This window comes from Felis catus, chromosome A1 (genome assembly GCF_018350175.1).
Source record: "Felis catus isolate Fca126 chromosome A1, F.catus_Fca126_mat1.0, whole genome shotgun sequence".
Classification (NCBI taxonomy): Eukaryota; Metazoa; Chordata; class Mammalia; order Carnivora; family Felidae; genus Felis; species Felis catus.
Genome location: NC_058368.1, coordinates 189850554 through 189984431, shown reverse-complemented (window position 1 = coordinate 189984431; position 133878 = coordinate 189850554). Strand labels below are relative to the sequence as shown.

The 133878-nt window shown below is 39.1% G+C and overlaps 3 protein-coding genes across 12 annotated transcripts; 2 read left to right on the top strand and 1 right to left on the bottom strand.

The window, feature by feature from the left end:
• Positions 1-22482: 22482 nt before the first annotated feature.
• On the bottom strand, positions 22483-58999 carry SOX30 (SRY-box transcription factor 30). Of its 2 annotated transcripts, XM_011285779.4 has the most exons (5): positions 57838-58999; positions 55997-56236; positions 54627-54806; positions 47593-48085; positions 22483-22909 (listed from the first exon to the last, which is right to left on the bottom strand). In XM_011285779.4, exons 1-5 carry the CDS (start codon positions 58847-58849, stop codon positions 22528-22530), a joined length of 2307 nt encoding a protein of 768 aa, XP_011284081.3. In that variant the 5' UTR covers positions 58850-58999; the 3' UTR covers positions 22483-22527. The 2 variants fall into 2 exon arrangements, with proteins under 2 accessions (XP_011284081.3, XP_023115900.2); XM_023260132.2 differs by lacking the exon at positions 47593-48085 and having other exon boundaries at positions 22791-22909.
• Positions 59000-59139: 140 nt separating this feature from the next.
• On the top strand, positions 59140-92055 carry THG1L (tRNA-histidine guanylyltransferase 1 like). Of its 8 annotated transcripts, none has more exons than XM_045036307.1 (9): positions 59140-59296; positions 62058-62136; positions 64135-64166; positions 82147-82235; positions 85620-85796; positions 86778-86947; positions 87967-88055; positions 89186-89293; positions 90578-92055. In XM_045036307.1, the coding sequence occupies exons 2-9, from the start codon at positions 62076-62078 to the stop codon at positions 90737-90739; spliced, it is 888 nt and encodes a 295-aa protein (XP_044892242.1). In that variant the 5' UTR covers positions 59140-59296; positions 62058-62075; the 3' UTR covers positions 90740-92055. The 8 variants fall into 8 exon arrangements, with proteins under 8 accessions (XP_044892242.1, XP_044892241.1, XP_044892243.1 ...); XM_045036306.1 differs by having other exon boundaries at positions 59224-59361; XM_045036308.1 differs by lacking the exons at positions 59140-59296; positions 82147-82235.
• Positions 92056-93894: 1839 nt separating this feature from the next.
• Positions 93895-108353, top strand: LSM11 (LSM11, U7 small nuclear RNA associated). 2 transcript variants are annotated; one of them, XM_045036304.1, is made up of 4 exons: positions 93895-94261; positions 100037-100176; positions 102556-102639; positions 103104-108353. In XM_045036304.1, the coding sequence occupies exons 1-4, from the start codon at positions 93910-93912 to the stop codon at positions 103512-103514; spliced, it is 987 nt and encodes a 328-aa protein (XP_044892239.1). In that variant the 5' UTR covers positions 93895-93909; the 3' UTR covers positions 103515-108353. The 2 variants fall into 2 exon arrangements, with proteins under 2 accessions (XP_044892239.1, XP_023115895.1); XM_023260127.2 differs by having other exon boundaries at positions 94055-94533.
• Positions 108354-133878: the final 25525 nt, after the last annotated feature.

Sequence of the window (133878 nt, the reverse complement as noted above, 5' to 3'; positions counted from 1 at the left end):
GTGGGTTTGAGCCCCTCGTCGGGCTCTGGGCTGACAGTGCAGAGCCTGGAGCCTGCTTCAGATTCTGTGTCTCCCTTTCTCTCTGCCCTTCCCTTGCTCATGCTCTGTCTCTCTTTCAAACATAAGTAAACATTAAAAATATTTTTAAAAAAAGAAATTCATATATTAATATTGTTGAATTTGTCAATTTTTTATGTTTAGTACTTTTTAAATACTATTCAAGAAATTGTGCAGTACCCCCAGGATCAGAAAAATGTTCTTCCCCTGAAAGCTTTACGTTTTCGTTTTACCTTTAGATCTGTAATCTATTAGAAATTGATTTTGTTTATGGTATAACATAAAGGTCAAGGAAATTTTTCCATATGGCCATACCAAGTCACCTTTGGGAGCTATAGTGAATTCACAGGGGTGCCATGAGATATTTTGCATTTTTTGAGAGAAGCACAGTGACATCTGTTGGATACCAAACTATTAACTTGAAGTAGTTCAGTTTCAGCATTAAATCGTACTACATTCCCTTCCATGACATATTTTTGCAAAGCTGGGTTTTTGAAGTTGCCGTGATAAAAGTAAATACCTCTTGAAGTCAGGAGATGTGAATAATGGTGTTCAGTCTGATTCCAAGGCCCATTAAGACCTGTAGGGCCCACAGGAGCATAAATCCATTAGTAAATATTGTGGTTGCTTAAAAATAAAATAAAATATTATTTTTTTCTTTCAAATTATATGTACTATCTTTCAAATGATTACTAAATTGTTAGGATATAAGTACTTACTAACTTGTTTGGATCTAACTACTTAACAAAAAAAATTGTTAGGTATTTCTTTTGGCCTAAAAGTGCCGTGAAAAGAAAATTTCTGGGACATTAAAGGTGCCATGTATCAAGAAAGTTTGGGAAACTCACTGAGGTTGAGTCTAGGGCAGTCCCCATGATTCCCATACTGGTGCTTATGTTCTTGCGTAACCTCTTCCTCATGAGTCTGGGTGAGACCTGTGAATTGCTTCTAACTGATAAAATATAGCAAAGGTGACAGGATGTATGTGATTTTGTGTACATGATTATGTTACTTAAAATTGTAACACCCAACTACTCTCTGAGCTACTCCATGAAGAGAGGCATGCAGTAAGGAAGTGTGGGTGGCCTCAAGCTAACAGCAGAAAATTGAGGTCCTCAGTTTGATAGCCTGGAAGGAATTGAATTCTGCCAATAACCACATGAATTTGATTTGCAGATCCTTCCCCAGTTGAACTTCTGATAATACTGCAGCCTTAGCCAACACCTTGATTGCAACTTTGTGAGACCCTTAAGCAGATGTCCTGGTTAAGCCTTGTCTAAACTCTTGTCTACAGACACTTTGAGATAACATGTGTACATTGCATTAAAATGCAAGTTAGTGGTTAAACTGTTATTGCTGTTAAACAGCAATAGATAACTAATACACCTGCTATATGGTTATCTCATTGACCAGCAACATTTCTTGAAAAGACTGTTCTTTGCAGTGTCATCTTTGGCATAAAACAGACACTGCATTTTTTTTTTATAATAGTGAGAAATAGAAAGCACCTAAGTTTTGATGAATAGGCCATGACACATTTTCCATCTGACTAGGAATAATAAATGGCCAAGAAAAATCACAAGGAAAAACAGCTAATTTACATGGAAAAGTTTTCACAATATATCACTTAAGTGAAAAAAATGAGTTATAAAGTCATATGTTCATTTATATTCTATTTGTGTAAAATGTGAGTTTTGTGTGTATCTGCGCTATAAAAATTGTTAAAATAGAAGAGGAAGGATTACAAGGGCTTAGCAATGTTTTTGTGTGTTTTTAAATTTTTCTACAGCAAATCACCCACTGATTTCCTACTTTTCCTACTTTTATGAACACACAAATTCATACACATACAAAATTTTTTAAGTCAAAGAACAGTCTTTGCCTTGAAGGAGTTTATGGTATGGTAGAAGGAGATAGGCTTTAGACAAGTAAGGGTGCTATAAAGTTAGACATTGTATATTCATGACTATTTAGAGACCCAACTTGAACTATCTCAACACAAAGGGCTCACAGACTGTAACTGGCCTTGCTTGGGTTATATACCATCCTTGAACCAATTGCAATATTCAGAATATGAGGTTCTAGGCCAGCGTCATGAGCCCATCCTATGAGTCCTGCCTGTCATCAGCACCACATGGGGGAGGGGGGCTTCCCAAAGAAAAGGGGGTTCCATAATCAGAATAAAAAGGGGAATAAGAAGAGTGACAGTGAAAGACCAAACAAGAAGCTGTCAGTTTTGCCTGAAGGAACAGGGCAAAGGCACAGAGGAAGTCACACCTAACCTGAGTGTTCAAAGGTGAGGAGGTGTTTCCAGGCAGCTGGGTTAAGGAGGGCATTTGAAGAGGATGAAGGGAAGTGGTATGAACAATGGAAAAGGGAGCCAGAGAGATAGAAACCGGATCATCCAGAAGTGGCTGCTGTATTAGGCTAAGGTGTTGAGCCTTCATCCTGTGGGTGATGGGGAGCCCCAAAAGGATTGAAGGCAAGGACAGAAGTGTTTGGTAACTTTTGCTTCCCTTGCAAGGTATAATGCCTGATGAATATTGTTACAAGCAAGAATAGTAATAATATTTTCTCTCTTCTGCATGAGACTCCATGAATTCTCCAGTGGCTGTGAGAAGGATAGTTAGAGGAATAACCTCCACTAAACCAATGTGTTTCCATGTTTTTGGCCATAATCCTCAGTAAGAACAATTCAATAGAATTTCACTGAATTGTGTTTAAACAAACAAAAAACACTGTCCTGGACTACCAACACCATGATGGCAGTGACCATGACCATATGATTCTTTTGATTATCACTATAATCTCTATGTCTGGCACAATGCTTATTCCATGGTGGGCCTATAATATTATTATTATTGCCAAGTACGTTTTTACTGAATGAATGAAAAGATGGGTGGATCGATAAATGCTTCAAAATGACGTGCTAACTACAAAGAGTAATCCAGATGCAAACAGTTACTCTTAGCAACCAACTTGGAGCTATGTTTATGAGACTGTGTGTTAGACAAATCACCAGAGTAGGCAGTGGGAGGGGATGCCAAGGGCAGAGCAGAGTTGGGATTTGACGCCAACAGTGGGTGGTGCCTCGTATACCACATTGGAATGATTCATACTACTTCCTGGGCCAGGATCCTTCTCCACAGGCACACTTCCTCTTTTACAGACTGTGAGTAATTTCAATAGTATAAGGGGATCATGATTCACAGATTGGAGATGAGAGGGTTTTCCTTGCTGGTCCAAAGATTCCATCTCAAAGAGAGCATAACAAATGCACAAGGTAATCTTTTTCTCTGAAAAGGGACCTGGGATTGAAAAGCCACTGTTAAAGATATCTTGAAAGTTCAGTTGGGGCACCCGGGTGGCTTAGTTGGTTAAGCAGCCAACTTTGGCTCAGGTCATGATCTCACAGTTTGTGAGTTCGAGCCCCATGGCAGGCTCTGTGCTGACAGCTCAAGAGCCTGGAGCCTGCTTCGGATTCTGTGTCTCCCTCTCTCTCCCTACCTTGTGCTCTCTCTCTCTCTCAAAAATAAATAAATAAACATTAGGGAAAAAAAGAAAAAGAAAAGAAAGAAAGTGCATTTGGCTCAGGGAGGGTCGCCAGGAGCCACTTAAGCCCGTCATTTCCTCCTGGCCTCTTGAAGCTAACTGATCAGTATCAGTTAGAAAGCCCTTCCCATAAGTTCTCTGTAACCAAGTTCTCTACGGAGAAAGCTAACCAAGGAAACAAGTTTAAAGAAAGCAGTTGGCCCAAAGATTCACAGTGCTAACTGGGACTGAGCAATGACTTTGTTCCAGTGTCCATATTCCTACAAGGTGTGAGGATTAAGATCCCATTTGAAGAAGGACTTGTCAGAAGAAATAATGATTTTCCATCTTTTTCAAAGAGCCATAAAACTTTATGATGGACAAAGTCATCACCAAAGATCTTTAGGTTAGGCCTGCACAAACGGTTTAATAGTTATAGATGATTTGGAAGGGGTGGGGGGGAAATTTCCAATATCAATCACATGGAGCCTTTTTCATTCAACAAACAAGTCAGGGGTTGAAACAATGTTCTTTTTTTTTTTTTTTAAGTTTAATTTTGAGAGAGAGAGAGAGAGACAGAGACAGAGAGACAGAGCATGAATGGGGGAGGGGCAGAGAGAGAGGGAGACACAGAATCTGAAGAAGGCTCCAGGCTCTGAGCTGTGAGCACAGAGCCTGACACAGGGGCTCGAACTCACGAATCCTGAGATCATGACCTGAGCTGAAGTCAGATGCTTAACCGACTGAGTCACCCAGGCACCCCAAAACCGTGTTCTTAAGAGGTCTTCAGCTTTTGGGGTGCCTGGGTGGCTCAGTCGGTTGAGCATCCAACTTCGGCTCAGGTCATGATCTCGCGGTTCATGAGTTCAGGCCCCACGTCGGCCATCTCTGCTGACATCAGAGCCTGGAATCTGCTTCAGATTGTGTCTCCCTGTCTTTCTGCCCCTCCCCCACTCATGCTCTGTCTCTCAAAAAATAAACAAACATTAAAAAATAATTTAAAAAAAAAAACAAAGAAGCCTTCAGCTTCAAGAGTAAGGAACTTTGGGAACAGGCAGACCGGGATTGGATTCCAGTCTTTCCCCTGTGTCTTTTAAGTAATCACTTTGGTTAAGTTAAAGAACATACCTTCCCTGAGCCTCAAATTCCTCAGCTATATCATTTCAAAGACATTTTGAGGATTAGGAAAAAAAATATATGGAAAACCACTTAGCACTGTACCTAGTACATAAATGTTAAATAAATAGTTCTCATGGTGGTGATGATGATGATGGTGGAGGTGATCTTTTTATTATTATTTTGTTCTGAAGAAATATAATATTACATTCATATTCAGAATGCAGTTTGGAAGAAGAGTTGGATTCACAAATAACCAAAATGCCAAGTAATATTTGAGAATAACTAGCACATTCCTAACTTCCTGCCTTTATATCTAAGGTGTTTCATCTACTGGAAAAGACCTCTCACACTATGTTCACCTTTCAAACACAGCCAGACCTCATTTCAAATGCTTTTATTCTATGGGGCTCTCCTTGGTCACACAAGTCAAGCAAGCTGTCCTTCAAGCCCTCCTGCTTCCCCCCACCCCTTCACTTGTATGGTTGTCCCCATGCAGCCTTTCAATAAATACTGCTTTCTACCTGAACTAACTTGAGTGAGTTTCTGCTTCTGTGACCAACAAAGTTTTGATTAGGATAGCACCGATGAATGTGGTTTTAAGCTTTTTGAGGGTGAGGTTGTTGGAAACAGACTTGAAGCAAGCCAGGCAAAAGGTGGGATGTGGGAGTCATGGGCTGATCACCAAAGCTGGTTCAGAACCCATGAGATCTCTGCAGAGGAAAAGAGATGAGAGAAAAGACTGGAAACATGACTGATTTCAAGAAGCACTTAGATAACTTCTTGTCCCACTAAATGAAATGACACTACCATCGAGCACTTAGTGTGCATAGCCAGCCCAATCTAGGTACTGGGAAAGAATGCAAAGTAGAGCAGACACAACCCTCTGCCCTTGAGGAAATCACAGTTCCAACTTCTACTGAGCACAGATGTAAGGGTTACCCTTTAGCAGTTCTTTCTCTAAGGGGTCTTAAAGCCTAACATGGAGGAATGGGATCAGATCATACCAAATATATGCAAAAGTGCTTTGTAAATGGGAAATAGCTTTGTACATATAATCGATGTTAGTATTCAGACCAGAAACATTAACAATTCACAGTTATGACCTACTGTGCCAAGAACAATGACAAATCTTGTGTACCTATTCTTTAAAGGAACATAAAGTGCCAGAGAAGAAAACACTATCATCCCGTTTTACAGATAAAGAAATGGAGCCTGAAATCTTTGTCCAAAGTCATGAAATTAGTAGCAGAACCAGAAGCAAACCCACATTTATGTAACAACTGGATATCTATATGGGAACAAAAAGCGGGGGTGGGGAGGAGGTCTTGGCCTCTACCTCACAGTATATACATAAATTACTTCAAAATAAATCATAGAGCTAAGAGCAAAACTGAAACTACAAACTTCTAGAAGAAATAATAGGAGCAAATATTCACAACCTTGAGGTAGGCAAAGATTTCATGGACAGGACAGAAAAGTTTAAACCATTAAAGGAAAAGCTGATAAACTGGACTTCACCAAACCAACCAAACCAAACTTTGCACTTTGAAACACCAGAACTTTGAAAGCCACTATTAAGAAACTCAAGTGGTGAGCCACAATATGGGAGAAAATGTTTGCAAAGCAAAAGATAAAGGGCTTGTAAGCAGAATATAAAAAGAACCCTGAAAGGTCAATTAAGAGAAGGTAACTCAAAGACAAATGGGCAGAAGATTTGAACAGACCCTTCAGAAAGGGTGATATATGAATGAATGGCCAGCAAGCACATGAAAAGATATTCAACATGATCAGTTAGCAGGCAAATGCAAACTAAAAGCACTATGAGATACTGCTTGAGACCACATTAAGTTACTTATTCTGTGACCCAGCAATTGTACTCCTAGATATTCGCCCAAGACAAATGAATGTATATGCCCACAAAAAGATTTTGATGTGAATGTGCACAGCAACTTCATTCATAATAATCAAAAGAAGCAAACTCAAATGGCTAGACAGATTGTGGTATATCCATGTATCCTGGTATATTACTCAGCAGTGAAAAAGAACTATTGATATATCCAACAACACTGATGCATCTCAAAAACTTTATGCCAAGGGAGGAAGTCATGACCAAGATACTACACGCACTATGATTCAATCTATGTGAAATTCTGGAAGTGTCAAGTTTCAGTGATAGAAAGTAGATCAGTGGTGTTCTAGAGTGGGGGTTGGGGGAGGAGATTGGCTGGAAGGGCCAAGTAAGAATTTTTTGAGGTGATAGGGGTGTTCTACATCTTGACTGTGGTGGTCGTATGGGTGCACACATTTGTCAAAATTTATCGAGCTGCATGTGTACTTAAAATGGAGACATGTTATTATATGTAAATAACATCTCCAAGAATTATTTTTTCAAAATGAGAGAGCCTTGAAACATGCCTGTGCAGCAGGGAGAGAGCCTCCATGGGTAGACACGGTGTGGAAGACATTGAAGTAGACAAGGGCTGGAAACCTAAGGAGAACATTTTAGTTTATAAAATCACTCCCTGCTTTGACAAGACCTTTCATACTCTTAGAGGTCACAATCGCTCCTCAGGTCCTGTCAGACACCAAGTGCTGGTCTGACAGGAACAGAGCTGCCCAAAGGACAACAATATGGAGAAAGGGGCCTATTTTTCCTACTCAGCTCCCTGGAACTGAAGATAGATATTCTGACTTGTTCTGAGTTCTCCATAGAAACCCTCATGCCTCTCTCCTCCTCCTACCTCACATCCCCACCTTGCTTTCTTAGCAGCCTTTCTCTCTGGCTCTCGTTCTGTGGCCAGGGACCCATCACCATGTCCCTGGGGCAGCACAGAAACTGTATGTAGCCACCAACTTCCAAGCCCTTTGCTTTTTCCAGAGAAGCCACAGGAAATGCTGGATGGAATAAATCCCGCCACTCACAAGTATTCAGATATTCTCCTAAGTACTGTTCTTTTAAAAAGCTGGAAAGTTGGGTTGAGGAGTTTGGAGTTATTATTAGCACCAAACACTATAAAAAGGAAATGCCACTGATAATCTTGAGTGGCTATATTTTTATATGGGATAATTCAAGCTTCCTTCTTTGAGTTCCCAGTCATAAGAAATCCTTAATAAAAATATTACCTCAGGTCATACCCTCAAACCCAGCTTAAACATTGCTGAAATCCATTGGGGCTATTCCAGTCAGGACTGACCAGGAGAACTAATATTGTGTTTTTGGCCTATTTTTATGGCTACTCCTTTCTGAGTTGCTCAGGTCTATCTTACCAGAGGAACATAATCAATCAATCCATGTAAATATTTATTTGTAGTGACTATGTGGAGGCAACATGGCAAAGGGGTTGGTATGCAGGCCAGACTTACCCAAGCTTGGTCCCAGGTAGCATCAGACATGTTGTTCAACCCTTATGAACTTCCCCTACAAGATAGGTTGTTGTGAACCTTATGATGCCCCTCACTTTGTTAATGTTCAGTAACTGTTAATTCATTTTTATGTGTTCAGTCATGCCTCTTACCCTGGGAACTGTAAAGTGTGGTTTTACCTTTGGAAATTCCACACTCAATCTTTTTACACAAAGCATACATACAGGAGAATAAAATAACAACAAAAATAATGAGATCTTGTGTTAGTGAAGTTGCTAAAAAAAATAAAACAAAAACCAAACAAACAAACAAAAAAGCATGTACTTTAGAGACACTGCTGGCCTCCTGCTTCCAGCTTTATTGGAGAGCAATTTGTCAATGTGCGTCAAATCCTTTAAAATGTGTTTGCCCTTAAGAAAACAATTTAGGGGACACATGGGTGGCTCAGTTGTTTAAGTGTCCGACTTCGGCTCAGGTCATGATCTCACAGTTCATGTGTTTGAGCCCTGTGTCGGGCTCTGTACTGATAGCTCAGGGCCTGGAGCCTGCTTCAGATTCTGTGTCTCCCTCTCTCTCTGCCCCTTCCCTGCTCACACTCTGCCTCTGTGTGTGTGTGTGTGTGTGTGTGTGTGTGTGTGTGTGTCTCAAAAATAAATAAACATTAAAAAAAATTAAGAAAACAATTTAGTTTGTGAGCAAAGATTTAGAGTGGATATTTGACTCGCAAAAAAATTGGTAATAGTCTAAACATCTAACAACATGTGTATTTAGACATTATAATCGATGAACATTTGACAAAAAAAAAAATTTAATGTTTATTTTTGAGCAGGGGTGCAGAGAGAAGGGAGACACAGAATCTGAAGCAGGCTCCAGGCTCTGAGCTGTCAGCACAGAGCCCAATGCAGAGCTTAAACCCAAGAACCACAAGATCATGACCTAAGCCAAAGTCAGATGCTCAACAACTGAGCCACCCAGGCACCCCTATAACTGATGAACATTTACTCAAAGCAGGTCACAAAACAATATGTAAAATATGGACCCAATTGAAGGTATGACCTGAAGTAGTGCTTCTTGTGACCAGGAGCTCTACAAAGGAAACTTGATTTAAAACATAAAAATATAGATATATGGGTAAATGTGTAGATGCATGTAGAAAAAGTCTACAGACCTTGGCTTATAATAGTTTATGTGTGAGTGCTGCTTTTGAGTGGGTTTTTGTTTTATTTCTATTCTGTAGAGATATATTGCTTTTATATTAGAAAAAAACGGCCTCAAAACTTAGAGAAACAGTTTGATGAATTTAGAAAACAGAAAGAGAGAACAAACACAGCACAATAGGTAAGTCAGCAGTGACCTATTTTTTATTTGACCCTTTTTTTTAATTTTCAAAAATTTTTATTTTAGAGACAGAGAGAGAGACCATGCGAGTGGGGGAGAGGGGCAGAGGGAGAGAGAGAGAGAAAAATCTTAAGCAGGCTCCACGCTCAGGGTGAAGTCTGATGTGGGGCTCATTCCCATGACCCTGGGATCATGACTTGAGCCGAAATCAAGAGTCAGGCACTCGACTGGGCCATGCAGGTCCCCCCTTTATTAGACATTTCTAAGAATTCTAGGCCCTTTATTTAGCTTTCCACAAATAACACTGATTCACTGTGTGACTTAGGGCAGATTCTTCCCTTCTCTGGCCCTCAGTTTTTCATGTGTAAAATGCATAAGTTGGGCATAGATCAGGGATGGCAAATGACTTTTGTCTTGAGTGTCAGCTCCGTATCATTGCTAGAGACTGCCTGGACCACCTCTGTGATGAGAATGAATGTCTGAAAGCAGGCTAGAGCTCTGTGACTAACAATGTCTGTCATGGACCTAAGGATGAGGAATGACACAGGACAACCATGCAGCTCCTATATGTAGACTAGATAACTTTAAGGTTTCTTAGAACTCTGTGAGTCCAGAGCATCTTTAACCAAAAATATTAATCTGAATTTGGAAAGTCACAGGGGCTGGGGTTACCTAATTCCACTTATTCATTTTGGTTAGGTGTGCCAGATCACTCATTCTACATCTTATTTTACAGAACCCAAGACATAATTTGGGATTTATTAAAGAAGAAAATAGTGATGGCTATTGTGTCTCCATTGCATTTGCACCCATTACCTCCTATCCCAAGAGCACGGAATAAATCTGCAGCTGTTGTTTCAACTTCTTCAGTCTCAAACAATTTGAAAAACACAGCTGTTAGAGGCATAAACCTGATTCTGTCTTTGTCCTTGGTCTATGTCTCATGTTTCATAGAATTCTCTCAAAGCCACACCTCTGGGAGTTGAGTCAGAGAAGGCCACTTCTCCCAATCATCACCCTCCCAGGATCAGAAGTGCTGAGTGCTCATTCCCAAGGGGACTTTCCAGTATGAAGTAGAGTCATTCCTGTTCTTTTTCAGTGGAACCAAGTTCCTGAGAGGGGTGCTGACATTCCTAAAGTCATACAAAGAATTCAACTACCACCCAGCTTTTCCCACTGGCAAGCAGACATGGATAATTTGGCAAACACCAGCATCTGGCTGCCAGCAGCATGGCTATTTGGAGGAGGGGGCAGGCTGGAGGGCTTTACTGCATCTCAAGTTAACCACACTAATCTACCCTAGCTTTCACAGAGAACAGCAGGCTATATTCAGGGATCTCAGCAACAGCTGTGCTTTCCAAACCAAGATGCTGTTCAGAAAGATGATCCAAATGTGGGTTATGTGTTTCAGCAGGATTTGGAGGGACTTTCCTATTCAAATGGCCCTTTGTGTGCTTCTAAAAGATGGGGCATTAATCTCACACGTGGCTAACGCATGATGGATGACTTGGTGTTCTCAATTTACATTTGGCTGATGGTCAGAACTGAACTGTCAAAATGCCTGGGTATCTGATGGACAGTGCCTGGCTTGTTCAGACTTGTTTCTGATGAAGTGGGTGGATCCTGGGGCTTTTGCTCCATCCAGATTTGATAAGCTAAACAAGGCTGGACTGTTAGAAAGACTGACTTCAGTGTCCTCTCAGGACAGCAGAATCCAGTGTCCTGACTCAGTGGCCTCTATTATCAATTTCATTTATGTTCAGCATCTTTACCTGCTTCTGGGTCTTCCCTGACATTTACCCATTTGTTGCCAAGTATGGTCCTGCCCAAGACTGGGGCATTAGGAATACAGGGCCCATGCTCAAGTCACTTCTCTCAGTTCAATAAAGTCACCTGCTTGGTCTTGTTGCCTTTGTAGTAAGACACTTTGCAAGTACAAAGTACTTCTGAATTCATCAGTGCTCTGGATTGTCTTCTCAGGGCAAGAGGAGTCAGAAATTGACCCGCTGTATCCCTACTTGTCATGGGCTTGTGCTATTATATGAGAGTTCAACGCTCCCAGGCTGGGGCTAGGAGGGGTTTCACACTCTCCCTTCTCCTTCAGACTAGAGTGGAGAAGGAGCTACTAAAGATTTCAACATGATTCAAATGATTGGGAATGAAATGATTCCCAATGAAAGTTGTGGAGGAGACTCAGGCCAGCCTGGTACACTGACTCCTTGGCTACAACAAACATGATATCACATGGAAGGAGCTAAGTACCTGTAGTCTCACAAGAAGTTATGAACCCAGAATCCAAGCATTATACACTTCACAAAAGATCCAGGGAAAGAATCCCAAACAGGGTAATCTGGTCTGGCAGCCCTTCACCCATGTGGATGCACACTGATGTGTGGGCAGCTGCCCCAAGAAGAAGGGATGCCTGGGGTGAGGGTGGAGGGTTGTTGCATCTGCCTTCCTGGACTCCTGATTCTATAGGAGGCATTTTCACTGGTCACTGGCTTAGGTCACAGTAAAGCAAAGTAAGAGCAACCTCACTAGAGTGAGATATATTTTCACTTACCCTTAAATCCAACCAGCTTTATGCTCTGGTCTAGCTCAGAGTTACCAAAAGAGTCTCTTAGAAAGTTTAACTCCTTGGAATCTTTTCAAAGGTTATATATTTTGAGCTCTGTCTCTGGATTTTTTATAGGAATCTATTCTAAAGAAAGGAATTTGTTTTGACTATAAGGCTGTTGTCCCAGGGCTGATAATCACAATACATGTAAGAAACCATTTAAATTCCAATAGTAAGTGATTGGTTAAAACAATTATAGTATATCTATACAAGTAAACTATTAAAAATTCTATTCTAGATTAATACCTCCTGAAGTAAATATTACCTACCACTTAGGAAATATTCTGATCAAATCTCTAGGTCCAACTACTTATTTATAGAAAATTTAGGGGACAAAGGGACATGTTAAATGACACGAAGGGGATGCAATCAGCAAAATTCAGAATGTAAGCACTGCACAAACCTAGTTTCTTCTTTAATAAAAAACAAAACAAAACAGACCATTAGGAATACATAAAGAAAAAGAGACTTAGAATATGTTTAAAACAAAGTCAGTAAGTAGACCTTGCTTAAATCCTGATAAAAATATGTAATTATATTTTTTAAAAAGTCATTTATGAGACAATTGGGAAAGTTGAACACTGGATATTAGATAATACTAATGAATGACTACAATTTGTTTAAAAACAGTCCTAATCCCTTAGAGATATATACTGAAATATTTATGGATAAAATAATATTTGCAATTTGCTTTTTAAAAATCCACTGAGTAAAGGGAGTAAGGAGTATACAATCGGTAATTGTCGAATGTGGATGGGAGGTACAGGAAGTGTATTATAATGTTTATACTATTTTCATATAGTTTGAAATTATCATAATAACAAGTTTTTTAAAAATCTAGTGTCGTAGAAAAGTGTTTATGACATATTACATAAAAATAAAGAGGGAGTGCATAAGGGGGTTGTATGTTGAGTTCCGTGATGATCTAATTTTTGTACCCATGGGGGTATATGTATGAAAAAGTCTGCAAAAATATATAAACCAAAGTGATTAATGAATATGAATGACTGGGTTACATTTATACTCTTTTATGGTGTTTACTAGTATGAATTTTTTCCAATATACATTGTTACTCTTATAAGCAGAAAATAACAAGTCTATCTATAATTAGAAAAAAATATATGTATAACTATATTTGCACAGGAAAAGTTATGGAAGGATAGTGGTTCTGAAAGACAGAATTTGAGGCTTTTCTGTATTTTCCTAATTCACGCAGAGTAGTTTGTTATAAGAAGAAATTTAGAATGAAGAAACTTCAGCACTATATGAAGACATTTTAAGAAAATGTGTGAATACTTATGTATTCTGTGTCTATACAAAGTTGAACTTCTCCCCAACACACCTGAGTTCTGCTCTTCCAACAATGAGCTGTTTGATGGGAGACAAGTCAATGGTTGTTTTGTGGGTCTCTGTTTCTTCGCCTTGTGTTTTTCATGAAACTCAAAGGAGAAAGCAAAGTGTTCTGAAAGGCTTTATACAAATGTCAGGAGGTGATAGTGGCTAGTACCTTCTGGACAACTGTACCATTATATCTTAAGGAAAGAGAGAAGCCAAAATACTGGGGCAGGTGGACACCTGAGTAGGACAAATTTCTTTCCCTCCCAATCATTTTCTCAGGTTTGGCCTTGTCCTAGCAACTGGGAGGTGTCCCAAAGACATTATGAAGAGTGGGGAGGAGATGCTGTGTGTTGCTTAAAACATAAGAGGGAAACACCAGGACACCACTACTGCTCCACATATGCCCCCAACATTGCGTATTATCATTAATCCTACAAAACAATCCTATGAGGTATGCATTATTATTATTATTACTATTATTATTATTATTATTATTATTATCCAGAAAAGAAAACAGGTTCAGAGAGGTGAAGTTACTTGCCCAATGTCACATGGTTCCAGAGTGATGGAGCAAGAGTCTTTCCCAGTCATGTCTGATCCAAAACCTGATAGAAATCCTTAAACACTATTCTATACAGCATCACTAGATGTGAAAAATGTACATTGTAAGGAGTATTCACTGAATTTCAAGATGTTGACTGGCTCCTTGCACCACACAAAGGGGATTTTTATATGTTTCTGTGTTTGCCCAGATTAATATGCAAGAAATAAAAACCCACCACCACAGGGGGAAAGAATGCTTGAACAAGCTAACTGGCTCAAGGACCAGTGACAGTGTGAAGCTAAACTTTGTGGTGAATGGAAGCAAAGGCTCAATGTCTGGATTCTCTCTGTGTCTTCTTGCCTCTGTTTCTGTGTTGGTATCATCATTTGCTCCTACCAAAGGTAGACCTTACCTACACAGAGGAAACATGGCCATGGGAAGCTCCAAAGTCACTTCTTAGAGAATCATTTTCTATGATGGCAAAGTTGTCCCACCATGTCCACTTAGAAAACTCCTTGTGAAGGCTCTGACTGGCCTGCTCAACAGCTCAACCAACCCTGGACCCAACAGTGAATTCAATGCACTGTTGGGATTGTCTGTACCACAGCCACATGGCTGCAAAGGATCCAGAAAAGAATATGTGAGAAGTGGTGGTCCCAAGAGGGAAAATGTAGGAGGCACCCAGGGCACTCTGGAAGGTAGTGACAAAATTAGGGATGAGTTGATGATCCCTTTAATCCTGCAGCTTCCTTTCATGTTTTCTTTCATCCTATGGTAGCTCAGACTTCCATATCTGGTGGAAGAAAAGTTCCACCAATTTGTGAGTTCCAGTTGAATTAGATTTTCTCCAGAATTGTTTGTCAGCAAGGGTAACATGGTGAAGCACAAAGAATGCTGAGTTTGGATGCAGAGACTCAAGTTCAACTGTCAAGTCTTCTGTTCACTTGCTGGGTTGCCTTGGATAAGTCACTTCACTTTTTAAAATCTCCAGATTTTTCACTGGCTAAATAAAGATGATAACACCTATTTACAAGCTTGTCATGAGGATTAAGTGAGATAATCACACTTAAGTGTGATATTAGATACAGTGGCACATAGCAGGTGCTCAAAAAAGTATAGCTTATATCTCTATTAAATAATTCAACAAATACTTACTGAGCATGTACTACATTGCAAGGCAGAGGGCTGGGTATCTGGGATCGTTAATCAAGAACAAAAGACAATGTTTCTATTCTCTTGCAGCTTCTCACAGCTGGGGTTGGAGAATATAAACAAGGAAACAAGATAGTTACAGATGACGAAACTGCTTTGAAAAAAAATGAAATTGTTTCCATGCTGATATTTATTATTGGTATAACAACCATCCTGTGCAGTCTCTCTCCACCGCTTTATGTGTTGAAAGCCATTCTCAAAGACATTTCAGCATTTACATTAAGCTGGAGCTTGGAAAGGCATTGCATGAAGAGGAAAGGAAAACAGAATGTTGATGGTAGGAAAATTCTGATACTATCCTCTAGTATACCCAAATGCCATTTCGTCAACCATTGCCCAGTGGGATTCAGAATCACCTGGTGGGGGAGGGGGGGATCCTTTAAAAGATACAGACTCCCAGTTCCCCTCCTCAAATATTCAAATTCTGGAGGTCTAGGGTGTTTTTTTTTAAGTTCCCTGGTAATTCTTATGGGCAATCAGACATGAGAAACACTGCTTCCCAGTCAGTCTATGAAATCCATTAGTCCCTGAGGTTGAGAATACAGAACTGTGTCTGTAATTCTGTGGCCTACCATGTGTTTATTTTTCTAGTTTCTAGGATATTTGCCCCCAGTGGCCCTCAAGGAATTTAGAATTTAGCAGGATATATGAACAAAGATGCTGTGGAAATATAAAGCAGGAACAACTAACATGGTCTTTGAGGGTTAGAGAAAACTTTGCAGAAAGGAAGAATTCTGGATAAGTTAAAATTTGGTTCAGTTGCATATGACAGAAAACACAAAATTATAGTGGATTAAACTAGAAAGAAATTATTTTTCTGTTACATAAAGGTCTTGAGGAAAGTAATCCTGTGCTGGCATGGTGCTTTACACTCATCTCTTGTTTTGCTGTCATCCTCAGCATGAGGCCTGTAGGTTCCAAGGTGATTGCTCAGATTCCAGCCCTCACTTCTGTATTCTAGCCAGCAAGAAGGACAACAGAGCAAAGAAGGGCATAACCTCTCCCTTTATGGGTACCTTCTGAAAGTTGCATATGAAACTTCCTTTGACATCTTATAGTCCAGAACTTAAGTACTTGACCATGCCTGGCTTCAAGAAACAAAGTATAGCTAAAAATATAGAGTTCTACTACCAAAAAAGAAAAGCATTGAGAGGCAGTGGGCAGATCTCTAAGCTGAGCTATGAAGAACAAGTAGGCCATTAGGCCAGGTAAGTCATGAAGTAGACTCAAGAAACAGGGACTAGTGTGTCCTCTTCAACACAATGGGACACTAGGCCACATTTTTCTTTCCAAGTGCTCTGCTCATCATCCTTCATATTGTGACCCAAAGTCGGACTAGAATGAGCCTGCCTACCTCAACCATTCAGTGCTCTGTTTTAAAATGACCTCTAAAATGATATCAAAATCCCTCATGTCACTGAAATAATGGCTACTCGGAGGGACCCCCACTCCTTCTGGTCTATAAGAGAACTCACTTTGAAATCACATCATTGAAACTGCTAGGACAAATTACTGAAACCAACTTGGAAAAAACTACAATCCTAACTCTTTCATGTGGTTAATTATGGCACATCAGCCTGAAGCAATATTGTGCAAACATGAAAGGTAATCAATTATAAAACCATAGAGCATGAAAAACAGCTCACAATAAAATATTGAGGAAGTACACAATAGTGTATATGCAAAAGTGCACTTGTGTTGTGAATATAATTATGTGGAAAATGTGTATATGGACAAATATTAGAAAGAACATCATAAAATAAAAACAATTATTGGGTAGATGTAAGTTTTGTTTTGTTTTGTTTCTTCTGAAAACCATTGTGGTTATATTGTTTTCATAACAGATATAATTTGAAATAAGCCTCACAAAACTACTTGCTGTTAAAGGTAGGTGTGCTTAATGACTACCTGAGGAACTTAGTAAAAGTGCAGATTTCTGGATTCTAGCCAGAGAGACTGTGATTCCATAGGTCTGGGAAATGACTACATTTTTAACAAGCATCCCATATCACTCTGTGGGAAGTGGTACACTGACCACATTTGAAAACCACTATCATGGCTAGTGTTTCAAAGATACCTAAATAAGTATAGAATTGGCACATTATCTGTGCCAAGTAGCCCTGGCTTACATCGGGCTAAAGACTATGACCAATATTTCTCTACCTTTGCTGGGGAAAACAGCAAGAAAGTTTAAAACAAAGACTCCATATTAACAAAGATTATTACCCACCCTGGATTATAAAATGAGATATCACTGGGGCCCCTGGGTGGCTCAGTTGGTTAAGTGCCTGACTCTTTTTTTTTTTTTTAATTTTTTTTTCAACGTTTTTATTTATTTTTGGGACAGAGACAGAGCATGAACGGGGGAGGGGCAGAGAGAGAGGGAGACACAGAATGGAAACAGGCTCCAGGCTCTGAGCCATCAGCCCAGAGCCCAACGCGGGGCTCGAACTCACGGACTGCGAGATCGTGACCTGGCTGAAGCCGGATGCTTAACCGACTGTGCCACCCAGGCGCCCCAAGTGCCTGACTCTTGATTTCGGCTCAGATCATGATCTCACGGTGGGTTCGAGCCCCACATCGGGCCCCATGCTGACAGTGTGGAGCCTGCTTGGAATTCTCTCTCTCTCTCTCTCTCTCTCTCTCTCTCTCTGCCCCTCCCCTGCTCACTCTCTATCTCTCTCTCAAAATAAATAAGTACATAAAAACATTAAATAAATAAATAAAAATAAATATCACTAAAAGGTACGGTTTTATTTTTCTTTTAGTCTTCCAAGTAAAGGTGAACTGTCTGATTAAATCACCACAGGTATTAATAATTAGCTATCCTCAGTTCTCTTATAGTTCCTACATGTCCTGTAACTTATCCCCACCCCTGCCCACACACACACACCTTTCTATTAAACCTGCACAAGTTCAGCTATACTCTGCTTTTGTGAGAGAAGCATCATGATTTCAAACTCTAAATTTGGATAGTACAGTCTTCATAAGCCAACCCTCTAGATGATTCTATATTCATTTTATTTATTAGGATAGCCAGCTTGTCTCATTTGCCCAGGACTTTTCTGGTTTTAGCATTGAAAGTCCCTTGTTCTGGGACTCCTTACCCCACAGTACTGGGAAAATGTTGGTCACCCTACACCTTTCCATTGTCTATGACCTATGTAATTAGATACAGCTTAAAAGAAAAGACATTCTCCAGGATGGGTGTGTTAGCTTGCACAGTATCTCAGGGAACACAGGCAAATCTTAGCTCTTTGAAGATATTTCTTTGAAAAAGAATACATGTAAGATGCTGTTCATTATTTTTAGAAATAAAACATTTCTCAGTGTGTTTCATTCAGTCAGTTAAGTGTCAGATTCTTGATTTCAGCTCAGACATGATCTCACGGTTTGTAGGATCAAGCCCAGGGTCTGGCTCTGCACTGACAGCATGGAGCCTGCATGGGATCCTCTCTCCCCCTCTCTCTGCCCCTCCTCCACTTTCGCTCTCAAAATTAACATTAAAACAAAACAAAACAACATTTTCCTAAAATAATTTCAGAGAAGGAGCCAGAGACTAAAGGGTTTAGCAAACAGAAACTACCCCCCCCCACACACACACACAATTTTCCCCTTTTCCTAGAAGCATTCATCACTGAGTGAAAAGTTTACTGAATTTGTGTATATTACACTCATCAGAAAGGAGACAGGTAGGTTGGGTCAAGTAGTTAGAACACAGAATGTAGAGATAAAGAGTACATCTGTCTAGAGGATGTGAACGTTTTCATCAAGTAGAGTTAGATAGAATGTAACTACTTACATGTTTGTTTTAAGAAAACTGATTTTATTATGAAGCCTTTGAAATTTCTCTAAAATCGAATAAGTTTAAATGAGTCAGAAAGCTAAAAAAATGATGTGCCTCAGCAGTCTGTCCCAAAATATAGGCCAGAGATTTTTCAGAATTACCCTGCCTATATCAAAATTATACTACTTTAAAATATTGCAAGTAATTCATAGAATCCCCAGAATTTCATTTCAACATCAGTTCCAAACTACAACTTTCAAAAGTAGCTTATACTTTTGGCTCAGGAATAATCCTACTGACAGCTGGTTTACACTGTGGAAAATATACTTGCATGGGAATTTAGCACATTTGCCCACTTGAATTCCTGTATGTAATATCTATCAACTTTCATTAAAAAACCAGTTTAGTAGAGAAAGGCAACTTACAACTATAAGTTTCAGTTCTTGACTCTTCTAAGACCATCAGATACTTAGTACAAAAAACAGTTTATTTAGCCACTGCCTTCTTTCAATAAAGGATTTAAGGTGATCAATGCAGGAAACCACATGTGAAGTCAGCAGTTGAAAACCAAAGCCACCGGCTGTAATTGTATTAGCATTTTCCAAAGTGGATTCTGTGAGATGTTAGCAGACATGTTAAAACAAAAAAAGGGGGTCTCAAGCCAGATAAGTTTGGGGAGCACTGAAATAAACTGTTAAACATGATTTTTCACTGCGAGACTTTTAACAACCGTCCCCAAGGCAGAGGAGTAGGATGTGTTTCCCAAACTTAAATATTGTCAGAATATCTAAATGGCTTGGGTTCCAACTAACACATTTGGAAAAGCACTGCTCCTGCCCTTCTAAATTTGATAATTAGGCTACTTGAAAATTGGGATTAAATTTATTTTCATTTTCAGTGAAAACGGTTTCCTTAATTTGCAATTAGCCAGAGCAGCTTCGTCAAAAGCACAGAAAAGTTTGATGCTTTGAACATGCTGATATTTCAGCACACTTTTAAAGAAGGCTATTCTTATTACAAGTATTACCTCTAATTCATAAGAACAAACAAGGCAATGAGACCTATTAGAAAGTGCTTGTGGCTCCAAGCTTAGAAAATTTCACTCTGATGACTTGAAGAGGCAGATGAATTAGTGCCAACAGGGCAGGGCTTTGTTTAGTCTGTAGATCTCTAGTCAGAGCCAACAGTGATTTAAAGAGCTATAAATGAGCAGATATGGGCATTTGTAGCAAGGCATGCTTATCTGCAGTTGGGTTACTTCTCTCCATAAGAGCTACCTATATTTTCCAGCCCAAATTATCTTGTGGATCTGTATATAATCTAAACTCTTGTCATGTGATCCCAGCACTGTTGCTCATCCTCAACAGCCATTAAGTACAAGAAGGAAGGAATTGGTGGTACAGGTCTAGCCTGAAGGTAGACAGGGAAAACACTAAACTATGCTCTGTAACATTCAGCTGCCTTACAAAGGGATTTACCCCAACCAATTTGTCTATAAGAATAAGATCTGTATCAAAACCCCATTTCATCACTAAGGTATTATTAAAATGAGATGGGATAGGGGCACCTGGGTGGCTCAGTCAGTTTAGTGACTTCAGCTCAGGTCATGATCTCATGGTTCATGAGTTCGAGCCCCACTTTGGGCTCTGTGCTGACAGCTCAGAGACTGGAGCCTGCTTCACATTCTGTGTCTCCCCTCCCCCCACCCCGCCCTGACTCTTGCTGCCCCTCCCCCACTCGGTCTCTCTCTCTCTCTCTCTCTCTCTCTCTCTCTCTCTCTCAAAAATAAATAAACTGGGGCGCCTGGGTGGCTCAGTCAGTTAAGCGTCCAACTTCGGCTCAGGTCATGATCTCGCAGTCCGTGAGTTCGAGCCCCGCGTCGGGCTCTGTGCTGACTGCTCAGAGCCTGGAGCCTGTTTCAGATTCTGTGTCTCCCTCTCTCTCTGACCCTCCCCCATTCATGTTCTGTCTCTCTCTGTCTCAAAAATAAATAAATGTTAAAATAAATAAATAAATAAACAGTAAAAAAAATTAGATGGGATAAAATGGGTCAAGCTGACACACACATTTTCCCTTAGTTATAAACATCAACTGTGAAGACAACCAAATGTCACTTTAGTTCCAATGTGGGGTTACATGTTTGCCCTATCAATAAATTCAAATTTTGCTCTTTAACCACATTGAAATGACATTGCACAGAGTAATAAAAAATATAAAATATGAAAATAAAATTTTATTGGGAAGAGGAAATATTACATACAATTAAGTATAGGGTTGATGAAATATATTACATTAACAACCTTTCCTTAAGGAACAAATACAGACTTAGTAAAGGAAGATGTTGGAAGCTTAGAACAGGTTTCCATATATAATTTCCAAGCAGTTTTAAGTAACAAGATCTCAATTTGCATAAATTATACAGATCACTGAGGGAAAAGTGTATTGGTTTGTGGATATTTCTGATCCTTGGTTAGGTGCCTTGTAGATCTCTTCTACCATGATCCCAACTCTGGTGGTCCTGATCCTGTTCTAAATAGGTTCTCTCGATCCACAGTGGCCACTTGCCATGAGGACACATCACAAGAAGGATTTTTATTGCTCACTGTGAATTAAAAAAATTCCATGTGCTCTTCCATGAACTCCATGGTTTTAGAGACAGCTGTTTGAACCAAACCTGGAAGAGTTTTTCCATTTGGGGTAGTGCTTAAGTCACATGTACACACATGAAAAGAGTTTGAAAACGGCATCAGAATATGTGCACAACATCTTTATTGATACAGTTTTAAGTCTCGTGTAAGCTAATAGAATCTGTGCAATTCTGGAGACTATTAAATAAAAATAAATATCTAATAAGAATCTGCACGTGGTATGGAAACCATCCGCACCTGAACAGTATTCATTTTGCTTATTTCTATCCCCCAAACAGAAAACATCCAACAAGAACAATTTTATCTATGTTTATTTAATTATAACAAAAGTAGAACAATGCATACCAAATGGAAAAATAAATCCAAAAAAGATGATGAAAATATTTAGGAACAGAAATGACTAATTTAGCTGAAGGACTTAACCCAGTGTCATGAAAACATATTTGCAACTTATAATTGGTTATTCACATAAATTAAATTTAGCAATTGAGTCCAAATTCACTACTAAAAGTTATCAAAATACTTTCAAAATGTTACATAAAAACTGACAATATCCATAAATGTTACATAAACACCAAACAAAAAATCATATAAGAAAAATAAATAAATGTATGTTGAGATGAAATACAAATCACACTTATCATGCCAGCTATACACTCCCTATCCCTTCAAATATAATTGTGAGGATTCAGTATTTTTCACATTCCAAGATAAAGTAATGATAATATATATTGATGCAAATTTCAGCCACAAAAATAAACTACTTTATATCTTAAATATTCCTACGATGAAACATCAGGACTCCAGTTTCACTAATCAAATCTTTATGAAGGCATATATCACGTTTGATTTTGACCCCTCATATCATGGCTGAAAACCCTCAGCAAAGCTTTCTAGGCTTTTTTTTCTCACACCAACTGACCCAGAGTATATTTTAAGAAATGTTTATTTTCTGTGCATATTTGTTTTAAAATTATAAATTCCTGAGCACTTTTTCTTCATCCTCCTCATCACTGTCAGTGACATTGACTTGCTGGATGCTAGAGGGAGTTGACGTTGGGGCTGTGAAGACGTTCTCCAAGGCTCCAATGTCCAGCTGAGGCATAGGATTTAAGTATTCTTCCCCACTGTGGCTATGACTGTTATAGTAAGAGGTCCCATCCACGTTCTCACAACTCCGAGAATCTTCGCTGTGTGTACGTTCATCTGGGTAGTCTCTAAAAGGATAGTCTCTATTTAAAGCTGAAAACATAGCCTCGTGTTTTTGGTACCTGTCTTCATAATAACCAAGGCATTCTGGCATTGAACTTGGAAAATTTCCATAGCCAAAGGGAGGCCGACTATAAGGGCACGTGCTGCAGCAGAAAGACAAAAAAGGAATTAGATCATACCTTGCCCACGTGTTTCCTTGCACACAGACTAATTGAGCACACTTAACTGCTCCTCTTTGGGGCCTGGAAAGTTCCCAAGATAACTCCTCAACCACTTCATGTATCCATCTGTTCTTTTACTACTACCAAGTCCCAACAGAAACTAAATGGCAAAGTAAGTTTGTGACTCACTAGAACTATTATCTATTATCAGCCTCAGGCTTCTTACCTTTGACAGCCTTGATAAAGAAAAACTGCTTATCTGGGCTTTTCTCTCATGATGCCTACTACCATGTAAGGTTTTGGAAATGCAGACATGTGTTATACTGTGCTAAAAATTGATACTTGGTAAGCAGTGCAACAATTGTTCTTATTAGTATTTGGAACAAATCTTATGGGGGGGGGTGATGTATAATTGTGTTGCAATCAAGAACTACTCATCAACTACATTTTTCACAAAACTAGAACAAGTAATCCTAAAATTTATATGGAACGATGAAAGACCCCAAATAGCTAAAGCAATCTTGGGCGGGGTAGTGGGGGGAAGCTGGAGATATCACCATTCCATATTTCAAGATATTCAAAGCTATAGCAATCAAAACATACGGCACTGGCACAAAAATAGACACACAGATCAACAGAACTGAACAGAACTCAAAAATAAATCTATGATTACATGATCAATTAATTTATGACAAAAGAGGCAAGAATATACAATGGGGAAAATCCTGTCTTCAATATGGTGCTGGGAAAACTGAATAGCTACATGTAAAAAGAATGAAACTGGACCACCTTTGAATACGATACACAAAAATGAACCCAAAATGGATTAAAGACCTTACTGTGAGACCATAAAAATCCTAGAAAAGAGCACAGGCAGTAATTTCACTGACATTGCTCATAACAGTTTTCTAGATATGTCTCCTAAGGCAAGGGAAACAAAAGCAAAAATAAACTACTGGGACTACCTCAGAGCGTTTACATAGCAAAGGAAACTATCAACAAAACAAAAAGGTAACCTTACTGAATGGGAGAAGATAAGATATTTACAAACAGTATACCTGATAAGGGGTTAATATCCAAAACATATAAAGAATTTATATAACTTGACATCAAAAAACAATCTGATTAAAAAATGGGCAGAGGACCTGAATAGACATCTTTCTAATTTTTTTTTAAATGTTTTTATTTATTTTTGAAGGAGAGAGAGACAGAGCATGAGCGGGGGAGGAGCAGAGAGAGAGGGAAACACAGAATCAGAAGCAGGCTCCAGGCTCTAAGCTGTCAGCACAGAGCCCGATGTGGGGTTCAAACCCACAAACTGTGAGATCATGATCTGAGCCAAAGCCGTACGCTCAACCGACTGAGCCACCTAGGCGCCCCTGAATAGACATCTTTCTAAAGAAGATATACAGATGGTCAACAGACATATGAAACGATGCTCAACATCACTCGTCATCAAGCAAATACAAATCAAAACCATGATGGAATATCATCTTACACCTGATAGAAGGGCTAAAGTCAAAAAGACAAAAAATAACAAGTGTTGGTGAGGATTTGGAGAAAAAGGGACCTCAATGCTGTTGGTAAATTGGTACCAGTCACTATGGAAAACAATATGGAGGTTCCTCAAAAAGTTAAAAATAGAATTACCATATGATCCAATAATTCCACTATGGGGTATTTACCCAAAGAAAATGAAGACATCAATTCAAAAAGATATATACACCCCTATGTTTATTGCAGTTTTATTTACAATAGCTAAGAAATGGAAGCAACCTAAGTGTCCATTAGTAGATGAATGGATAAAACAGATGTGTTATATATACACACAATGGAGTATTATACAGCCATAAAAAAGTATGGGATACTGGGACATTTGGGTGGCTCAGTCAGTTAAACATCCAACACTTGATTTTGGCTCAGGTCATGATCTCATGGTTCGTGGGAATGAGCCCCACATCCAGCTCTGTGCTTGGGATTCTCCCTCTCTCTCTCTCTCTCTCTCTCTCTCTCTCTCTCTCTCTCTGTCCTTTCCCCCTTCTTTCTCTTAAAATAAATAAACTTAAAAAAAAAAGTGAGATCTTGTCATTTGCAACAACATAAATGGACCTAGAGGGTATCATGCTAAGTGAAATAAGTCAGATTGAGAAGGACAAATACCATATGATTTCACTTATAAGTGGAATAAAAAAAAAAAAAAACAATGAACAAAAAGCAGAATCAGACCGTAAGCATAATAAGCAGAATACAACAGTATTACAGTATTAGAGCAGTAAGCAGAATACAGAGAACAAACTGATGGTTGCCAGAGGAGAGAGGGGTGGGATGTTGGGCAAAATGAGTGAAGGGGAGTGGGAGATACAGGCTTCCAGTTAACAAGTGAATAAGTCACAGGAACAAAAGGCACAGTATAAGGAATACAGTTAATAATATTGTAAGAGCAATGTACAGGGGACAGATGGTAGCTACACTTGTGATGAACATAGCACAATGTATACACTTATCAAATCACTATGCTGTACATCTGAAATGAATATAACATTGTGTGTCAACTATACAAAAAAAAACCTCCTGGGCAGGGTGGGGAGGGGTGGGGCTGCACCACTGGAACAGAGGATGACAACTTAACTTTAATTGACAATAATTAAATTGAAAACACTCACTATCAGATTTAGAATGGATATTAAACTGTGGTTTTAAAGATCATTTCCAAATAAAATTTTTGCAACATGAACAATTGAAAAGATTATTTTTACTGTTTTACAAACTGCCTTTTTAAGGCAAATCTAAAAATTCTGCCATTCAAACCCAATTTTTTTAGGTATTGTAAAGGCATAGAACAGGAATCATAGGAAGGGATATACAAAAGTCCAAGCAAGAGTTCCCTGGGCTCATGGACTCCATCTAGTGACATAACATAAACATAAAAACCATACTCATGAGCAAAACCCATGACAAGTTGGGGGTTTCATTTCATGCTCTCATTTTTTTTTTTTAAAAAAGGTCAACTTTGTTTCCTTCTATTAAAAAATAGAAGTATAATCAACATACTAGACATCATCTCAAACTCTGAAAATATGGGGTATCTTCAGCGGATTGATATCTCACCCCCAAATCTCCAAGTGCTGCAAACCTTGTCCATGTTAACTATCATAAGTATGAGGCTAAGTTTCCAAAATGTTTCAGATTTCCTTTCCTATTGCCACATCTTCATTCAAGCATTTTTAATATAATACATACGTCCTGAACGTGTTATACTTCTAGCTAGTATGATTTTGCTCCTGTAGCTCTTTCACCTGAGCGTCTCCCCATTCACTGAATTACATAGACACTTCCTCTTTCACAAAACCTTCACATCAGGTGGAAACAATCACCCACTATTTTTTTTTCAGGACTCAACGTAGGCAAGATATTATGCAAGGCTTGGTGGATAATTTAATTTAAGAATGATCTAGGGGCACCTGGGTAGCTCAGTTAAGCATCTGACCCTTGATTTTGGCTCGAGTCATGAACTCACGGTTCATCTCTCTCCCTCTCACTCTGCCCCTCCCCTGCTCACATGCATGTGCTCACTCTTTCTCTTGCTCTCTCTCTTTCTCTCAAATAAACATTAAAAATAAATACAAAATAAAAATGATCTAGAATCTAGGTATATAGTAGACATGTGCTCAAGTCTGTAAGGCAAACTGCAAACACCAAATGGCTATACCAGTGTGGTAAAAACACATTAGACCCACAAAATAGATCAGTTAAGACAGGAGTAATCCTAGAAGTTTGCATGGATGAAAATGAATAACTTTGGAAGCACTGAGGTATAGTGGGAAAAGCATCAACTAGAATTTTCAGAATGATAATATTAGTCAACATTTAATAAGCAATTACTACCTTTTCCAGGCATCTGCTAAGGTTTATGTGTTATCTCAATTACTCATTAGAATAACTATATGAGACAGATACTCTTTCTCCATTTAACAGATGAGGAAAAAGATAACCTGGAAGAGACTGAGTAAAGTGCTCAAAGTCAGTAATTAGTAAGTAGTGAAACAGAATCAGGCAAGCTAACTCTAGAACTTGTTCTCCTAACTACCATGCCACAGTACACGGGTACTAGTTCTAGCTGTGCCACTTATAAACCTGGTAACCTTAAAGAAACCTACATTTTTCTGAGCATTGGGTTCCTTATATAAAAGAGATAATATTACCTGTTCTGCCAACTTAAAAGGTCTGTCATGAGGAACTTGCCAGAGGATGTCTATATGAGTACTTTAGAAACTAGAAACACTTATAATGTGTTACTACTTAGTCTTAAAAAAAGTTATTTGTAGCAATGTATTCATAAATATACACACATATGTTTTGCTTTTATTTTCAAAAAGAAAGAATGCAAAGGTAGAGCAAAATCTAATTGAAGTAGTGGTATGTAGGGGCGTCTGGGTGCCTCAGTCGGTTAAGCACCTGACTTCGGCTCTGGTCATGATCTCACTGTTCATGAGTTCGAGCCCCATGTCAGGCTCTGTGCTGACAGCTTGGAGCCTGGAGTCTGCTTCAGATTCTGTCTCCTTGTCTCTATGCCCCTCCCCCACTTGCACTCTCTCTCTCTTTCTCAAAAATAAACAAACATTAAAAAATAAAAGAAATGGTGGCATGTAGGAGGCAAGATGGAAGGGGGGAAGAGACAGGCAGAGAAGCCAGGCTTCTCAGAATGTACTTTGTATTATGATTTTGGCTTTGAAACCATGTAACAACTTTGCATAATTTTAAAACAATTTACTATTTTAAAAAGTAATGCCCTAAAAATTAAAAGCAAACGAAAACAAATGAACCCAAGCTCATATCAAGTTGCAGTTTCCTTAACTACACAGAGAAAAATTATTTCAAGATAATTTAAATCTGATGTCTTTATTGTGTCTTCCTGGTATGATACACCCTAAAGAGAAAAGAATGACAAATACTAAACTACATTTGGTAATTTTATTGTTTGTGATACTGCTGCTTTGAAACTCTTGCTATAATTGTTTTGAAGCTATTCTCTCTCTCTCCCCCCACCCCCCACAAACATATTAGGAAAAAAAACATATTTTGTAGGACAAAGCAAATATATTATTATCACTAGAAAACAAGATTTCTCCTAGGGAGAAAAGATGTTAGCACATAAAATCAAAGAACTTCATTTGAAACTACAATGTTTAATTTATTTTATAAATATCAGTATATACTCATGAATTACTTCTCATACAAAAAATACATATTATTCTCATACGTATTCTCATATTTTCCACTGAAAAGCCCTAGACACTTTGTTAATTCAGAAGTGATAAGCATCCTTATTGCCCAAATTGTGATTTCAGTAAAAGAAACTTGGATTTCTGGATAAAATGGCTGATTCCAGGTCTGGGAAGTACAAAACGTACAAGAAAAACCTAGGGCATACTTTGCCAGAGAACAAAAAAGCTATCAAAGATTAAGGACACAGAACCCAACTTATAGCCAACTGGACAAATAAAAGAATAATTTGAGCATCAGAAGATATAATAATGATTGCAATGTATCAAAAAATACCAAATATATATAAATATATTTGTTCATGACGGTATTCCTAAAACAAAACAAGTCTCAGTAATATCAGGCGAGGGTGTGGGGAGTGGGGGGGAGGGGGAATCAAGAATTTATCCTGCTCTTCCTGTATTTCAGAGTAACCAAGTAGTTGATGGCAAGTTTTTCTTCAAAAAAGCATTCTAGTTAATGAAGAAATGCTGATGGAGAAAATCACCATTTTACAATCCCATTGGTCTAGGCAACAATCACCATAGCTACTAAAATCATTACAATGGTAATTCTCAACCTTAGCTGACCGTTACAATCACCTGGAAAAACTTTTTTATTTAATGTTTAATATTTATGAGAGAGAGAGATGGGGTGGGGGGGTGGAGGGAGGGGCAGAGAGAGGGGAGGACAGAGGATTCGAAGCAGTGACAGCAGAGCGCCCAATGTGGGGCTCTCTGAACCCTGTGAGATCATGACCTGAACTGAAGTCGGATACTTAACCAACTGAGCCATCCAGGCACCCCAACCTAGAGAAACTTAAAAAAAAAAAAAAAATTTTTTTTTTTCAACGTTTATTTATTTTTGGGACAGAGAGAGACAGAGCATGAACGGGGGAGGGGCAGAGAGAGAGGGAGACACAGAATCGGAAACAGGCTCCAGGCTCCGAGCCATCAGCCCAGAGCCCGACGCGGGGCTCAAACTCACAGACCACGAGATCATGACCTGGCTGAAGTCGGACGCTTAACTGACTGCGCCACCCAGGCGCCCCTAGAGAAACTTTTAAAGAATACTGCTGCTCAGGTCCCACCCTGACAAAGATTCTAATTTGTTTCGTCTAAACTCTTCAAGTGATGCTACTGTACAGCCCAGAATTGAGAAGTACTATTAAAGTGATAATACCTGAACCCACAGATCATTCTTAACATCACTATTAGAGAAAAACAGACTTTGTGTGCCTCTTGATGTGATACAATACAAAGTACACAGCACCCAGGAGGTATCATTGTCAAAGAAAGAGAGAGAGAGAGAGAGAGAGAGAGAGAGAGAGAGAGAAATAGGGAAAAGAAAAATAAAGGGGGAAAAAAGTAAAAGAAAAAAATTTGAACCTGAATTTAATCAAGTTGCAAGATCTATCATTTTACAGAAAAAAAAATAGGTGAAAGGGAAACATATAAACAATATCCAAGGATGTAATAAGCAAAATGTAAGATGAGTATAATTTCCTGTTTCTTCAATAAATACATGGAATTAAAAAAATAAAAGAGGTTAGAGCACGATTTTAGCAAAGAAGAGGCTTAAGAAACATAATCACATCCAATGTGTACGTCTTGCTTGGATCCTGTTTTATGCAAACTAATTGTGAATGGAGGAAAATTCAACAGGTCAGTTGTTGGATGATAATAAGGAAATATTAATGCTTCAGGTATAAAAATGGTTCAACATTTTTTTCAAGTCCTTAGCTAATAAATATACATACTGATGTATATGCAGATGAAATTATATGACATATGTGATTTACTTTAACATACTTAAAGCACTTCCCACTAAAAAGTAGAAGAAATAAATAAACTAACAAGAGCTAAACTGTTGATAATTGTTGAGTGATGGGTACATGGAGATTCATTATGCTATTCTGCTTTACATATAAAAATTTCTGTAACTAGACGGTAACTAAGACAAAAATATAATGCTATTCATTGCTTCTTTCACTCATTCATATGCATGTAAGATTCCCCCATGTGTTTTCAGGGCTTGATAGTTCATTTCTTTTTAACACTGAATAATATTCCACTGTTTATGTATATCACAGTTTATCTAGTCACCTACTGAAGGACATCTTGATTGTTTCTGTTTTGGCAATTATGAATAAAATGGCTATAAACATCTGTGTGCAGGTTTTTGTGTGAACACAAGTTTTCAATATTTTTGGTAAATACCAAGGAGTATGATTGCTGGATCATATGGTAAGAGTTTTTGTAGTTTTATAAGGAATTGCCAAACTGTCTTCCAAAATAATTATACCATTATGTATTCCCACTAGCAATGAATTAAAATGTCCTTTGCTCTACATCCTCCGCAGTATTTGGCATTGTCTGTATTTTGGATTTGGTAAGTTCAGATAGGTTTATAGTGGTTTCTCATTTAAATTTGTAAGTCCCTATTATTCAGTAATCAAAAAGAATGAAATCTTGCCATTTGCAACAACATGGATGGAACTAGAGTGTATTATGCTAAGTGAAATAAGCCAATCAGAGAAAGACAAATATCATATGATTTCACTCATATGTGGAATTTAAGAAACAAATCAGATGAACATAGGGGAAGGGAAGGAAAAATAAGAAAAACAGAGAGGGAAACAAACCATAAGAGACTCTTAAATACAGAGAATAAACTGAGGGTTGCTGGTGGGGTGCTGGGTGGGGAGATGGGCTAAATGGGCAAGAGTCATTAAGGAGAAGACTTGTTGGGACGAGCACTGGGTGTTATATGTAAGTGGTGAACCACTAAATTCTATTCCTGAAATCAATTTTACAATATATGTTGACTAATTTGGATTTAAATAAAAATTTAAAAAGAAAGAAAAAAGGAGGAAGAACCAACACTTTCAAATAAAACATAATGGAGCTGGGAAGAGCCAAGATGGCAGAACAGCTTGGAAGTTTTTTTTTTTCTTGCACCTCACATCCATGAAATACAGCCAGGTCAACACTAAACCACCCTGCACACCTAGAAAATTGATTTGAGGATTAACACAATAATCTTCACAACCTGAACCACAGAACTCATCAGAAAGAGAAAAAAAATAGTTTTATTTTCAATTTTTATTAAAAATATTTTTCTTTAATTTTTTCCTACTACATTTTTGACTATTTTGTAAATTTTTCAAATTCTATTTTACTTCCATCATTTCATTTCATTATATTCCATTGTATTCACTTTTTCAAATTTTCAAATGTTTTTCTTTTTTTCTTTTTCATCTTTTTTTCCCCCCTTTTTCTCTTTTTTCTCTAATCTATGAAGCTCCTTTCAACAACCAGAACAAAATATACCCAGGATCTAGCATAATTTCTTTGATTTTGTGTATGTGTGTGTTTTTAATTTTTTAATTTTAATTTTTTTTACCTTATTAATTCCTTTTCTTCCTTCAAAATGATGAAATGAAGGAATTCACCCCAAAAGAAAAAAGACATGACAGCCAGGGACCTAATCAACACAGATACGAGCAAGATGTCTGAACCAGAATTTAGAATCACGATAATAAAAATACTAGCTGGGGTTAGAAAATAGATTAGAATCCCTTCCTGCAGTGATAAAAGAAGTAAAAGCCAGTCAGGATGAAATAAAAAATGCTATAACTGAGCTGCAATCTCGAATAGAGGCCATGGCAGCAAGGATGGATGAGGCAGAGCAGTGAATCAGTGATATAGAGGACAAATTTATGGAGAATAATGAAGCAGACAAAAAGAGGAAGACTAAGGCAAAAGAGAATGATTTAAGAATTAGAGAAATCAGTGCCTTATTAAAAAGGAACAACATGAGAATCATAGGGGTCCCAGAAGATGAAGACAGAGAAAAACAGGTAGAAGGGTTATGTCAGCAAATCATACTGGAAAACTTTCCTAACCTGGGGAAAGACACAGACATCAAAATCCAGGAAGCACAGAGGACTCCCATTAGATTCAACAAAAACTGACCATCAACAAGGCATATCATAGTCAAATCCACAAAATACTCAGGCAAAGAAAGAATCATGAAACCAGTAAGGGAAAAACAGTCCTTAACTTACAAGAGAAGACAGATCAGGCTTGCAACAGACCTATCCACAGAAACTTGGCAGGTCAGAAGGGAGTGGCAGGATACATTCAATGTGCTGAATTGGAAAAATACGCAGCCAGTAATTCTTTATCCAGCAAGGCTGTCATTCAAAATAGAAAAAGAGATTAAAAGTTTCCCAGACAAAATGAAAATTAAAGGAGTTGGTGACCACTAAACCAGACCTGCAAGAAACTTCAAGGGGGACTCTCTGGGGAGAGAAAAGACAGAGGAAAAAAAAAAAAAAGACTAAAAGCAACAAAGACTAGAAAGGGCCAGAGAACACCACCAGAAACTCCAACTCTACACGCAACATAATGGCAATAAATTCATATCTTTCAGGGGCACCTGGGTGGCTCAGTTGGTTGAGCATCCGACTTTGGCTCAGGTCATGATCTCGTGGTCTGTGAGTTCGAGCCCGGTGTCAGGCTCTGTGCTGACAGCTCAGAGCCTGGATCCTGCTTTGGATTCTATGCGTCCCTCTCTCTCTGCCCCTCCCTCACTCATGCTCTGTCTCTCTGTCTGTCAAAAATAAATAATTAAAAAAAATTAAACAAAAAATTCATATCTTACACTCACTCTAAACGTCATATCTTACACTCACTCTAAACGTCAATGGACTAAATGCTCCAATCAAAAGACACAGGGTAACAGAATAGATATGAAAACAAAATCCATCTATATGCTGTTTACAAGAGACCCACTTTAGACCTAAAGACACCTTCAGACTGAAAGTAAGGGGATGGAGAACCATCTATCATGCTAATGGTCGACAAAAGAAAGCTGGAGTAGCCTACTTATATCAGACAATCTAGACTTCAAAATAAAGACTGTAATAAAAGATGAAGAAGGGCATTATATCATAATTAAGGGGTATATATACCAAGAAGACCTAACAATTGTAAACATTTATGCTCCAAATGTGAAAGAACCCAAATATATAAATCAATTAACCACAAACATAAAGAAACTCATTGATAATAATACCATAATAGTAGGGGACTTCAACACCCCACTTACAACAATGGACAGATCATCTAAACAGAAAATCAAGAAGAAAACAATGGCTTTGAATGAGACACTGGACCAGATGGACTTAACAGATATATTCAGAACATTTCATCCTAAAGCAGCAGAATATACATTCTTCTCCAGTGCACTTGGAACGTTCTCCAGAATAGATCACATACTGGGACACAAATCAGCCCTCAACAAGTACAAAAAGATCGAGATCATACCGTGCATATTTTCAGACCACAACGCTGTGAAACTCGAAATCAACCACAAGAAAAAATTTGGAAAGATAACAAATACTTGCAGACTAAAGAACATCCTACTTAAGAATGAATGGGTTAACCAAGCAGTTAAAGAGGAAATTAAAAAGTATATGGAAGCCAATGAAAATGATAACACCACAACCCAAAACCTCTGGGACACAGCCAAGGCAGTCATAAGAGGGAAGTATATAGCACACCAATCTTTTCCATAGGAGGAAGAAAGGTCTCAGATACACAAGCTAACCTTACACCTTAAACAGTTGGAAAAAGAACAGCAAATAAAACCAAAACCAGCAGAAGACAGGAAATAATAACGATGAGAGCAGAAATCAATGCTATCAAAAACAAAACAGAACAAAACAAAACAAACAAAAAAAACAGTAGAACAGATCAACGAGACCATAAGCTGGTTCTTTGAAAGAATTAACAAAATTGATAAACCACTAACCAGTTGGATCAAAAAGAAAAAGGAAAGGACCCAAATAAATAAAATAAGAATGAAAGAGGAGACATCACAACCAATACAGGAGAAACAAGAACAATATTAAGAGAATATTATGAGCAATTATATGCCAATAAAATAGGCAATCTGGAAGAAATGAACAAATTCCTACAAACATATAAACTACCAAAACTGAACATGAAGAAATAGAAAATTTGAACAGACCTGTAACCAGCAAAGAAGTCGAATTAGTAATCAATAATCTCCCAAAAAACAAGAGTGCAGAGCTAGATGGCTTTCCAGGGGAATTCTACCAAACATTTAAGGAAGAGTTAACACCTATTCTCTTGAAGCTGTTCCAAAAAATAGAAATGGAAGGAAAACTTCCAAACTCCTTCTATGAAGCCAGCATAGAAGACCAAAACCAAAGACCCCAATAAAAAGAACTATAGACCAATTTCCCTGATGAATATGGATGCAAAAATCCTCAAGTTATTAGCCAACTGGATCCAACAATACATTAAAAAAATTATTCACCACGACCAAGTGGGATTTATACCTGGGATGCAGGGCTGGTTAAATATCCGCAAAATAATCAATGTGATTTGTCACATCATAAGAGAAAGGACAAGAACCACATGATCCTCTCAATAGATGCAGAGAAAGCATTTGACAAAATACAGCATCCTTTCTTGATAAAAACCCTCCAGAAAGTAGGGACAGAGGATCATACCTTGAGATCATAAAAGCCATGTATGAAAGACCCAACGCTAATACCATCCGCAATGGGGAAAAACTGAGAGCTTTCCCCCTAAGGTCAGGAACAAGACAGGGATGTACACTCTCACCACTGTTATTCAACATAGTATTGGAATCTTAGCCTCTGCAATCAGACAACACAAAGAAATAAAAGGAATCCAAACCGGCCAGGAGGAGGTCAAACTTTCACTCTTCGCAGATAACATGATACTATAGATGGAAAACCCAAAAGATTCCACCAAAAAACTGCTAGAACTGATCCATGAATTCAGCAAAGTTGCAGGATATAAAATCAATGCACAGAAATTGGTTGCATTCCTATACACCAATAATGAAGCAACAGAAAGAGAAATCAAGGAATAGATCCCATTTACAATTGTAACAAAAACCATAAAATACCTAGGAATAAATTTAACCAAAGAGGTGAAAAACCTATACACTGGACACTATAGAAAGCTTATGAAAGAAATTGAAGAAGACACAAAGAAATGGAAAAATATTCCATGCTTCTGGATAGGAAGAACAAATATTGTTAAAATGTCAATACTACCCAAAGCAATATACATATTCAATGCAATCCCTAACAAAATAACACTAGCATTCTTCACAGAGCTAGAACAAACAATCCTAAAATTTATATGGAACCAGAAAAGACCCCGAATAGCCAAAGCAATCTTGAAAAAGAAAACCAAAGCAGGAGGCATCACAATACTGGACTTCAAGCTGTTCTACAACGCTGTAATCATCAAGACACCATGGTACTGGCACAGAAACAGACACTCAGATCAATGGATCAGAATAGAGAACCCAGAAATGGACCCACAAATGTATGGCCAACTAATCTTTGACAAAGCAGGAAAGAATATCCAATGGAATAAAAACAGTCTCTTCAGCAAGTGGTGCTGGGAAAACTGGACAGCAACATGCAGAAAAATGAACCTGGACCACTTTCTTACACCATACATAAAAATAAACCCAAAATGGATGAAAGACCTAAATACAAGAAAGGAAGCCATCAAAAGCCTTGAGGAGAAAGCAGGCAAAAACAACTTATTACTCAACACATCTCTAGAGGCAAGGGAAACAAAAGCAAAAATGAACTATTAGGACCTCATCAAAATAAAAAGCTTCTGCACAGTGAAGGAAACAATCAGCAAAACTAAAAGGCAACTGACAGAATGGGAGAAGATATTTCCAAATAACATATCAGATAAAGGGTTAGTATCCAAAATCTATAAAGAATTTATCAAACTCAACACCCAAAACACAAATAATCCAGTGAAGAAACAGGCAAAAAACATGAATAGACACTTCTCCAAAGAAGACATCCAGATGGCCAACCGACACATGAAAAAAATGCTCAACATCATTCATCATCAGGGAAATACAAATCAAAACCACAATGAGATACCACCTCATACCTATCATAATGGCTAACATTAACAACTCAGGCAACAACAGATGTTGGCGAGAATGTGGAGAAAGAGGATCTCTTTTGCACTGCTGGTGGGAATGCAAACTGGTACAGCCACTCTGGAAAACAGTATGGAGGTTCCTCAAAAAATTAAAAATAGAACTACCCTATGACTCAGCAATTGCACTACTAGGTATTTATCCAAGGGATACAGGTATGCTGTTTCAAAGGGACACAGTGTTTATAGCAGCACTATCAATAATAGCCAAAGTATGGAAAGAGCCCAAATGTCCATCGATGGATGAATGGATAAGGAAGATGTAGTGTGTGTGTGTATATATATATATATATATATATATATATATATATACACACACACACATATATATACACACACACACACATATATGTATGTATATATGTATATATATATGTACATATATATATGTATATACAATGGAGTATTACTCAGCAATCTAGAAGAATGAAATCTTGCCATTTGCAACTATGTGGATGGAACTAGAGGGTATCATGCTAAGCGAAATTAGTGAATCAGAGAAAGACAAATATCATATGACTTCACTCATATGAGGTCTTTAAGATACAAAACAGATGAACATAAGGGAAGGGAAGCAAAAATAATATAAAAACAGGGAGGGAGACAAAACATAAGAGACTCTTAAATATGGAAAACAAACAGAGGGTTACTGGAGGGGTTGTGGGGGGGGCGATGGGCTAAAGGGGTAAGGGGCATTAAGGAATCTACTCCTGAAATCATTGTTGCACTATATGCTAACTTGGATATAATTTTTTTAAAAATTAATTAAATAAAAAAAATCATAATGGGGCTGATCTTAAAAAATGAGTAAATAGATAAAAATAAATTTCTAATTCCCTAAAGATACATAATGTGAAGCATCTTTTCATGTGCTTAACTGCCATCTGTATATGTTCTTTGGTGAGGCGTCTGTTCACAGGTCTTTTGTCCATTTTTAATCAGGTTATTTACTTATTGTTGAGTTTTAAGAATTCAATATTTTGTATATTTTGTACACCAGTCCTGTATCAGATACATCTTTTGCAAATATTTTCTCCCAGACAGTGACATGGCTTTTCATTTTCTTGATACCACATTGTTTGATACAGTAGCTTTGTAGTAAGTTTGAAGTCACTCCTCTAACTTTGTTCTCCTTTCTCAAGATTGTTTTAAAACTATTCTGGGTCACTTACAATTCCATATAAATTTTAGGATCAGCTTTTCCATTTCTTCAAAAAAAGGCCATTGGGATTTTGACAGGGATTGTATTGATTCTATAAATCACTTTGGGAAGTACTGTCATCTTAACAATATTAAGTCTTCCAATGCATGTACATAAATACCTTTGGATTTATTTAGATATTTAATTTCATTCAATAATGATTTGTAGTTTTCAGTTGATAGTCTTGCACATCCGTGGTTAGATTTATTCCTAGGTATTTCACTTTTTGATGCTATTGTAAGTGGAATTGTTTTCTTAATTTCCTTTTTGGATTGCTCATTAGTGTACAGAAAATTCAGGTGATTTTTGTATATTGATATTCTATCCTGCAACTTTGCTGAATTATTCACTGGCTCCAACAAGTTTTTGTGGATTCTTTGGGATATTCTAAATACAGGATTTTCCATTTATAGGATGATGTGTAAAAAGAAGTAATTTTATTTCTTTTATTTTGGATGTCTCTCCCCCACCCCCCACACACACACACTTAATTTCTCTGGCTAGAACTTCTAGTACAATGTTGAACAGTAATTGTGGAAGCAGATATCCTTTTCTGGTTCCAAATCTTAGGAGGAAAGCTGTTGGTCCTTCATCAGTGATGATAATATTAACTGTAGGTTTTGAACAAAAATGCCCTTTATCACACTGAGGAAGTTCTATTCCTAGTTTTCCCATTAAGTTTTGAAATCAGGAATTGTTGGATTTTATCAAATGCTTTTTCTACATTATTTGAGATGATAGGGTGATTTTCTGCCTTTATTGTATTTGTGAGGTGTATTACACTGATTGATTTTCAGATGTTGAACCATACTTACATTCCTGGGGTAAATCCCACTTGGTCTCGATATGTAATCCTTTTCATATGCTGCTGGATTCTGTTTGCTAGTATTTTACTGAACATATTTTACATCTATATGGTTAAGATATATTGGTCTGTAATTTTCCTTCTCATGACATCTTTGTCTGGCTTTGGTAGCAGAGTGATACTGGCCCTAGAAGTGTTCCCTCATATTTTTTTAGAAGAGTTTGAGGATTGGTGTTAATTCCTCTTTAAACATTTGGTAGAATTCACCAATGAAATTATCTAGCCTAGGGCTTTTCTTTGCTGGGAAGTTTTTGATTACTGATTCAATCTCTTAATATAGGTCTGTTCAGATTTGCTATTTCTTCTTGAGTCAGTTTTGATAATTCATGTATTTGTCCATTTTATTTAGGTTATCTGACAGGTAGAAATACAATTATTCAGTGTATTCTCGTATAGTTATTTTTATTTCTGCAAGGTTGGTAGCAATGTACTGAATTTCACATCTGATTTTAGTAATTTATGTCTTATCTCTTTTTTTCTTAGTCAGTCTAGTTAAAGTTTCAGCAATTTTATTGATCTTTTCAAAAAGCTAACTTTTATTGATTTTGCTTTTCTCTACTTCATTAAGGTCTCTTTTGTTTTCCTATTCTTTATTTACCTCTAATCTTTATTATTTATTTCCTTTTGTGAGCTTAGGTTTTGTTTGCTCTTCTTTTTCTGGATCCTTAAGGTTTAAAGTTATGCTGTTTGCTTAAAAGCTTACTTTTTAAATGTAGGTCATTGAAGCTATAATTTCTGTCAGTACTGCTTTCACGAAGTTTTGAGATGCTGTGTTTTCATTTTCACTCATCTCAAATATTTTATAATTTCCCTTGTGATGTCTTATTTGACCCATTTGTTGTTTAAGAGTTAAATTTCCATATATTTTTAAATTTTCTGGTTTTCTTTCTGTTATTACCAGTTTCATTTTATCATGGTTGGAGAAGAAACTTTGTAAAATTTTAAAACTTTAAAAAAATTTTTTGAGACTTGTTTTGTGACCCAACATATGATTTATCCTACATAACATACCATGTGCAATTGTGAAGCATCTATATTCTGTTGTTGGGTGAAGCATTATATATGCCCATTATGTCTAGTTGGTTTACAGTATTATACAGTCTTCTATCTCCTTGTAATCTTCATTCATTTTGGAGGAATTGCCTTTTTTAAAGTTTTTATTTATTTATTTATTTATTTATTTATTTATTTATTTATTTATTCATTTATTTATTGAGAGAGAGAGAGAGAGAGCGAGCGCGCTAGTTGGGGAGGGGCAGAGAGAGGGAGACAGAGAATCTGCAGCAGGCTCTGTGCTGACAGACAGGCTGCTGCAGGGCTCAAATTCACGAACCATGAGATCATGACTTGAGCCAATGGCAGATGCTTAACTGACTGAGCCACCAAGGTGCCCCAGAGGAATGCTCTTCTATTCATTATTTCAAGTATACACAGCTAACATCATACTCAATGCTGAAAAGCTGAAAGGTTTTCTCTAAGATCAAGAATAAGACAAAGATGCTAATACTTGCCTTTTTTATTCAACATAGTATTGGAAGTCCAAGTCAAAAAAAGACATCCAGGCAAGAAAAAGAAATAAAAGGCATCCAAACCGGAAAGGAAGAAGTAAAACTGTCTCTGTTTGCACTTACATGATACTATACATGGAAAACCCTAATGATTCCAACAAAAAATGTTAGAGCTAATTGACAAATTAGGTAAAGTGCCCCGATACAAAATCTATACACAAAAATCATTTGCATTTCTATATTTTAACAATAAACTATTATAAAAAGGAATTAAGAAAACAATCCCTTTTACAACTGCTTCAAAAAGAATAAAATGCCTAAAGATAAAGTTAACCAAAAAGATAGTAGACTTGTACACTGAAAAATATAAGACATTGATGAAAGAAATTGAATAAAACACAAATAAATGGAAAGATATGCTGTGCTCATGGATCAAAAGAAATAATATTGTTAAAATGTCTATACTACCCAAAGCAATCTACAGATTCAATGCAATCCCATCAAAATTCCAATGGCATTTTTTATAGAACAATCCTAAAATTTGATGGAACCACAAAAGACCCCAAATAGTCAAAGCAATCTTGAGAAAGAACAAAATTAGAGGCATTACACTCCCTGATTTCAAACTATATTACAAAGCTATAATAATCAAAACAATATGGCATTACACAAAAGCAGACACATAGATCAATGGAAAACTATACAGAGACCAGAAATAAACCCACACATATATGGCCAATTAATTTACAAAAGAGTCAAGAATATACAATGGAGAAAGAAAAGAATTTCTTCAACAACTGGTGTTAAGAAAACTGAACAGCTACATGGAAAGAATGAAACCCCTATCTTAAACCACACATAAAAAGCAACCCAAAATAAATTAAAGACTTGAACATAAGACCCCAAATCATAAAATTCCTAGAAGAACACATAGACAGTAAGCTCCTTGACATCAGTATTACTGATGATTTTTTGGGCCTGACACCAAAAGCAAAGCAATAAAAGCAAAAATAAACAAGTGGGACCACATCAAAATAAAAAGCTTCTGCACAAGAAAGGAAACCATCAACAAAATGTAACAGTTATCTACCAAATGGGAAAAAATATTTGCAACTCATACATATGATAAGGAATTAATATGCAAAATATATAAAGAACTCATACAACTCAACAGCAACAACAACAATTCAATTAAAAATGGGCACAAGGGGTGCCTGGGTGGCTTAGTTGATTATGCATCCAATTCTTGATTTTGGCTCAGGTCATGATTGCATGGTTCATGAGATCAAGCCCCCACTGTCAGTGTGGAGCATGCTTAGGAATCTCTCTCTCCTCTTTCTCTACCCCTCCTCCTGCTCTCTCTCTTTCAATAAGTAAATAAACCTTAAAAAAAGGAAAAAAATGGGCATAAGATCTGAACAGACATTTTTCCCAAGAAGACGTACCGATGGCCAAGAGGTACATGATAAGGTGCTCAACATCACTAATTATCAGGGAAATGCACATAAAAATCACAATGAGACCCCACCTCACACATGTTAAAATGGTTCTATCAATATCAAAAAGACAAAAAATAACAAATGTTAGTGTGGATGTAGGGAAAAGGGAGCTCTTGTGTACTGTTGGTGGGAAAGCAAACTGATGTAGCCACTATGAGAAATAGTATGAACATTCCTCAAAAAATTAAAAATACAACTACCATCGTTTCAGCAATTCCGCTTCTGGGTATTTATTTTAAATAAATGAAAATACTAACTTGAAAAAATAACTGCACCCCCATGTTCATTGCAGCAGAAGTTCCATACACACAATGGAATATTATTCAGCTGCAAAAAAGGAAGAAATCCTGTGACAATATGAATGGAGCTTGAGAACTTTATTCAAAGTGAAATAAGTCAGAGAAAGACAAACATGGTATGATCTCACTTATATGTAGAATCAGAGAACAGATTGGCAGCTGCCAGAGATGGCAGGACAGGAGGTTAGAAATGAGCAAAAATGGGTGAAGGTGGTCAAAAGTTACAAACTTCCAGTTATAAGTCAGTCCTGAAGACATAATGTATAGCATAGTGACAGTAGTTAATAATACTGTCAAGTTGTATATTTCAAAGTTGCTGAGAGAATAAATCTCTTTAAAAAAAATTTTTTTTTAATGTTTATTTATTTTTGAGAGAGAGAGAGGCAGACTGAAAGCAGGGGGAGGGGCAGAGAGAAAGGGAGACACAGAATCAGAAGCAGGCTCCAGGCTCTGAGCTGTCAGCACAGAGCCCGACGCAGGGCTCGAATCCACAAACCGTGAGATTGTGACCTGAGCCGTAATTGGTCACTTAACCGACTGAGCCATCCAGGTGCCCCATAAATCTTAAAACTTCTTATCACAAGCAAAAAAAAAAAAAAAAGCATGTTGTATACATGAAAATAATATAATGTTATCTATCAACTATATCTCAAAAATAAAGTAAGTCTTCAACTATTGTAAATTTATCTATTTCTCCCTTTAATTCTGCCAGTTTTGGCTTCATGTATTTTGGAGTCATGTTTTTATATATGCATATGATTATAATCACTGTATCTTCTTAAAGTATTGATTCTTTTATCAATGTCTACTTAATAATTTTTGACAGAAAATCTATTTTGTCTGATATTATTACAGCCACCCCAGCTCTCTTTGGTTACTATTAGTATGGAATATCTTCTTTTATTTTTTCATTTTCAACCTATTTGTGTCTTTGGATCTAAAGTGAGTCTTTTGCAAACAGGATATATTTTGATCCTATTTTTAATCCATTCTGCAAATTTCCGCCTTTTAGTTAGAGAGTTTAATCTACTTACATTTAAAGTGATTACTGATCAGAAAGGACTTACTGTAACATTTTGCCATTTGCTTTCTATATGTCATTCTTTTGTTATTGTTTCTCAATTTATCCATTAAGGTCTTCTTTTGTATTTAATGGGTTTTTTCTAGTGTACTATTTTGTTTCACTCATTTCCTTTGTGTATATTTTTACTTTATTTTATTTTTAAAATTTATTTATTGGGGCACCTGGGTGGCTCAGTCAGTTAAGTGTCCGACTTTGGTTCATGTCATGATCTCACAGTTTGTGAGTTCAAGCTCCATGTCAGTCTCTGTGCTGACAGCTCAGAGCCTGGAGCCTGCTTCAAATTCTGTGTCTCCCTCTCTCTCTGCCTCTCCCCCACTTGTGCTCTGTCTCTGTCTCTCTCAAAAATAAATAAAATTTAAAAGAAATATTTTTAAAAAATTATTTATTTTGAGGGGCTCCTGGGTGGCGCAGTCGGTTAAGCGTCCGACTTCAGCCAGGTCACGATCTCGCGGTCCGTGAGTTCGAGCCCCGCGTCGGGCTCTGGGCTGATGGCTCAGAGCCTGGAGCCTGTTTCCAATTCTGTGTCTCCCTCTCTCTCTGCCCCTCCCCTGTTCATGCTCTGTCTCTCTCTGTCCCAAAAATAAAAATAAACGTTGAAAAAAAAAATTAAAAAAAAAATTATTTATTTTGAGAGAGACAGAAACAGTGTGAGTAGGGGATGGGCAGAGAGAGAAGAAGAGAGAGAATCGCAAGTAGGTTCCATGCTGCTAACACAGAGCCTGACTTGGGGCTCAAACTCATGAAGCCACAAGATATGACCTGAGCCCAAACCGAGAGTTGGACCTGAACAGACTGAGCTACATAGATGCCCCTCCTTTTTGTGTATTTTTAAAGTTATTTCCTTAAATGATTACCTTGTAGATTACAATTAAAATCCTAAATTGATAACAATCTGTTTAAATTGATATTTGCCTTCATTGGCATATGAAAACTCTATATAAAACATCACTCCCACTTTATATTGTTGTCATAAATTACATATTTATACATTTTGTATCCATTAACATAGATTTATAATAGTTTTATGCATTTGACTTTTAAATAATATATAAAACAAAGAGAAGTTACTAACCAAAAATATAATAATACTGGCTTTTGTACCTACTTATGTGGTAACCTTTACCAGGGTTCTTTATTTCTTTGTTTGGCTTTAAGTAACTGTCTAGTGTCTTTTCATTTCAGTCTGAAGTTCTCCCTTTAGCATTTCTTGTAGGACATGTCAACTAGTTATGAACTTCCTCAACTTTTATCTCTGAAAGTTTTTATTTCTCCTTTATTTTTTAAGGATATTTTGTCAATTATAGAATTCTTAATTGATGTTTCTTTTTTTTCTTTCAGCACTATGCATCTGGCCTTCTGGCCTCCATGGTTTCTGGTGAGAAATTGGCTGTTAGCCTTATTGAGAATCTCCTATATGAGATAAGTCACTTTCCTCTTGTTGCTCTCAAGATTATCTCTTTATTTTTTGGCATTTAATGGTTTGATCATAATGTATTTTAGTGTGGATCTCTTTGAATTTATCCTATTTAATATTCATTGAACTTCTTGGACTCACATCTTCCTTCAAATTTGGATCATTTTGGACCATTATTTCTTTAAATATTCTTTCTGCCCTTTCTTTTCTCACCCCTTCTCCTGGAACTCCCCTGATGATTATGTTAGTACAACTAATGGTATCTCCCAGGTCTTTTAGGTTCTTCACTATTTTTTCTTTCTGCTTCTCAGACTGGATGATTCCACTGACCTAGCTTCAGATTCACTAATTCTTCTGCGTGCTCAAATCTGCTGTTGAATCTCCATAATGAATTTTTCATTCATTTACTGTAATTTTAAGTTCCAGGATTTCCATTTGGTCCCTTTTTTTAATTTCTGTATCTTTATTGATGTTCTCTATTTGGTGATACTCCATTCTCCTGGTTTCATTTAGATTTCTGCCCACAGTTTCCTTTATCTCCTTTAGCTCAAGAAAGTTGATTTAAAGTCTTTGTCTAATAAATCCAATGTCAAGGCTTCCTTAGGAATAGTTTCTGTTCATTTTTCTTGTAAATACCATACCATCTTGTTTCTTGGCATGCTTTTAATACTTTTTTGGTGAAAACTGGACCTTTTGAGTATTATCATGTAGTATTTCCAAAAATCAGATTTCTCCCCCACCCAGGGTATGATATTGTTGCTTCTTTGGGGTTGTACTTGTGTGCTTCATTGGTGACCTTTCTAAACTTTTTTGTTTAGATTTCATTCTTTGCCATGTGTGATTATTGAGTCTGTTCCTCTAGCTTAGTGATCACCTAGTGATTTGGCAGAGATTTCTTTAAACATGTAGAGCCAAAACAAAGCAAAGCAAAACAAAGCAATAAATAGCCTCCCAATCTTTGTAGACTGGTTCTAAGTTGGGGCACTCCTTCAGTGCTTAACCAAGCTGTTCACAATTTTTTCTTAGACTTGATTTCCTACTTATATAGAGTCTAAAGATCAGTCATGGGTAAAAGCTTACCGTCTTCTCAGGTGTTTGCTGAATATGTGGCTAGCCCAGGACATGTGTGTGCCATTCTGGGTTCCCCAATATATGTGGGAGCTTCTCAAAGCTCTTATTCCCCTGTGTATCTCCCTTCCCAGTCTATTCTAGGCTTTTCAGTCTGTATGCTGCTTGCATCATCTGTTGTCCCTTGCTCCAGGAAATTGTGGATAGTATATGCTTTTAAATATTTTCCACAACACCACTTGAAAGACCATTCAAACCCTGAAAGTGTTATGAGGTTAGTAAAACAAAAGTAAGCCCTTAAACCAATTCTTCAGGAAACACCAAACAGGTCAAAATGCACAATCATAATGCTTTGAGAAAAAAGGTCCATATTGCCTCTTCTAATATCAGAAAGTCACATGGGCCACCGTCCCCTTGACCATCAGTAAATTACAAAATGGGGGACAATTGTGGCAAACTGGGCTAAGGACTTAAAGCCAGCAATCCCATTAAGAATTGAAGCAACATAATATACACCTGAAAAGTTCTTTGAGCTATTGGTATACCTAAATGGGAAGTAATTTTACCTTCCTAAATAAGTAACAATAAAAGACTGGTGTTAGATATGTAACACTCCAATTTCAATAGAAACTATCTCTGTTTATACACTTAACAGCAATTGAAAAGTAGAAGTTACACTCTATTACAATGTTTGCAAAGGAGCTAAATTCCATGGCTCCAAAATGAAAAGTTACAAATTTGTTTTCCCTAGATACTTCCCTATGAAAATCACTTCCTAGGGGAGCCTGGGTGGCTCAGTCAGTTGTGTCTGATTTGGGCTCAGGTGACGATCTTGTGGTTCATGGGTTCAATCCCTGTGTTGGGCTCTGTGATGACAGCTCAGAGCCTGGATCCTGCTTTGAATTCTGTGTCTCCCTCTCTCTCTGTCCCTCCCCTACTTGCTCTCTCTCTTTCTCAAAAATAAATAAGCATTAAAAATTTTTTTAAATAATAAATAAAATAAAATCACTTCTTTTACTGATAATTTATACGGGAAATTTTTTGGTTAAAAAAAAACACAGTGTAACTTTAGACCAGTCATTTAACCTCACAAACCAAGCACTCTCCTCTATATCATTGCTCCTCAAAATGTAGTCTACAAACTAACAGAACTCACATCACTTAGGAGCTTGTAAGAAATGCAGAATATCAGGCCTACTATATCTTTAGACTGCTCTATCCTAGACCTACTGACTCAGAATCTGCATTTTAGCAAGATCACATGTGACTGATATACATATAAAAGTTTGAGAAGCACAGCTCTATACAGTAAGGTGTGCTTTGGGAGTGGGAGGGTAACTAAATGATCTTTTTTTTTTTTTCAATATATGAAATTTATTGTCAAAATGGTTTCCATACAACACCCAGTGCTCATCCCAAAAGGTGCCCTCACCAATATCCATCACCCATCCTCCCCTCCCTCCCACCCCCCATCAACCCTCAGTTTGTTCTCAGTTTTTAAGAGTCTCTCATGCTTTGGCTCTCTCCCAGTCTAACCTCTTTTTTTTTTTTTTTCCTTCCCCTCCCCCATGAGTTTCTGTCAAGTTTCTCAGGATCCACATAAGAGTGAAAACATATGGTATCTGTCTTTCTCTGTATGGCTTATTTTACTTAGCATCACACTCTCCAGTTCCATCCACGTTGCTACAAAGGGCCATATTTCGTTCTTTCTCATTGCCCTGTAGTACTCCATTGTGTATATAAACCACAATTTCTTTTTTTTTTTTAAATTTTTTTTCAACGTTTTTTATTTATTTTGGGGACAGAGAGAGACAGAGCATGAATGGGGGAGGGGCAGAGAGAGAGGGAGACACAGAATTGGAAACAGGCTCCAGGCTCCGAGCCATCAGCCCAGAGCCCGACATGGGGCTCGAACTCACGGACCGCGAGATCGTGACCTGGCTGAAGTTGGACGCTCAACCGACTGCGCCACCCAGGCGCCCCTAAACCACAATTTCTTTATCCATTCATCAGTTGATGGACATTTAGGCTCTTTCCATAATTTGGCTATTGTTGAGAGTGCTGCTATAAACATTGGGGTACAAGTGCCCCTATGCATCAGTACTCCTAAATGATCTTAAAAACCCTTATCACTGATTTTTTCTGAAAAATCAGATCTGATAACATTGGAGCCCATATTATCTTGTGGCAACAGTCAGCTAAAGCTGAGTAACAGCTATCCTATTAGATGGGGCATGAATTCTCTTTTGCTCCCTTAGTCCTCATCTATCCTCCCTCATATATTTATGTTGACTGCTTGGCCCCTACTCAGCCTCTAATCTAAATCAGATTCCAACCAGAATTGAGGAAGTCCCTTTTTTTTACTAAAAATTTGTTAGCTATATGTATCTTTAGGTGAAAGAAAAAAAATGTTCATTTACCTTGATGGGAAGTAGTGAGGTCCAGGTAGGAAGTAAGGGTGATGAAAAGAGAATCGCGGTGGTGTCCCAAACAATGTGGCTGGATGACCAAGGGGAGAAGCCTGGTAAACATGTGAGTGTGGAATAGGAGGAGCCTGGGGGATTGGAGCACTTCTGGGACAAGTGGAAACGCTGGGATACTCCTTGGGAGGCTGGATGGTTGAGGTTGCAAATCTGGCATGGGCAGTACTTGCACTTGTTGGAATCCTGTTGGTGTTCTCCAGAGAGACAGGAGTGGGTCTCTTCACAGAGCGATTGGCTCCAGAATGTAGCCGATGAGTGTCTGTCTGGGAGGGCCCAGCGAAGCGCTGGGGTGGGAGTGCTGGTCGGAGGGGCAGACTTGGAGCCTGGACAGCCACCTGGGCAGTACTGGAGACAGTGGGCTGGAAAAGTGAGATGGGGCTTGGGTGCTGGACTGCAGGTGTGGGCAGCTGGATGGCAGGTGTGGCGTCGCCTTTAGAAATAAAAACAGCATAGGTCTAGCATTAACTGAATTGCTCCATGTCTTTCTTTTTTCAGAATTTAATAAACTGTACAACCAGAAGCCTTCACTAACCAGCTTACCTAACAACATCACCACATCAAACCAGTCTATTTCCTGTATAGTATTTTAAACAAATCAAAGTCATTTTGTTTACCTATTTTACATTTTTTGTCTCTCTTTCCCACCTAGATTCTACGTGCCATGAGAAGACAAACCTTTTGTTTTGCTCACTGCTGTATCCCCAGGGCTCAAAATTCTAGCTGGCACAGAATAGGCCCTCCACAAATACTTTTGAATGAATAAATAAATGAACAAAATTATTGAGTGTTTGAGTGAAAGACAAATACACACAAATGCTAATATGTATATATAAATCTTTTGTTAAAAAATAATATGAAACTACTGAAACTAATAATACGGTTACTTGTAAGGAACAATCATCTGGGGAAAGGGACAGGGCAGTGGTGCAGAAAAAAAAGCTAGACTTTCATTTTATATCTATCAATACCATTTGAATTTTCTACTGTCTAAATATGTTAACTTTATTTTAAATATTATTTGAGGTTTCAGGGCAGCGGTATGCATCATTTCTCTCCTATGTCATATACTTCTCTATATTAAACTAAATTATGAATAACATTTAATGTTTTAATTGAAAAAATAAGCAATCAGTAAAATTATTTTGCTTTATTGCATTCAATGTGGATACAGAAGGAAATGCCCAGGTGAGAAGAAGACTCGCCACAGATCAACAATTTGTGGCAGATAGGAAAGGAATATTATTGCAGCAAAGCATGATGGATATGGCAGGATTTTTTTTTTCAATATATGAAATTTATTGTCAAATTGGTTTCCATACAACACCCAGTGCTCATCCCAAAAGGTGCCCTCCTCAATACCCATCACCCACCCTCCCACCCCCCATCAACCCTCAGTTTGTTCTCAGTTTTTAACAGTCTCTTATGCTTTGGCTCTCTCCCACTCTAACCTCTTTTTTTTTTTTTATGGCAGGATTTTTAAAGGTAGATAAAACAATCATGTTCTTGAACAGGAGAGGACTAATTGAGTTTCTGAGTTATTTAAATGACACATTTAGCTGAAATAAACTAAACTTTTCCAAAGAAAGACATAGAGAAGCCATAGCAATAGACCCATGATCTGGTTTATTCCAATGCAGTTAGATCTCTGTTCATATATAAGATGCAGTCCAAGAGCAAACTCTATGATTAGAACTGTCTTGTGCGAGGCTGAAAGGAATGCAGATCTTCTCTTAGTCTTGCCCAGGTAAGGCCTTTCCTTTCTTCTTTCTCTCCAGATAAGGCATATAATACTCCTCTTAAACTTGCAGGCAAGAAATTAAGGGATATATTGCAGGCAAGAAATTGGGATATATCTGTACTTAAGTTACAGATAATATAGGAGTTAAGTACAGATAACATAGGAGAAGGGTGTAAATGAAGCTGTCCTGATTCTTAGTTGATAGGGTTATGTACCCTCCCATCTGTGAGGCACAGGCCTTAGGCCTTTCCTGATTGATCAAGCATAAAGTAATTTCCCTCTTCCATGTTCCCTCAGAACATGTAAATCTATAACTTATCACAAAATAGTATAAATCTTTGTTATTTGCTTGCCTGTCACCTTTACCACAATCAAAAAACTGGAAGCTTGAGAGAAGGAACAGTTTCATTCATGTTTGCATCCCAGTATTTGGCAAAGAACTTGGTTAATAATAGTTAAGAAAGGTATGACTAGATGAAAACAACAACAACAACTAACAAATAAGTCTATAACTGACAGCACTTCTACCACTGATCTAGTATAAAGAGAACTCCCTTCTCTAAACAACTATGAAGCTGGGCTGATGCGTAAAATCTTTCAAAAGTTTTATTAATTGTCACTGCACTCAAGACATCTGCTCCTAAAATCTACCTCTGACACAGGTTTCTTTCCCCCATAGCTAGTATAAGAAGCTCTCAGTCTTCATTAAAGAAGTAGGATCTTCCTAAAGAAAGGAAAGGAACTACACAGACCAACTAATATTACTTCAGCTACTGAAGAAGGAAGGGACTCATCTTTTAGCTGATATGAAATGTTCTTTTTTACCAAAGATATTTCTATAAAAAAAGAGGTATGAGGCATGAGATGATAAGTCATGCATTCCTTTAATTCAATATTCACTAAGCAACGAACATATGCCAGGCACTGTTTTGGTCTGAGGTTAAAAAAAAAAAAAAAAGAGGCATAATTACATCATACTATAATGAAGATGTCTTAAATGTCAAAATTCCAGTGGTTAAGCAGGAAGTTAAAGTCTGCATCATCCAGTCATCTCTATAAACTGTCAGTGAATAGGGAAGACTTGTGGGAAGGGCAGAGCTCTAATGTTTCAAGCTGTAGATAAAGTATGTAAAAGACTAGCCAGTCTCTTGTTTTCTTCTCTAGCATATAGCTAGATTATCTTTCCCAGCCTCCTTTGAGTTAGGAACTGCCATTTGGCTAAGGGCTACCCAGTAGAAGGTAGGAGAAATTTGCACCAGTTCTAAGACTGGTCCATGAAAAACTTTCATGCATTATCTTCCATGCTCTTTCCCTTTCTGCAGGTTCATGCACACGAGGTCTGGTGGCCTTGGATGCCACATATTAAAGATGGCAGTGCCACAGGGTAGAAGTCTGTGTCTATGAGGCACTCTTTCAAAGACGGCTATACACTGATTAGAAATACCTATTTTAAACTTGAAATGTATAAAAATAAACCATAATCCTGTTTAAACCATTATGTTTAGGTGCTTGTTAAAGCAGCTTGCATTATCTAATCATTACATGAGATAAAGAGCAGAATTCTAGTCCTATAGTATAGTATGACAGGAACAAAAAAAAAGTTCTCTCTCTCACGATCTCTACAAATAATCTCTCACCATCTCTACAAAAAAGGAAGAATCCACTGCCTGTGCTGACTGGACAAAGAGTGCAACTAGGATTTTGTTGTGTGATTGGGATAAACAGTGAAGGAGTAAGGAATGGCAGAAAATGAGGACAGCCCATATTTCTCTACAAGAAAAAGCTATATGGAGATAGTAAGGAGAGAAGAACCAGCATATGGCTGAGTAAAGAGAAAAAGAGGCAGAGAAAGAAAGAGAGGAGAGAGAAATAAAGTAATAGGCAGAGATGCAGAGACAGAGTTGGGGAAAAAAGAATTGGGACAGTTAGGCAACTGATTAAAAAAAAAGTGGGACTTCGGAGAGAGACAATGGTAATGAGGAGTCCCAAGACTTACTATATGTTGAACCATGTGATTCCTCCTTCCCTACCCTCTCAAGAAAACCTACAATATAGAGCTATATCACTTTTCAAGTAATTTCTGAGCCAGAGTTGTGTCTTTCATGGACATAATACTTTGCTGGAATGGATCTTAAGGTAGAGAGACAACTAGCTTTTTTGGGATTATAATAGGATCGGAACAGTGGAGGGTTTTTTTGGCTTGTTTCAGTCAAACAAGAAGAGGTGGGTAAACCAAAAAGGCATCAAACAACTGAAATAGTAGTAAACTTTTTTAACTAAAAATTTAGAGAAAGGTATGAATTCAGAAAAGTGAAAGATGTCAAATGAGTGAAGATAAAATAAGGCAAACCAATTTCAGGCCTGAGAAATAAAATGTAGAGAACAAAATAATTAACCAGAAAATTCATATATGTATAAAGTGACATTCAAAACCCAAGCCAAAATAATTTCTAGGGTGCCTGGGTGGCTAAGTTGGTTAAGTATCCAACTCTTAATTTCAGCTTAGGTAATGATTTCATGGTTCATGGAATTGAGCCCCATGTCAGGCTCTGTGCTAACAGCTCAGAGCCTGCTTGGAATTCTCTCTCTCGCTCTCTCTGCCCTTCCCCTGCTCACACTCTCTCAAAAATAAACACTAAAAAAAAAAAAAAAAAAAAAAAAAAAATATATATATATATATATATATATATATATATATATATATAATTTTCACTAGAATTCTGTAAGACGTTAAAGTAACAAACTTGACAATATAAAATAATAGTACTGGCATAACTGGCATCAAAGGTATTTGATAAAAGATGTTTAAAAAGAATTCTGGACTATCATGCTGTAATCATTTTTGGAAATGAGAAATAGGAGAAGAGCTCGGGATGTGGCATTAAATGTGAAAGGTGGAGTGAACATAATGCACTGGTCACAGAAATGATATCAGACAAGGTACTACAGATTCCATCAAAGAAGTAGTAAAATTGGTTGTATTTTTATCTATCCTTTCTAGAACTACCTTATAAGCTCTTATATAAGAGACTGTAAAGATACTTTTATATTCTGCCTCAAGCACAGAGTTTTATCTATAACTGGTGCTTAATAAACATTAGGCAGTGGGGGACAGGTAGGCAGGCATGCAAATATGGCAGTGGAATACACTATAGATTGAGATGGAAAAGTTCATCAAAACAAGGTAGGATACCAAATTACATTGCTAGATTTCAAATAGACAGAATGAGATAAAAATGTGCTAGGATTATCCAGTACATACAACAGATAATTGCTTCTACACAGTAAAATGAAATAAGCTTGACTAAGAACCAAATAATGGATAAAGACTACTAGGAGGTGTATGAATTCTGTATATGAAATATTGCCTAGTGATCACAACATACTTAAATTTAAGATCCTAACAACAAAAAAAGACCAAAAAAAGTCCATTCTTGGGTTGATTTTTGGAAATACAGATGTTGCCTAGGGGAAAAAAAAAAGCTAATAGGGGTAACTAAAATGAAGAGTTCATTTAAAAATGAAGGTTATTTTATATGATAATGCTAAAAACCTAGAAGTAAAAAATGTGCCTCAAAAATCAGAGTTATTGGTTAACTGACCAAATTAAAGAGAACAGAGAACCCATCAAAAAGGAAAGAAATCTTTTAAAAATGGAAAGTTTGTCCAAATGTATTAAATAGGGCTGCCCAAGTATGTAAGTATAAATAAAAATTAAGCAATCCAAAGGAAAATTGAAGGAGTCACATCTGAGGGACCTCAAAGTCAATACTAAGTGACTTCACTTTTATAGAAGGAACGCAGTGGAATCAGTGGAATAGTCATTATAGTATAAAAGGCAACTGAAAGAAGACCAGAGAGACTCAATAAACCCCTTCACCTACAGAAGAAGACTGTAAGATTTCTGAACCCTAATTCATTTTCATAGCAGATAGGTTTAGATTATATAGATTACAGTATTATAATGTCAAGTTCACAGAATGTTCTAATCTAAGTTGATAAAATTAATATAACTAGATCTTAGGCAGCATTCACCTAATAATTATATAGAAGCTCAAAGTCATAACTGAGAAAATATTAGATGAAGTAGATACAAATGGTCTCATGCAGTATTTAACTGTGGATAGAGGCAGATAGAAGAGAGGTCTTGAAAGGAAGAATAAAGAGAAGAAATATGGATTGTGAAAGCATAAATCATAAATAACATAGCAGACAAAACAAAATAAATCAACAAAGGCTTAATTAAGCCTAGGTTGAAATACAGGATTAAAGGAGATACTACCAAATAATGACGTGTGAAAGTGCCTGACTCTGCTGGAAGAGAATAAGGCAACATAATCAGCTTTCTGCATCTTTCTCTTGAGCCTAGACATCTTAAATGTGGCTTTGTTGCTATCAATGCTATAATGATACATAGGGGAAAAAAAAAACATTGAAAATGTGTAAGATTCTAAAAAGTCAATTTTTAACATATCTAAACCCCTTAGTGCTAAGGGGTGGCTGTATTACCAGAAGGAGCTGAACAGGTGGCAACTAGAAAAAGCAGTGGTTTTAGGACAAGTAACAGTAAGTAGTGAATGTACAAAGCTCTGCCTAAGAGATTGTAAAATAGGTGCTAGAAGAACAAACCCATGATGGACAGCCCAATAACAAGTTATCAAGATAATAGATTCTCAACTTTGGGTTCTTAAAAGCAACAGACAGGAATGTTATAAAGAATTGATAATAGAGGAGAAATTTAGGGAAAGACAATATAAAAAACCAGGTATTTGGTAGAAAATAGATTACTTTCACTACTTTTCTAGAGCAGCAAGAGAACAGTCTTAACAGATCAGTCATCATTGCTAAATTCCAAAACAGGATGCTCTATATCCCATTAGCAAGGCATTCTTTTTTGGTGATAGTACAAAGACACTCCTATTTCCTATTGAATTATGTCAGTCATTTCCTGCATTATCTGCCTAATCTATGTGCTAATGCTGATTTGGTTAAAAGGTCTGAAGTTTTACACATGGAACATTTGCTACTCTGGGAAACCAAGCGCTTTGAGGTCTACTGAAATTTTTCCTTCTCCAATTTAATGTTTTTAAACATTAAACATTTCTTCTTGATTTTTTCCCTTAATATTGTTGTTCTAAAAATTCTTAAGCTAACAGAAACAAAATTTCACCTTAAGGTAAAATTTTCACACAGTTATTACAAAAATTCATAATCTACAATAAAGCCAACTCACCAACTGGTTGAGTGATGGTATTCTGTAGGCTGGGAATTACCACAGAGTAGGTAGATGAGCGATAAGGATATATTGTTGTAGGATTTGTAGACACGATATTCTGTGTGGTACCAGAAAATACATTGGAAACACTTAAAGGGAAGCGTTTTCGCTTCCCTGGACGAGGTTGATAAACCCAACCTATAGAAGAAGATAAGCAATTTTTAATTTGAACATATAGGCCCTATTTAGCCTTTAGATAGTTTTTTTCACAATAAAATATCCAAAATACTTCTAAATTAAAAAAAAATAAGTTATTGTCTAAAGTGTCTTTTCCAGCTTTATTAGGCTATTTCTGTGCATTTTAATATCCAGATAGCTCTTAACTAGTGGTCGGTGTTATAACCCACAATTCAGAGTGAGGTCAAATGTCTTATATCCAAAGACACATATTGATTCCATAGTAAAATCAACATTAAAGACATTGGGTTTGAATCTCAAGGCTTTTCCTTTACCTGTAAGGTAAGATATTATTCATCTCCTGTTTCCTTTCTGTGAGATCTAATTGTCTGTAGCTTACAATGAAACGGTCACTAACGACCAGTCATTTTTATGCCTAGTTGGAAGAGTCACTCTCCTAAACTTGGCAGTCTTAAGTCCACAGACAACCCAATTTCCTTCCAAAGTCAGAAAAGTGGAGTTATAACAGTTTGCAGCCACTGAATAACCAGGGGTATCACTCCGACCACCTACCCCCACATCCAGAACCTTTCTGCTAATATTTTAGAAAAAAATAACTCCTTTCCCATCATGCATGATCATGTTGGCCATACACTTTGCCTTTACCCAAGCTTAATCTAAATGTCCTACAGCTGGAGGATAAATCAGAATTCCTTTAAAACTACATCATGATGAGGATAAATTTATCAGTCAGAAGGCACAACTATGTTCTGATAACTATGTAACATTAAAATGGAGCATGGTGTCAATTCCTGCATTCTCATTAAGTGTATGATGCATATTTGTTTCTGTTGCTGTGATTTTAACTCTTCATTTTCTATTTGCAAAGTTATAGTCTAGAACTCTGGAGTTTTACCTTCATTAAGTCCATTTCTATATATTTAATCAAAACCACACTAAAATTGTTACATCGCCAGGTTTGTTATTAGTTGGCAAGTATGAGACCAGACGCTCTATTTGGTTCTATTTAAGAAAACTTATGCCCAGTATCGATTCAATCATTACTACAGTATTAGCCATTATTCTCTTAATTGTACATATTAGATTAGAAAAATATGCATTTTTGTCTTTTCATCTCAACCTAACCTAATCTTTACCTAAATAAATTTAAAAGAAACTAAAAAGAGGTTTTGTTCATTTCATTGGATTACCAGGAAATTCCTCTCTGTGTTTTTCTTTAATCTTTTGTGCTTCATCATAATAGGGTTTCTTTTGTTCTTCGCTAAGTTTGTTCCATTCTAACCCAAGCTGGACACTGATTTCTGCGTTGTTGGCTGCTGGGTTAGCTTTGGCTAGTGCTGGCCGGTGAATCCTTGCCCAAACCATAAATGCATTCATGGGTCGCTTCACATGACCATTTCTGTCCTTACTGAAGGGAGTATCTGGTATTCCTACATGACAAAAATTAAAAACTAAATTAATGTGCTACATACACACATACATACACACAATGTTAAAGTGAAGTGCACATTCATCTATATTTACTTTTAAATATCTGGAGAAAATATACACTTCAATATAGTCAAAGAACTGCCAGTATTCCAGAATGCCTCATAACGCCTGAACTCAGCATTCTAAACTATAGCTTAGAATGACTCTTCTTTTCTTCAAAAAGGATAATATTGTTGAAGTTATTGTAAGAGTAATAATGTTGAAAATATAGTAAACTCCTGGCTCATTACCTCTTTGAGCTTTAGTAATACCTCTACCAATAATTATCATATAGTTTCTTTCCCATTAAAAATATTCTATTACTGGGGGATGAGAACTATGACTTATTCATGACTATAATCCTAGCATTAGCTAAGTGTTCCCTAAATGTTTAAAGGAATTCCTTTACATGGCCCTGTAGTGTCCATTCAAGCAAAAATATAATATAATACTATATTTCATTATGAAGGAGAAGCTCTTGCCAAGGCGGGTAATCGACACTGATCCTATGTCCTGGGAGAAAAATGAAAGAAAAATAACAAAAGTGACCAAATGAAATTACAATAAAAGAAGGTGGCTAAATTCACATCTCTTACCTAAGTCATCAAAAACAGCTTTCTACAAACTTCCTATATTGTTTCTCTTTAGTTACTTGATACATAAAATGGTTTAAAACACACAGATAAGTATTATAAAGAAAGGTCTCCCTTTCTCTCCTTTAGAAAATGAAGTTTATAAAAGCAAGAGGGTGAGATAGAGAAAGGATCATTAAGAAAAATAAGAAAACAATAAATATGAAAGTTAATGAAAATATGAACTGATGATTGATATGATTTCCCATGATACTGATTGGCATAATACTGTCTGAATTAAATTTTAAAATAAGAATTTTCTAACTATATGTTTGTAAGTAATGGATAGAAATATGTTCGTAGTTGTTACTGCTGTTAACTATAGTCATTTCTTTGAAAACAATTTCTAGCTTATTCTACTGTATTTTCATTTTGTATGTCTATAAATCCTTAGCATTTAGAATACTAAACTGTTACATTTAATCATATACTACTTTTCTCTTAGAAAAATGTTTACTATTCATTTTTAAAGAAGACAAATCACCCCCAAATCCAGAATAAACTTTCCTGCTGGATTATAACCATTTTTTCATTAAACACCATTTAAAATTTTCTTCTTGATACACGTAAAAATATTAAGCTACTAAATACGGTAGTTTAAGTGCAGCATAACTGAGGGCTGAGGTAACTGTGATATCTAGTGAGAATATTTCTATTTTGTGTATAAACACTAGTCACTTCTAAATCTCATCATTCACTGGGTCTTAAAATAGATTTAAAAAAAAAATGTTTGGGAATCTTGGAACATGTTAGTGTATTTTACTGGTATATGTACAAGTCAATCGGAAGTGATACCTGTGCAGACTTTGCCCTGTAATGAATCAGTTCCATGATTTTATTTTTCTAGTTTAGGCTTCTGAAAGCTGACATGTCAGCTATGGGGCAACACAGACGAAGTTTGAAAAACAGATTCCCCTGTCGTCTAATACCTGCATCTGAGGGAAGCACGGTGAGCGGGACATCTTTAGTTTCAATTTTTACAGAAGGCTCCAGTAAAGATTGCATTTTAATAGGCACTGGTGTCAAGGGGACCTTGGTCAACCGTATCAACTCTGAAGGTGGAGGTCCCTGAAACTGGATCCGGGCCCCAGGGGGGACTGTGTGTAGAGTCAAAGGGATCCTGAGGTCTTGCTGGTGTGGCCCAAAGGCACTGGATGGCTGGCCCAGGATGACCTCCTTGCTGCCATGGATCAGGCCATTGGATGCGGGCTCAGTGCCCAGCCTGCAGTCCTCGCGGAGTCTCTCGGGTTCCTCCGTTTTGATGATGCCTTCTCTGATGGCCACCAGGTTTTTACCTTCCCCGCCTTTCGCTGCATCCCTCATGACCTCCTCCGCTTCCAATCTGCCCTTCTTCTCGCCCCCGCGGCGGCAGTCGAGGGTTGGCCCGGGGCCTTCCACCTTGGCCTCCCTGGAGGCCCTATGGCCGGCCTCCACAGGCCTTCGAGTCCCCGCTGACGGATCCAAGCCCGGCCCTGGCTCCTGCTTCTCGGCCTTGACGTGCAGCGCCCGGGGCTGCACCGGGTGCAGCTCGGGTCTGCAGGGGGCGCCGTCGGACGGGGGCGGCGGCGGTGGCAGCAGCAGCAGCTCGGGCCTCAGCTGCAGCAGCCTCGCTGGCGAGGGTGAAGCAACGACGCCTTCTTCCAGGGCCTGAGGCAGTGGTGGCCCTGGTGGCAGCAGCAACACCTGTTCCGACTTGACCTGCAGCAGTCGCCGTGCCGCGGGCTGTACACTCGACGCCTGGGCTTCCCCACACGACGAGGCCACGGTCGTAATGGCGGCCGCGCACGGGGTGGGCGGCGACGCAGGGAGATCCGCGCCTGCAGCCCTAAAAGAGGTGCCCTCCACCGGCAGCTGAGGCGGAGCAGGACGGAGCGGGCGCGGCGGGGTCGCCCGCGGCAGTTGGCGCAACTGAAGCGGCGGCTCTGGCCTGGCTCTCTCCATGGGGGGAGGGGGGGAACGACGCCCCGGCCTGGTCTCAACCCGGATTGTGAGCTCAGCCGTTTGTTGGCGACCTTCCCCTTTCCCCTTTCGGTTAAGACCCTTCCAAGGCACTTACTACCCAGAACCCTACGCGGTTCAAAACGCGGCCCTCCGTCTTGGCCTCGCCCAATCACAAACGTCCCGGTACCCCCGGCCCTCCAATCACAGGCGCATTCTCCGGCCCCTCCCGTCCACCGCTCCCTCCTCGTGCTGAGCCCTCGAATCACCCGCGATGGCAGGGGCTGTGGCACGTGCTGCCCATTTTCCCCCTCTGACTTCGCCTCTCTTCCGGAATTCTCTCCTGGCCGTTGTCCTTAGTTACCCCTCCCCCGCCTGGAGAGCCCGACAATGGTGTTGCCCAGGGAACGGTGCGGTTCTACACCACTGACCTCCAGGGGATAAAGTCGAGTGAGTCTCTTACGCGGGATGGGGAGCTGGGCCTTGTACTTGCCGGCTGACGTGCCAGAATACATGTAAGTCCCGTGCGTCACGGCGGGCCCTTCCGATCACTGCCAAGGGGAAAGGGGGGGGAGCGGATTTTGCAACCCTCCTTTTTGTACAATAACTTTCAGTTGATCGCCAGGTTCTTTGGGCCCTACTAGCAAAATACATCCCAAATTTACCCACTTTTTTGGGCTTCCACCACCATTACTCTATTCCAAGCTTCCATAATCTTCCACCTGGATACTGCTGTGTAAATAGTCTCCATTTTGCATCCTTGTTACACTATATTACAGATGCCAGAGATCTTTTTAAAAGTGCAAATCTAGTCCTGTCACACCCTACGCTCCTAAATATTCCCATGGCTGTCCATTGATCTCATGATAAAGGCCTAATGTACTTGCAAAGCATGTAAAGCTCCAAATACCTTGGGCTCTGTGGGTTCCAGCTACACTGTCCTCTCATCATTTTATCTTAAGGGACTTTGAAAATGCCCCAAAGCTGTTTCTCTCTTATGTCTCCTTACCTCCTCCCTGCTCATTTTTCAAATTGTAGCTCAACTGTCACTTGCTCAGAGAAGTCTTACCAGATTCTGATAATCAGGGCAAATTTCCTTTATGTACTCATGTCTATCACTTAAAACTCTTACCACAATTTGTAATTATGTATTTCTTTATATTATTTACTGACTCTACTCCTTGACTGCAACCTCCTTGAGGACAGTGTTTTGCTCATCATTGAATCTTCGATGCTGTTCATAGAGCCTGGCTTATAGTAGGCATTCAAGAAATTCTTGTTAGATAAATAAAGACTGCCTATCGTCTAATAATAACAGTAATTACTATCTATATTTAGGGTTTACTCTTGTGCCAGGCACTCTCCAAGTCCTTTCTATGACTATGCCTCTCCTTTTATTAGGACTGTGTTTATTTTCATCATGGAGGAAAAAGGAAATTGCTACATTTCTAAATGATGTCCTAAGATCTATAGATTTATCTTGAAGCAGATGATTTTTGTAACCAAAACAAATTATCTCTACAAGAAGACCTGCCCCAATTCTCTAATCCCCTATTGTCAAATGTGGCAAAGAGGAGTTCTTATCTGGAAGGTAGACAAGGGCAGTGGTTCTCAAACTTTATTATCTTGGAACACTTTACACCCACAAAAATGAAGATTCCAAAGTGCTTTTATTTATCAATTTTGTGGTTTTATCTATCAATATTTGCCATATTATAAATAAAAACTAAGGACATTTAAAAAAATTAGTTCTCAGGGCACCTGGGGGTGGCTCAGTCGGTTAAGTGTCCAACTTTGGCTAGGGTCATGATCTCACGGTTTGTGAGTTCGAGCCCTGCATCAGGCTCTGTGCTGATAGTGCACACAATTTTCTGATTCTCTGTGTCTCTCTCTCTGCTCTCCCTCCCTTGCTCGTGCTCTGTCTCCCTCGCTCTCAAAAATAAACATTAAAAAAATGAATAAAAAATAAAAAATATTCTCAATTCATTCAAAATATCAATAATAAACTGATTACATGTTAACACATCACATTTTTATGCTAAAACCCTGTTTTCCCAAAAATTAAAAGAGTGGCACTGTAAATCTAATGTCTGGCTTAATTTAAAAAAAAAAAAAGGTTGGATTCTCATGTGTTTCAGGCAATGTGTTATGATCCACATGTCATATAGAATGCTTCATTCTGCATTCATGAGAGAATGAAGTGAAAAAGGCAAATATTGTCTTAGAATAATTATGATTGGATGCCTGGGTGGCTCAGTCAGTTAAGCGTCCAACTTCAGCTCAGGTCACAATCTCACAGTTCATGAGTTTGAGCCCCGCAGCGGACTCTGCTGTCAGCACAGAGCCTGCTTTGGATCCTCTGTCTCCCTCTCTCTATGGCGCGCTCTCTCTCTCTCTCTCTCTCAAAAATAAACATTAAAATTTTTTTTAAAGAATTATGAAAATAGTATTAACCTAGCAGACTTTCAGAAAGAGTTGGTTCCTGAACTGCATTTTGAGAACCGCTGAACTGGGGTTTAAATATAAGAGCCAAACATGTGTACAAAGAATGTTGAAAGAGGCATAGAAATAAATCAAGTTAATTGATTTTGTTCAGGACTAGTTCATTTTCCAATCTGAATTAGAAATTTAAAAAGTGATATGACAATCTTCTGTAACAGCAATGCAAATCGTATATGGGGAGTGTATTTTAATCAGAAAGCAATATTTTTTTAAACAAAAAATAGCTTTATTAAGGTTTGATTTCTGTATCATAAGCTTACAATTAAGTGTACAATTTGATCAGTTTCAATGAATTGATAAAGTTGTGTAAGCATAAATACAATCTAGTTTGAGAACACTTCTATCAACTCAAGAAAGTTCTGAAATGAAACCCAAAAAACTCTTCTTGTTGCCAGTTGTAGTAAAAACTCTGCCCCACCTCCAACCCCAGGTGCTTTCTGTCTCTGTAATTTTCCCTTTCCTAGAAATTTCATATAAATAGAATCATATCATATGTAAGCTTATCTGTTTGTCTTCTTTAACATAGCATAATGTTTTTGAAGTTCATCCAAGCTGAATGTATTAGTGGTTCATTTTTTTTGTTTGTTTTTGCAGAGTAGTATTCTATTATACGGAAATACCAAATTGTCTTTAGATATTTTGTTGTAAGATGTCTGTCACTCATCTTGCTTATCCATTCAATAGCTGATTGGTATTTGATTATTTCTAGGTTTTTGATGCTGTGAATATGATGTCCATTCATATACAAATATTTATGGCATCTAGGAACAGACTTGCTAGGTTATGCGGTAAGTATAAACTTTTACAAAACTGCCAAACTGCTTTGCAAAATGAATGTACCACTTTAAATTTGCACTCACAACATGAGGGTCTCACTTTCTCTGCCTCTTCTCCAACATGTGGTATCATAAGTCATTTAAATTTTAGCCACTCTAGTGGGTATGTTATAGTAAATAACTGTGATTTAAAATTACATTTTCACAATAAATAATGACACTGAACATCTTTTCATGTGTTTAGTTGCTATTCTATACATCTTCATTGCCTAGTGTCTGTTAAAGTGTTTTTGTCCATTTTTTAATATTCGGCTGTTTTCTTTTTTTTTTTTTTAATTTTTTTTTCAACGTTTATTTATTTTTGGGACAGAGAGAGACAGAGCATGAACGGGGGAGGGGCAGAGAGAGAGGGAGACACAGAATCAGAAACAGGCTCCAGGCTCTGAGCCATCAGCCCAGAGCCTGACGTGGGGCTCGAACTCCCGGACCGCGAGATCGTGACCTGGCTGAAGTCGGACGCTTAACCGACTGCGCCACCCAGGCGCCCCTCGGCTGTTTTCTTAATGTTTAGGGATTAAAAAAAATTTTTTTAATGTTTATTTATTTTTGAGAAAGAGGGAGAGAGAGTGTGGCAGGGGGAGAGGCAGAGAGAGAGAGGGAGACACAAAATCTGAAGCAGGCTCCAGGCTCTGAGCTGTCGGCACAGGGCCCACTGTGGGGCTTAAACTCACAAACTGCAAGATAATGACCTAAGCCAATGTCCGACACTGATCACCCAGGAGCCCCTAGGGATTTTTTTTTTTTTTTTAGGGATTCTTAATATATTCTGGATACAGAGTCTTTATTAGATATATGTTTGTAAATATTTTCTTCCACTCTGTGGCTTCTTTTCATTCTTCTTATTTTTCATTCTTTTTTTTAAATGTTTATTTACTTTTGAGAAAGAGAGAGAGAGCACGAGCGGTGGGGGGGCAGAGGGAGAGGGAGAGAGAGAATCCTAACCAGGCTCTGCACTGTCAGTGCAGAGCCTGATGCAGGGCTTTAACTACAAACCGTGAGATCATGACCTGAGCTGAAATCAAGAGTCAGATGCTTAACCAACTGAGCCACCCAGGCACCCCATTTTTTATTCTTAATGATGTCTTTTGAATAGTAAAAGTTTTTTAACTTTGATGGAGTCTAACTATCAATATGCCTTTAATCATATCTAAGAAATCTTTGCCTAAACCAAAGTTAAAAAGGTTTTTCTGTCATGTTTTTCTCTAGAAGTATTATGCCACACTGTCTTAATCATTACAGTTTTATGGTAAATCTTGAAATTAAGTCAAATAAGTCCTCAAACTTAGTTCTTTTCAAAAACCATATTAACTATTTTTGGTCTTTTGGATTTCCATATGGATTTTAACATTAGCTTATCAATTTTCACCACACACACACACAGCCTGTTGCATTGAATCTCTGCAATTCACTTGCAGAGAAAAATAGATATCTTAACAATATTGAGTTTTCCAATTTGCAGACTTGGGACATATCTCCATTTATTTTGGTCTTAAATTTTTCTTTTTTTTTTCTTTTTTTTTTTTTTAATTTTTCTTTACAGTGTCTTGTAACTTTCAGTCTACAGTTCTGCACTTCTTTTGTTAAAATCCCTGAATACTTTTTAAACTGTTGTTAATGTAATTATTTTCTTACTTTCATTTCTAGTTGGTTGTATATTGATATTCATATTTTCTTGCCTGTTGCACAGGCTAGAAGCTACAGTCCAGTGTTAAATAGAAGTGGCAAGAGTGGACATCCTTGCTTTGTACCCAATATTGGGGGGAAGCATTGTCTTTCATCTTGAAGCATGATGTTAGTTGTAGGTTTTATGTAGCTGCTTTTTATTAAATTAAAGAAGTTATGTTTTATTCCTAGTTTGTTGAGAGCTCTATCATGAATGTTTGTTGGATTTTATCAAATGCATTTTCTATATCTATTGAGATGATCATACTGTTTACTCCTTCATTCCAGAGTCCGCAACATTTTCCAGAAAGGACCATAAAGTAAGTATTTTTGGTGTTGTGAGCTGTATGATCTCGGTGGCAATCAATCAACTCTGCTCTTGTAGCATGAAAGCAATTATAGGCAACATGTAAATGAATGGGAATAATTATGTTTCAACAAAACTTTATTTACAGAAAAAAAGACACCAGATTTGGTCTGCAGGCTGTAGTTTGCTGGCTCCTGCTTTATTCTGCTAACATATGCATTACATTAAGTGCTATTCAAATGTTAAGCTAATCTGGGTAAACCTTACTTGGTCATAATGTATAATACTTTTTATACCTTACTGGATCTTTTAAGAGTTTTAACATCTATATTCATGAAGGGTATTGGTCTGTAGTTTAGTAACTCAATTAAGTAATGTAATGTCTTTGCTTGATATTGGTCCATTCAGATTCTATATTTCATCTTGAGTCAATTTGTCATTTCTGTCTGCAAATTTGCTCATTTCAACTAAGGTGTCAAATTATTGAAATAAAGTTGTTTATAATTTATAATATTACGTTGTAATATTTTTATTTCTATAGGGTTCAGAATGTTTCTCTTTCATTCCTAATTTTGGTAATTTGTATCTCTTCTCTTTTTTTGTAGTCATTTTACTAAAATTTTATCAATTCCATAGATCTTTTCAAAAAACTGTCAGTTTCATTGATTTTGTCTATTGTTTTGCTGGTTTTTGAAAAATTGATTTCTGCTATTGTCTTTATTATTTCCTTCATTCTACTTACATTGGGTTTGATTTGCTCTTCCTTTATAATTTCTTAAGTTGAAAGCTTAGTTAATTTTTTTAGGTTATTTTAAAGCTCATTTCCTTCCTAATATAAGCATTTAAGGCTATAAATTTCCCTCTGTGTACTGCTTTACCTGTGTTCCATTAGTTTTGCTATGTCCCGATTTTTTGTTCATGCAGTAGAGATATTTTCCAATTTCTCTTGTGATTTCTTCTTTGATCCATGAGTTATTTAGAAGCATATTGTTTAATTTCAAACTATATAAAGATCTCCCGGATCTCCTTCTGTTATTGGCTTCTAATTTAATTCCATTATGGCCAAAGAACATATTTTGTATGAGTTCAGTCCTTATAAATGTATTGTGATTTGTTCCTTCACCTAGCGTGTGATATATTCTAGAGAATCTTTCATGTGTACTTGAAAAGAATGTATATTCTACTGTTGCTGGGTGGAGTGTTCTAGTTGTTTAATAGTATTGCTCAAGTATTCTATATCCTTTCTTATTTACTGTCTAGTTGTATTATGAATTAGTATTGTCAGTGAGAGAGAAATATTGAAATATCCAACTATAATTCCTGAATAGTCTGCTTCTCCTTTCAAAGTTATCAATTTTTGCTTTACATATTTCAGGGTTCTCTTGCTAGGTGCTATTTGGAATTGCTGTATCTTTTTGATTAATTGACCCTGTTATCATTATGAAATATTCTTCTCTGTCTCTAGTGATTTTCTTATTTTTAAAAAATTCTTTAAATTTATTTATTTTGAGAGAGAAAGAGAATGTGAGTGAAGGAGGGGCAGAGAGAGAATCCTTAAGCAGGCTTTTCACTGATAGTGTGGAGCCGACATGGGGCTCAGACCCACAAACCATGAAATCATGACATGAGCTGAAACCAAAAGTCAGATGCTTAACTGACTGAGCCACCCAGGTGCCCCTCTAGTGATTTTCTTAAAGTCTATTTTAATATAGCCTCTCCAGCTTTCTTATGGTTAGTGTTTGTTTCATATACCTTTTCCCATACTATCGCTTTCAATCTGTTTTATTTTTTTATGGTCTCATCCTTTAGTTAAATAACTTTTTCTTTACCTTAAAGGAATATATTATGGAATGCTACATCTTGGGACAAGGAAACATGTATTTGAAATTCAGTAGTTGAGCTAGTTTGTCCTCCTTATAGTTTCAATGAACTTACATTTAATGAATTGTATTACATTTCATAAAATGTAATCTCACATATTTTTGAATATGTATTTATCTGAGCACTTAAACACTTAGAGAAATTTATCTGAAATCATACTTTTTATTAAATTTTTAAATTTAATTGTCTTTATTTTAGAGAGAGAGAAAGAGTGCATGTGTGATCTGGGGAGGGACAGGGGGAGACAGAGAGAGAGAGAGAGAGAGAGAGAGAGAGAGAGAGAGAGAGAGAGAGAAAATCCCAAGCAGGCTCCATGTTCAGCAGGGAGCCTGAGGCAGGGCTTGATGCCATGACTCTGAGATCATGACCTGAGCTGAAATCAAGAGTCACACACTCAACTGACTGAGCCACCAAGGTTCCCCTGAAATCATGCTTACTTAAAATAGAGATTATTTGATTTTATTATTTTATTTTTTATGTATTATTTTAAAATTACTGTTATTTTTAAATTCCAGTGTAGTTAATATACAGTGCTATATTACTTTCAGGTGTACAATGTAGTGACTCAATAATTCCATACATCACACAGTGCTCATCACGAGAAGTGTATTCTTCAATCCCCACCATCTGTTTAACCCATCCCCTCACCCACCTCCCCTCTGGTAACCACCAGTTTGTTCTCTATAATTAAGAGTCTGTTTCTTGTTTTGTCTCTATTTCTTTCTTTTTTTTCTCTTTGCTCATTTGTTTTGTTTCTTAAACTCCACATATGAGTGAAATCATAGGGTATTTATCTTTTTTACCTAGCATTATGCTCTGTAGCTCCATTCATGTCATTAAAAATGGCAAGATTTCATTCTTTTCTATGGAAGAATAATATTCCATTATGTGTGTGTACACACACACACACACACACACACACACACACACACACCACACCTTTTTGTTTCATCTGTTGATGGTTAAGGGCTGCTTCCATAATATGGCTATTGTAAATAAATCTGTAGGAAACATAAGGGTGGATATATCCCTTTGAATTCATGTTTGTTGTTGTTGTTGTTTTGTTGTTGTTGTTGTTGTTAGGTAAATACCCAGTAGTGCAATTACTGGATGGTAGGGTAGTTCTGTTTTTAACTTGTTGAGGAACCTCCATACTGTTTTCCACAGTGTTTGCACCAGTTTGCATTCCCACCAGTAATGTAAAAGACTTCCTTTTTCTCACATCCTTGCCAAGACTTGTTTCTTGTGTTTTTTTATCTTAGTCATTCTGACAGGTGTGAGATGATATTCCATTGTAATTTTGAATTGTATTCACCTGATGAGGAGTGATGTTGAACATCTTTTCATGTGTCTGTTGACCTTCTCTATGTCTTCTTTTTAAAAATTTTTTTAATGTTTTTTATGTCTATTTATTTTTGAAAGAGAGGACAGAGACAGAGTGTGAGTGGGCCAGGGGCAGAGAGAGAGGGAGACACAGAATCCAAAGCAGGCTCCAGGCTCCAAGCTGTCAGCACAGAGCCCAGTGCAGGGCTCAAACTCACAAACTACGAGATCATGACCTGAGCCAAAGTTAGAGGCTCAACCAACTGAGCCATCCAGGTGCCCCTGTTGGCCTTCTCTATGCCTACGTTGGAGAAATGTCCTGTATTGAACTGATTTTCCCACAGAGCCTCCAGAAAGAATCAATCTGCCTCCATCTTGATTTCAAAGTGCTAGTCTCCAGAACCATGAGAGAAAAAATTTCCACTGTTTTAAGCCACCCAGTTTGCAGTACTTTGTTAAAACAGCCTTGGAAACTAATACATTTCCATTTCTTTTCTCTTTTCATAAGAGAGAATATGCAGCAGAACGTTTTGAGCTCTGTTCTTTTCTGTGGTTGCTACCAGTCACTGACTAAAAGCCTAAAGGAGAGTTTCCATTCACTGATTGATTAACTTGTTAATTCAGCAAATATTTAATGAACCCCTAAAATGTGCTAAGCTCTGTACTAGGTACTGGGAACATAACAGAAGATAAAACAAATGATTTCTCTTCTCTTATACAGCTTATCTTTTTTTTTAATTTTTTAAAAAATTTTAAATTATTTATTATTAAGAGACAGAGAGAGACAGAGCATGAACATGGGAGGGGCAGAGAGAGGAGAAGACACAGAATCCAAAGCAGGCTCCAGGCTCTGAGCTCTCAGCACAGAGCCCGACATGGGGCTCGAACTCACAGACCGCGAGATCATGACCTGAGCCGAAGTCAGACGCTTAATCGACTGAGTCACCCAGGCGCCCCTATACAGCTTATCTTTTTAACAGAAAATTTAAATTAATAACAACACTGTCTAAGGTCACAAAAATGTCCTAAGAAGATTACTTAAAATGGATCCACTAAACCGGTATTATAGACTGAATGTTTGTGACTCCCAAAATTCAAATGCTGAAGCCCTAACTCCTAGTGTGGCTGTATTGGAGATAGGGTCTCTACAGAACTAAATAAATTTAAATGAGGTCATAAGGTTGGGACTATGATCCAATAGGATTAGTGTCTTTATGAGAAGAGAAGCCAGAGAGCTCTCTTCTCTTGCCCACCCTCTTTGAGAACACACCTAGGAAAGGCCATATGAGAACATAGCAAGAAGGTAGTTATCTATAAGCCAGAAAGAGAGCTCTCACCAAGAGTGAACCCTGCCAGAAGTTGATCTAGGACTTCTAACCTCCAGAACTGTGAGAAAATAAATGTCTGTTTTTTAAGCTACCCAGCCTGTGTTTTTTGTTATGGCAGCCCAAGCAGTTAATACAAACAGGAACCAAATATCCATAGTAACTGGTGAGAAAGGGGTACCTTTTTATCCTTACAAAATTGTGAAATGAATTTGATTAAACTTACATTTAAAAATTTTTAGAATTTTTTAAGGTTTAGAATTGCCACCACATGCTAATTCTTAGAACAAATACAGAATGAACCAAGTACTAATTGTTTATGGGGGGAGACAGACATTTTTTTTTTCTTTTTGGACTTTAGTACAGATAGTTGAGTTCATTATTCTCTGTAGTTCCAGCAGAGTATTAACTTTGCTATGGGCAAGTCCCTGTGTAAATTTCCTATTGCTGTTGGAGCCATAAATTTAATGACTTAAAGCAACACAAATTTATTACTTTATAGTTCTGGAGGTCAGAAATTTGAAGTAGGTCACATGGGACAAAAACTAAGTCAGTAAGGCTGCTTTCCTTCTGGAGGCTCTAGGGAAGAATCCGTTTCTTGATTTTCCCACTGTTGAGAGGCTGCCCACATTTCTTGGCTCATGGACCTCTTCCGTCTTCAAAGCCAGCAAATGCATCACTCTGACTTTCCATGCCCTCTGCCTTCCATCATTACATCATCTTCTCTGGCTCATTTATCTTCCTTTGCCATCTTTTAAGTATCCTTATGATTACATTGGGCTCACCCAGATAATCTACGATAATATCCCTGTTTTTAAATCGTTAACTTAGTCATATCTGCAAAGTTCCTTTTGCCATATAAGGTAACGTAATTATATGTTCCTAGGATGATAGTACATGGATGTCTTTAGAGGGGCATTAGTCTGTCTACTGAAGTCCCTATTCCTGTTTTATTTTATTATTTTATGACACTTCTTTATTCACCATTTTCTATTCCCGTTCCAATTCTGTTTTCCCTCACCCCCATCCCCCAGGCACCCACTTTAATGTAGTTAGTGTATCTTTGGTTATATATGTATCATTGAGTGATATACAGTGGTGGATACATGTATTTGTTTTTTAATTTACACATATCATCTTAGATACAGACTCAATTTGTTTCTTTTTTTCATTTAGCATAATTTTTAAAATTTCTTCTGGGTTATCTGTATTTTTTCCAGTGGATGTGTTTACTGATTTTTTAGCTTATTTTTTAAGTGTACAATTTAGTAGTTTTTAGTATGTTTTTAATATGTTTAGTACGTGTTTTTTAGTATGCAGCAATCACCACTATTTGATTCTGGCATATTTTCATTATCCCAAAAGGAAACCTCAAACCCATTAGTAGTTACTCCCCATTTTTCCTTTCCCCAGCTCCTGGAAACTACTGATCTACTTTCTACCCTTGTGAAGCAGAAAAATCTGTAGAAATATCTGTCCATGCCATATAGGTACATCTGGTTCTGAGCTCCTGAATTCTGGATTCTGTCAAGCACTTGTTACCTCTGCATTGCTCTACTGATGGACTCCTAGGGTGCCTCTGGCAAGTTCCCGCCACAAGCAGTGTTGTCATGGACATGCCCCCATAAACCTGTACAACATCTTCTGTGCAGACACATCCAAGAGTGGGATTTCTGGGTTCTAGGAATGCACACACACCACCTCACTAATGAACAGATTGCTCTCTCAGGTGTCTGTTTGACTTCAAACTCATAACAGTGGCACACACGAGGATTTCCTGTTTTCTACTTTTTTACCAACTCTTGGTTTTATTCAACAAATTTTGCCAATCTTATTGGAGTATAGAAGTATCTTATTGTTTCGATTTGCACTTCTCTGATCATTAGAAAGGCTGAGCATCTCATCATAAGCTTACTAGTCTTTTGGCCTTCTCAGTTAATAACTGCATATTCAAATCATTTATCATTTTATTATTGTTCCCTGCTTTTTCCATGTTGATCCACAGGAGTCCCTTATTTATTATTGATCTTCAAACATTGCAGATATCTTCTTGTGTGTGACCCATCTGTTCATTTATCTCTGATATCCTCTGTTGAACAGGAATCCTTAATTTAATGCAGTTGCATCCATCATTTTTTTACCCTATAACTTGTGCTTTTAGAGTCTTGTTGAAGAAATATTTTCTTGGGGAAACTGGGTTGCTCATTTGGTTGAGTGTCTGACTCTTGATTTTGGCCCAGGTCATGTTCCCAGGGTCGTGGGATTGAGCCCTGCATTGGATTCCATGCTGAGCGTGGAGTCTGCTTGGGATTCTCTCCCTCCCTTCGCCCCTCTGCCCCACTCACACACTATCTCCCTTTCTCTAGAAATAAAGGAAAGGAAAGGGAAGGGAAAGGGGAAGAGGAAAGGAAAAGGAAAAGGAAAAGGAAAAGGAAATGAAAATATTTTCCCACCTCAAGTTTCTCCAAAGGATTCTTTTATATTTTCCTCCACTAAGTTCTATAGTCTTACCTTTCATATTTAGGTCTTTATTGTGTGTGATTTTCCTTTGTATGTGATGTAAAATAAGGACTGGAGCTCACTTCATATTTACTTATCCTAACTCCATCTAACGATCTGTGTTTTGTCTGCTACTGAAGCCCGCCTCCATGTACCAAGTAGCCCTATGAAGAGGCCACGTGGGGAGGACTGCCACTTCCCACCAACAGCCACATAAGTAAATTATGTTGGAAGCAGATAATTTGGTCCCATTCGAGCCTCCAGATGACTACACACCCAGCTGGCATGTTAATTGCAACCTTGTGAAAGACCCTGAGCCAAAACCACCCAGCTAGGCTACTCCTGAATTCCAGACTTACAGAAACCATGTGAGACAATACATACTTATGATTGTTTTAAGCCACTAAGTTTTAGGATAATTTGTTACATAAGAAAGGATTAGTAACATAATTTTTGTCCTGAATAAAGAGCGAAAAGCGAGGCTCCTTGGTCTCTATCACATGGTATCCTATAGTTTCTATTTTATTACTATCAGAAGAATCAAAATTCTAGCTTTTCAATTTTTTCATTCTCTGAAATAAGAATGGAAGATAATTAACAAAAGAGAAAGATGGAAAGAGAAATAAAGGTAGCTGGGAAAGGAACAAATATTTGAGGTCCCTCACAGTGTACATACTGTGTCCTTTATTATCTTATTTGGTCAAAAGAGCATTTGGTCAGCTGGCAAAAATGTGGTTCTTGCATTTTTATTATCTTGGACCTCCTACCACATAAAATCACTATTGGCCAAAGCAAAGAGGCCAAGAACTGTTGGTTTTGACTTGACTAGAGGCAGAGGTCATAGAAAGAAATGAGGCAGAATTGGAAAATACTGTGAAGGAGATGTACATGTTCAGTGTAATTTTTTCTAATATTCTTTAAGGTCTGTTATCTCTGATATTCTGAGATGCTGGTTCTTTGTCTGGTACACTTCCATCTACCCTTCAAGACTCAGCTGAAATGTACAATTCCTTAAAAAAGCTATCTCTAGATCTCATAGGTAGAATAAAATATTTTTTTAATCTATTCTTTCACAGCACTTTCTATATACCTCTGTTTTGGCATTCATATTAGAAAAAGGATATGGTAAACACTATCGATTGCCTACTTTTCCACCATTCTCCCTTTTTCCTTACTAACAAAACCCTGCTTTTGTTTAGAAGACACTGTCCCAAGTACTGTTCCCTTACTTGAGCTTGGTATAGAGGTGAGCACGTGACCCAGGTTCTCCACTGAGACATAAGGAGCAGTCTATTGGATGCTTCTGAGGAAAACCATTTTCCCTAGTAGAAAAGAGAGCAGATGTACAAAGAAAGTTTTTTTGTGTTCATCACTTCCTTTCCACTTTAGATGTTATAGTGTGAGAACGTGATGTCTGGTACTATGGCAGCCATTTTGTGAACATGAGGAGAGATCTCTCTGATATGGTGTGGACAGTAAAGCAGAAGTATTAAAAGTGTTCCAATCCCGATGGCATCATTGAGCCACTGCAGGGGCCCTGGAACTGCCAAACTCAATTTCCCTGTAGGATATAAGTAAATTTTTGTATTGTTTAAGCTTCTATTATTCAGGCTCCTAGTTATTTGCAACAAGAAGCATCCAAATTGATAGAAGGAATGAAAATAGCATTTGTTAAACATTTGTAATATACTTTAATTTTTTGTTAACATGTTTTTCTCCTGAAATTGTTAGTGTAGGGACCTTTTCTTAATTTCTAGCAACTTCTACAGTGTCTGTAGAATGACTGCTTAAGAAGTATTGTGCAATGAATAAATAAATTAATAAGTAATGGAATGGATAAATCTATAAACCAATGTTATGATGTTATTAGGAGGCATTGTAGAAAAATTGGTTAAGAACATAAACTCTGGCATTACATTTCTGGCTTTCCATCCTGGCTATGCCATTTACTAGCTATGTGATTTGGGCAAATAATTTAATCTCTATAAGGCTATAAAATGGGGGATAAACAACAATATATACCTAAGAGAACTGTTTGGAGTATATTATTAAATGCTCTATGTAAAGGGCTCAATAAATAATCTGGCATCTAGTAAACATTTTAACCATTATTATTGGAGGAAAACAGAGAAGAGCCAACGATGATTCCCAATTTTGGATTCTAAGCCTGTTGACTGGGAAAATGAAGATAAATCTGGCCCAAATTCAGTGTGGAAATGGAAAAGATGATGTTCATCTTCAAACATGTATAAAACAAAGCCTAAATATAGTTCAGGAGTGAAGATACTTTGGTTATATTTATATAGAGAGTTACTCTGATCCTAATTTATATTGCAGTTACTCATCATAAAAATCTATAATTACAGAATTGTACTTTTAAATGTAGTAATTTAAAGAGGAAGGTAACTTCCAGACTGCATCTAAGATGAGTCAAAGAGGGAAATAATTTGTGAGATTTTGCCTAAGAACATGTTCTTAAGTAGTGATCTTCATAAACAAAATATCACAGAGAGAAAAGATTTCCTTAAATGGTATAAATGCATGCAGTGTCAGTGATGCAGTGTGGTTCAGTCTCTGAAATCCTTTGAATTCTCTTCCCAATGTTATGTTTCTCCACAGAAACAGAGGCAAGCTATGTCAGAAATATTTAGAGGTATGAGTGTTCTAGGAACCACTTTTGATCCCCAATTAGCCAGAACCAGTAATAAAAATTAAGCATGGGTAGCAGTATTTTTTATGCAGGTTTTTTTTTCCTTTGTTAAAATGAAAAAGAAGATCTCATTGAACTCAGATTAGGAAATAATCCTTCCTAAGCAAATTACTTACTGGATTTTCTTTTACCTTTAATTTCCATCACTTAAGAATGAGTAACAGTGTAAGCTATATAGAAAGTCAGTTCACATTCCAGATTCCACTTTTAGATAGGCATGAAGATTTCAAATTCTTTTCTTCAGTAAAGCAGCCCAGTCACTGGAAAAAAATAAATTGAAATATATCTGCCTGTATCAACTCACTACCAACTTATGGCCCATTCAGGGCCAAATCATCATGGAACATTCAAGATGCAGCCCTATAAATAACTCCTAGTTATATGGTGGAATTTATACTTCATTGAACATGATTCTGTCTCTGTATCAATAATAATATCTGTAATTATTTAAAGATATCTTAATGCCTTGGCTTTTCTAAAAAGGATTAAAGATCTTTGTGATTTAGGACCTCAGAACATTTTATGAATGCCAAATTCTTTTCTGTTTCTTCATCCCTGTCTTCCTTTTAGTCAGCACTGCATATCTGAAGTGTTAAAATAGATTCTCTGTTGGCCTAGCTTCCCCTGGGTTTTTTTTTTTTTTCCTTTCATGTACCCTTCATGCCATAGCCAGATTAATTTTCCTAAAACACTGTTAGATAGAGCAAGGCTAAAGTCCTTACCTCGTGCCTGATATCCTCAAGTCTGATGTTGTCTCTTATAGTTTGTTTTCCACTCCGTACGTTCCATCTCTTTGTCAGTCTCCTCACGTACCTCAGTCTACCTTGCATGTATTACTCATACTCCTGAATTTATCCAAAGGTCATCCTATTCTCTTTCAAGTTCATCTCACCTATGTGAATTGCTTTTGATCCAACTCAAACTGCTAAATAAGATGTTGGGTGTGATTTTTCCTGTTGTTCTTAAATTATACCAAAGGCCCAAAGCTGAGAACATTAAGTGTGAAGTAGCCCACCTCTAAGTTTCATAAGCCCCTACTAAGCTAGCTACCTCCCTGAAGGGCTTGCTAAAGAAGCCAGAACCAGGCCTGCTATAATCACCTCTTCGCACTGAGTTGATAGAAGAATAGGACTGAGAGGGAGAGAGTTGGCCTGCATTTGGAGGAGCACAGTGCTCTTGACCAATGTTTTAATACCAACATTAATACATTTCACCTACTGGGAAGTATGGGATCTGGCCAAGATTCTTTAAGGGAATTGCTAACCATGAATAAAGGAGAAGGTGAGAGAGCGGTTATTGGGAAAAAAGAAGTTATTTATTTACACCCCCCAATGAATTGAGGCTTCTAAAAACCCAAGTTCATATACAAAAAAGGAACTTACTGGCTTAATCTTTCAGCAGTTATTTATTGATTGCTTCTTATGTGCCAGGCACTATTCCAGGCACAGAGGATACAGCTTTGAAAAATATTAAGCAAGGTCCCTGCTCTCCAGGAACTTGTAAGGGTCTAGGAGCAGCACTCTGAGCACTGGCTCTAAGCGCAATGCTCAACTCAATGTCATCAGAAGTTGTTTTCTGTATTTTTCAGATTTTTTCCTTTTGTATAGGCCTAATCAATGGGCAGCCTCTTTTGTCTTGAAGGCAATGTGATCACCAGTATAGCATTTCTAATAGGAAGAGAATCTGATTTTCGTAGTCATTCTAGCAGAATGTCAGACTGTCTCAATGACCTGGCTTAGGTTAGGTGCACATCTTTGAACCTTACTGGGAAGGTCTCAGTTATTGGTGAGGTCATCATATTTGTGCAGGTTGGTCACTACAGAGAGGACAAGCAGAGGTTTAAATCCAGTGTGGAGAACACTTACCAAACCTCTGCCCGGTGCACAACTATGTCTGCAGGAGAGGGGGCCTTTTTCTAACTCACACTGAGACACTAGCGTGGTCTTGACCATGTGCTTACCCTGGAACAAATGTCAGATAGGGTATTCTCCACATAAACCAAATGGTCTGGTGGGGGAAAGACAGTTGGGATGCCATTGCCATAAGACAGAAAGAGGGATGCTGGGCAGGCAAAAACAACAGCTATCTAGTTTGTTCCTTTAAAACATAGCAAAGCAAGGTGGTAGAGTGGAAAATACTTAGACTTGGCATTGGAAGGACTGAGTTCTAGGGGTCGCCTGGGTGGCTCAGTCAGTTAAGGGGGCACCTGGGTGGCTCAGTCAGTTAAGTGTCTGACTTCAGCTCAGGTCATGATCTCACAGTTTGTGGGTTCGAGCCCCACATCAGGCTCTGTGCTGACAGCTCAGAGCCTGGACCCTGCTTCAGATCTGTGTCTCCCTCTTTCTCTGCCCCTCCCCTGCTTGTATTCTCTCTCTCTCAAAAATAAGTAAACATTAAATTTTTTTTTTTCTAAAAGAAGGACTGGGTTCTAATCCTGGTTCTGGAAGCCATGAGACATTGGGCAAATCATTTAAACAGTTCCCACAAAGTTGGTTTCCTTTCTTATGGAGAGAATTATTGTTCTGCCTTCCACAGACTCACTGAAAGGGAAAAAATAGGATAATGTATGAGACTATGGTTTGGAGACTCTTAAGTTTCTTACACTTAGAAAGCATTTTTTTAAATTACTATTGTTGTTGTTATTGTTGTTATTTATTATATCCTCCCAGTCAGTACCTTGCCCAGTGCCCTTACACATTTTAGGTGCCCAATATGTGTTTTTTAAATGGCTGATCCATGGTATGGAAACTCATATTACTCTGGATTCTTTTCCAAAATGTTATACAAGCAAAATCTTTTGGCAAAATGTTTATTCAACATTAAATTCAACAATTCCACAATTCCAGGAACATATGAAGCAAGCTGTCTTTTTATCTCATTATTCAGGTCATAATTTAAATATTGCTTCCTCAGATAAAACTTCATGGACCATGCTCAGCTGCCCAGTCAGGGCAGGGCCTGCAACGTGTTTCACAACACTGAACACAATGTAGTCCAACAGTTACTTGTGAAACTCTTTGTTTAAGGTCTGTCTTCCTCAGCTTGCCGTGAACTCCATTGTGTAGGCACCATAGCTGTATTGTTTGCTGTTGCATCCCAGTGAACATGGTACATGGTAGGAAATTAAGAAATACTAGTTTAATGAATGAGTAAATTTGTGGGATTAAGTGGTAACAAGGTCAAGTGGACTAGGAAACATACATCTAATTCCCCCTTTCTGTTTTCCTAATGTCTTTTTCTAAGCCCTCCAGTGACCAGATCCTCACGACTTCCGGAACTTCTACTAAGTAGAGAAAGACGAGGTAGTTGACAAAACATGTCCATTTAAAGACATAATTGATGACTATTTAAAATAAAATCCATTCACTCTGACCTATGTAAGCTACATATCAAAATACAGAGCAAATATATTATAGCAATTTCAAGGCCCTGGTAATCATGAATTTATTCTAGAATAATAGTTCTAAACTTTACACCCATGTAAATCCTGGTATGTAGTGGTATTTTTATCTGCCTCAAAACCATGATAGAGCTAGGCAGTCTATTCCTGGAAGTGTATACATTACTCCCAGCCAGAAATTTGATTAGAGTGGTTTAGAACAGAAAAGGAGACTTTAGAGACAAATTATTCCTTCTTCTTACCCCCTTCCACCCTGAATTTCATTTACATAATGTAGCTCTTAGTACAAATGAAATGAGTCAGCATTAGGGAAGAAAAATTGGAATATGACTTCCACACCAAAGGCAATTATTTTTATTTCGTCAGCTTCAGTGATAACTGATCTTCTAAGTAATAGAAATTTTTAAAAATAGAAATCATTGTCCAGTTAGGTTACAAATATCTGTTGTGTGCAGGATTTTAGGTTTTTTTAATTGTGGCAAAATATGCATAACATAAAATTTACCACCTTAACATTTTAAGTGTACATCTCAGTAGTGTTAAATACATTCACACTGTTGTGCAACCAATCTCCAAACTCTTTTCATCTTACAAAATTGAAATCCTTTATCCATTAAACAATAACTCCCTTTACCCTACTCCCTTTATTCCCTAGCAACAATCATTCTATTTTCTGTATGAATTTGACTACATACCTCACTGAGTTTCCAGAAGCATACAGTATTTGTCTTTTTGTGACAAGTGCCCCCACCACCCCACCCCCAGTACAGGCCATGCTTCTTACTCAAGGGGCTTAGAGTGGAAGACCCTGCTCTTTCATTCTGGTCCCACTCCAACAACCTGGAATGGAGGTGGGAGCCACAATCTTGTTCTGAGATCCTCTGCATCACCCTCCTCTTTTCAAAATTTAATTCCCTTTGAGGGCTGGGTTGGGGTGTAGGCAAAGCAGAGGCCTTTTTACATAGTTGACCTTCCACCTTGTGGTGGGAAGTCTTCTCTCTTCCTACATTGGCATGGTGCATGGTTATCCTGCGGCCATTTTTAGCACCAGGATGATCTTCCAAGGATCCTTAGAGAGGAACACATATCTCCTCTTGGCCCTTCCAGCTCTCTCTTTCTTCAGACCCTCTATAGGAGGGATGACTTTTACTTGCCCATTGGGCTCAAGGCAATTCCCAGTTCCTGTCCCCCCCTTACCCCAACCTCTGAGCTGCTTCTTATGGAACCAGTGATGATGATGACCCCCCCACACACGCACAAAGGCTGAGGGGGACTGCAGTGAGGTATCTCTGTCATTTTTTCAGGCATACCTCATTGCTGATCCTTCTCATACACTGGCCTAGTCTGCTCCAGAAACCTCCAAATATGGTGTAGTCACTGGTCTCTACATTCACATATACCCAAAACTCAAGGGGAGCAAGAGAGGGATACTTATCAGGACCTCCAAGTAACTCTCCTGATATCCTGCTACAGTGATAGCACCAGGAAAATTCTTCAGGTCCCCAGCTGGTAAGTAAGGAACTAGTACTCCTTTCTTGCCTGCCTTTGAAGCCTCCCCCAACTTCCCTCCCCATACTTCCCTCCACCACCTGCTTCGAGTTCCCCCACCTATTCTGGGGATGGGAAGTGGGGGAACTCAAGGCAGGTGGTGGAGGGAAGTATGGGGAGGGAAGAATGTAACATCTCCCCTGGAATTTCCAACCAATCATCTGTCTCTTTTTTTTTCTTTCTCTGCCTTCTCCTTCTCCTTTTTTCTCTTCTCCACCTCCTTCTTCCTCTTCCTCTTCCTCTCCTTCTCCCCTCCTCACCCATCTCTTCCTCCTCCTGCTTGCCCCCTCCCCCTTGCCCTCTCTTTCCTCTCCTCCTCTTCCTCTTTCTCTTCTTCTTCTCATCCTCCTCCTCCTTCTTTTTTTCCTCCTCCTCCCTCATTTTCCTTTTCCTCTTCTTCCTCCTTCCCCTCCTCCCCCTCCTCCCTCTTCCCCCCACTACCCCCCCACCCACTCCTCTCCCAGACCTGAGACTCCAGATGTGAGGCTGGATCCCACAACTCTGAGATCATGACCTGAGCCAAAATCAAGATCCAGACACTGAACCGAGTCACTGAGGTGCCCTGATTTTTTTTTTTTTTTTTTTTTTTTTTTATATATAAAGTGGCTGAGGGAGGTAGGGGGAGCAGGCTGGGAGTTAGAGTTCAGGGTGCAGGGCCTGTTAGGCTACCCCTTTATAACCCCTAGTGGCTTTTGTGGCAGAAACTTCCAGTTGTCCGTGCAATAGCATTCTCCCTTCTTTTTTGAAAAGAAAGAAAGATCCTATATTATTGGAGATGGCCAAGTGCCCAGCTAAAAGAACTACATTTCCCAGGCTCCACTGCAGATGAGGAAGGCTCAAAATATATACGCAGAAGTTGTGCAGCTTTAGTAAAAACCTGATAAAGAGACGTGATTTGGTTTGGAGGTGTGAGCTTTGCTATCTTCCCGTTTGTCCTTCTTCCTTCTTGGAACATAGATATAATGGCGGAGCTCCAGCTATCAAGGGTAGAAGCCACACACCAACACTGGAAAACCCACCCTCAATGAACAACTGTGCAGAATAAATCAGATAGCCAAAGCAATGTGGCTAATATATGACCATAGGACCTGGCATAGAGTAGATATTTAATGAATGGTCCCTGGTGTTAACTGATAAACCTGGGGGAGACCTCAGGAGAGTTGTTATGGCTTTTGACCTGTCCCTTCTTCTCCAGGTTTTTATCAGTTATTGGAAGGGAAAGGGAACTCTGAATCAAATCAAGTTTTGCAACTAGCTTCGTGAATGACTTTGAGAATGTCTGGTAATGTTCAGCGCTTCCTTTTCGTTGTTGGCAAAATGAAAAAGAAAACAAAAAATCCTACCACAAAGCATGAGCATTATCCTGGAATTGCATTTATCTTAATATATTGTCACCCTCTATTGTTGACATGTGATGCTAATTTTCCATTTATGGTAATGACAGAATTTCTCTTTCAGATAATTTCTCTTTCAAATAATTTCTCTTTCAAATACTTAATTGAAGTATTAAATAGTGAGTGAAAAACTGTGCAAAAGACTTGAACACATACTTCACAATAAAGGATATCCAGGTGGCCAATAAGTGTAAGAAAAAATGTTAAACATTGTTAATCATCATGGAAATATACTCCTTGAAAGATCTACTACATATAAGTTAGAATGATGCAGCATAATCTTTTTGAAAACTAACAATATCAAGTGTTGGTGAGGATATGGAGCAAGTCACATACTCTTTGGAGAAATGGAAATTGGTAAAAACACTTTGGAAAAAGTATGACATTATCTACCAAAAGTGAACAGGTGCATTCTCCATGACACAGAAATTCTAGTCTTAGGTATATACCCAATTCAGGCATGTGTACACAAAAAGACATGTACAAGAATGTTCAGAGTAGTGTTTTTCATAATCACTCCCAAAATGGAAGCAATCTAAATATCTACTCAATAATACCGTGGATAAACTGGTATAGTTATACAATCGGATACTATGGAAGAATGAAGATAAATGAACTACAGTTACACTCTGCAACTCGGTTGAATCTTCCAAACATAATGTTGATCCAAAGAGACCAGATGCCAAAGAATATTTACTGCAAGATTTCATTTATGTAATGTCCAAAAACAAACATAACTGTGGTGCCTGGCTTCCTGTCAGTAGAGCATGCAACTCTTCATCTTGGGATTGTGAATTTGAGCCTCGTGTTGGGCAGAGAGATAACTTTAAAAAATGAACATAAAAAAGTTATAGATGTTAAGAAGGCCATTAGCTCTGGAAAAGAGAGGTAATAATAATTGATATGGATTCCTGGCAACTGACAATGTTCTCTTTCTTGACTGAGTACTGGTTACATCATGTTTTGTGTACTTTTGCATGTGTATGTTCATTTCCAATAAAAAGATTTAAAATGAAGAGAATTGGCATAAAGAAAAATATTTCTAACTAAGGTAATATATGGAAATGACAAAATTCACAAAGGCTGTATATGAATAAATTATGTTTGAGAATTAAGGGATTGGATGATTCATGTACCTTTTGATTTGAAGACTCAGTGAAGTACTGAATTGGTTGATTTCTGCCGGGTTGACACAGGCAGTAACTATTGTAACGCTGGTGAATGAAGACAGAGAGAGAAGGGGAGATAATACTGAGGAGTAGCTAAGAGCATGGGCTTTGTAGTTAAAATGCTTGGTTTGAATTCTTTGTGTGTGTGTGTGTGTGTGTGTGCGCGCGCACTTTTTGCCCAATGTGGGATTTGAACTCATAACCTCATGATCAAGAGTTGCATGCCCTCCAACTGAGCCAGTCAGGCACCCCTGGTTTGGAATTCTTGCATCACCACCTGTTGGATCTGTGACCTTAGGCAAATTACTGGACCTCTCTCTACTCAATTTCCACATCTTTAAAATGGGAATAATGATGGCACCCATTTCCACGCCTCTCTTCTAGCTTCTGATGATGGCTGGCAATCCTTTGCCTTCCTTGGCTTATAGATGCATCACTCAAATCTCTGGCTTCTTCTCTACTTGGTGGTCTTCCTCTGTGTGCCTCTGTTTTCTCTTTTCATATGGGCACTAGTCATATTGGATTAAGGCCCCACCCTAGTGACCTCATCCTAATTGATTATATCTGCAAAGACCCTATTTCCAAATAAAGTTACATCACTGTATCTTGGGTTAGTACTTCAACATATCTTTTTGGGTGACACAATGCATAATATGTAGAAAAATAGAAAAAATAATATAATAAATACCCATATGACTACACCTAGATTCAGTAAATGTTAATATTTTGCCACTTTTTCTTCAGGTATCCTCTAAGATTAAAGTTATTCTCCTGCTGGTTCCTCAAAAAATTAAAAATAGAACTACCCTACGACCCAGCAACTGCACTACTAGGTATTTATCCAAGGGATACAGGTATGCTGTTTCAAAGGGACACATGCACCCCAATGTTTATAACAGTGCTATCAACAATAGTCAACGTATGGAAAGAGCCCAAATGTCCATCGATGGATGAATGGATAAAGAAGATGTGGTATATATATATATATGTATATATATACATACATATATATATATATATATATATATATATATACACATACACACACACACATACATATATATACAGGCACACACACACATGTATATATATATATACAATGGAGTATTACTCAGCCATCAAAAAGAATGAAATCTTGCCATTTGCAACTATGTGGATAGAACTAGAGGGTATTATGCTAAGTGAAATTAGTCTGTCAGAGAAAGACAAATACCATATGAGTTCACTCATATGAGGACTTTAAGATACAAAACAGATGAACATAAGGGAAAGGAAGCATAAATAATATAAAAACAGGGAGAGGGACAAAACAGAAGAGACTCATAAATATGGAGAACAAACTGAGGGTTGCTGGAGGGGTTTTGGGAGGGGGGGATGGACTAAATGGGTAAGGGGCATTAAGGAATCTACTCCTGAAATCATGGTTGCACTATATGCTAATTAACTTGGATGTAAATTTTAAAAATAAATTTAAAAACTAAAAATAAAGTTATTCTCCTGCCTAAGCACACTACCATTATTGTGCCACTAAAATTAACAATAATTCCCTAATATCAACTAATGAACAGTTGCAGTAGATTGCATTATTGTTCAAAATTATTCACTTTTCCGTTCCCTGTGGGAAGATAATACATCCCTGCCCTGCAATCTTTGCACTTGACTCTGTTGTTATGCTGCTTTAGCAAACATAATGTGAACAGCAAGATGTTCCCCTATGGTGCAAAAGCCTTTTGAATCATTGACTGAGTTTTGGAATAAGAAGACACATAAATCAGAACATCTGCCTGGAGCATAGCAGTAGCCAAGCCAGAAACCTGAGTGACTTGAGCAAGAAATAAATGTTTGTTTGTAAACCACTGAAATCTAGAGCTGTTTTTAACTGCATGTTTTCCCAGTGGATTTAGAACTACCTTTAATATTTTTCAGGCCAGTATACATTCCAGATTTTCACATTGTGTTTTGTTTTTATGTTTCTTAAATCCGTTTCATTCTGAAACAGTGTCCTACCTTTTCCCATCCTTCCTTCCTTTCATTTTTTCTTTTTTTTATTCTTCATGAAATTTATATTTTTAAGAAGTCAGGTCAGTAATCTTATATAAGATTCTACATTGTGAATTTGTCTATTTCCTCCTGGTGTGTTTTAACCTGTTCCTCTAAGTGCTTCCTGATCTTGGTTGCAAATTAACATCACCTTGGAATATTATTATACCAGTGTGTCTGTACATCCATACCACAAATGCTACCCATCATGTTCTCTAATGCTCACACAGTAACTTTAGAGGTAGCAAGGGAAGAATTGGTTTCTTCACTTAACAAAGGGGAAATCTGAGAAAAAAAGTAACTTATGTTAGGTCACATAGTCACTATGTGGCAGAGCCAGGGCATAAATTCATGACATTCACATCCTTCCTTTCTTCATGTTGCCTTCAAACAGTTTGAGAGATTTAGATACAGATGTAGATATATGTTTCTATCTACTCCTGGATGGATATACAAGTAACTAGCAACAGCCATTGTCTGAAGTATAGAGTTAGGAGTCAGTGAGAGACTTCATCATATATTCTTTTATATTATTTGAAAATTTTTCTTGAGGATAAAAAAATAAGTACTGAATTCAAAAGAGCTTTATAAATCATAAAGCATCATAAAAAATATTAGGGTTTAATGTTACTATTATCTACCAGCAAAAAGAAATTAAAGGTTGGGTCTTCGTGCAAAAGTTGAGTAAATTAATTTAGTAGGCCCGTGTGTCAGAATAAAATCCTATTTTTCTTTTTAAAATCACCCTTTGGAATATTTGATGACATTGGAAAATGCTCAAGGTTTAAGTGGAAAATACAAAAATCGCATAGGTGTATGATTACAATTTTGTGTGTTCCCTGTGTACAAATACAAATACAAAGAGAAAAGTGACTGGAAGAAACCATTCACAATGCTTTGAAGGGAGAGGGGAAATGGGAAGTATTTTCTTATATTTTCCGGTATATCCCACATTTTCTGCAAGTTAATAAATGCTATTTAGAAAGAAAAAAAATCACAACTAAACCTTCAAACTTGGTCAGAAAGAAAATTTTTACAAAATCTCACTTCGTGAAAGTGACTTGCTGCATGACGGAGGAGAAAATCTGACAACCGTGTGCAGTACAAAAGGTGCAATGGAACGCTTCTTACACGCCCGGAAGTGGATTAAGAACTATAAGGAGAGGCGAGAGAGATGAGGACCTCCACTACAGCTAGAGCGGCCACTAAGAGACACAGGAACTTCCGGGGCGAGGCTTTCTTGGTCCTTCCTTCCGCGGGGCGAATGTGGTCCGCATGCAATGTGAAAGTTCGCGACTGCTGGGCCGTCACTTCCGTTACTCTGAGACGGTGCTTGAAATTGGGGGCGGCCATGGCAAAGAGCAAGTTCGAGTACGTGCGGAACTTCGAGGCTGACGACACCTGCCTGGCCCACTGTTGGGTGGTGGTGCGGCTGGACGGCAGGAATTTCCATCGGTGAGCGAGTTTGGTTTGAGGCAGCAAGGTGCCCCAGGGCTTCCGGGGAATGGAACGCCAATTGTGGCGGCAGCTCTTGGTTACCGGGTAACGCGACAGCCAATGAGCGCGTGGCATTGAGCCTCACCCTACGCACTAGCTACCAGGTGCTTGAAGGCGCGGTCTGAGTAGTTAAACTGAGGCCGAGTGCTCTTGTGATGAGCAGCTGGCCTGCGGCGCCCTTGAGCTAAGACCTGTTAGCAAGGCCCTGGTGGAAAAAGTCAGTCCCCAGTGCAGCATTTCAGCTCTTCAGCCAGTTGCCCGGCTATTTAGTTATATTTGAAGGCAGACTGCTTACAGACCTTTTTAGGTCTTGCTGTGGGCAATACTTTATAGTATGTTCTTTGATTATCAGTAACTAGCCATACGCGGGAGGAAAAATAAAAAAGAAATGTAACAGAAAGATGGGAATTTAATTCTTAAAAGTATTATTTTAATAATGGTTCTTATCACTTGTTGAGCATTTCCAAGGAGCCAGGCATAGTTATATTTGTTACCTCCCTCTAATCTTCACAACAGTCCTGTGAAGTAAGTATACTTTATCTCTGTTTCGCAGAACAGGGAATGGAGACTTAGCAATTATGCCCCTTTTTCTCAGTTGGTCAGGGCGAGAATAAAGTAGACTTCTTAAATAAGTCAGGTTGTAAGCTCTCTTCCATTCATGCCCTTTTCCCTCTATAAAGGTTTGCTGAGAAACACAACTTTGCAAAACCTAATGACAGCCGTGCTCTCCACCTGATGACCAAATGTGCCCAGACTGTAATGACAGAACTGGAGGATATTGTGATTGCGTATGGACAGAGTGATGAGTACAGCTTTGTGTTCAAGCGGAAAAGCAATTGGTTTAAAAGAAGAGCCAGGTAATTCCATGTCCTAGCTCTTGAGAATATTTCCTGTCAGCATTTGGTTTTTGCCTTTTTTAATTGGTGCCTTACAGACTGCAGATGGAATATTCCAACTGCAGAATGTATATTTCCTGTTTAGACTGTTGTACTTTTATCTTTTTTTTTTTTAATTTTTTTTTCACGTTTATTTATTTTTGAGACAGAGAGAGACAGAGCATGAACGGGGGAGGGGCAGAGAGAGAGGGAGACACAGAATCGGAAACAGGCTCCAGGCTCCGAGCCATCAGCCCAGAGCCTGACACGGGGCTCGAACTCACGGACCGCGAGATCGTGACCTGGCTGAAGTCGGACGCTTAACCGACTGAGCCACCCAGGCGCCCCTGTACTTTTATCTTTTATGTGAGCATTACATAAGCCTCTTTATCTGATTCTTTCTGCTTCATTCCTCATCACCTTAGCTTCTACATAGATCTGGCTGGCACTGAACATTAAGACTAGAAACAGACACCGTTAGAATATAATAATATTAATAATTCCTAGGTTGGCTTTAGCCAAGAACAGCCTATATGTGCTTTACAATATTGCTTAAATTTTTAATTAAGAAGGATCTCAAAATAGACAAATTTGATATTTCATTTGGCAATATATCGAAACTGTCACAGAAAAGAAAGCATATAATGAATTGCCTTTTTTAAAACAATGGTTCTCTTCCTTCCAAGGCTAAAAAAAACACACACACACACACACAAAAACCCTCCTTAACCATAAATTCACATAACATCCCACATACAAAAATTCAGTATTAGTAAGTTACTTATTGGACTGGAAAGAGAGGCGGGCTGCTTAGTTTTTCTTGGCCCAGCACATTTTATCTCTTGGCTTGCTGGACACTTTGTATAATCACTCTGTTGCACACACAGGCTCTATCATGGTTTTGAATTAATATCATGTATTTTCTTTTTTCTTGCTCCACCCAATGTGCCTTACTTCTGCAAGTAAGTTCATGACCCATGTGGCTTCCCAGTTTGCCTCCAGCTATGTGTTTTATTGGCGAGATTACTTTGAGGACCAGCCCCTTCTGTATCCCCCAGGCTTTGATGGAAGAGTCATAGTGTATCCTAACAACCAGACCTTAAAGGACTACCTCAGTTGGCGGCAAGCAGATTGTAAGTGAAACCAAATAAACAGATGTAGTTAAACCACCAGTTCCATATATTAGAGGTGGTGATTTGATACAGGTTTGGCACATGTGTATTTTGTTTAAATGCAGTATTTTGTACTTTTTTTAATTAGTTGAAAACAATTGAAAAATTGGAAGATTCATGTAAATGTTCCCGATTTCCAGTTTTTTTGGGAAAAATCAGGAGACCTGGTAATACTAGGTCTACATTCCCACTTAGTATTAGATATTACCTATGTAGTGACTGCTGCCTTTATATATATATACACACACACGCAGAAGCCAATGTGCCATAAACTGTACCATTCTCTCTTGTTCTCCATGGGTCACCTACTCTGCTTTATGCATTTATGTTCATGGTGGCCTCAGTGGGTGTTTGAATTGTGACTCCTGCCTTACACAACTATGATGACATGTTTGTGAGGCTTATTTGGTGTATCTTGATTTTCCCAGAAAAACTGGAAAAGAGCTAGGATTAATCTAAAATAACTTTGAAAGTATTCCTAAGTTTAATGTGTAAGTTAACCAGTTTATACACAGCATAAGTGAAATGAGAGAATAAAACTTCTAGGTAATAAGTTTGTTTATACTTGACCACTTCCCCCCATCTTCCCAGTGTATGGTTCTGGGTAAATCACTAAATGTCTCCGAGATCTCTCTCCTTTCGAGGAGAAAGGTGGAGTTCTTTTTTTTTTTTTTTTTTTAATTTTTTTTTTAATGTTTATTTTTTGAGACAGAGAGAGAGAGAGAGAGTTGGGGAGGGGCAGAGAGAGAAAGGGAGACACAGAATCTGAAGCAGGCTCCAGTCTCCGAGCTGTCAACACAGAGCCCAATGTGGGGCTCGAATTCACAAGCTGTGAGATCATGACCTGAGCCGAAGTCAGACGCTTAACTGACTGAATCACGCAGGCGCCCCAGAGAGGTGGAGTTCTAATGTTCTTCGAAACATGAGTATTGCATAAAGATCATATCTGTATAAACAGTGCTACTCTTTTCTCCTCACAGGTCACGTCAATAATCTTTATAATACAGTTTTCTGGGCACTTGTACAACAGTCTGGACTAACACCAGTACAAGCCCAAGAGAGATTACAGGTATGAGGTCTTAACTGCATTAATACTCACCTGGGGTTGGTTTTCTGTACACTCTCCCATGCCATTTTGTATTCTTTTAAAGCTCTCTACTGCTTTGGTTTGAAAGGATATAAAGATCTTACTAGTAGCAGCTCTGCTACCTGCTTATTCTGTGACCCCAGATGAGTTACTGCTTCTCCCTGAGTCTTAGTGTCCTCAACTAGAAAATGGAATTGGTGACACTGGCTCTACATTCCCACGTGGTAGTGCGTGGCTGGGGCTGCATATTGGTTGCCTTCTTTAGACAGGGCACATGCTCTTTTTCATCAGTCCCACTTGGCATCTTTATCATTGTCATTCCCTTCTGGGTGCGTGTATTGTTAAGAGTATAGGCTTTGGAAGTCAAATAATTGTACTCGGGGACTTCTATTTAATTTTATCCTCTCTGCCTTAGTTCTTTATAGGTAAGATGTAAGAAGTAACAGTTCCCACTGCATAGGTTTATTGTGAGAATTAAATGGCATGAAGCACATAAACCATAATAAACACTGGCGTTCATCATTAGATGACCAGTGCTACTTATGGGATGACTAACTGAAATGAGGTGATGTGTTGTTATGGCTCTTAATATAATGCCTGGCACATTATAATTACACAATACATGTTTGTCATTAACAGTAATGGTGAAGATTTAGAGATAGCAATAATAATTGGCATATTGGTAGATCTATCCCGAGTTTGGAAGAGCTGAGTTTAGATTTTGATTCTTATAAGAATAAAAGCAGCTTTTGGCCTTAGGCAATTTATATAATCTTTCTAAGCTTCAGAGTTCTCTCTAAAATGGAGATGGCAATGAGGGTCAAATAAGATAACATACATTACATAGTACAGAATAGTACTCTTTCCTGTCACCCCATCCCAGTTGTGACTTTTGAAGCCAATTGTTTGCTACAGAAGACAGTTTTATGAATTTAGACATCTAAATAAGATTTAAACTGCTCTTACAATTGAAATTCATTAGTATCTATAAGATATTTGGTAAAACCCTTCCACTTTTTTGTTTGTGGAAATTTAGATAGAGGGTGGAATGGATAGGTAGGGTGAGGGCAGAGAGCAGACATAAAAATCTTTTTATATCTTTATTTTCTCAGGGAACTCTTGCAGCAGACAAGAATGAGATTTTGTTTTCTGAATTCAACATCAACTACAATAATGAGCCACTGATGTATAGGAAAGGGACTGTGTTGATATGGCAGAAGGTAATGCTGTTGTGTCCAAATTAAAATGGAGGTCAGAAAGAAGAGAGCCTGTGCCCATCCCAAACTGTGTGTCCCTTACCACATGTATAAAGATGTGACTCCATTGATTAACATGAATTAGATCTTTTTTAAATGAGATACTCTATATTATTTTGGATGCTTTTTTTGTCAGTCAGTGCTACTAATTTTGTCAGTTTGTTAGTGATCTTTGTTGTCTGGAATTTCTCTTTATAAGCAGAATCACAGATTTTAGAATTAGTTCATTTATTTTCCTGTGTCATAAGCTCTCCAAATCAAATGAAACCCCATAACAGAGTACACTGCAGACAGAAGGATTTTTGCATTCATATAACATTTAAAAAATACTTTCTTCCACACTGGATAATATCATTAAGTGGTCCACCCGTCCCATGACAACTATAATATGAGGCATAGGGAAACATTGTATATGAGCGTTCTACCACTTGGAGAATGTTCTTGAGATTCCCTAGATATTCATACTTTAATATTCTGTACCTTTACCTAAATTCTTAATTTTACCAATATTTTCTCTCTGTGCCAGCTTCTGAGCATAATGATTTCTCTAAATTTATTTCCTTCATTTAGTTGTTTTTTTTTTAATGAATGTTTTCGGGTGTTAAGGGGTACCTTAAGAATTAGTCCTCCCCACTGGCAGCTTCAGCTTATTAGTATTTTAAAACCACATTTGCTCTTTAGCACAGACTTGGATACTTCTTCATGCAGATGAGAGAAGCAAAAAAACAAACAAACAAAAAAAACCTTTAATTCTATATTTATTGGGTTTTTTTTTTTGTTTTTTTTTTGGGTTTTTTTGGTTTTTTTTGTTTTAATTTTATTTTTTTGGGACAGAGAGAGACAGAGCATGAACGGGGGAGGGTCAGAGAGAGAGGGAGACACAGAATCGGTAACAGGCTCCAGGCTCCGAGCCATCAGCCCAGAGCCTGACGCGGGGCTCGAACTCACAGACCGCGAGATCGTGACCTGGCTGAAGTCGGACGCTTAACCGACTGCGCCACCCAGGCGCCCCTATATTTATTGTTAATAAGGAACATGGAATTACTCCTTTGTTCCTAAGACCTTCTTTCAGAATATAGCAACTTTTTAAAAGTTTTTAAACAAATTCATGTATGTTGAGATATGTATTTGTATATCTACCTGAAAAATGTTTGTCGGAAGTATATAAAATAAGTCAACTTCCTGCATATCCCCTTCTACTCTCCCAAACCCAATTAACAGTGTTAACATGTTAACTTTTATCTGTAGGTGGGTGAAGTCACAACAAAAGAAGTCAAGCTGCCAGCAGAAATAGAAGGAAAAAAGATGGCGGTGACTCGGACCAGGATTAAGCCAGTGCCTTTATACTGCGATATTATTGGGGATGCTTTCTGGAAGGAACATCCAGAGATCCTAGATGAAGACAGCTGATCCTTTGCTTTTCAGTCCGGGCATGCTTAACCATGCAAGACCCCTAAGTTTCCTGGCAGCAGGTGGCCCTAGGATCCTTACTACCAAGAACAGTGTGCCAGGAATAACATGACTGACTGGAAAGGGACCAGGAAAAGAAGGGATGTATGGGGGTGGTTATCTTGTTCTGCTTTAAGTAGAACATTTTTTTTGCAGTATTGGAACATGGTTCCTTCTGTAGAAGTGCATTTAAAAAAAAAAATTGTGGTCCTATTTTTATAAAGCAAGAACTACTTTATGCTTTGCAGAATGAATCATTTTTACATTGTGGCATAAATCTTATAAAAACGTGTCCAGCTCTTTCCACCTATGGTAGATGATGAACCCAAACTTTACTCGCAGCCACCTGTTCTTAGCTACAGAATCCACTGACCTTTAAAGCCACCTTTCTTACCCGTGTACTTTGACCTGGAGATAAGTAATGGGTTGATGGCTGCAGATGCCTCTGAATTCAGGAATTCCAGGGAGAATGAGCGCTTTGTGCCAGTTACCAAGTTGGCACCTTTGGCTGAACAAATGAGTAGTAGTTTGGATGTCTTTATATGAATATTCCATAGATTGATTTTGTGGAGTTGTCAGCATGATCGTCGTCTTGCCAGGGGTATTTCCAAGGCCACTTAACCTCTTTCTAAAAAGAAAAGGAATTATGTGTATATATGAAAGAAAGAAAATGTGTGAGAGTGAATGAACAAGAAGGGAGAAGCATTTACTCCATTTTCTCTCGATACTTCAGTTTTAAAAGTCCCCTTCCTATTGGATTCCTGAAAAGGATTCTCAGGTAGCCTCTATGTAATCAGAACACTGGCATTTGAATTAGCACTTCCCTTGGGGTCACAAGTGGCAGGTGTCAGAGGACACCTAATAGTTCCAGCTGCAGATGGGTCAGTTCCAGCTGCAGACAGGGGAGGAAGAGCGGAGGACAGCAGCAGTAATTTCGAGAACCACCACTAGCGAGGGGTCCCCCTCAAGTGGGGGGAGGTGGTGAGAGAACTCCCATTGCCTGCTGTCCTGGTTTCATATTCAGAGGAAAATTATTTGGCTCTAGTAGGAATTAAGAGGCAGTCTACATTTTAGTGCCTGGTCTTGCATCGCAGACTTCACAGCCACGAAGAAAATGTATTTTTGAAGGCAACGGCTGGTCTCATCCTCCGCTAATTGATACTCCATCTGTTGGAATCATTTTTTTCCCTTCATGTACTCACTGCACAGGAAGAAATATGGTGCATGTTTGGTAATTGATAAAAATCTCTGAGAAAATAAAGGTTTCAACTCCCTTGGCCTACGTTTCCACTTATTTTTCTCATACAAATACAGTGTATGAATCCAACTTTCGTATATATGCCTTTACGTAAGCCAGGATAAACATACCTTCATCACCGCGGTGGTTCACAGACTTCTACATACAAAAATTTACTTGGAATGCTTGTTTTACATTCCTCTTCCAGCACGCCCCGATGAAGATTTGAGGTTTGCTCATCTGATTTTTAACCCCAAAGGCCTCTGATGCCTATGGTGGGTGATCTGTGGCACTTTGGGCTGTAAGGCCCTCGGTATCCTGTGATAGGTCAAGTCAGGCAATAAGGTAATGTAGCCCTGGACTGGCGAATGTAACAATGGTACGTGATAAGTGGACATTAAAGTACAAACTTTCAGGACAAAACCACCCAAAGAAATGTGCTTTCTGTGGGTGCTATGTGATACAAAGGCTCAATTTTGTCATAAGATAGAGGGACAAGCATTTGTTGAATTAGCAGTTTACAGCTTTGTTTTTTGTTCTCAAGTTTTGAGCAAAGGTATGTATGTTTCATACTCTTGCCATAACTTAACCTGTAGCGATGGTGTTTCTTTGTTGCCACACGTATTTGTTCCAGCATATATTTCACAGTTGTATGTTAATTTTCATTGTGTTCTCTAAGGTAAAGAATGCATTCTCTTGGGCTTTGCATAGCTTAAAGAAACGTTAAGACATACACAAAAAGAACTAGTATAGAATTAACACTAGTTGATAGTTTGGTAGGGAAGTGGCAATTAGGAAAGTGATTTGCGTGGCTTGTAGGTAACTGGAAACACCTTGGCTGTGCTGGATGAGAGGGTAATACCTGGCCTTCTGTGTAGACTATCACTTTATTTTATTTTTTAAATATTTTGAAAGAGCAAGCATGAGTGGGGGAGGTATAGAGAGAAAATCCCAAGCAGGCTCTGTGCTAACAGCAGGACTTGGTCTCACTGTGAGATCATGACCTGAGTGGAAATCAAGATTTGACACTTAACCCACTGAGCCACCCAGGCGCCCCTAGACTATCATTTAATAGCAAAAAGCAAAAATGTTTTTGAACAGAAGCTATAAAAACTGAAGGTTGCTGGAGGGGTTTTGGGTGGGGGATGGGCTAAATGGCCAAGGGTCATGAAGGAGGACACTTGTTGGGATGAGCACTGGGTGTTATACTTAAGTCATGACTCACTAAATTCTATTCCTGAAATCATTATTACACTATATGTTAACCAACTTGGATGTAAATTAAAAGTAATAAAATAAGTACAACTGGGTCTTGGAAATCTTCCATCTTCCTTTCCTCCAAGAGCTGGATCCTGGTTTCCTCCACTTGCCTAAGGGATGCTTAGAAAATCTATGATGTAATGAATTTTCTTTAATACTAAGGTCTCTCAGGTGTTAATGTAAATTACTTTTTGCATAGGGTTTAGGAAATGCAGGACCGGGATCCATCCATCCTTCACAGCTTCGTTGTCCACTTAACCAGTACCAGCTAGGATAAAGCATTTATACGCTCTCTATGCAGTATCTCTTCATTCTTAGGACAATTCTGTGGGTTAGGTACTATTTCTATTACATTTCAGGTGAGAATGTAAAGACCCAAAGAAGCTAAATAATTTGAGTCCAGGTAGGCTAGCCCCCAGTAAAATTTAGCATGCAAAACGGGACTCTGATTGCCCTCTTCCAGCCTCTTCCCACCAGCTCAAGCTACGAGTATACTACAGTTCCAGAGAGCAGACAAACGCCTAGCGAAGCTTGTTAAAATGCTGGTTCCAGGATCCACCCCCGGGGAATCTGGAGTATTGACAAACATCCTAAGTGATAATGATATAAATGGGGAAACACTGCATTCAAGCAGATGAACCTGTTACCCGAGCGCCCAGGCGGAGGCCGGCTGCTCGGCGCCGACAGCGGACAGATGCTGCCTCCCGGTGGCCGCGCCGGCGCAGTGCAACCCCAAGCCGCGGCTGCGCAGTGCCGCCCTCTGGCGGCCCCGCTCCTTCTTCCCATCGGCCTCGGCTTGCGGGCCTTTCAAACATGGAGGAGCGGGAGCGGGGGGCGAGGTCGGCTCGCGCCGGGAGCCCCGCGCGCCCGCCCAGCCCGCGGCTGGATGTCAGCTCTGACAGCTTCGACCCGCTGCTGGCCCTGTACGCGCCCCGCCTGCCGCCCATACCCTACCCAAACGCGCCCTGCTTCAACAACCTGGCCGAGTACGAGAGCTTCCTCAGGACCGGGGTCCGGGGCGGCGGGCGCGGGCGGGCGCGGGGCGCGGCCGCGGGCTCAGGGGTGCCCGCCGCCTCTGCCGGGCCCTCGGCTAGAACCCGTCGCCGCCTGGACGCCCCGGCCCCAGACCCCGAGCGCATCCAGCGCCTCCGTCGCCTCATGGTGGCCAAGGAGGAAGGGGACGGGGCCGCCGGGGCACGCCGGCGGGGTCCGGGTCGGAGCAGGAAGGCGCCGCGCAACGTGCTCACGCGAATGCCCTGTGAGTCCGGCGGGCGCGGGCGGGGCGGGGCGGGGGCCGAGGGCCAGGCCCGCTGCCCGGAAGGTGGCGGCCGAGGGGGCGTTTGCAGGGTGCTAGGGGCTTGGTGCGGGTCTGCGCGCCTGAGGGAGAGGGTCTTGATGAAGGTTGCAGAGATCATCCGCGGCCGTGAGGAGGTTCTCCTTGAATAATATGGGGAAGGGGGGGCGTGGGGAAGGAAGGTCTTCTGGAGTACCGACGGGTGAGGGAGAGCGGTGGGGGCAGAGTGGGAAGGCTGTAGAGGTAACAAGGAGGGGCTCTAACGGGGTCCATGCAAGTGGCTGCAGAGGTGATGCGGAGCCCGCAACGAGGGGCTACGACCACGAGGGTGATGGGCGTCTGGAAAGGTGGTGGGGCCTGGAAAGCGGACATCACCGGGAGGAGCTGCACGCCACAGCCAGAGGGGAGGGGCACAGCCAATTTTAAGGAAAGGAGAGTGGTTAGTGGGACTGGCGATGACGGGATGGAGTGTGAGGAGATCTGTCCCTGCAGTTAGAACAGGGGACATAATTTCATAACCCCTGCACACTAAGTGACACTCCTCCTGGGGTCGTAGGAGAAGGGCTGTGCGGTCTTGAAACACGTATGTTCGCGTTCCCAAGTCACAAGTGCTGGAATGCAGCAGGCACCAGTGCCACTAAAATACAGACACTGTTTCACCGCCACCCTGCCAGGATGGGTGCAGGACTGGGTCTGTCAGGCTCCTGTTACCATATGCGCAAGTTATTTTAAGTTCTGAAGGTGTGAATGGCACAAGGGAATCTCTTGGAGCCTAATAGATCCTTGGAGATCTGTAAACAGCAAGGCTGCTAATGTGTGAGTTAGGTCTTCCACCAGTGGAATGAAAACAAACCAGGGTTATGTCTTCTGTCATCTGGCAAGCAGTTCTCACATCTGCCAGGGAAGACAATGACCTAGTTAGCCATTCAAAGCATCTGTATCCTGATAGCTAAATTGTAACATTTTTAAATCACTGGCTTTGGAGTGGAAGGTTGTGTTAAGCGAGTTGTTTCATTCCTAGAAATGTGTTTGTAAAGAGAGAAACATCCTGAAAAGCTGTGTGCTGTTAGCTGGGTCTTGGTCAGATCACTTACTGTGACAGTGCTAGAGCATTCTTGGCCAAGCCAGGGTGCACCCCAGCCTGCTTCCCCAACGATAACACAAAGACAGAGTGTGCATGTAGCTAAAATAAGAGTAGCTGGGGACCTTGTTTTGCCACTATCAGATCTTTGAAATGCTCTCCAACTCTCAGATTGTAACATTTATTTCTGTTTTGCCAGTTGTGGCTTTGCTACTGATATTGTCAAAGAAAAGACATACTTCAGTATGGCGAGTGGTTTTGGCTTTACCTACGGAGTACTCTGTTATATTAGTATGACAGAGCATGAAAACCAGCTTTGTTGGCTTTCCACAATTAAATATGTGCCTGCAATCAAGATCTCAGAGTGTGCCGTAGGCACTGAAAATTTTTATCACTCCACTGGAAACAGTTGGGTGTACATGAAAGAGATGGGTAGATGTGACAAAGAACTGATGAGCTTCAGAAAGCAAGAAAAGTACAGAAGCGTGGGTAAGATTAAGTTTATTCAGACAGAGTTCCTATAAAAGGTTGTCTTCAGGTCTTGAAGTGAATTTAAAGAAGGGCATGGTTAGGGATGACAGTAATTATTTAAAAGTTCGGCTATTGAAGTATAATTTGTACGCGGCAAAATTCACCATTTTAAAGTGAGTTTTGACAAATGTGTAGTCATGAAATCACCATCACAATAAGGATACAGAACAAATCCATCATCCCAAACAGTCCCTTTTTAAGTCAGGAGATAATTTTACTGTTGCTAATTATGGCTACAGTTATTTAGTGGGCGATTGCTGTGCAGTTTGCGAAGCCCTGTAGATGCTTCGTATCTTACTTTACCCTTAGATACTACTTTTTAAATGAGGCTTGTTGAGCATCACTGCTTGCCCAAGATTACATAGCTAGTTAGCTTGCAATCGGTTTGTCCAACTCCAGGGCCTATGTGCCAGGGCCATCATGCTAATCTCAAGTGAGGGAACAGGGGAGTACATTCTCATGTTTCTCTGCTTACTTCTTTTGGTGGGTGGAGAGTACCACATAAGTGAGGCAGACGGTGTGTGTCTAGAACAATGAGAACGGAATCTGGGTCCAGAGAAGGATGTATTAAAACATTTTGAAGACCAAAGGGTTTCTCTCTGACTTTGTTATGATAGATAGTGGGGACCATGGTGTATATTCTTAAGTAAACACTTTTAGGGCAATGTTTCTCATAGTTTAATTTCTAGTAGTAAAATGTATTTGGTGGGGGACGGTGTATAGACCACAGATGCAGGGGTTCGACTGCTGGCTTTTTTAGTTTTGAACATGAACACTAGCTCCTCCACTTTCTCGCTGTTTTACGGAGGCAAGTCACTTAAACTCTTTGGGGCCTCAGTTAGCTAATCCATTCAAAGCGTTTACCACAGTAGTACATGGGGAAATTCTCAGTGATTGTTCAATGTCCCTGTGATTGTTGTAGGTTGTTGTGGTGGTTATTATTGTTTTAGGCTGCCATAATTAAAAGCTCCAGGGCAGGATGTATGTATAACCTACCCGAATTGGGTGTTGACTCAGCTGTTTACTACGTAAGTAACCTTGGAAAACTAATTCAAATGAACATTTCTGAGCCTCGTTTTCCTCATCTAGAAAGTAGGGCAAAATAAGAGTGCCTGCGTGTTAAAGTTGTGAGGATTAAATAACATACATAAAGTTAACCTTACCCCAGGGCCTGGCTCATAGGGAGTGCTCAGTAATTGGTGATGATGATGGCTAGGGAGGATGGGAGTGAGGGGACCTCGGAGGCTGTTGTAGTGAACCAACCATCCCATAAGACTCTGGGCTGTATTGGTTGTGGGAAGAGAAAGGAAAGGACAGGTCATACTTATTGAGAATCCATTGTCTGAGCCTAGTGTGGCCACAAGTAAGGAGAAGAATAGAGTTTAAAATGACTGGGATTTAGGGGCGCCTGTGTGGCTCAGTCGGTTAAGCGTCCGACTTCGCCTCAAGTCATGATCTCACAGCTTGTGGGTTCGAGCCCCTTGTCGGGCTCTGGGCTGACAGCTCAGAGCCTGGAGCCTGCTTCGGATTTTATGTCTCCCTCTCTCTCTCTCTCTGCCTCTCCCTAGCTCTCACTGTCTCTCTCTCAAAAATAAGTAAACATTAAAAAAAAAAAAAAAAAAAAAAAACTTAAAAAAAATGACTGGGGGGCGCCTGGGTGGCATAGTCGGTTAAGCGTCCGACTTCAGCCAGGTCACGATCTCGCTGTCCGTGAGTTCGAGCCCCGCGTCGGGCTCTGGGCTGATGGCTCAGAGCCTGGAGCCTGTTTCCGATTCTGTGCCTCCCTCTCTCTCTGCCCCTCCCCCGTTCATGCTCTGTCTCTCTCTGTCCCAAAAATAAATAAACGTTCAAAAAAAAAATTAAAAAAAAAAAAATGACTGGGACTTAGAAGGTTGAGGCCTAAGAATAGTAGCAGTGGAGAAGGAGATCTGGAAGAATAACTTCAAAGATAAGGCATATGTATCTTTTTGTTGTTGTATTAAATTTTAGAAGCTTGGTTCATATTTGGAGTTTGTTAGAGAGACTGCTGGAAAGAGATTCAGAGTGTGCGTTCCGATTCAGAATTTTTGCCTTGGTAGTTTGCTCTGATAGGTGGTGCTAGTAATGTATTTTTGATCACACAGGAGTGAAGTGCTCCCTGGAATTATACCTTATTAATAAATCTTTGGAAGAAAAAAAATCAAGGGAAGAGTACAGATATGAGAGTTGAAAGACCTGAGTTTGTCATTTGTTTAGCTAGAATAAGAAAGTGTTGTTAAGATATGTGCTTGTCTTTTTCCTCTTATGTGGGGGTTCAGGGGTAAAAGTCATACCTCTCTATTTTTTTACAAGTTAGGAAAAGAGTGGTCTTTCCACTGTTTGTGGAAACACATATGGGGACGGGGGAAGCAGTGAATGTGTATAGGCAAAGAAACTAATCCAGGTTTCTAAAATATTGAATTATAGAGACTTATTCTCAAATGAATCTAGAAGTTAACTAGTCTAACCTCATTTTACAAATGAGGAAAGTCAGACTTGTAGAGAAAAAGTTACTCAAACATTCAAGGAATTTTAAAATATTGCTACAGGTAAGGTAGATGATGAAGGCCAGACCAAAACTCTCACATTCCTTTCCAGAGCCTCTGTCTCTGCCACATTGCCTTCAACTGTGCCTTCTTGCTGAATCTTCAATCTGACATAAGCTCCTACTTCTCATTGGCTAGGTCACTTTCTTCAGAGTATTTTCTTTTATTAATTTATCACTGCCATGATGTATAAGCTGACCCGTGAGTGAGGGATAAAGAGGTCAGGAGTAACCAGCTTAGTTATCCAAACTGAAGGGCAGGACTCTTGTTCTCTTTCATACTACTAGAAACAAAACAGAGATTTTGTGTTTACTATTGATGGCAAGAATCAATCTCCGAAGAATTATGCCTTGCAAACTTGGGAGGGAAAGACAAAGACTATGTGTGAGTGTGAGTGTAAGTGTGTGATTGGACATGTGGTTTTCTTTTGGGAGGTTTTATATATATCGTATAGCCATCATATTGTGAAGGCTAAGTTAACATGAAGTAATAAAAATAAAATTCATCCCTCTTCACAAGCCCTGAGAAAGAGAATCCATCATCATAAAGGCTGCAATTTATAGTCCCAGAATTCTTCCCATGAATCGTCATTCTCTTTTTACGTGATGCTTATCTGCAATGTCCTATGAGCCTAATGCCCAGCAGGTGCCTTTCTGTCAACAGGCTTGGACTGAAACCAGGTCTCTTCCGTCTAGTGTAAAGATGGTGTCCATTGAACACTAGTGGCTCCAGAGAGCTTGTCCATGGAGTATCTCAGATGGGGGCCAAAAGTCCATTCTCTCGTTAGAGGACTGCACGTGTATAAGGGCAGATGTGTTACATGGTTTGTTTCCTTTAAACATATGAACAAGATTTTTGGTTTTTTGAAGAGTCAAGCTGGATATGTGGTTCATGAGAATTATCTTTTAAAAGTTGTCTTAACCAGGCACAGAACTGAGAAGAATTTTGCTGCTGATGTGTACATTTAATGTGGGTCCCCCCCCCCAAATGTTTTTAAATAATGGTGCATCTTAGAATCAATGACATCATAGAACATGGGATATACACTTAGTGAAACATTCGGGTGACAGCCATATGTATGTTTAATCCTCATCCTGGTGGAATCTTGTCTTACTTCAGTGTGTTGCCCATACTAACCATGCTGCCCATTGGGCCTTCTCATTTCCATAGTGAGGTTGCCACTGCACCATGCTGCCTGGTGTTGCTGGAGATGGTTGGCTGGTCTTGGTTGCTAACTCTGAGAATGAAGGCAGATGTTTACATTATGCTGTCTGCTCTTGTCTTGTTTCAGTGCACGAAGGCAGCCCTCTGGGTGAGCTCCATCGTTGTATCCGGGAGGGGGTGAAGGTGAACGTTCACATTCGCACTTTCAAGGGTCTTCGTGGCGTCTGTACAGGCTTCCTCGTCGCATTTGACAAGTTCTGGAATATGGTAATTAAGCCTTTCTCAAAGGGCTGGAGAGCTCCTAAGGATTAAATCTTTTATATGTCTAAATGACCTGAGTAATTTTATTTAGGAAAACCTATAAAATGACTTCCTAGAAGAACTAGAATTTTTGCATTCTCTTGATCAACAATAAAAAAGTTCTTTTTACTGCTTCCTTTTCTTTAAGGCATTGGCTTTCAGCCAAGGCAATTAAAAAAATTTTTTTTAATGCTTATTTATTTTTGAGAGAGAGATAGTGTGAGTGGGGGAGGGGCAGAGAGAGGGGTACAGAGACCTGAAGTGGGCTCTGTGCTGACAGCAGAGAGCCCGACACAGGGCTCAAACCCACAAACCATGAGATCATGACCTGAGCTGAAGTCGGATGCTTAACCGACTGAGCCACCGAGGCGCCCCTCAAGCAGGGCAGTTTTGCCCTTCTTTCCCTCCTAGGGACATTTGGCACTGTCTGGGTACGTTTTTTTAATTGTCACAACCATGGCATGGAGTATTACTGGTATCTAATGGGTAGCAGCCAGAGGTGCTGCAGCACATCCTACAATACAAAAAATAGCCCCCCAGCAGCAAACCATTCTCTGGTCCCAAATGTCATTTGTGCTTAAGGAATAAGGATTTATTTTATCTGTTTAGTAATTCTATGTCAATTTCCTACTGACCATTCTTTCATTCATTTCAAAATATTTATTGATTTTCCACTTTGGCTGGTACTTTACCACAGTGCTAGGTACAGAAATTTCAGAAAGGAACTTTCACTTTATAGCATTTGGGAAGATAGATAAAGATAGAGGGGAAGCAGACATACTAATAAGCAAGGCACTTTGCATGGTGTTTCCTTATGGAGTACATGCGCCCCCACACTCCTAGAGGCTTACTGTCTGTTTACCAGACATTCGTAGGAGGGAAGAGATAGATTATGGCACAATTATGCTATGAGACAAGCAATTAAAATAGGAACCACCAGGCTTTTCATATGGTCTTCTATCTCTAACTTTTCTTTTTCCTGTGTTTTATCTTCCTCCATGCATTCTCCTGGATGAGTATAATAGTTGCTGACTATTTATTAAGTACTTCCTATTTGCTGTACAGTATACTAAGGATTTATAATATAGTATCTCAGTGAACAAGGTCTGTTACTGTTCCATTTTACAAATGAAGAAATTGAGGCTAGAGATATTGAATGATTGGCCCAGATCACACTGTTAGTAAGTGGAAGTACTAGAACGTTGTCCCAGGTCTTTCTGACTCCTAACACCATCTTTTCAACCACTGTGGAATCAGAAGACCTGGATTTGAATCCTAGCTTTACTACTTGGTAGCTCTGTGACTCTGAGCAAGATGGTTTCTCTGAGGCCACTTTTCTTATCTCTAAAATGTAGGAAAAACTACTTTACTATTATAATTTCACCTTTGAAGGAAAAGTTTTTAAGAGAACATCTTTGATGACAGGCATGATAATAATACCGTCAGCTTATATTTGTAGGGTGAGTCACACTTTTCAAACTGAATTCTCATACCTGAGCTCATTTGGCCCTACGTAGCTGTCCTCTGAGGTCCATCTCTCAAAGACAGGAATTCCCCAACAGTTCTGTATGGAACCCTGGTTAATACCTGTTCATTGCTGTCGTAAGACCTAAATCTGATGAGGGAAAAGAAGCAGTAGAATAGTGTTTCTCAAAGTATGATCTAAGGGCATCCTACATCAGAATCATGGAATTTCTGGTTAAAACAGAAAATTCCTTGGCTTCATCCCAGACCTACTAAATCAGAATATCTAGGAAGTGGCCTTGGATTTATATTTTAATAAGCCTCTTAGATACATATGCACACTGAAATTTAAAAACCTCTACCATGCATTTGTAAAGGCCCCTTACCATAGAAGAAACCTATCTTATATGGTGGTAGCAGCTTGGAAATCTTACTCGGAGGGCTCCAGGTATTACCGTTTTCTCCTGCCCAAGAGCTCAGTCACTTGTTAAGTTTAGTTCTGCTAAGTTAGATGTTTATTCTCCTTTTTATTTATTTTTTTAAAACTTATGTTCCATCCGTAGGAGGATTTTTTTTTTTAATTTTTTCTTCTTAACGTTTATTTATTATTGAGAGACAAAGAGAGACAGAGCATGAGCCTGGGAGGGGCCACAGAATCTGAAGCAGGCCCCAGGCTCTGAGCTGTCAGCACAGAGCCCAATGCGGGCTTCAAACTCACAAACGGCGAGATCATGACCTGAGCCAAAGTTGGACGCTCAACCTACTGAGCCACCCAGGCACCCCAATGTTTATTCTCCTTTTTAAAATGTTTTTTCTAGAAGCTGTAAAAATAATATTTTTAATTCTGCCTTATCTTTTTTTCCCTTTGGGCTGTTTCTCTAGGCACTTACCGATGTGGATGAGACCTACCGAAAACCTGTTCTAGGCAAAGCGTATGAACGGGATTCTTCATTGACTCTTACTAGGGTAGGCAGTTTACCCTGGCTTCCTGAGTACCCAGCATGCTTTCAATCTTAGACATTGAGATCACTGAGCCCGGTGACCAGGTTTTCTTGGGGAGAGAGCTCAGTTGCTGTCCACTCTGTATGCCCGGACCAGGGTCTTCATTAGTCTCTTCTCACGCATTCAGCTAATCACAAATGAGTCTGTGCTTCTGGCCTGCACGTTATTTGAGCAGCAAGTGACCTCTTATAAGCCTTAAAAGTCTTTCCATTTTATACCACAGAAAAAAGCAGGTGCCTTTTCTCTTGACATATTTATTGATTTACCCGAATTATGGCTAAACACAGAAAAACTCATTGCTTTTTAAAAATTACAAAGTGAGAAGTCCATAAAACCTAATTCATGAATATGGTGTTTTTTCTGTATATTCAAAGAAGGATGTTGACGGCTAAAGAGAAGGCTGATATTTATCATTACTTTCCTTCTAGCTATTTGATCGCCTAAAACTTCAAGATTCCTCCAAAAAGGACGCAGATTCCAAGTCTGCAGTTGAAGATTCCACTCTGTCCAGATACTCCCAGACATCCACTTGGAAGGTAGCTTCGGTGTGGGGAAGAGGAGACACTGACCGGGGCTCACGCAGGCGTTCCCGCTCCGTCCCTTCTTCCCTGCAGGCGTCTGCAAGGGAGGAGTCCAGGTCAGAGATGTCAGGGAGGACTACACGGACAGAAGGGTCAAGTGCAGGAGGTACCTTTTCCAGGGCTACCACCCTTTCCAGGGGTCAGCCCCGTAAGAAAAAGCGAAAGCCCAAAGTGGATTACCAGCAGGTATTCACTCGACACATAAATCAGATTTTCATTCGAGGCGAGAATGTCCTGCTGGTTCATCTTGCACAGTGACCAGCTCGGCATCTCTTGAGCTTTGGTTCTTAGAAATAAAATGCATGAACCGCTGCTATGCTGTATCCTAGTATCCCAGTGAAACTCTGAGTTGGAATGATTCCCTCTGGTCCTGCATGTGCAGAGCATAGAGCCAGGCTTGGGCCCTCTGGAAGATGAGCTCCCTCAAGCGGACACAGGCCTTAGGAAGGTGGGGGTTTGCGTTAATATCAAGGCAAAAGCTGTACAGAGGAAATATGCATCCAGTTTGGTGTCATGGTTGACTTTAGACACTCAAACCAAATATCAGATCTTCCATTTGAATTAGGAGTCATGGTATGAATTAAATTCATCCCACAGACACTATAAGGATGGGAATTAAAAAACACCTCAAAAAATGCTCTCATTTCTAAAAGCTAGTGCCCTGAGTACTCATGAATTTGATTCTAAGAGTAGTAACATAAATTGCCCTGTAGCCCTGCACCCACAACTTGTAACTGACCTTTGAATTTTGCTCTACACCATTCTCTCTCTTTATCGAGAAATGTAATTTATTACCTTTGAATATCTGCAAAACTAAGAAAGAAAGCCACTAACTTATGTAAACTTTGGATAGTTGGTATGCTTAGAGCAGCCAACAATGAATACTCTGTTGTTATCCCTCTCCTTAGTATGTAAAGGGATATGGGAATTCATCAGTCTTCCCCACTTACCAGAGTTAGCTTCTGAGAATGGGATGCCACATGGGACTATAAGATGCTCATGAGGTGGCTTCTTGGCCTTTTCTCTCACTTGTGTGGCATGGTGTAGTGCATGTACCCACTGTATTGCCCTTCTGTATGTAGTGTGAACTGTCCTGTGAGCTTTATGGCAGGAGATTGTGACCTACATATCTGGCTTCAAAGAGTTCGGCATGGACTCAGTAATACATATGCATCACATGGTTGGGAGCTTCCTTTCTGGGGAGGGCTGGCCTGTGTAGACTAACTTTCAGAATGGTTTTTCCACGAAGTAGGAGTGATAGTTTTATTTCCTCAAGTCACGCCAACGAGGTTCTCACAAAGTACAGTGGGTGGCATCTATAAGGAACACTTTACTTACTGCCTGGCTTGAGTAATGGGAATACTGTAGTACTCTCTAATACTTCTACTTGAATCATATTATATGCTTTTTCAATCACCAGTACAGAATAGGCTACATCTTGACGCAGACTGTTAGGCAATATTGATTTTTTGTTTTGTTAGTTTATATTTGGTTTTATTTTATATAACTTACATTCAAAGTGAGAATAAGAAGTAGCTAACTAGTTAAAATGCTTGAAAAAAAATTCCCTGCTGCATTTTTTGTGTAACTTAGATAAGCCTTCTGAGAAGCAGGTGAATAATGTTTAGGGAGTTAGGGCACCTGGTCCTTCTGCTAGCTGGGCCACTGGGCCAATGAAAGGAGAGCAGACTTAACCCCTCTGTGCCTCAGTTTTTCCCATCAGACACCTACCTCACCGGGGCACTGAGACAGAGAATTTTAGGAAGGCATTTTAAAGTCTCTAAACATGTTTAAGTGCCATGAGTAATTTTTACTAACTATATTTCATAGCTCGATAAGAGTTCTATGTCTTATGAGCAAGGTAGGTGCTACATAAGAAAGTCATCTCTGTGGCTGTTGTAATTTTGAACTTGTCATCAGAAGGCAGTGATATCTTCAGGAACTATTTTCCATATTCCATTCCTTTCTCCTAAAGGACAATGGAAGTTCTCAGAAGAATATCCTCAGTAAAAGAAGAGTAACATTTCTTTGCTGCTTCCCCCACAAATGCCAGCCCCAATCCTTTTCTGATCATCAGAAAAAATTCCCCTGAACTTTTCAAGAGGTTTATGTGATAGTACCAAAGGGAGATGCACATCTAAAAATGACACATCCCCAAAGGGGAATCTGTGGAAGATGCTTCATTTCGTTTACTTGTTTTTATTTTAAGATGCATTTTAAATATACTCTTTAGAGCCAGATCAGATGCAGTAAGCATTTAGAGAGGTTCCATGTTACAAAGTCAAGCAATTGTCTTTGGAATCTGCTAATCTAAATTATCTTCTAAATAGTATGTCTAATAAAATCTCAGTTCCCCAATTAATAGTTATCTTGTTTAATCATCAGGCACCCCTGCCTCTGCATCTTTACCAGTCTCTCCTGTTAGATGTCCTCATCTGTCTACCCTTCTGTCCTCAGCTAGAAGCTGCAATAGATACCAGGTTTTCCCAGTAAAGTAAAAGTTTGGTATCAAAAGGAATATATCACTTTGCATTCATTCTAGTGCCTGACTAAATCTAATGTGATTTGTTTTAAACACATGCTGAGTTTTCATGTTTGTATATAATTTTCATATATCCAGATAAGGATTGGTTTACTGCTTTTCTGTCCAATATAATAATTCTGGCTCTGAAAATAATTTTAAATCCATGTGATCAGTCTAATGTGCCCATTGGCCCCCATTTATCGGTTCAGTTTTGGACAGTGATTCACATTTAGTAAATGTGCTGTATTGTATAAAGCATGCCAGTGTTTTATAGGGAAGTCATTTTTTTTAATTACTGCCTTTTCTTTATTATTCTAGAAATATTTCAAAAGGAAAAAAAAAATTGGTCCTAAGAATGTATGTGCTGCTCAAAATATGTCATCATCTAGGACATTATAATAAGTTGCTATGAAAATAACTGAAGTCTTCCTCAGGAGAAAGAAAGAAAAAGAGAAAGTAACAGCCAGAATGGTAGAGTTCTGGAGGCCCCCACGAGCTTACCTGAGGGGTCCCTATGTTGCAGAAATGCAGCAAAATCTGGTTTCTAGTATTCTCCAGGGATTTGGGCTTAGGACAGTTGGTAGGAATAGTACTTATTTTTGAACATCCAACTTAGGTTCTTCAAAGTAATCTCTAGACATGGGAATCCATTCCAAAGACAGTTCATGGGACACACCTCTTCTCCAGAGCACCAGATTTGTTAGATAACAAGGCATCAAACAATGGAACATGGGTTTCACACCCAGAACGATTTCATGTGCTGTTCTTCATACATAGAGGTGATTCTATGGTTCTACAACCAGGAGAACGTGCGTTTTAGGTTGTTGGTGCTAGTACTTGGGAAGCGTTTATGCTTCATTTCAGAGACTATCTTATGATGGTGGGTCATTTGTCTGATGGTTAGCCAGTGTTAGCAGTGTCTAAGACAGATGGCTTTAGACCATTTGGTACCTTGCTGTCTGTGCATGGTGCATATCAAGTTAGAAAGCCTAGAAACCATTAGCATTAAAGTCTAGGTGCATCAGAATCCTTGGTTTGAGCTGTTACTGGATCAGAAGGGACTTGATTTATCCTTGTGGTAAAAAGTCCAGGAGTACCTTAAGAGGTTGTGAAGACATGAACTATGGGCTCTCTTTACTCCTCAGAAGCCCCACAGAAATCTAGTTATACCACTTTACCCCTTGAGAGAAAAACAGAAACCTAACTTGATGCAGAGGAATTTTTTGGATTTCTTTTGCACTATCCTCATAGCTGCTGACATGGGCAAAATCATGAAATAGAATTGATTCTGTAAATTTTCTCTAATTTTTGCCTTTAGGAATAATTAAAATTATTCAAAGACAGCTGTCTGTCACTGGTGCTGCCCCAAAACTTTCCCATCTTTTATGTATTTTTTATGAATGAAATAGTCGCTGTGGGAAGTCCAAGGTTCAGGTAAGAGTATCATGGCATAAATATAATGTTTTAGCAACTGTTTTAATTTTTCTTTTCCTGTGCCAGATATAGAATACAGTCAATCCCTTTCCAGTAGCTTCTGTTCGTCAGCCTATGTTTTCCTGGGCAGTAACTCCCAGAAGGCTTTTCTTAGTGATTATAAAGGAAGAAAATCTTATCTGGGCTTATGTTGCAAAGGTGGGTGGTCTGTCACTACTTTCTGGCAAATTGAGTTGATGGATTTTATATAAGCCTTTGGGATGCCTGTCACAGTTTCCTGGGCTCTGAGGAAGGGTTGCGCCTTTTTTACTTTCAGTGTTTTGAGTATTTTTCAAATGTTTGTAAGTTCTCTTGTGCCCCTCTAATAAAAATGAAAGCTATCTGTCAAGGAATGGCTTTGCATGGTTCAGAGATCTAGGGGAAAAGAAATAAGTACACCTGAGACCTTCAGTTGGTCTTTTATTTATTTAGAATAAAAAGTAGTTTGATAAGCTACCAGAGTTAGTGTTGCTTTAAAAACACTCTCTGAAAAGATGGCAACTGTCCCTCAGGAAAGCTATAAAAGCTATTCCCAATACATTGCAATTGCTTTTGATTTTTACTCCTTTGGAGCAAATGTCTGATGTTATGTCTGATGTTATGTTTTTAGAGCTGTGGGGGAAAAATGTCTAAACAATTTTAGGGGGTATTATTTAAATGATTATCTGGCTGAATTATGTGTGAGCTAGGTTCTAGGGCAGCTGTCCAGTTCTTTTTCTGTTGTCCTGACACTAACACAGATAGCAAGCGATGTCTTGAAAAGTGATCTGCTTATTTCATCCTGACATCTAAAGACATTAGCCTTCTGTTTGGCAACCCTGGGGATGTCCCTCTGCACCGAGACTTATTAGTGTGTTTTTTAGGCAAGGCTAAACCTGGTGACCCTCTGTATTTATAGTTTCACTATTCATATATAAGCTGCTAAAAGAAAAACCATAACTTCTCATCTTGTCTTGAAATTACTCTTAATTGTGAAGTTCACCTAAATTCTTCATGTTTATGGAAGATTGCTGCTAGTAACGTCAGTTTGCAGTGTTCTGCTGTAGGTATGTGTCACATGGGAGTCTGGAAACTGTAATAAATATGATTGTGTTAATGTACTGACTGCTTTGTCTCTGCTGATTTTGAGGGGCGGTGGAGGGGAGGAGGCAGGGGAGTCTATTACCAGGTGACGATACTGACCTAGAAAGTGAAAGCATCCCAAGCCATCTCATTGTTGTAACCTTGTGCCTTTTCTTCACCAAAGCACACATATCTACATCAACTATCCTTGAGGTGGCTTTGGTCTTCCATGTTTATTAGAAGTTTATGCTTAGAAAGGGAACTTGGCCCACATTGTGAATTGTCTCTTCTAAGCCCCAAGCACTGGTAATTTCCCTGTAAATTTATTCTACCTAATAGCTCACTGGCATTACCCCCTCTCTTCATGATCTGCTGAGATCACCCCTCACTCTGCTCCCTTGGGTTTTACCACATTTGATTAATTGATCCTTACATGGTTCCAGAAATATTTGAATTTGCCACCAGCTTCCCTCTGTGCATGTACAGGAAGTTGAACTGCCCAAAGATTTGTGACATTGATTACTTGAGCTCTGTTTGCTTCAGAACTGAGTCGCCTGTAAGAGAGACAGACAAAAAATCACACAGATGCTTACAGAGGGAAACCTCAAGTTAACTGTTAAGACCCGATTCCCCACTTTCAAAGAATATATTGAGCTGGGTTTAGCCAACATGCAAGAAATTTCTAACCACTTCAGTGGTGGAAAAGGTGAACTATGCTCCAGTTCAACCCCTTGCTTATTTGTTTTGTATCTCAGAGACTTCTGATTAAGCAATAATATCATCATTAATCAAAATAAAGGCAGAGGAGTCAGCTGGTCTGTACATTTAAAATGTACAGTGACTGTTACATATTAGCAGGGGGATGGAGGCCAGTGGAATGAGATATATCTATTATCTTTCCCTAAGCTTCCCGGATTCTAGTGGCAAGGACAAAAAAGTTTATTGCCCAACCACATTCTTCTCTGAGCAGAAGTGAAGCACTTTTCAGTCTGTTCAGTTGCCACTAGGTGGCAGTGAGTTAAAGAGAACTGCTTAACCAGAGGCCCTAGAAGGACTTGAGTCTCCGGATCTCCAGTCACTGCTACAATTCATTGTTAAATGCTCCAGTCTGAACAGAGATAATCAAGGAGAAACAAGCTATGATCAACCCAAGTGGCAATATAAACGTTTCTTCCCAATATCGAATGTGCCTAATTTGAAGCCTAGACAACCTGATGGCAACCAGCCAGTGAATGTGCTTGGAGAGGAGTAGCAAACGGAGACATTGCCCAGCGTCCACTGTTTCAGGGACTCTATCACTGTTCTCACGTCATGGGTTTCCTTGTTTCTTCTCAGAGTGTGGTCAACCCCACCCAGACTCTTCCCAGCTGCTGGCTAAGGATTACCCCAGGGAAACTGTCTTGAGGCCCCTATTTGTCAGCACTTGTCTCACTTTTGGAAACAATTCTGTTCTACTCAGTGTTGATGCCTGAGAGCCCGCTTGTAAGAAAGGTTGCAGCTGTCTCGTGATTCCATGACCAGAATTGAGTCTCCATCCCAAGACCAAGCAAATTTGCTCCTGAGTCAAAGGAAAATTTATAATAAACACAGAAAAGTCTGTTGTTATAGGCTGGACTCTGGGGGCAGATGGGGTGGGTGGGCAGTGGTAGTCAGTCAAGGCCTTCCAAAGACCTTCTCCCCTCTACCTCAAGAAATAGTTTCTCAGCAGCCTATAGTGAAGAGGAATACAGAATGTGAAATAATAGATAAGTCCTCCAAATGAATAACTACAGATAAGATTATAATAAAAAGCTTTATCTCATGCCTTTTTGCACTATGGCAACTTGCACCACATTTCACTCAGTCATGCTATGTGAAGGGGCAGAGGACAGGTCAGGCAATAAAGAAATACTGTCATTTTTTAAGCATTTCAGCCCTGTACTAAACATACATGCAATACTTTATTCGAATACAACCACCATGAGCGAAAGATTTTATCCCTCTTCCGTATGTGAGGGAACTAAAAATAACTTGCCAATATCTCTCTGCTAATCAATGGCAAATTTGGGAAATTATCTAGATCTGACTGACTCTCAAGTTTATTCTTAGCCAGTTATACCTCAAAAATACTAAATTTCTCAGGCATTGACCAGGAAACTGACCAGAAACCAGAGAGCTGAGTTAAAATCTGGTTTGGTTATCTGCTTCAGGCATCTCTAGTGCCTTCTGATTCATACCGTTCTTTAGCTGGAAGTGGACGTGCGCACAGGGTTTCATGGCTTCCAAAGAAAATAAAGGTGGTGAGCCCCCCAGGGCAGTAGGTCCACTGTGGCTCTGGGAATAGTGGCTGTCAAGTGAGCCCCAGGAAGTATTTCATCGACCAGTACGTTTGGCCCTGGAAGGGTTATTGATCCAATAGTCTTGTTAAAAAACAGATGGAGTGACTTAGTGGTCTTTCCCAGCTCTTCAGTATGCATTAGAACATCTGCTGTCCCTATCCTTCCAATTGTCTCCAACACTTGGGAAGAATGCTTTCTCTGGTCTTGACCGTAAATTCATCTTATTAAAGAAACTCTTGTCAAGGCCAAACTATGGATGTGCTAAAGCTACAGAAAAATAAAGATTACTTGAAAGCTTATAGTCTTTCTCCAGAGACCTGAAAAGGGGCACAAGCAGAAAGGTTTGGCAGGCTGTCTGTCCATCTTTTAGAATTTCCTTTCAACTTGATAATGTGTTAATTTCCAGAATATAGCCAATCCTCGGAGGAGCTTGCTGTCCTAGGCTCTTATACTAGTTACTTCTGAGCCTCAATTTCCTGATCTCTAAATAGGAATGATACCACCCACCTCATAGCATTGGTGACAGAAAATGCTTGGCCTGGACAGTAAGCACTTAATGTCATTTACACTGTGATGAGCTTACTATGTGATGCCCAGCAGCATTCTTCATTTCCCTGTGCTTGCTTTCTATGTCCTGAGACCAGGCCTAGAAAACAAATGCGCAGAGCAGAATGGTGTTGTCATTCTTTTTTCTAGCATACAGGTGTGTGAAATATTATTCTCCCTGAGTTCTCTGTGCTCTCTTATTTGGCTTTCCCTGGGTTAAAACTTCAGAATATCATCAACTTCTCCACTGCTGGGAGAGCTGTGTGCTCCCCCAGGAATGACATTAGGCTCCACGGGACATTCATTAGTTGGGGTTACGAGAGGACCACAGGGCACTGGAATGGTAATTTCCTACATGGGACCCCAGTGACCCAGAGCGAGCTAGCTCAGCTGGTCTGAGCATGTGGCTAATGAGGGAAGGGTCATGGTTTCACTCCTGTGTGGGCCAATTAGTGTCACGTGGAAAAGCACGCTCCTGGGGCATCAGGCAGCAGCCTTACCTGTGTGTGTGGCACTGGTCACCAGGATGGCTCAGTGTGGCCATCATCACTATCAGAAACTCAACCCAAAGCTTACATCCTCTTTCTTTTTATTAGATAGCCCATTGTTTCCAAAATGTGAGTCATTTGGAGAGCACATTCATGATTTTTGCCTTATCCTAGGCAGACTACTGCTTATTGATTCAATATTTTTCTATAAATTGACTCACTTTTTAGCTTACACTTATCACTACCATCAATGGCAAGTTGGAATATTTGCCCTAAATTGAAAGTACACATTGAAAGAAATATACAACTATGGAAATTAAAATGTTTGTCTTCAGGGGCGCCTGGGTGGCTCAGTCAGTGTCCAACTTAGACTCAGGTCATGATCTCGCGGTTCGTGATTTCGAGCCCCACCTTGGGCTTTATGCTGACAACTCGGAGCCTGGAGTCTACTTAGGATTCTGTGTCTCTCTCTCTGTCTCTCTCTGTCTCTCTCTCTCTCTCTCTCTCTCTGCTCCTCCCTGCTCACACACTCTCTCTCTCAAAAATAAGCATTAAAAAAATTTTTTTTAAATGTTAGTCTTCATACTATCTGCAAACACCTCCTGAGCCACAAGTGATCAAGTGTGTTAGTAAATGTTGCACTCTATAAGCTTTGTGTGTTTTATAATATACCCACTGTTCTGTAATAAAATGGTCACATCAGCAAAAACAATATTATATAAAGCAATTGCTTCAGTGGAAAGAGTTGGAATCAGTGACTGGGGAGTTTCACACTTGAAGTGATGAAATTATTCTTGCAGGAATTTCAACACCAAGGGTCTTTCTAAATGCCATAAATATATAGCTATAAAACCTCAACTCTGAACAAATCCAGGGTTTAATTTACATCTAGCTTTTGCTCAAAGTCATGGCTTTTGTTCGCACTCTCTACTGGCACTATCATTAACACGGTGCTTCTTACACATCCTTATCATTATCTCCTGTTTTATGATAAACAAAGCCCAAACATGCAAAGCAGATGTGTTGACTGCACAACATCTTTGTTCCCCTCCAGTCATAAGCCAGTTCACACTAATCTGCCTGGTTGGCCAGTCCCTTACAGAGATCAAATTATAACCAATAGTGGTGTTGGTAATAAAAATGTATTCCCTAATTAATTGAGCATGTTACGTCTAATCCAGTTATGAAAATGTGCACTGGAGGACAAATACACATAAAAAGATACACACACACACACACACACACACACACACACACACACAGGGCTCTTCAAGTTTGAGAGCGGGCCTGGCCACTTCCATTATTTGAGTCTCCCAATACATTTAAAAAAATGAAGAAATGTCAAAGCAAAGTTGTAAATTTTGTGATATATTTTTAAAGTCCTAGTTGAATGATAGACAACTTGATCAATCCTCTTTGCATATCTGTGAGTGGCTGTGAAGCCTCATTTGGAAATGGAGCCACAAGTGTGTATGTGAGGTCTTGTGAATGTGAAGTCCAGAAGGTCTTCCCTCTCTGCCCCCAATGTCCAGAGATGGGCTCTGACAGAAAAATGGACTTATAAAGGGATATGGATTCAAATATACCATGAGGCAGAGTGTAACATTTTAGCGGTGTGGAAACACCAAGTCACTCAGGGTATATTTTTGCTCCTGTCTCCCTTACCCTGTGGTCTCTTGCTAAAGCCACTCCTGTTATTCGGTGCTGCTTGGGTTTCACACTTTTATAGCTTCCTCAGAATCCTTGGAAAGCCATTGATTGATAGCAAGAGGGCCAGGCCATCTTATAAGTGCCACAAGACTTACTTAAATCAGAAAATCAAAATATTAAGAAGCAGGAATGCAGTTATAGTTTTCTTCCGTTGCACATAGAGCAGATGAGTACTTTAACTGCAAGAACTACTTAATGACTGCACACACATGCACATGTACACATACCCACACACGGTACAGGGCAAGGAAATGGCTCCATGTCGTTAGCATTTACAGAGTTCTCATCGCATGATTCTTGCTGTAATAGTTAAGACTGTGTAATGGGGAATGTTGTGTGTGTATTTATGGAAAACAGTGCAAAAATAGTATTTACTTAAAAGTATCTGTTAGAATTCTGTTTGTATGACCTTGTTCTAAGATTGATGCATACTTGTGATCTTTGCCCGAAAGCAATTAGTTCATTTGGTATTCCGTGTGAGAAATCTTAGGCCTGTGTACAGACTCCTCCCTGCCCTTGCCAGGTCCAATTATTCCTCAGCGAGTCCTCTTGCCCCTCCTTCTCCCCGGTCCCCAGAGTTCATCTGAGCACATCTGTTGCTCCATGAAAAGTGTTTTGGCAGAAATTCCCCTCTCCTGTGCTGGGAGTCATCTGTCCTCACTGGCTTGGAATTGTTTTTGCTTACTTTGTTTAAAAATATATCTGTACACACACATTTATATACCCTTATGTATAAATATATGTCATTTCATTTATTTATTTACTTATTTTTTTTAACATTTATTTATCCTTGACAGACAGAAAGAGGCAGAGCACGAGCAGGGGAGGGAGACACACACACACACACACACACACACACACACACACACACAGAATCTGAAGCAGACCCCAGGCTCTGAGCTGTTTGTTAGCACAGAGCATGACGCGGGGCCTGAACCCAAGAACTGCAAGACCATGACCCGAGCCAAAGTCGGACGGTCTACTGACTGAGCCACCCTGGTGCCCCTATATGTGTCATTTTAATAGAGAGACCAACATTATGACATCAAACCAAAAGTAATTTAGATTCCAATTCCAAAATGGTTGGGAGAAACTGCTTTAATTAAAACCCTCACATGATAGAGGAAGAGCCTGGAAGGATTCAGCACGTTCCCTTCCGGCTCTCACTTCTACTTCAGTCCTTCCCAAATGTATCCCTCAGTGATCATACCTCAATCATACCAAATCTAGGTTCTTTTGCACTGAGTGGTATTCAAAATTTAATACTAACTCTTCAGGGGCACGTGGGTGGCTCAGTCAGTTAAGCGTCTGACTTCAGCTCAGGTCATGATCTCACAGTTAGTGAGTTCGAGCTCCGCATTGGGCTCTCTGCTGTCAGCACAGAGCCCACTTCAGGTCCTCTGTCTCCCTCTCTCTCTGCCCCTCTTCTGCTTGTTCTCTCTCTCTCTCTCTCTCAAAAATAAATAAAAATAAATTTAAAAATCCTAACCATTCATATTGAAAAGTATTGGCAAGGACCTAGTAGATCTATTTTAGGTCATAGAGATCTTCTTACCAGAAAGTAACGTACCCAGGAACACATCCTGCACAGGACTGCCCCAATGGTAAGCCATGACATCTTGAGTAATATAACTGATGCCTCAGTTCTTGGGGCAGCTGCAACCTCTGGGCCAGTCGCCTCCAGCCAGAAGCATCAACAGCTTCATCAGGGACCCTCGAGGGTGGCTGAATGGAACAAAGTATAAAGGTATGACCCATTGTCACGTGAACTTTGAACCCCATGAGCCTGATGATATCCAGATTGTTATGCTCTGTGTTAAGAAGCTGAATACAGAAGCTAAAAAGTTGCTTCATAACTCAAAAGCCAGTGGTGACAAATGCCATTGCCACAAGGTAGCTACTGTTGGAGGAGTTTGTGTTCCCGGTACTCCAGATGCCAACACCAGCTACATAATTTGCAGGGCCTAGTGCAAAATGAAAATGCAGGGCTACTTGCTCAAAACTCATTTCAAGATGCCAACAACAGAGCATTAAACCAAGAAAAGGCTCCTTCTAAGTGTGGGGTCCTGTATGACAGCACAGGTTGCACACCCATGAAGCTAGCCCTGCAGGAAGCACAGCACCAGGCCAAACTGGAGCCAGTCACAAGTTCAACAGGGGTGGGGAGAGGGGCAAGGAGGTTCTTGGCAGGCACAGCGCTGAATCTGTCTTCACAGATATTGGATTCTTCCCTCTCTGACTGACATGCCCTTTCAGAGGTGTCCAAGCTGGCTGTGCTTAGTAACTACTATAACTATGCATGAGTGGCCTATGAATTAAAGCATTTTTATTATTTTGAAATAATTTTGTTTGAGAAAGCTCCCAAAGACTTGAAATCCAGTCACACAATCTCAAGGAATTTCAGTAGTGCAATTGTCAATGAAAGAAAAAAGAACTGTTAGATCCGTTAAATAAGGCCCAAATGTTATAAAATTTGAAATGGCTTCAAAAAATGTTTTACTTTCTTGGTATTACTAATTTGTGTGAATAAAGTTTATCGTTAGTGATGACTATCAAGAATTTGAAGAGACCATGATTAAAAAGTCTTGACTGTATTAAAAGTCTTCATCAGGAGTTGCTATTTGAAGCATAAAATCTGATATTTAAAAAGCTATATTTATAAAAAGCAAATGCTAATTTCTCATTAAAAATTAAAGAAATTATTTTTTGGAAATTTTACACAAATTCAGTATGTAACATCTTTCCTAAATTTTGAATTTTATTTTCTTATATAATATTAAAGAAAGACTAATGGAGGTTTTTGCCAAGACCCATATATAGATGCCCCAAGTCCCTTCCAGTTTACTCCAGTGTGTATCTTAAAATATCATCATTTTCTATGTGTATTACAAAGGAAAAATGTTGAAAGCACCAATATAGCCAGCAGCTCTCTCAAGGAGTCAGAAGCAACTCATCTGTTTTCACCTACTAATGGTGGCAGAGGCTATCAGGCTTTGACTTGGGAAGTCAAGGCACAACTGAAAGAATTCGACCATGATGACAATTAGTAGTATTTTACAGAGCTGTTGAAATTATTACATGAGATACTGCGTGCAAAGTGCTTAGAGAAATGTCCGGAACATGGGAAATACTCAATGGATGGCAATTCCTATCACCTGGCAACTTGGATAACTAATAAGTTGACACATTCTTCTGAATCTTGTCCACAATGCTTCAGCTCTGTTCTTTACTTTCCATTCCTCCTGTTCCATCCCATTATAACTTAGTGTTTTTCACTGCTCGTCTGGACAATTACACTAGCATTTTAATTTACCTTTCAATTTCCAGTGTCTTCATTTTTGACCTATCTGGTTCGATTAAGATGCTTTAGGTGGCAAGTAACAGAATATCCAACTGAAACTTATTCTTTCATATAGTAAGACACCCAAAATTTCCAGAGTTGGTTCAGAAACTCAACAATATCAGATCTTTCAGGTTTAGGGAGTGTGTGTGTGTGTGTGTGTGTGTGTGTGTGTAGTGTTTTGTTGGTTTTGCCTTCCCCCTCATGGTCTCAATATGGCTACTATAGTGCTAAGAATTACCTTCACTAATGATGATATACAAAAGAATGGAAGGAAAGAGTTCTTGTGTGTCTCTTTTTATCAGAGAGGAAGATTCTTCCAGAAATCCTCTTAGAGTTCCTCAGGACATATCCACCATAAACCAATACACAGGCAAAGGGCAATGGAATTACAATAATTGGTTTAGACTTTTCATCACTTATCCCTGGACCTGGGCCTACATTCCCTAAGCATAGTACTAGTTCTATAGCCAAAGAGAACTGGGATTCTGATAGCCAGGAAAGAACAAAGGCTCTTGGGTAAACAACCAACAATGTCAGTCAGTCCTACCTACACACTACTGGTGATTCATCAGGCATTTCCTGCTTGGACAAGAGTTCTCAGCCTGCTGGGTGAAGTCCCTGTCTCTTCACGTGGAAATAAATGCTTGGTCCCTAATCTAGTAGAGGAGTTCAGATTTCATGAGCAAAATCCTCTTGGAGCATCATACTTTTCCTTCATAGCCCGTTATCACCTTTTGTAATTATATATGAATTTAGGGAAGTGCATGACTAGTGTCTCTAGTCCCTAAATTCCATTAGGACCATGTCTGTTTTGCTCACCATTATACTCAATATTTAACACAGTTCTTGGACACAGTGGGTATTCATAAATATTTGTTGAGTGAATGTCTATACTTGTCAAAGCGAGCAAGCAGAAATTTCAATAGTTAGATATTTAATCTGGCAAAAGCAGGTTTCTATGTAGCTATCAAAAGAGGTTGAAAGAATTTGGTACCTTAACATCACCAACATTTTGTTAAAGGACTAATTGCCAAGCCCCGTATGCACGTGGGACCATTAGTAATTCTGTAGCTATGCAAATTAAAACAGTGATGTATGATTTATAGCTTTAATAACATTCTGAAGGCTCTTAAATTTTAATCACTTGCAACATCCTTTTTAATATTCAATTACTTTATTAACTAATTAGGTCACTTGCTGAAAAAGCACATAAGGCTGGTGCTATTTTAATATCAGCTGAGCCTCACAAAATACCTTTGAAATGGTGCAAATGGTTTATTTATTTTAAACAGATCATTAAGATGCTATAATTAATAAACCAATTACCAAAAAAGGCCTGATAGTGATAGATGCACAAGTACAATAGCAGTGTCCGATGGATTAGTCATTTTTATACACATATATCAAGGGGAAAAACTTAAATGAAACCCCATTGTAAAAAGTGCTTTCCTAAATAATTAATTTGTACAATGACTGATAACCCTATCACGGCAAACCTAACTTGAGGCTTGTTCATTACACAAACCTGTAATGTGTACTTTCATTTCATCTAATGACACTCCGGATGGAAAATCCACAGCATGCTAAACTTGGTGTTCCTTATTTAGTTACAAGGGCCTTAATTCACAGATGAAGCTGGACACTTCATGACTTATCAGTGCATTGGTGTGAGCCAAGCTTCCCAGAGGAGAATCAGAAGGAGACACAGGATCGGCAGCATCCCTGCTTATTGATTTCTCAGCACCGTGTTAAGGTCTTCAAAGCAAACAATGTGAACAAAGAAAGCTGAGACCAAACCTGTGGGGATTTTTCACCCGATATTCTCAAAGGAGATCGCATCATAGCACTAAGCCTGCATGGCTAATACACAGATATGTTGGGACTGTGGCTGGGGGTGCAGCTCTCAGGCTCAGAATAGAATTTTATTTCTGGGAGCAGGGTGAAGCAAGAGGAACCAAATCATTTTGCTGGGCTGGGAAAAACACTGTCAGATCCTAGAGGCCTGGTAATTTTTTTTTTTTTTTTTTTGGCTACCAACCAACAATTTAATAATAAACATAATAACCACCATTTACTAAGTGCTTACTATCTAGTGAGTAGACATGTATTGAATGCCTGTATCATCCTCCCGGATATCTCAGGGTATCTCTTTCATCAATACTTATTTACTGAGCACCTTCTAGAAGGAGGCACTGTTCTAGGCACCAGAGATACTGGGACGAACAAGGACAGACAAGTTTCCTGCTCTCGTGGTGTTTACATTCTACTGGGGAAGCGAGACAAGACCCATGATTCCCAAGGAAACAAAATAGTAACAACTTCAGACAACGTAGAGTGCCATGAGAAAACTTAAACGGGAGACTGGGAGGGTGACAGCAAGGCGTTTCAGAGGAAAGCAGCATTTGCCAATGGACAGGAGGGTCTTGAACAACCTAAGAGTTTGTTCTTCCTCCAGCATCACCAGTTGTTTTCTGTTTAGTGTCCTTTCTAAGGTAATGGGGGTGAGTGGGGAAGGCAATAAGGGAGGGGGGCGGCGGGGTAGGGGTGAGAGTGGCAGGTAGGAGAGATGGAAGAAAAACACAAGATGGCATTACTATGTTGCCAGCATTATCATTATCATTCTTTGCAAGGGCAGGCACTTTTCTGTAGTCTGCCTCCAATATGAACTTGTGTGGATCCTGCCGTTGGTTACGTGTGCTGGTAGGTGGTGAAAAACTGCAGAGAGAGCTGTTTCTTGTCCCTGTCTTCTTCCTGCCACTGTCATGCTCTGCAAGTGATTATGGCTCTAGTTTATGTACTACCACTCTGTTTTAGCACCTTCATGATGTGTTGATGGGACTTTAAAATATTCATACATTTCCACATGTCCCAGGGATGTTAGGTTCTTTGGGAAGAGCAACCTAGCCCAAACAACAAATCTGATGTAGACTACTGCTCAAAACTGTGAGAAAAAATATCATTCTGCCTGGGTCGCTAAGGAAAAACATCAGAAAAGTTCCCCATAATCTCTGTCAATTGTGAACTAACTAGTATTCCATCAAAGTGTGCCCCTCTCCCTTCCAGGGCCCTTGGGACTTTTTATCACACCCATGGGGACCAATGTATATCCAATTCCCAGCACTAACTGAATGATCTCTGAGAGGTATGTTAAAAACATCCTTTTAGAATGAGATAAGAAAAGGTTAATTATAAGCAGACCCCTATATAATGAATAACTACTTTGGTGGATGAAGCTCTTCCCCCCTTCACTGGCCCAAAATAGACCCCACTCCTGAGTGTATGCGAAAAGAGCATGCTAGTGATACTTTAGTATTGAAGAGGAGAAGAGCTGTGAGCTTCGCAGTGAACCTCGACAAGAAAAAGCTAGTTCTGTGCATCTTTCACGCCCTGGAAGCAGACTAGACTAGAGGACCTTTTCAAAGTGTTCACAAAAGTCTCCATTTCTCACTCTTGTGGCTTTCCCAACAGTTCAACATAAACTATTCTTACCCAAATTTTGTTCTATTTATTCACTAGCATTGTAACAGCATTGTAATCTGTACATTGTCTTTGCAACTGTCTGTTTCTGACACACTGAGTATTAAATAAATCTTTGCTAAGAAAATGAATTACTGTAAACTGTTTTTACAGAAAAATAAATTCTGAGTTATAGATGAAGAGTAAGAAAATCTGGGAACATAGTCCATTTGTGGCCTGGGTCTTCTTTCCTTTTTTTAAATTTGAACTGGAAGAAGATGGTTGGGTTTTGAGATTTCCAAAGGGCTGTAAAAATGATCCTTCACATGTGAGGGTGACCTCTTGGACACACTTCTTTTCCTCCAGAGTGGGTTCTTCAGAGTCTCCTGTCTTCCTCAGGGATAGAATACGAGAGAGCAAACGTGCCTAGCACAACAGACTGCAACCGAACTAATAGTGCCTGGCCTGGGGCTCTCAATTCTCTCCTCATATATGGTAGTGATCGAATTTTTCTGACTAAACATCCAATTTATAAAACAGTGTTTAGTGTCCAATCCCTTAAAGTATATACTTATAAAATAGATATCTGTTCTGTCAGTGTGCATTGATCATTAGTAAAATTTATTTTCCTATATTTTAGATAAAATCAATACAAATAGATAGAAAATAGATATCTTATCCTTGTCGTGCCGTGGCAAATTCTCTGGCGTTCTCCCAGGGCCTGTGTAAACCTTCTCTTCATGACCACCACACTGAGCAATTGAGGTAACTTAAGATAGCCGTGGTTTCTTGCAGAAACATGTCCCAGTTGATGGGGAACAGACCTACTACTAGGAGCACCTTAAGAGCATATTAAGAGTTAGAGTCTTACATATGAATATAAATGGAAAATGCATTAAACAGGGGCACCTGAGTGGCTCAGTTGGTTAAGTGACTGACGTTGGCTCAGTTCATGATCTCGCAGTCCGTGAGATCAAGCCCCACACTGGGCTCTGTGCTGACAGGGAGGAGCCCGCTTGGGATTATCTCTCTCCCTTTCTATCCCCATCCTCACCCCCCTGTTCATGCTCTATGTGTCTCTCTCAAAATAAATAAATAAACAAAAAAAGGAAAAAAAAGAAAGTGCATTAAACAAAACATTCTGGCCTTTGACCTTCTGTGGATCTTCTCTGGAGATCACGGGTCAAAGCATTCAAAGAGAGGTTCAATCATGTCATATAAAAGTGTTTCCCCAAGTTCTGCCCTTCCCATATTACTCTTTGCCTCATCATAGTACTGTAGTATTGTTACTTTAGAAATATTTTCTTTAAATTTTCTCATTTTCACTTAAATTATTATATTCAAAAGATTCTTTATAGCACTACCATAAATGGAATGTCAACTTCACTTGCCATAAATTGAAAAAAATAAAAAATTTATCTGTGTAATTATTTAAAAACCACAATGACATATCACCTCACACCTGTTAGAATGGCTGTCATCAAACAGACAAGAGATGAGCCTGAGCCTGAGCCTCAAGACCTTGAGGTGACAGTGACTGCACCAGCAACTCCAAGCAGGAGGAGGAAATGGGCAAGGGGAAGTCCAAGTGACGTCGATTTTCCTCTGAAATTGTCGCAGAAGGGAAAAGGAAAAAGCCTTCATCTTCTGAGTTCCATTAGATAACCAAGATGTTAAATGGAAAACCAGAGGTTGATCATGTTCAGTCACCACTGTCCAAACTCAGAAGGGACTTCCCTTTGCAAGGGGAAAATAAAAACTAATTTATTTTAATTAAAAACAAAAACAAAAACAAAAAAGACAAGAGGTAAATGTTGGTGGGAATATAAATTGGTACGGTCACTATGGAAAACAGTATGGTGATCCCTCAACAAATTAAAAATAGAATTATCATATGATCCAGCAATTCCACTTTCTGGGTATGCATCCATAAGAAATGAAGACAAGATATTGAAAAGATATCTTCACTCCCAGGTTCATTGCACCATTCTTCACAATAGCCAAGATTGGGAAACAACTTATGTGTCTGTCAATGGATGAATGGATAAAGAATATGGGGTGTATGTATATCCTATGGAATATTATTCAACCAGTGAAGGACAGTGAAGGAAATATTTCTACTTGTGACAACATAGATGTAGCTTGAGAACTAAGTGAACTAAGCTAGACAGTGGAAGACAAATGCAGCATGTTATCACCTATATGTGGAATTTTTTAAAAAGTTAAACTGAGAAACAACGAGGAGAAAAGTAGTTGTCAGGAGGTTGGGGTGAGGGAAATAGGGAGAGATTGGTAAAAGAATACAAACTTTCAGTTATAAGATGAATAAGGTCTGAGGATCTCATGTAAAACATGGTGACTGTAGTTGATGGATAACACTTGTATAATTGAAAGTTGCTAAGAGAGAACATAAATGGTCTCACACAAAAAAAAAAAAAAGAAAGAGAAAAGAAGAAAAAGAAAAAAAGAAAAGAAAGAGAAGATAAGTATGTGTGGGGATGGATGTGTTAATGAGCTAGATGGTGGGGGGGGGGAATCTTTCACAATATATATGAATATATCAAATGACCACAATGTACACTTTAAATATCTTACAATTTTATTTGTCAAATATACTTCAATAAAACTGAAAAATAGCCTTTAAAAATGCCCCCCCCAAATTCTTCCATATGCTCCCCAAAATCACCAAATCAACCCAAACAAGCAAAAAACCCAAAGCACCACACATTGGGAACTATTGCCTTAAGTTATTTAAAAATTAATACAATACTTGCTGGATCTTCCTTTCATGGTTTTCTCTGGCTGTCTTGACACCTGTAATCAAGCAACAGATTATATCATCAGCTCCATCACATACTTTCCTTTTCCATTGAGAGGCCATAAAATTTACGAAGTGCAGCCCTCTCTGCCAGGGCTCCTGGGCTTGGAGTCTAGCTCTCCCATTGATGGACCTGATGAGTGAAGCAGGGCCTCTGTTTCCCCACCCCACCCCCCATCCATGGATCAGAATCACTGAGAAGTCAATATTATTCTTAGTTTTGTCAAATACCCATGGTTCTTTTCCCATGTCACAGATTTGTTTTGTGTTAAGAAAAATGACCTAATTTGGTGTTGGTGGCAGTAAATATTTGAGAAATTACTTTTATATTTTCTGGAAATATTTAGTTTCAGATTTTCTCCTGATTCTCTCAACAAAGTTATAGGACTGCCATTTCTCGTTCTGGAAAAGGAAGCTAACACACTGGCCTAGTGTAACTGAAGCATGGTGGACAGAAAAAGTCCTGAGTCCTGTACTTTTCTCTTCCTTCCTTCCTTCCTTGGAAAAAGTGTGCTGCATGATGAAAGACTAACCAATCTGTGTAACACCCAGACAGGCATGACTTCTGACAGCCAGTCCTAGTTCACCAGGTGTGTCCCATGCACTGTGATGGGTCATGTCAGCAGGGCGTGTAGCTCCACAAGCTTTCTGTCAAGATTCGAGCACAATTCAAGGCAGTGTGTGGTAAGCGCGCCCTTGGAGCGCAGATGGAAGGGACCACACTCCACGCCTTCAGCAGGTTGGTTAACAGCATGGAGTTAGAGGGACTGGATGCCTGTTCCTTCCACCCTGCAGAGTCCCAGTTTGCTCCTAATCTGTAAAATGGGGCCTACACTGTGGCTTATTATGCCATTTCAGTAACAGTCGAAATAATGTAGGCTCCTCTGTGGCCTCTTGTTCGTTTTCATTTGTCCCAGAGGTGATGCTGGGGGACCTGAGTCTGCGGTTTCCTTGAGTGGGTTCAGTTTCCACCTGCCTCTCAAAATGTGGACTTCAAGTGCATCCTGGTGTTTTCATATCCAGCGCCATGCAATTATACTCCAATTAGGTATATTTTATGTTGTACACAACTCTGTATGTATACATCTATGTTGTGTATGATTCTGTACATAACACCATATGCAATTTAAAAGATTTTCAAGAGCAATTCTGACCTTACCCCATATCTGCTGTATTCCTGCTTCTACAATCAAACCTCAAGGGAAGCTGTAACTTCACTGGAATACCAGCTCACAGATCATCATGAGACTTCGATGGGAGAATGTACATAAACTTCTTTAGCATAGTGCCTGGCACAGTGCTGATAATGAAAGTTAATATAACCATGATAATTAGGGTACTATTATTGTTTTCCATCTAGGGTGGCAACTATCAGCTGTAAGAGCCTACTCTATGGTTATTATGAATATAATTATCCTAGGAAAGAGAGACAGAGAGAGATCACTTCTCCTGGGGTTACTCACTCTTCACAGAGAAGAATGGGCATTTCAGATAACAGCCCTGGGTCCAGGTGAAGGCCTCCAGGGTCCTGGTGCCAGGACTGGCCTGGCACAGTGTTAGGGGGAAAGAAACAGGAGCCGAGTATGCCAGCACTGGGAAGTGGTTTCCTTTTGTCGCCACATGAGAGAGGACCAAGCATAAAAGTCTGAAAGGGTAGCCCGTGGTTAGATGGCCCTGAATACCTGGACTTGATTCAACCAGGAATGGGGAGCCATCGGTGGTATATGAACCAAGGAGAGATGAACAAGACATTTGAAGTGAAGAAGAGGCAAGGAACATGGAAACCAATTAGGAGGCTGTTACAAGACATTTGTGAGAAGTCGTTCTGAGCTAAAACAAAAGTGGTGGCCAAGGAATGGAAAAGACACTAGCTGATTTAGAGCAATGATAATCCTGTATGGTCTCAGAGCAGATCTCGGATATTTTATTGTTCTTTTTTGCTACAGTTATTTATTCCATCTTTTTGAAAGTTTTTACCATTCAACAACAAATTTAAAAAATCCCTTTCAAGTATAAAACATGGAATTCTGAAGCTATAATTAATGGGAATTTCAATAATGACTTACCATTACTGAAGGATTTTATGAACCACAGCATTGATGGCTGAATCCTAAGAAAGCAACTGTTATGGGAAGCCCATGGAAAAATCCTCAATGTGGGGTCTGGGACCCACCCACACTTGTTTTAGAACAATCAAAATCTACACCCTTGACAGAGAAAAACACCATCACCTAAGACTGCACTCCCGAATGAAATGAACTGAAACTATCATCTGCCCCAAATAGCTTTGAACTGTGGTGAGGTGAAGGAAAAAAAGAAGAATTGAATAATAAAAGGAGACTGTCTTACAAATACGTTATGAGAGATGAATAAATACTACTATTTACATCACTTGAGTTTAAGCCATTTATTGGCTGGTAACTAAGATATGTATATCTATGTATATACAGGATGCATCATGAGTTTTTAAAGGAATTTTTTTCTTAAGAAAAGTTTGTTTTGTTATTGTACTTGGACTGAAAATGTTACAGTATTGTATCTGCCTGATAGTATCTGCCTGAGTATGGCACTGGAATTCTTTCAAATATCTCCCCGCCTGCTCAGAGTTAGAGAATAATTACTGCATATCCAAATATGACTTCCTACTAGATATACTGTGGTATAGGATATTGTCATATTTACATGACCAATACAACCTGTCCTTCTCTACCAAACCACTTTCCTCTGTCACTGACCAAACCCATTGTTTGAAGCTTATGGTGTTTACTTGGCTTTCCACTTGTTATATGAACATATTAGATGGGTTGGTAGTTGTGGTGGTAATTTTTATATAGATTTAGGGGGAACTGGATCTTACATTCCCATGAATAAGGTGATAGTCTCTGTGTAGGAATTCAGGGTGACATTTTATTTAATAAAGGAGTCACTCCCACAACTGGGAGATAATAGGGTTTTACATATGTTTTTGATGCTATGGGATTTAAAAAAAACACTGTAATTTGGGGTGCCTGGGTGGCTCGTTAGGTTGAGTGTTCAACTGTTGATCTTGGCTCAGGTCATGATCTCACAGTTCGTGGGATCAAGCCCCGTGTTGGACTCTGTGCTGACAGCCCAGAGCCTGCTTGGGATTCTCTCTCTCCCTCTCTCTCTCTGCCTCTCTCAAGATAAATAAATAAGTAAACCTAAAAAAAAAAAAAAACAACCATAATTCTCAGCTTTTGATAGAACATCACATTTGTGATGTTATAGGGAATGGGTGGGGCTTAATTCACCCCCTCACCTTTTTAAAAAAACTTATTCCCATGGTGTGCATTTTTGTATATTTTCCAGGCTTGAAATTAGAAAACAAAATAATAAAAAAGAATAAACTTCAAGGTCGTATTGTTTTTTTTTTTTTCTTCAAAAGGGCCAAGGGGGAGAAAATGGAATCTGATCAAAGGCCTTGTGTCAAGGAAAAAAGCAGAAATCCAAAATGAGCCAAATGGCACTTCCTCAAAAATTAAACATAGAATCACCACATGAGCCAGCTATTCCACTTCCAGATATATGCCCCAAAGACTTGAAAGCAGGGATTTGAATAGATATTTGTGCAGTCGTGTTTATAGCAGCATTATTTATAATGACCAAAAGGTGGAAACAGTGTAAGTGTCCAACAGATGGACGGATAAACCAAATGTGGTGTTGTATATACAAGGGAATATTTTTCAGCCTTAAAAGGAATGAAATTCTGACATATTCTATGACATAGACGAACCATGAGACGTACTAACTGGAATAAGCCAGACACAAAGGAAAAATACTGTATCATGGCACTTTGTGAGGTATCTAGAGTAATCAAACTCATAGTAAAATGGTTGCTGCCAGGGGCTGAGGGGAGTGGGGAATGGGGGGACGGTTAGTGTTTCATGGGTACAGGGTTTCAGGTAGGGATGATGGAAAGTTCTAGAGATGGATAGTGATAATGGCTGCACAAAAATGTGATTTACATTATACCACTGAAAAATACACTTAAAATGTTTAAAATGGTAAATTTTTTATTCTACCACACTTATGCACATAAATTTATATTATACACATAAAATAAAATCTGTATATTTTACCACAATTTAAAGAGATGATATAAAATAGAAAAGGTAGTTGAATTTATAAGAATTAAGCTTCCAGGGGTGCCTGGGTGGCTCAGTCAGTTGAGGGTCTGACTTCAGTTTAGGTCATGATCCACGGTTTATGAGCTCGAGCTCTGTTTCGGGCTCCTGCTATTAGTACAGAGCCTGCTTCGGATCTGCTGTCCCCCTCTCTCTCGGCCTTTCCATCTGGTTTTCTTTCTCTCTCTCTCTTCAAAAGAAATAAAAAGTTAAAAAAAAAAATAAAAATTTTGGGGCACCTGGGTGGCTTAGTCGGTTAGGTGTCTGACTTCAGCTCAGGGCACGATCTCGTGGTTTGTGAGTTTGAGCTCTGTGGCAGGCTCTGTGCTGACAGCTCAGGGCCAGGAACCTGCTTCGGATTCTGTGTCTCCCTCTCTCTCTCTCTCTGCGCCTCCCCCACTTGAACTCTGTCTCTCAAAAATAACATTGAAGCAATTTAAAAAAAGAATTAAACTGCCAGCCTTTCTCCTTGCCCATTATTAATATTACCCCAAAACATATACGTGAGCACTTTGATGAGAATAGAGTGATGAGTATGTTTGGCTGTGAAAATGCTCTTCTAGGTATAATCTCTCCTTCACCTGGATAATAACTTCAATCAAGACTTCTATGAATATGTCCCTCAAGAAATCTCAGCCACTAAACTGGGCAAGTGTGGTCCTAATCACACAACTGTTAGGTTGGTGTACCACTTACTTTAGGGTCTCATTGAGACCAGTTATCAAGGCCTGAACTGTCGCCTGCACTGGGGTGAGGGGTTCCCTCAGGAGGACCCAACAACTCCCAATTTACCTACAGATACATAGAAGTTTTGTTGTAAACATTTTCCAATTCACTGGAAGCCCGTCTTGCATCACTTTGATCCTGATATTAACTGCCTTTCTTACCTGGAGGTGACGCCTTTGTTTTAAAGTGTCTTGGCAAATGTGTGGTTTAGTTGAACAAAACGGAAGGGATTTTTGAAACACAGAGGTTGTCAGCCTCAAACCAGGCAATCAGGAGCAAAAAGTTGTACATCAGAAACGTGGCCACCAGTTTGGGAAGAGTGTTAGCCCAAGTGTAGAGCTACAAAGACACAAGCAGCTAACAGTTGATTGTTAACCTCCCAAACTCGATTCAATGTGACAGTGACAGTTCACAGCACATTGCATCCAATCTCATTTGAAGCTGACAAAGATTGTTTCTGCTTTACATCTATTGGTTTATTAATGGTCTACAGCCTCTTAAGCAGATGCATATTCATTAGGTAGCCAGCTGTTAGGAGGTTCCCAGATGTCGAATGTAACTCTGTCTTGGAACGTTTTTTTTTCCTTATCATGAAACAAAGTAATTGAGGCCTTATTAAAGAACCAGTTAATTACTAAAGCGGTACCTTATGGCACCCCTTTTATCATTCAAATCTGAGAACTCTTGGGACATCTAAAGAATTTGGTGAAGAGAGTATTTAAGAGCCAACCTTTATTATATATTTATATAGAGAGATAGCGTGTGTGTGGAGACATACACACACACGCTTCTCTGTTGGAGGAATTAAAAGTATGTGAAGAGTTCTTAAAAACTGAAAAATTTTCAGCTACAGTATCCTTTCTTTGGTTCATCACGGGAATTAGGTCCAAAAGACAGCACTGATAAAGCCAGTATGTTCATTGAAATTCAGGGCACTTTGATTTTCTTTTATTTAATTTTATCACTTTCCTATGAAAGATAACTTGAAAAATGTTTTTTCAACCACTCAACCATCTCAGCTTAGTGTAACTTATGTCTCAAACTTCATTTGATACTTTTCATTAAAGTTAGTATTTTGGGGGTAGCATCGGGGTTGGCTCAGTCGGTTAAGCATCTGGCTTCAGCTCAGGTCATGATCTCCCGGTTCATGAGTTTGAGGCCTGCATTGGGCTCTGTGCTGACAGCTCGGAGCCTGGAGCCTGCTTCAGATTCTGCGTCTCCCTCTCTCTCTGCCCCTCTCCCACTCATGCTATCTCTCTCTCAAAAACAAATAAACACTGAAAAAAAAAAGTATTTTTTCCATATCAAAAATAATTCAACTATTGGCAAACAAGTTTTCAAGTTGCCACATATTTCTAACTGCCCTTTAAAAAATGAAACCTAAAAAAAATAAACTTGAGAAATATAAAAAAGTAAATAAATAAAAACCTTATTCTAAAGATGTCAATTCAAATATTCCCTTAAGAACACCTTAAATCTAGAAATTCCATTTGTACTTTCATTTGATAGCTGGGCATCTCAATTCTATTTCTCAAACGCAAGAATCACAGGAGCAAATAAAAAATTGCAAAGAACACACAATCTTTAAAAGGCATTGCTGTGCACTTTTGAAATGGATTCCTTAAACAAGCAATCCAAGGCCATCCACCTTTCCGGCAGCTTGCTCTTAACATATCTTCTGAGCGCTTGAGGAGCCTTTGCATTATACTCCAAACCTGCTGGAATTTTCTGCTTCCGATGTGGCTAATGTCTTACGCTAAGTTACATCACCATTTCTACAAAACAAACAAAAGATTCACTCTTCAGAAGAGATCAGTTTTTATTTGCTCTGTGGCTCATCTCCTGCTGGCGACCTTTAGAAAATGCAACAAGATTTCATAAACATTCAGTGCTTACTTTAAAAAAAAAGTATCATTTAACAAGTATCTACTGGCTACTCTGTGTAGAGCGTGACAAGACACCTGGGACCACATGGTCAGAGATCAGGGATATGCAAGAAAAACCTGATAATTTTTCTGAATGGCATGTACAATCTTTAAGAGGTCTGAAATATTATAGAGGAAAAATGAGGGATAGTGGAATAAAACTGGATTTGGATTCTGAGGATCTGTGCTAGGAGACATGGTTTCACTAACTATACTTGGCCTTCTGGGAGCTGGTTTCCTCATCTACAACAAGGGGCTAATAACTGTCTTACCTTCTCAGCTTAGGGTAATTGTGAACATCAGGGAGGAAATGAGTGTGAATCCACTCTGTAAACTATAATAGGCAAATGCGTGTTGTTACTTCTTGAAGTATTCGGTTTGTATTTATAAATGGCCCCTTTGTATCTTTCACATATGTGTCAACAATTGATATATTTCAAGTTCGACAGTAAACATTGCCACACAATTTTCCACTCAAGTGTTTTATAGCCCACGGCAAGTTTTTCCAAGTGAGCTCTGTGAAAACAATGGCAGTGAAAGCACATGGGACCTTCAGAATACACCATCCTTGGTGGTCATAATCCCCTGAGGAACTTTCGAGGAGAGTGGAGTAATTACGTACCTCAGCCTTCTAAACCTCAACGATTACCATGTCCTTGCCGATCTCCTCAGCTTTCCTGTTTCATTGAGCTCCAGCCACACCCACTAAGCTTCTGATGGTTCTTTTTCCACGTGGAGGTTTTCCATGTGGGCTTCATCGTTCTTCTGATCTCTATATAAAAGCTCCCTTCTCAGAGAGGCCTTCCTGAGTTACCCTACCTACATTAGGCCTCCCGTATTTTTTTTTTTAAGTTTATTTATTTGCTTTGAGAGAGAGAGGTCGCTGGGGAGGGACAGAAAGAGGGTGAGAGAAAGAGAATCCAAGCAGGCTCCACACTGCCAGCCTGGAGCCTGATGTGGGGCCCGATCATGAACGGTGAGATCATGACCTGAGCTGAAATCCAGAGTTGGACACTTAACTGAGCCACCCAGACTCTTCTCTCCTTCTATTTTTGGCATAACAGCCACTTAACTATCTCTTTCAGAACACTTAAACATGCACACACTTCCATAGATTCCTAGCTACGAGGGTTTGGACTTTCTGCATTTTTATGATGACTGTTTTGGTATTGTTCCTCTTGATTTAATTGTTGATAATCGAGAAGTGAAAATATCATGAAAAATAGGAATGCTGGGGCCCAGTCTACTACCTAATGTTTGGGCTGCCTTTTAGAAAATAGGGTTTAATAAAAGGGGTATAAGACACCAGACACAAAACATCACCTCTTCAACACTTCACTAACAGAAGCTGATTCTGTGCCCATTACACACCAATTTCCAAAATGAAGCTCTTCTGGGGTGAGAGGGAGTCCTGCTTAGAATTTCCTTCCTCTTTCCATGGCAAAAACTCTGACAGACTTACTAACTGAAGTCTGACCTTGCTGATCAGTTACTGAAAATTGACAGTCTCCATTTTGGGGACCCTGCATAACAATCTTTTTAAAGCTACTTTCGACCAGTTTCGGATGAACCTGTTCCATATCTACCAGAGGGAGGTCATTGTTCCATAGGTTGTGAGAATGAGGGGAGTTGATGTACATCGGGTGAAGGTGCCCAGCCCAGAACTTGCTCCTGCCATTCCGTGAATGGATGGAAACCTTGCCAGATTCCTCCAATTTCAGGGATCAAAATTCATCTAGGTTCATAAGGAATACTGTGAATGTGCATGCACTATCTCTATAGCCACATGCTTCCTTGAGATATTTGGTAGAGAACACAGTATACGAAGCTGCCAGGCTGCCTTGCAAACAAGTCATAGGTCTTCAGGTTTGAGCCATTTTGCTCTCTCTTCTCAAGGGACAGAAAGAGACGTTTGAAAGGTTCACAACTCATCACTCAGCACCCAGTCGCTCAGTGTAAGTTCTTTTAAAAAATCAAAATGGATAAGAAACTTACTTCTTCATATTATAGAAGCTAGGAAATATGCACTAGGTATCAGAAAATAATCTCGAAAACTGAGCAAACATGATGCCACAAACTTCTAGTATTGGGTATCCAGAGAGTAATTTCATGTGGCAGTCATTTTGCTGGTGACTGAGTGAAAGGCAAAACTAAATGCTTTGTACCTCAAGCAGATCACCTTATAAACAGAATAAATCAAACAGAGTTACCATGAAGTAATCTTATTTGTTCTCAATACTATAGTGGGGAGGGGCTCTTGGGTGGCTCAGTCAGTCTGACTTCAGCTCAGGTCATGATCTCACAGCTCGTGTGTGCATTGGACCCTGCGTTGAGCTCTGGGCTGGCAGCTCACAGCCTGGAAACCTGTTTTGGATTCTGTCTCCATCTCTCTCTGCCCCTCCTCCGCTTGCACTCTCACTCTCAAAAATAAACATTAAAAACATTTTTTTAATAAGTAAAAAAAATAAAATATTATAGCCATGTGGCCTGTGGACCACTGGGGAGCCCTGAGACCTGTCCGGAGTATCTGCGGGTTCCCACCCTTTCCAACCTGGTATCCCTGAGGCCAGACCTTTTTCATGTACTTCCACCAAAACAACACTGCACAGTGGACTGAATGCAGAAGCGCATAAGAGAATCCAGCAATAAGCTAGGTAATAAAGAGATTTTCAAAAATGTAAAAACACTGCCACTCTTCTCACAAATTTTGATTTTGAATTTTTTTTATAAAATTGTATTTTGACAGGTAATGGGGTTTACTATAAAATCTATTAATATTTTTTAAGTTGCTCAGTTTTTATTTCAAGTACAGCATATATCAACAGATATGACCCACATAAACACAAGCTCTTTGGGGTTCTCAATCATCTTTAGGGTGTAAAGGGGGTGCTGAGACCAAACTGTTCCATACACAACTCCAAGCACTCTTTTCTCACCATGAAATGGCAGAGTGTGCCTGGGGCACTTACTTAAAGAACACAGCTGCAAGATGTATAGTTAAGAAAACTTAAATGGAAAAGAAACGCAGGGCTTGACAGCCCAGGAAGCAGTTATTTAAAGTAATGACATTTACTTTAAAGAATAACAAACAAAACCCATGTTTGCCCATCAGGACTTTCAAATCCCTCCCAAATCCCTGGGAAGCTAACCATCTGAATTGGCTGCACGCTGATTTACCCATTGGGGTGAGCAAGGGCAGTGTGAAGGGGCGCCAGGAGATACTCATGACGTCTGCAAGGAACAACGCATTATTAGCAAGGCTGCTGTTATTAAGAAGGCACGCAAGAATTAAGGGCATAATGAGTAAGAGTTAAAAAAAACCTTCATGGATAGATTTTTTTTTTTTTTTTTTTTTAGTCTTTATATCTGATTGTTTCTCTGGATATAAGAATAGCAAGATCTTAGTCAACAAAACTGCAAGAAGTCAATAGAAAAATTGAGATCTTCTACTGCTTCTAAAAGCTGAGAACATTCTAATGAGGGTTATTTGTGCGGCAAATCCGATACCAAGCGCTCACTTTCACAGTTCTCTCCCTCCCATCTGCACTAATGTGGTAAGAAGTCAGTCAATACATTCACAAAATAGCTCACTTACAATCTCCTTGTCTAAGAACAAAGTGGAACTAAACTCAGGCAGAAAAATCCTCAGAAAACAACTTAGCAGAAGTCTCTAAGGCTTTCTTAACTACACACTGCTTTTAGGAATACACCAGAAGATGAACTTTTGGGTTTGTTGTGTAAATGGCATGCATGCCAAGCGTCTAGCAGTGACTGGCACATAGAAGGTCTCGTCATGTAGGCACATTTACATGAAATAAAAATGGGTGGCAGAGAAATATTTAGTGTACTTGTGTCAGTGCCGGTAGATCTCACTCGTTATTTATCTAATGCTTCCAGATTTAAGTTCATTTCAGAAAAAATGTATCAGGGCCCAGAGAAGTCAGGCAGGTTGATCAAGGTGTCACACAGGTAGTGCATGGTTGAAATGGGATTAGATCTGCTTCCAAGTCCATGCTTTCCACAAGCTATGCTGCCTCCCGGGAGAGTTCAAAGCCAGTTCATTTCAGAAATCTATTTACCGTAAGGTG

What these genes read in the sequence shown, in the direction of transcription:
- SOX30 (XM_011285779.4), bottom strand. Translation starts at nt 58,849, where the DNA reads ATGGAGAGAGCCAGGCCAGAGCCGCCGCTTCAGTTGCGCCAACTGCCG. An exon ending in CGTGCTTCCCTCAGATGCAG is followed by an intron (nt 56,237 to 57,837) that starts GTATTAGACGAC and finishes TTTGTCATGTAG; the next exon opens with GAATACCAGATACTCCCTTC. An exon ending in CCTCACTACTTCCCATCAAG is followed by an intron (nt 22,910 to 47,592) that starts GTAAATGAACAT and finishes TTTCTGCTGCAG; the next exon opens with CACGTGCCCTTATAGTCGGC.
- THG1L (XM_003981308.6), top strand. Translation starts at nt 84,617, where the DNA reads ATGAGGACCTCCACTACAGCTAGAGCGGCCACTAAGAGACACAGGAAC. An exon ending in GACGGCAGGAATTTCCATCG is followed by an intron (nt 84,898 to 85,619) that starts GTGAGCGAGTTT and finishes CCCTCTATAAAG; the next exon opens with GTTTGCTGAGAAACACAACT. An exon ending in AAGCCCAAGAGAGATTACAG is followed by an intron (nt 88,056 to 89,185) that starts GTATGAGGTCTT and finishes TTATTTTCTCAG; the next exon opens with GGAACTCTTGCAGCAGACAA.
- LSM11 (XM_023260127.2), top strand. Translation starts at nt 94,089, where the DNA reads ATGGAGGAGCGGGAGCGGGGGGCGAGGTCGGCTCGCGCCGGGAGCCCC. An exon ending in CGTGCTCACGCGAATGCCCT is followed by an intron (nt 94,534 to 100,036) that starts GTGAGTCCGGCG and finishes GTCTTGTTTCAG; the next exon opens with TGCACGAAGGCAGCCCTCTG. An exon ending in TTGACAAGTTCTGGAATATG is followed by an intron (nt 100,177 to 102,555) that starts GTAATTAAGCCT and finishes CTGTTTCTCTAG; the next exon opens with GCACTTACCGATGTGGATGA.